Consider the following 144,179-nt stretch of genomic DNA (forward strand, 5'->3'; position numbering starts at 1 on the left):
TCCTCAATTCCACTAAATATTTATTCACTGATCCAAACGATCCGATCGTGGGCAATACTTTATTTGTTTATTTTAGTCAGTACTTGCTTTGGTTTGTTAGGGTTTAGTTTTTTTTTTTTTGTGGTTTATCTCGCTTTTTCTTCGTAACCCTATCTTTCCTGTTTTATTTTTTTCCTTCATCCTCCAGATCCGCATCAGACAGGCGGCGCTAGGGATCTTCACCGTGTGAATCTCATCTCATCTCTCTCCCTTTCTCGTTCGTTCATGGAGACTATCACCGAGACCCTTGCAAACAAATTTTGTTTAACCCCAGATGAAGAAGAGGGGGTCACAGTAGATCGCACACATGCAATGGACAATAATGTCAATAGTGGTCTCAGTTTAGTTGGGAGGGTGGTCTCTTCTAAGGAGATGTCTATACATACCATTCGAGCTAATGTGACCCGGTTACTCCAACCTGTTAAGGGATGTGAGATACAATCATTGGGCAAAAACAAGATCCTTATTGAGTTCTACCATCATCTGGATAAAAAACACGCAATAGGGGGTTGTCCTTGGCTTTTGGAAAAGAATGCTCTCATATTTTCGGAAATCGAACCGAGTTTGATCCGGCGACAATGGAGGTTAACCGGATGCCAATTGTACTTCGTCTTCATCAACTCCCCATGAACCAGCGGTTGGTCGAGGTTGCGTCTAAGATTGGCAGCAGGATCGGCTTGCTTCTCGAAATTCTGAATCAAAACCAACTTCGATTTGCACAATACGTTAGGGTCAAGGTTGCAATTGATGTTTCTCGGAGCATTAAACGTGGACTTTACCTACATAACTCGGACGGCACCAAAACCTGGGTGAGCTTTACTTATGAGCGACTACCGAATCTTTGCTTCCTATGCGGGCTTCTTGGGCATCGTGAGAACAAATGCCCGCTCAGATACGAAAAGGGATTTATTGACCCTGTCAATGAGCTTCCGTATGGAAATTGGCTTCGAGCCTCGAACTCAAAGGAGGACATGAGTCCTAAACTCCCGTTACAAGTTGTCCAACCTAACATTCAAGATCCCAACAGGGTCCAGCCACGTTGCACACAAAGAGTAGCAAATATCTTTGCTTTCACGACGCAAACCAGAAATGACTTGCAGTTGCAACACTACAAAGATAAGGAGAACTACCCATGTGCAGACCAGGAGGAAATGAACCTGATCAACAACGTGGTCCAACTTTATTCCGACGGCTGATCTGATCCTTCATCAGGGAGAAAAATTGTGAACCCGAGCAAGATTCGGAGGACCAAGAGGGCAGCTTCTTTGGGAAAGGAGTATGATAGAACAGGGAAGAAGCAGAACTTGAACTTAATCGACGAAGATACCAGCTCAACGGCGGAGACTGCGGTGCAGTCCCGCCGAGAACCATGAATTGCCTAATCTGGAATTGTCAAGGGCTCGGGGTGCCCTTGACAATTCATACACTCGGAGACATTCTCCGAAAATATAACCCCAGCTTGGTGTTTCTCTCGGAGACGAGATCTACACCACAAAAGATTGAGCGTCTTAAGAAGAAATGGAATTAATTTGGACTGGCCGTCGATAAGGTCGGCAAATCTGGTGGCCTCGCACTGTTGTGGCATAAGGATCTTACGATTACCCTTTCCAGCTTTTCTAGCAATCACATTGACGTGGAGGTTTGTCCCGCAGATGGCAGCGACAAGTGGAGGTTTACGGGGTTTTATGGATATCCTGATAAATCACATCGTCATTTATCCTGGGATCTCCTTTGCCAACTCCGGACTCATAATGACTTGCCTTGGATGGTTGGTGGTGACTTCAATGAAATTCTTTGTAACTCGGAAAAGACGGAGGGAATCCCAAAATTGCCAGGCCAAATCGAAGCCTTCCGAGCTGCCCTTGATTGTTGTAGCCTGTCGGACATTGGCTACCGCGGCACACCGTTTACTTGGTCGAACAATAGTCTTTATCCCCATACAGTGCGGAGCCGTTTGGACAGAGTTTGTACGAATAATGCGTGGATGACCCGCTTCCCTCACGCTCAAGTTACCCACTTGGGTCTCCCGGGCTCGGACCATACCCCTCTTATGCTCACACTTGAATCACCACGCTCACCACACCTTCGTAAAGGCCGGAGACCATTTAGATTCGAGGCCATGTGGATAAGGCGAGATGATTGTGAGGAAATTATTATCCAGCAATGGACGCCGAGTGTAGCTCAAATCCGACGACGACAGTGATACAGAATAATGACAACTGCCGCATTGCCCTGTTGGAATGGAGTAAAAATATTGTGAATTGACCTCAACGTAGAATTGAGGAAATCCATAAACGGCTTCATGGTCTACAGGCTGGACCTCAATCAAATGCTAGCCGAAACGAGTATCACACTCTACGAAACGAATTGGAGAAATTATATGATGACAACGATGCCTATTGGCGTCAACGGAGTAGAGTCCAATGGATGCGGGAAGGGGACCGAAACACGGGTTATTTTCACGCTAAGGCAACATCGAGAAGCCGAGCTAACAGAGTTGAGAAAATCCGAGATAGCAGTGGGCAGTGGCAGGATAAACCAGAGGATATTGAAAATATTTTTGTGTCTTACTTTCGTGATATTTTTCGGACTACAAACCCCGGTGATGACGAGATAGATGAGGTGATGAGTCACATTGAGCCCCGGATCTCTAGCGAAGCAAGTCAAATGCTTTCTCGACCTTTCACTACAGCTGAGGTAACCCGGGGCCATCTCACAACCTCTTAAATCCCCTGGTCCCGATGGTTTACCAGTCCTATTCTATACAAAATATTGGCATATTCTTGGTTCCCATGTAATCTCTTGCATTCTAGAGTTTCTTAATAATAAGACCCTTCCTTCCTTATTAAACTTTACCTATATTGTCTTGATTCCAAAAGTGAAACACCTCGAAAAAATCGGTGATTATAGATCCATTAGTTTATGTAATGTTATTTATAAATTTGGTTCCAAAGTAATTGCCAACAGACTGAAATTAGTCCTGAATGATTTGATTTCCCCTACCCAATCAGCCTTTGTGCCTAGACGTCTTATCACGAACAATGTTCTAGTTGCTTTTGAGATTAACCATTTTATCAAGCTGAAGTCTAATAACCGTAGCAATTATATGGCTATTAAATTAGATATTAGTAAAGCCTACGATCGAATTGAATGGATTTTCCTTCGCCAAATTCTTTCTCGATTTGGATTGCCATCTTCTTTTATTGATCTTATCATGTTGTGTGTTTCATCGGTCTCATATGCATTTCTTTTTAGTGGAATACAGTGCGGTTCGGTCTGGCCTACAAGAGGGCTTCGAAAGGGTGATCCACTTTCACCCTACCTCTTTATTTGTTGTACGGAGGCCCTGATAGCTATGGTTAATAAGGCGGTAGACGTTGGAACAATACATGGAGTTCGGGTGGCAGCCACGGCACCCTCTATATCTAACCTTTGCTTCGCGGATGACACACTGTTTTTTTGCGAGGCCACCGAAACGGACGCAATCACTCTCAAGGGAATTCTCGATATCTATGCTAGGACCTCGGGACAGGAGATTAATCTTGATAAGCCCATCTACTTCACCGGTTATTCGACACTCCATTCACCAAATTCTGGGTTTCAAGATAGTTGACAAACACGACAAGTATCTTGGAATGCCTTGCTCGATGGGACGTACCAAAAAATAAATCTTCAGTTACCTTAGAGATCGAGTTTGGGCGAAGGTCAAAGGATGGGGGGGGAAAACAACTTTATAGAGCTGGAAGAGAGGTTTTGATTAAGTCGGTGCTTCAATTAGTCCCGACTTACATCATGAGTTGTTTTTGCTTACCAAAAGGGATACTCAAGGACATTGAATCGGTTATCCGGAGATATTGGTGGGGCACCGGTGGGAACAAGGGGGTAGCATGGTTGCCGTGGAGGAAAATGTGCCTACCTAAAGTAGATGGTGGCCTTGGCTTTCGAGACATGAAGTGTTTTAATCTTGCACTTTTGGCGAAGCAGGGGTGGAGACTTATGACGGAACCTGGCTTGCTCTTGACGAAAATTCTTAAAGCGAGGTATTATCCTCATGGCAAATTTATCACCGCCGATACCGGTCCTCGACCTTCAGCCACGTGGAGGGGCATTTTGGAGGCCCATCAATTCCTACATGCTGGTATCGGAATGCGGATTGGCAACGGCGCAACAACTTCGATTTGGGGAGACAAATGGATTGCAGACGAGAGCTACCCCCGAGTAATCACGAAACGACCATCGCACTGTGCATTTCCCGACACGGTTGCAGATATTATCGATCTGATATCTCGCACATGGAATTTATTTCTTATTAATGAATTTTTCTGGCCGGTCGATAGGGACAGAATACTTTCGGTTCCAATAGGGTGTGTTCGGGCAGCAGACAAGATGGTTTGGCGGTTCACTCCTCATGGCAGATTCACGGTTAACTCATGCTATCGGGCTATCTTGCAGAGTGCTGGGACTGGGAATCGACAGGGCCAAGCATCAAATGGCATTGATTTGACCCTTTGGAAGACTGTGTGGGCACTTAAAATTCCACCAAAAATTCGGATATTTGTTTGGAGAGCGATCTTGAATATTCTCCCGACAAAGGCTGAATTAATCCGACGGAAAGTTGCCACCTCCCCGTTCTGCCACCAGTGCAGGGTCATTGAGTCTATTTTGCATGTTACTTCGGAATGCCGAAACATGGGTTCTATTTGGCAGCAACAACCATTCGAAGGAATATTCTCGCATAACTACCTTAACTTTGAGTCATGGTTTGCATATCTATCTCAAACTCTTCATCCAGATTTCTTGTCCTTAGCATCAATCATGATGTGGAAAGCTTGGGAGATTCGCAACTGTGAAGTGCATGGCGAAAGTACTATTGGCGCAGACGATATTATTCGTTGGAGTGCAGATTATCTTTCTTGCTTGAACCGAGTGATCTTGATATGTCCGAACACTTTGGTTCAGTGACGTCTCGAGCTAACCATCTTTTCGCTATTCCCAAGTATCGATTGATTGCGTGAACGTACAATTTGTGTGAAATTTTCAGTTTTAAACATGAGATCCGAAGGCATTGTTTGGTTACGTTGTCATCTCACTTTATTTTTTTCGCTAAACGGATTCGTGTTTAATTTGTTGATTAGGTTTTCAAAAATAAATTCACAAAACAACTTCAAAAGTTTTTCTCTCCTTCAGATATGATGTGACTGCTACACTAAAACAAAATTGACTGCTACAGTAAACATTGTCTTTACGAAAAACCAAAACAAACGTCACTTTATTTTCCAAATTCTACTACTACAGTACATTTTCTTAACACATTTAAATATAATTTAACCGCTACAGTGTTTTTTGTCTCATTTCAAATTTTGTTTCATTTCAAATTATAAATAAACATTACTTTCATTTTTCAATTATTCTCTCAAAATATATTTCTCCAAAATAAAATAAAAATAACTCCAGAAACGTAAACAAACATTGCTTAAGTATTTTAATCAAAAGACCATGATTATTTGCATGTTCAGAATTGCTAAAATAATAGACTAAAATCCTCGCTTTTATCGATAAAGTATGTCAGCATAATCAATCTAATACTGCTGGTAAAATTCGTTGACCACAACGACAACTTTTTATCTTACAATCTCATTATTCTCATTTTATATTTCTCACGGAAGCTAATTCTATTATTTTGGTTTTAGGATTTACTCAAAATCTCCCTCTTGCAAGTGTTGTAAGTACCAAAAAATTATTATTACGATTAGCCCATGATGGTAAAATTGGTATTTTTTGAGAGATTTCCCATGTAATCAAAAAGATTATGTCTAAATTCATAACGTAAGTGATATTATGTAGGGATAATTAGCAAGAACCCCCAATCTAGGAAATGTAGTTAAGAAACACCTCCTCCCAAAAATAATTAGAGAAAACCCCTTCCCCTTTAAAACAACCCTCCTAATAAATCTAAATTGTCTAATATACCCTTGAAGAACCCTATGTTCTCACTCCCGTCGTCTCTTCTCTCCCTTATTTTTTCTTCTCTTCTCTTCTTTCTCACACGACTGTTAAGTATATATTTTTATACTTTATCGTATCTTTTTATTTGAGCTTTTTGTGTGAATTAACGATAATTGGTGCTTAAAAAGTTGATTTATTGTATTCTAGGTACAAATTGAAGAATTGGAAAAGTTTGGGGTCAAAACTGCAATTTTGGAGAAAATATGGGCCAAAAGTGAAATAATCAAAATATGCTGAAAATTGGCTGAAAACAGGCCCGCACGGCCGTGCCAAAATTAGCCTATTTTTGGCACGGCCGTGCCAAATGCATAATTTGGGCAGAAGGTTCGGCGATTCTCGCGCGGCCGTGCGAGAATTGCACTGATTTTCGCGCGGCCGCGCCAACACCCGCTAGACGCAATTTTGGACTTTTAAACACACAAGGAAACCTAGAATCATCTACCAAGTTGGGACATCTATTTAAGGGCAAACCAAGCACGAATTAAAGGACTTTTGGACACAACCTTGAAGCAAGAGGAGCGAGAGAACGAAGAATCGAAGACGGAGAATCGACAACTCTTCATCATAATTCTTCTTCGCCTATCTTTTCTTAATCTATGACTTTTATTACTTTTATTATGTTTTTCGTTATGAGTAGCTAAGTTTTTAATCTAGGATTTTGTTGGAACCCTATGTGGGGATGGTGAACCCGTTTTCTTGAGATTATGCAATTATGATTTTATGATTATTTCTTCTACTTGATATGATTGTTAGTGCATGAACTTGATCAATTTATGTGCTTTATCTGTGATTATTGGGATTGACTCGACAGAGCTATTTTGATAATTAGACGGTAAGTAGAAGAACCTTCGAGTAGTTTTCACCGGATGAGTGTGTCAATTGCATGTGGTGTCGTAGACATACAAATATCACCTTAGGTAGCCATTTACGAGACTTGTTAGTTAATGCTTTATTCATAATTGGTTTGCATAGACATATAGTGAATCGTTTATGAATAATAGACTCATAATACACGCGACAGCGGGTTATGAGTAAATTAGTGTCTCGGGTTAATAATCATGAATCATATATTTCATAATTGAGGGGTTTTGGGTGAGCAATTCTGCATAGGGGGAAGATAAAATCCTAGGTCCGTTTTAATTGATATTTTCCCGTGTTATTTGCTTTCTTAATTAGTTTAGTTGTTTAATTGATTTAATTTGACAAACTTGCGTAGGCTGGATAAAAATCATAATTGTTAGAATTTGGTACTTAGGATTAGGTAATTTGCGTATTCCTGTGGGATCGACATCCGACTCTCACGAGTCCACTTTATTACTTGTTTGCGATACGTGCACTTGCGTGTTGGTATTTAGCACCCAACAAGTTTTTGGCGTCGTTGCCGGGGAATACGGCTAAATTATTTATTTATCCTAATATTAAATTTGAGCAATTTTTCTTACTTCAGCCATTTTATTTATTTTATTTAATTAGTTTATTTTTATTATTTTTGTTTTAGGTACTTTTTATGCGAATGGAAGAAGAGAATAATCGTAGGGGAGATGACCAAGGGCACCTACTGAATGCGGCAGGAAATATCGTCAACGAGCAAGAGCAACAGCAGCTCATTAATCCACCACATCGTCAACGAGCATTGCATGAGTACACCGTTCCAACACTCAATGGGTTCCAATCGAGCATCCAGCAGCCCCCCATTGAAGCCAACAATTTCGAAATTCGAGCGGGACTCCTTACTATGCTCCAAAACAATGGGTTGTTCAGCGGATTAGCTCATGAAGATCCGCATCTCCACTTGGTCAATTTTCTCGAAACGTGTGATTCGCACAAGATGAACGGAGTATCTCCTGAAGCACTGCAACTCCGCCTTTTCAAGCACTCTTTGCAAAGAGCAGCCCGAGAATGGTTACAAACTCGTGCACCGCACTCCATCTCATCTTGGCCCCAGCTAGCACAGCTCTTCATGAATACGTACAACTCCCCAACCAAAACTGAGAGAATCCGGAGAGAAATACAAAACTTCTTACAAGAAGCCGGTGAAGCGTTGTTCGAGACGTGGGAGCGATTCAAACAATTAATTCGGAGATGCCCCAATCATGGTCTTCAAGAGTGGCGGCAACTTCAAATATTTTATGACGGATTGCAAGATAATTCGAGAGCGGTGCTCGATTCAGCAGCTGGCGGTATGTTCATGAGCTTGACCTATGACGAAGCATACGAACTTTTGGAGCGAATCGCTAGGAATAAATACATGCGGGCATCGGACCGGTCAAATAGCGGAGCCAATAAGACGGGAGGAATTTTAGAGTTAGACGGGGTCACCGCAATCACCGCCCAGTTAGAAAAGCTATCCAAGCAAGTAGCAGCTTTGCAGACTCAACAAGTCCATGCAGTCCAAGGTCCCGACCGGTGCTTAGAAGAAACGGAGTCTCTAAATTACGTGAATGACACCAACCGACAACAGAGGAACCCGTACTCCAACACTTATAATCCGGGATGGAAAGATCACCCGAACTTTGGATGGGGAGGAAATCAGCAAGGACAAAGGCCAGCTCCCGGATTCCAAAATCCGCCTCAAGCTCAACCTCAAGGTGGAGATCTCGCAAATATCTTGGCGCAATTTATGACAACCACTCAAGCCGCCATCCGAAATTTGGAAACACAGATGGGTCAACTTGCAACCCAGCTAAACGCGAGGCCATTGGGAGCACTGTCGTCGAATACGGAATATCCTCGAAAGAGCAACATCGAGCAGTGCAATGCAGTAAGTTTGCGAAATGGGAGGCAATTAGAGGAAGGTCCTAAAAAGTCCGTTGCACCACCGCCTATTGTAAAGGAGCCCAAAGAAAAGACCGAGGTCGGGCCAAGCAACACAAAGATCGCAGTAAGTGAATATACTCCCAAGGTACTCTTCCCTCAACGTTTTCAAAACTCCAAGCTTGATATGCAATTTCAGTTATTTTTGGATTATCTTAAAAAGTTGCATGTTAATATTCCTTTTGTTGAGGCACTTAAGCATATGCCGAATTGGGTTAAGTTTATAAAGGAACTTGTATCGAAGAAGATGAGGCTTCCGGAGTGTGCAGCAATCATAGACCTCAATGAGCAAAGTAGTGCTATCCTTGCAAATAAAATTCCACCGAAGCTTAGAGATCCGGGGAGTTGTACCATTCCATGCACAATAGGTACTAGGTATTTTGGGCGGGCGTTGTGTGATCAAGGGGCGAGCGTAAATTTAATGCCTTTATCAATTTATGAGAAATTGAACTTAGGAGAAATTAAGCCCACTTCCGTGACCTTGCAGCTAGCGATAGATCTTTTACTCACCCTTTAGGTATAGTGGAGGATGTATTGGTCAAGGTAGATAAGTTTATACTCCCGGCCGATTTTCTAGTACTAGACATAGAGGAAGATGAAAATATTCCCCTTATCTTAGGACGCCCCTTCTTAGCGACCGGTAGGTCAATTATTGATGTAGGAAAGAGAGAACTAAGAATGAGTGTGGGGGACGAAACAGTGATCTTCAAGGTGTACCGGGTGGATGAAAAGCCTATTACGGCTAATGGATGTTATCTTCTTGATGAGGTAAGTGATTCTAAACTTTTTCCTGTTAAATGACATGATTTAAATTTTTTTGTGGATACTAATGTGCATGTAGGAGAACAAAAGAAAAAGGTTGAGTTGGTTACAACACCTACTCAAAACACCGGGATAAAAGACGATGTTGGCAAGCCTCATGACATCAAGAAGAATAAATTCAAAGGCATTCCTAAGCGAACCAGTCGAAAGAAGAATCGGATCAACCCATTTATTCAAGACTTTCTCCAAAAGGAAGTTAGGAGATGGGTTCAAAAGCTAAGGAATTGAAGAGAAGGAACAAAGTCTGGCTGAAGACTATAAACTTAGCGCTTCTCGGGAGGCAACCCGAGATTTTCGTTTCTTTTTTTTTATTATTTTTATTATTTATGTTTCTTGTTTTATTTTATTTATTTATTTTGTAAGCATGCAAGCTAATTAAATAAGCAATTTTTTTTTATTTTCAGGGGTCAAAGTGCAATTTGTCACTTCACACGGCCGTGCGGAAAACAGTTCAAAATCTCACACGGCCGTGCGAAGCTCAACAGAAGCAAAATAAAGGCGAAAATTTCAGCTGCCCGGACATGGCCAAAACGACTTATTCAGGTGTATTCTATCCTTAAACTTCGTGTTAATTACATTGAGGGCAATGTAAATTTTAAGTTTGGGGGTGGATAATTACTTGTTTATGTGCTTTAATTTTTTAGTTTGCATGCCTTAGGATTTTTTTTTATTTTAGTTGTTTTAGTTTATTTATTGCTTTTAAAAAAAAAAAAAAAAAAATTGCTTGAGTCGAATGCTTTGATGAATCATGATGATGAAAGATGGTTGATGTTAAATGATGAAATTGCTTGCTTTGTCTTGATTGTGATTGAATTTTGGTGAGCTTTTGATTCAAAGTGTCGTAGGAAGGAGTCATTGTTAGGAATCACGAATTATGCCTTGCTTTGGTTGAAAGTTTTGTGTTTTAAAACGTGGAATTAATTTATGCTATATCATATGCTATTCGGTTTTAGAACTTGCCTTAGGAATTTACATAAGTGAAATATTAAATTGTTGAGCAATTTGGGAAGTGATTTGGGCCATCTTTGAACCGTTTGAGCCTTTCAAGCCTACCTTTAAATTTTTATCATTCGAACCTTGATTGAGCCTTGGAGAAACGGTGATCTTTCTTTTAGCCAATGTGTATAAGGTAGAATAAATGGAGATTCTTGAAAAATTACCCTTTGGAGTTCGGTTGGAAAATTTTATAAGGTCCTTCTTCTTCCTCTGCCAAAAAAAAAAAAAAGAAAAAAGAGAAAAAAGAGAAGAAAAAAAGAGACTAGAAGGGGAAGTAAGGACTAGTTGTTGAGTTGTTCTGAAAGCTCGATCCATTGTCTTAAGAGCAAAAGTGGAGACTTTTGAACTCTGAAGAATCGAGTTAATTAAAGTCCTTAGAGGTGAATTCATTGTTTCAAACGCATATCTTTCAAAATTTGGCGGAATCACCTCAATTCAAGAAGCATAGCCACCTATACCCATATCTCCTACCTTGAACCAAAAAGCCCAACATTTGAAAGCCAAAAAGTCCCAATGATCCCAATAGCTCAATTATTTGATACTAACCGAGTAAAGAAATTTGGTGAGTCTTTGGAGTTGAATATTATTATGTAAGTATAAATTTTCTCCATTTTTAATGTACAAATATGGGATACTTGAAGCGATAGCATGGTTTGTGGTTTTTAGCAATGGTGAGTGAATACGTATCTTTGAATTACGAGCTTGTAAATTTTTGAGAATTGTCATGATAATTGCAAGTTCTGAAAAAATGAAAGTTGACCATTAATCTATGTGATGAGAGGCATTTGTTGAGAGTGTTGCTGTGAAAGTTGCTAGTTTTTGCTTGAGGACAAACAAAAGATCAAGTTTGGGGGTGTGTTAAGTATATATTTTTATACTTTATCGTATCTTTTTATTTGAGCTTTTTGTGTGAATTAACGATAATTGGTGCTTAAAAAGTTGATTTATTGTATTCTAGGTACAAATTGAAGAATTGGAAAAGTTTGGGGTCAAAACTGCAATTTTGGAGAAAATATGGGCCAAAAGTGAAATAATCAAAATATGTTGAAAATTGGCTGAAAACAGGCCCGCACGGCCGTGCCAAAATTAGCCTATTTTTGGCACGGCCGTGCCAAATGCATAATTTGGGCAGAAGGTTCGGCGATTCTCGCGCGGCCGTGCGAGAATTGCACTGATTTTCGCGCGGCCGCGCCAACACCCGCTCGACACAATTTTGGACTTTTTAACACACAAGGAAACCTAGAATCATCTACCAAGTTGGGACATCTATTTAAGGGCAAACCAAGCACGAATTAAAGGACTTTTGGACACAACCTTGAAGCAAGAGGAGCGAGAGAACGAAGAATCGAAGACGGAGAATCGACAACTCTTCATCATAATTCTTCTTCGCCTATCTTTTCTTAATCTATGACTTTTATTACTTTTATTATGTTTTTCGTTATGAGTAGCTAAGTTTTTAATCTAGGATTTTGTTGGAACCCTATGTGGGGATGGTGAACCCGTTTTCTTGAGATTATGCAATTATGATTTTATGATTATTTCTTCTACTTGATATGATTGTTAGTGCATGAACTTGATCAATTTATGTACTTTATCTGTGATTATTGGGATTGACTCGACAGAGCTATTTTGATAATTAGACGGTAAGTAGAAGAACCTTCGAGTAGTTTTCACCGGATGAGTGTGTCAATTGCATGTGGTGTCGTAGACATACAGATATCACCTTAGGTAGCCATTTACGAGACTTGTTAGTTAATGCTTTATTCATAATTGGTTTGCATAGACATATAGTGAATCGTTTATGAATAATAGACTCATAATACACGCGACAGCGGGTTATGAGTAAATTAGTGTCTCGGGTTAATAATCATGAATCATATATTTCATAATTGAGGGGTTTTGGGTGAGCAATTCTTGCATAGGGGGAAGATAAAATCCTAGGTCCGTTTTAATTGATATTTTCCCGTGTTATTTGCTTTCTTAATTAGTTTAGTTGTTTAATTGATTTAATTTGACAAACTTGCGTAGGCTGGATAAAAATCATAATTGTTAGAATTTGGTACTTAGGATTAGGTAATTTGCGTATTCCATGTGGGATCGACATCCGACTCTCACGAGTCCACTTTATTACTTGTTTGCGATACGTGCACTTGCGTGTTGGTATTTAGCACCCAACAAGTTTTTGGCGCCGTTGCCGGGGAATACGGCTAAATTATTTATTTATCCTAATATTAAATTTGAGCAATTTTTCTTACTTCAGCCATTTTATTTATTTTATTTAATTAGTTTATTTTTATTATTTTTGTTTTAGGTACTTTTTATGCGAATGGAAGAAGAGAATAATCGTAGGGGAGATGACCAAGGGCACCTACTGAATGCGGCAGGAAATATCGTCAACGAGCAAGAGCAACAGCAGCTCATTAATCCACCACATCGTCAACGAGCATTGCATGAGTACACCGTTCCAACACTCAATGGGTTCCAATCGAGCATCCAGCAGCCCCCCATTGAAGCCAACAATTTCGAAATTCGAGCGGGACTCCTTACTATGCTCCAAAACCTGATAGAGAAAAAAATTAAAAAAACCAAAAAAAATTTAAAAACAAAATTAGAAACAAAAAAAATTAAAAAATTAAAGATTTTCCTTAATCGACTATGAAGCATAGTCGATTTAAGACTAATCGACTATGCTTCATAGTCGATTAAAAAAACGGAAAAAATAAAAATAAAAAATCGCTGGAGCGCGTGCCCAGCTGTGATGAGGTGGCGGGCGGGGGTAAAGCTGGTAAACACAATGGCTGAATTGGATTATGGGCTTTTCTCAAATGGTCTAAAATATTTTGGGCCTATCCCCATTAAAAAAAGTAAGGGGGGGTTATGTCAAAGAGCCCCTATTATGTAAGACGCCAACAAACTTTTAAGTTTTTTTGGTAATTTGGGACATGTGTGGGATTTTCATGTAATTTGAGCTTAGTTCAAGGGTTTCTTGTAATTTATCCAAAATATGTTTAATAAAAAATAGACAACACAAATTAATGGAGGATAGTTCATAAATTATTAATGGTCGATATTGTTAAGAATTCTTCAAGGTTATGAATGATCTCCATCACTCTCTCTACTGACTGGTTCTTCAGACAAATAATTGTATACACATGAAAATATAGTATAAGGAGAGCTCAGTTACACTTACAGAACTTAGTTATGTTTGGTTGCCCTCTTCCATGGAATACTTATTCACAATCATCTCTCCCGATCCTATAGCTGAACAAAGTGAACCAGCAACTACTGTTCATATCCTTCCAAATGTGTACTTACAAAATACGCATATCTGATTTTCCAACAATGGTTATGCTTGAATGTCTCTATGATTGTGTGTGTGTGTGTGTGTGTGTTTGTGTGTGTGTGTGTGCTAGTCAATTTTTATTTGATGACGACGGTGATAGGAGAAGACGATGGCAGTGCATCTAAATTATCGAATATATGACAATATATTTTTATCAGAAATGAAGAGAAATGGGAAGAGAGAAGGAATTAATGGGACGGGGAGAAAAAGCCAGAAGCAATTACATGTAAAAATAATACAAGACTTTTAGCAAATTGACAAAATCTCAGGAGTATTTAACAAATTGTCTGGTCCATATAAAATGAGATTCAACTTTTATATATTATATACACAGATCATCTAAACATAGTTTTACTAATTAATAGATAAAAAATTATAACGTCTCAAATATTTTGAGATGCAGATTAAATATCCAAGTCAGCTTTGGATACTTTTGCAGGTTTCCAAAGATGTGAACTTTGGCATTGATATACACACTTATTATAAGATCCAATTTGATCGGTAGTACATTAATAAAAAATAACTTTAATTTTGTGATTCCACCTTTTAATTACTATCTTAAAGAATTTGCATTTTATATTTTTCCTAGTATCACCTTTGGGACCAATCACAAATGACTAAATAATTAGGATAAATAGCATTAAATCACCTAAACTTTGTCCGATTTTGTGGATTATCAAAAGTTGCACGGACACACCCAAACTCGTTTTTTTGAGTCACTTAACCACCTACGTCTAATTTCCAGTCGAATATTAGAATATTCCGGCACATGTGCGAGGCACATGGCCATGTCCATGGACTTTTTCGTCTTTTTATCTGAATAAATTTGGGGGTGAAATTAAAAGTTGTGAGGACTTAATTGAACTAGATTTAAAACTTGTCCAAGTCGTCTAATTCCCCTGAAATTCTATTTCAGTCGGAAATTTTTACTTACATTCATTCAGCTAGCCTCTACACAAAAATTCGAAAAAATAGACAAGCGTACATGAATCAAAGCAACACACGTACATGAAAAGGCTATCAAATTTACGAATATAACAACAATCCTAGAAACAATTTTTTTACAAACACTTTCGCAAGTTCAGGGCAAATGAAAATGGCGGAAGATCTCTTTCAAGAAGCAAAGAGCAAGCAAATTTTGAGAGATCGAGCTCTTCTCTTGATTCAATTGCCATGTATTTGGCGTTATGTCACTCCCTGATTCAGTTGCTTAAACTAAAAAAAATCTTTTGAACATCAAGAAAAGGCAACCCAAGTTATCTGGATTCTTCTCAAATAAGTAACATTTCAAGAGAAATGGAAGAAAATGAAATAATTAGGGATTGTGATTTTGAAGAAGAACACATGAAATGAAGGAAAAATGATGAAGATGAAGAGAAGAATGGAGAGGAAGAAGGAAAAAGAAGTCAACACAAGAAAATTTCGACGATTAATTAAAAAAGGGTTTAAGGATTTTGATTTAAAAAGACAATTAAGCCCTTAAAATAGCCATTAATAAAGGGTTTGAGTATTTTGATTTAAAAAGACAATTAATCCCTTAAAATAGCCATGTGCAAATGCACATGTAGTGAATTCCAGCCAAAATGACCTGAAAATAGGCAGACAACGAGACCAAAATAACGAGTTTGGGTGTAATCGTGCTTTCGTTGAGTAGAAATCCGCTAAAACAGGTAAAATTTAGGTGGTTTAATATTATTTATAACATGTATTAATGTATTTCATTATATTGCTATCATAGATATATGATGAGCTCAGTCGTAATAAAATAGTGTCACTAGAAATTTTGAATTGTTTAGTTAGCGCACATGACACGAGAAACATAAATTAAAATTAGCCAGCTAATTCAATTATTGTGTTTAATTAGCATTTGTTTTCATGTGGTCACAGAGCTATTAAATTATTCCATCACAAAGGGCGGTGATTTTAACAAAATGGTAGAGATAAGAACTCGATTCTCTGTCCTTATTAAGACATTATTATTTCGCACTGGTGCTAGCAGTTTGTAGCAATTGTCTCCCAAGATACAATGACTTTATTTCGATATTGTAGCACTGCAAATCTCAAAATCTATGAACCCTCAAATGTTTTTTTGAACTATCAATGACAATACGGAAGACAATATTCACAAATAATGTTTTCCGGCTAGAGAAAGAAGAACTCCAATAAACAAATATGGAATGGAGTGAAAATCAAGTATTTCAAATGGTGGATTATAGGGTCTATTCATAGATTCTTAATAGTTGTCGTCAATAATTACAAATCTTAGAAAAATAATTCATGAAAAGGTATTATACACCTATTTGATTCAACGAGTGTCTACACACCTCCATACTTTTAAATTTTAATGATGTCTTTTTTGTTGGAAAAATCGATAAACGATGTTTTTCGTTTAACATAATAATAGTATTACAACTTAAGTAGAAAACCAAATAACAAATGTTGTCCTAATTTAGGAGAAAAGTAACCTACTACCAACAACCAATTAATGTGGTGTTTGCAAACGCTTTTTGAAAGTGATTATGAGCTTTTTTTGCTCATAATATGTTTTCAGGTGTTTATAAAATCAACTTTTATTTTTGCTTCTCTTAAAATAATCTGCTTTAAGCTATTTTTTTAAAAGCACCAATAACCCTGTTTTTTTATTGGGGCTATATGACCAACACCCCTCATTGGATTTTGACTTCTTAATAAATCCAAATTTTAATGTGATTTTTGACATAAACCCAAATGACATAAACTACCCAAAATGCCCTAACTAATCTCATTAAATGCAGATTACCTCCATTTAGGGTTTTTTAGATTTCTTTATTTTTTTATATTTATTTTAAATTTGATTGATTTTTAATTTTTATTTTTATTTTAAATTAGTTTTTTCCTATTTATATTTTTCATTTTAATTTTTTTAAAATGGTTTTATTTTATTTTCAGTTTTTTAATTTCATCTTTTTCAAATCGTCTTTTCGATTTTTTCGAATTTTTTCGGAAAAAAATGTTTTATTTAATTTTTTTAGTTTTTATTTTGATTAAAAAACTAAATTTCTTTTGTTTTTTTCAATGTTTTATTAAATAATATTTTTTTAATTTTTTTTACCAGGTTATCAAATTGAAATTCGCTACATATTTATCGAAATCCACTATAAATATATCGAAATTAACTATTAAATTAACATAATTCAAATAAAATTAACATAATCCCACTATGAAATTAAATGTAATTAACTACAAAACTTCCACAATCATCGATACTAAAAGAAAAACAATGTGTTATAACAATTCTAAGAAAAGTACTACTAGTACTCTGGTTTTTTTTTTTTAAAGTCACCAACAAACGTCATCACCACTAACAAATAGTAGAGTTACCCGAACATCACCAAACCTAATCACCCTTGTGCCATCGCCGCCTGTTCAAAAACCTAACAAAAAGAAAAAGAAGACAACAACGTGTCAATTTAATTCATACGAAATAAAATTCATTCTGAAAGCAAAAACCACTATAAAATTAACCTAATCCACTACAAAAAATTCCTCGTTTCGAAGACAAAAAAAAATCCACTCAAATTATATCGAAATCCACTAAAAACTTACCGAGAACAACTAGAAATTAACGAAATCCACTAATGTTAACAAAATCCACTCTAGTAAACTCATCGAAAACCACTATAAAATACGAAAACCACTAAAATATTAACGTAATCCAGTACAAATTAACCTAATCCACTACAAAACAATTCCAATTTTCAAAGACAAAATCCACTCAAATTACATCTAAATCAACTAAAAACTTACCGAAAATCAACTACAAAGTAACGAAAACCACTAATATTAACGAAATCCACAACTATTAAACTCATCAAAAACCACTATAAAAATATAGAAAATCACTATAAAAATATAGAAAACCACTAAAATATTAACGTAATCTACTACGAAATTAACCAAATCCACTAAAAATGAGACTATTTATTCATATTTCTAGTTACTACTGTACAATCAAATTACAAGCCCTAGTTTGTAATTGTTGCCCACAAGGTGTATGTGAAAATGCCAACAAGAACTTCGTCCAGTTTTATGACACAAGAAAACCACATTTTTCATTATTTACTCTTACAAGAATAATAAATTAATCACAAACCAAACACTTTGTCCTGCTACACAAACTTCTTCCCGCCAAGAATTTCAAGAACAGATTGTGCAGTGCAGTAAGCAATCGCCTGAACCGTAACCATCGGATTCACCCCCAAAGCAGTCGGAAAAACACTCGTATCCGCCACAAACAGCCCCTCCACCTCCCAAGTCTCCCCCCTCGGGTCCACCCCCGACCCCCCCGAATCCACCCCCATCCGACAACTCCCCATCTGATGCGCCGAAGCAATCGGCGTCGAAAGATTCCTCAACGGCCTCGTACTCTCCCTCTTCACGAACCCCTCGAACTCTTCCCGACTCGCCCCCTTCACTTTCAACACGCCCCCGTGATAGAAAAGGCGATAATTTACAGAGAAATTGAAAAAGGCGATAGAAAAGAAAGAGGGCGGGGCAGGGGCGGCGGTGATGAGAAAAAAGGGGCAGCCGTGATGAGAGAAAGAGACGAGTGTGGGATTGGAGAGAAGGAAGAGAGAAAGAAATTGGAGAAAAAATAGACGGTCAATGGTTACTAGGGTAAAAGAAAATAAGAAAGGATATTATAGGAAATTTATATTATTTTTGGCTGAATAAAAATATTTTGGATTTATCTCAATAAGATGAATTTTTTTTGGACCCATCTTAATTGTACATATCTAATGAGGGGGTTTTGTCTAATAATCCCTATTTTATTTAAGTTTATTTTCCAAAATATTTGCAAACACACCCAACTTTTAGAAATAAGCACTTAAAACAAACTTAAATTACAATCACTAACTTCTACTTTTAAATAATCATTTGCAAACACCACCTAAGCATCCACATGACTAAGGTGGTGTTTGCAAATGATTATTTAAAAGTAGAAGTTAGTGATTGTGATTTAAGTTAGTTTTAAGTGCTTATTTCTAAAAGTTGAGGGTGTTTGCAAATATTCCGGAAAATGAACTTAAATAGAAAAAACAGGGTTATACCGTTATGGGTGCTTTTAAAAAAATAGCTTAAAGCAGATTATTTTAAGTGAAGCAAAAGCAAAAGTTGATTTTGCAAACACCTGAAAAAAGATTATGAGCAAAAAAAAGCTCATAATCACTTTCAAAAAGCGTTTGCAAACACTACCTAACTATTCTCCTAACCAAATTATTATTCGTCTAATTAAATAAACAATAAATATAATATCTCAACATTTTTCTCCTATTATTTCCATAATTAAATATAGGGATAATTAGCAATACCCCCTCATCTAGGTAAATGAGTTAAGAAAAACCCCCCTCCCAAAATAATTAGAGAAAACCCCCTTACCTAATATTCTACCTAAATATTATTTAATAATTCCCAAACCACCATTATTACCCCTAAATTATAGCCTCTTCCCCCAACCAACCCACATCACATTCTCACTCTTATCTCTTTTCTCTCTCTCTCTCTCTCTCTCTCTCTCTCTCTCTCTCCTCTTTCTCTCGCACACACAAAAACACACACACACACACACAAATTAGCGAGAAAGCTCAACAGGAGAAAGCTCAACAGGAGAGTAAGGAGGATTCCGCCGCCGCCGCCGCCGTCGTCCCCGCGGACGCGTCAGCTGCCGGAGTGAGGAATCCATCGCCGTCGCCGGTGTTGCGATGGGTCTGTTGGTGGCGGCAGTTTTGGGTGGAGGATTGCGATGGGTTTGCTGGCGGCGGCGGTTTTGGGTGGAAGATTGCGATGGGTCTGCTGGCGGCGGCGGCGGTTTTGGAGAGCGCTGCATCGGACGACGCAAACATCGTCGGAGACGGATGCATTTCAGCGGCGGCGAGCAGCAGGATGTGCCGGAGCTGCGGGAAAGAGGAATTATGCGTGTTGCTTTTGGGATTAAATTAAATTAATTTAAATTGGTTTTCTTAATTGGTGGAGCTGAACATGCTCAAAATCCGATGGGTTCGGCCATGGCAGGAGCTCTGGGTGGTGTGGGGACGATGGGGAGGTTGTTTTTGGGTTTTTTAGTGGATGAACGGAGGACAGCGCGTGTAGAGAATTTCGCGCAGGCTGAAACCTAAATCGACTATGTACATGTTCATAGTTGATTAAGCTAATCGACTATGTTCTGGTATTTGATTTAAGGTTGATCGACTCCAGTTTTTTTATTTTTTTGGATTTCTTGTTTATTGATTTCAATTGTATAAATCATTTATAACGTTTGTATATTTTTCGTTTTTTGTAAAATATAGTTGATTTTGCATTTTTTCGCAGTTGTAAGTTGTTATTTTTAGTAGTATATTTCTTAATCGACTATGTTTCATCATAGTCGATTAATATACCTGATATAGAAAAAATATTAAAAAAACAAAAAATAAAATTAAAAAGTTAAAGATTTTCCTTAATCGACTATGAAACATAGTCGAATTAAGACTAATCGACTATGCTTCATAGTCGATTAAAAACACGGAAAAAAAAAATAAATAAAAAATCCTGGAGCGCTGACCCAGTGATGAGGTGGCGGGCGGGGGTAAAGCTGGAAAATATAATAGCTGAAAATGGGTGTGGACTTTTCTCAAATGGACTAAAATATTTTGGGCCTCCCTCAATTAAAAAAAGTAGTGAGGGAGTTTTCTCAAAAAGCCCCTTAAATATATTAATTAATTTATTAATTTCTAATTCACCAACAGATGATTTCGAGAGAATCTACTTAAATATTCATATCAAATCTCCAATTACATACCACCTTTGAGACCCATCCTGCGTGACTAATAAATTAATATTAAAATATCCAACACTGAAACCTGGCATGTATTAATGTATATTTCATTATTATGATATATATATGATGAGCTCAGTCGTAATAAAATAGTGTTATTTGAAAATTCGAATTGTTTACTTAGCGCACGATACACGATACACGATACGGCATATAAAATTCCACGTGGTCACTGAGTTATTAAATTATTCCATAATCAAGAAGAATAATAAGCATACAAAAATGCAAATATGAGTATACATTTCTTGATATTTAGGCATAAATATTTCATATCTTGACCGAGTTGCTGTTGGGTGGGTTCAGCTATGGCAGCTTCATCCGCATTACTCAAAGTTAACAGCGGTTATGGAATCAAGAAAATCAATCAAGAACACCTTGTGAGTGGCCCCCGAGTTGACAGGTGAGTTACACAGTTTCCTATCTCGTCGAGTCAGTACTTTGATTAATTTTGTGCATTTTTAGGAAACTCTCTCACTCTTCCTTTCTTATCCCCTTGTAAAATTACACTTGCAAGTAATGATTCATAGTAGTTGTGTGAAAAATATGGGTGTTAGTGTTAGTGTGTGTGAGTATGAATTTGTAAGATACTTTGTATTGATTTATGAGAAAAGTTTGCACTGATTTCATATTTGGTTCTCCATGTTCACAAAAAATACATTTGGTCTGTAATGTTTCAGTAATTTAACAATTTCAGTCATTTTCGTCAATTTATACCATTAGTCCGTCAGTTAAGACAGTGATGGGCACACGCTTGATTATGTAAGTACTAATGTCAAATTTGAAAGAAATGACTAAAAATTGTGAATTTCTGAACATGAGAGACAAAATGTGTTTTTTTTTAACATGGGACCAAATGTGAAATCGTGCAAATTTGAGGGATGAAAGCTATATTTTTTCGATTAATTTATAATGGATTTTTGAAAATTGTACGTCGGATCATGGTGGATTCATGTTGGTTCTTCCTTAACGGGTACATGCCGGATCCATGAATGATCCACATATTAGTCCATATAAGTTGCGTAAAAATTGCAATAGATTAATATACGGAGGACTTGTCCAAGTCCGATCCGCTTTAGGTCCATTTCTAACAGTTGATTTTGAATCCGGTTCATTTTGGATCCGATCCACATTAATCTAGACCGGATCCTCTTCAAGTTGAGCAGATTCTCACCCCTAAATAGTTGACTATTTTCTTCTAAAAGACTTAGAGTATCTACAACGAAAAAAATTACAAAGAAGTAATAATATTGGAATTTATTTTATATATATATATATATATATATATATATCAAAGGTATAATTTGGATATCATTCAATTTCCTAGCATTCTCCATTTGAAATGGTCTTAGTAAAATCTTTCAAATCATACATATTTTTAGGTGAGTCGACCTGACGATGCTAAATATAAGAATAAACATTAAGTTATTCAAATAAAATTTGAAACAATTGAAAAAAATAAAAATTTAGCTATTATGGAGTTTTAAATTTGTTTTTCCAAAATTATTTTTTTAAGAATAAGAAATTAATAAATTACTTAAAATATTTATTACGAACAATAATATGTGAAGATTCACCATTAAAAATATGGATGTGTTTAGACGCCATTAGGCCACAATAATGGTGCCAATTTAAATTTAAAAAAAAAAAGTAAAATCTATTCGACTGAGAATAAGGTATTTGGTTTATATGAAAAAGTATGACACCTTGTTATGAAATTATTTTCCTAAATGTTGCAATTGGTTGGCTACAAACCATTGAGAATCTATAAATACAATCCAAAATCCTCCATTTGAATCACTCAATTCGATATTAATCTTTTGAGGTTTCTCCTATCCTTTGCTCGAAAATATTCCTTGTGAATATTTCCTTATGTGTCCGTATTGAAAATTCAAAACAGGGTTCGTAGATTTGTCGTATCTCGAAACTATTATATATGTCACTATAAAAAAAACGCTACTATAAGACTTCGAGTATCGGTGCGGTGCAATATTGTCTCGACCATTTTGCTAAAATCAACACCCATTATTACACAACAAACGATTATTCATTAGTATTCTTGTACCGGGATATTATTTATTGCAAGAAGTTACTCAATTTTCAGTTGCAAGAGATTTTTCTGACAAATAACCATGTTATGTATAATTAATGGTAAAACTCCAGTGCACCTAGATAGTTGGCTACGGGTGCCTTCATTACCAAAAAAAAAAAACTGGCTAAACCTCTCAAACTTGCAGGAAGCATTCAATATTCTCATGTATTCCACATGGTGAACAAACCCAGAGGCGATTCCGGAGCTACAGCTGGACTCGTACTACTAAAGGATGTCACAACAAGGCATTCACAACAACAATGTTCAGTTCTATTCAAGAAAATTATGCAGTTACCGGCAATTTACATGCAGATGATGTGACGCCAGAAGACGAAACCAAAACAAGAGATGATGATGTATCTAGAGCAACTTTAATATGGAGGGCCGCCAAATTACCAATGTACACCGTTGCTTTAATCCCAGTCACTGTAAGTCATTGTAGTAATTACTTTGTTACTTTATAATTCCAATACAGAATTAATTACATGATTCGCAGTTCTGCTCTTATTAAGTACTTTCTCCATCAATGTCCCTCGTTAACTAATGGATAAGGGCATTTTAGTCTAAAAACATACATTTTCCTAATTAAATCAATTTGCATTTAACGAAATCCTTGATCCTTGTACAAAGCTAAAAAAAGAAACGATTAGTATCAATGAACAAGTTCATGTTTGATGGTTCAGGTGGGAACCGCTGCTGCTTATTGGCAAACGGGGCTTTATTCTTCGGCGCGTTATTTCAAGATCTTGGCGTCGTATGTACTCGTAATTGTTTGGCTTAACTTAAGGTCAGAATTAAAAGTCACATTATTAATCACATTTCCTTGTCTTATTTTGAAAACAAAAGTTTCAGTTTGATAATCGAAAACCAGATTTTTTTTTAACTCATTTGGTTATATATTGGGGGCTCCGATCCAGCAACGATGTTTACGATTTCGATACAGGAGTGGATGTAAACAAAAAGGAATCGGTTATCAATCTATTTGGGAGGTAAATTAAATTAAGAAATTTAATTATTGTTTAATGGGTATGTATGGTTAAATTACGAAAAAACCCCTCATGTTTGAATAATTACATCTACCCCTCAACTATGAATGTTTTTATATTTCCACCCTTATGGTGTCAAGTCCAACATAATCATCTAGATTTCGTGGAATGTTCTCTAATTTGTACTCGTTTTATTTAAAAATACAGTTTCTGATGCACCACAATCTGATATATACAAGCCAAAAAAATATATCTAGCTTCAAAATGTGGAGCTCGAATGAGATAAAACGGGTACAAAATAGAGTATATTTTATATAATCTAGAAGATTCCACTAAATATTGTAATTACCCAAACATGAAGGGTTTTTCTATAATTTGACTATACATAAGGAGTGGTTGTAATTTATCCTTGTTTAATTGAAGATAAAGATTTATGGCTAATATAATTATATGGTTGTGAATAAATTAGTCGAACAGGGATCAATATTATTGCATGGTTGATTCTTGTGCTTGGTTTCTTGGGGCTTGCATGGGTAGCGGTTGAGGCCAGAAATCCACGTTCTATAATATTATTAGCTTCCGCAGTATTTTGCTTCTTCCTTTATCAGGTAAAAATATATACTCCCTCCGTTCCAAATTAACTGTCGCTTTGGAGAGTATTATTTGTCACTTTAAAATTCCAATAATGTATTAATTATTGTTTTATCAACTATGCCCGTATTAATTATTACTCTTAATTAGTTCGTATATAATTAATTACATGGGTATTTTAGTCATATTATATGTATTTTCCTAAAATCCACGCATATTTATTAGTTTTCTTAATATGTGCGCAATAACCTAAAACGACAATTATTCTGGAACGCAGGGCCGGCTCTAGCATGCTGGGGGCCCTAGGCGAAGCGAAAATATTGGGCCCCTATAATTAAAATATAGTTTTTATTTTTTTATTGATGCAATGCATTAATTAATGCAAAAAGAATAATATAAAATAAAAATAAATTTTACCAAACTAAAATAGTAAATGAGAATATTCTTTATTGTAGGACCAGAAAATTATGTATTAGCGCACAAGTAAATTCACAAGGTTGCGGTTTTTGTAAAAATATTTACATAAACAAATTCAAATTCATCAACAATATTTTTTTTAAATAATAGAACAAATAAAAAAATTGAAATTGATAAATTTTAATTCAATATTAGAAAAATGAGTGCAATTTTAGTAACAAGTAGAAATTTTAGGGTGTTTATAGTATAATTAAGTAATTAACTAACAAAAAAATATTTATTTTTAGTAGTTTGGTTTTTTTTCATCAAATTAAGGTCGATCTTAGGATACTGGGGTTGGGCGAAGCAAAACTTGGGCCCTAATATTATATACATATGTTTTATTTTGTATAATTTTTTTTATAAATTATAAAAGAAAAGTGAAAAATAAAATAAAAATCAAATGTGTCTACCAAAAAAAATAGTATAAAAACCAATGAAAGGCAAAAAAATAAGGAAAAGGTTATAACACAACACATTTTCACCTATTGAAGTCAGGTGGAAAGAAATGGTGATAATGATTGAGTGAAATATTTAGGTCAAAGTAACCGAGGACCCACATAATTAAATAAACATATATTATTAATTGTCTATTATATTAATTAATTGAGAGGCCTACAATAAATATAAAGTTTATAATATAAAAAATTAATGTCTAATGTATACAATTTTTTTATATAATATATAACAAGTATTAACAAAAAAAAAAATGTACAGGTGGGCCCCACTTAATGTGGGGCCCTAGGCAATTGCCTAATTGACCTAGTGGTTGAGACGGCCCTGCTGGAACGGAGGGAGTGTATACATATATATATATATATATATATATATATATATATATATATATATATATATATATATATATATATATATATATATATATATGTATATATATATATGTATATATATATATATATATGTATATATATATATATATATTTATGTACTTATGTCCTAATAAATAATATTTATGTATCTCCACAATTCTCCCTCTTTCTTTATTAAGAACTTGTTTGGTTGGATAAACTAGCCATAATTAATTAAATAATTAGATTTTGTTCGTTGTTTGGGATATACTCTAATCACCATTAATTTAATAAGATTTGATCTCGATCATTACAAAAAATAACATGGATGAAAACTTTCTTAATTAAATCACCATTTACCAAGGTACCATTCAACTAATATTTAGTTATGAAAACCCAATATAAAATAGATTAATATTATGCCTGTTCAATTGACCCTCTACTATAATTTACTGAAATAATTAATCAATATCCATTTGATGAATAATAGATCAAAAATGCATTTATTAGGAATTGGGCTTGAGACGTCTTAGTTCATTCAACACTCTTAACTGTTGGGACAAATTAACTTATTGAAATAACAATCATTGTATATATTGGTAACACTCAATGTAAAATCATAATTATATAAGTAGTTAAATAATGTTGAATAAAATACTATACTCTGATTTTTTTTAATATTTAATTTAATCAAATAGTAAGATTTACCGACAAATATCTTGTCTTATAGGAATTTTCTTTTAAACCTTCCATGGTCCAATAATACAATTGTGTTTCATTAGATTATTTAATCTTATCTTGGTTAATTCTTATAACTTGTTAACCAAATGTACGCCTAAGTTGTATTTAACACATTGTACGTATACAATTTTCGATTGTTGCATTATAAAGATCGGACCAGTTAATTCATGTTATGCTGAGTATGATTTGTTTGCAGTGTCCACCTTTTCGTTTGAGCTACTATGGAGTCGGAGAACCTTTACTCTTCGTCGCGTTTGGCCCATTATCCACCATTGCTTTTTATTTGCTTCACAGCATAAAAAGGTCTACGGTCGTCGTCTTTTTTTTTGTTTTTCCTTTTTTTTTTCTCTTTGATGAGAAACAATTCATGCATGTCCGCTAAACTCAGTATATGATGCAATGACAGTGAGCTTCCTATTACTAGTACGATCGTTTGGTCTTCGATTCTTGTTGGTCTTACTACATCCTTAATCCTCTTCTGCAGTCATTTCCATCAGGTGATGCCTCTCTCTCTCTCTCTCTCTCTCTCTCTCTCTCTCTCTCTCTCTCTCTCTCTCTCTCTCTCTCTCTCTCTCTCTCTCTCTCTCTCTCTCTCTCTCTCTCTCTCTCTCTCTCGATTTATTAGCTGACATCATATATATTGAATGATGGCTAATTCAGATAAAGGATGATAAGGCCGTTGGAAAAATGTCCCCTTTGGTGAGTATAAGTATATAATATAATAACCATATTTAAACCTCGATTATTACAAGGGTTAGAGATTCGCTTACTCGATAAAATTGAAATAACAGGTCAGGCTCGGCACCGAAACGGGTTCGAGAGTAGTAAAATTTGCTGTTGTGGGACTGTATTCTATTATTTTGGTTTTAGGATTTACTCAAAATCTCCCTCTTGCAAGTGTTGTAAGTACTCTACACTACGTACATTTCTTTTGGTTAACGAAAACGTTACTCGATCTGCTGTTCTACTATTCTGATCGTTCCTTTTTCTCCAGATTCTTTGTGCTATGACACTACCAATGGGAAATTTAGTGGTTAGTTTTGTTGAGAAGAACCATATGGTGAGCTAATTAATATTTTAATTTTTTCAAGGCTAATTTCTACTATAAATAATTGTTTCATTTTATAATTGGATGTTGATTGTGTTTGTAGGATAAAACAAAGATATTCATGGGGAAGTATTTGTGTGTGAGGTTGCACACTGTTTTTGGGGCTGCTTTGGCTGCTGGGCTTGTAGTGGCTAGAAAGTTTGCTGTACAACAACTTCCACATGCTATTGTTCCTTAATGCATGTGTTCTTCTCTATCAAGAAAATATGTTGGGAGTGAGTTGCCTTTGTTAAAACTATCATATCTTAAAACATTACATCGATGTATTATGGAAATAAATGTATCTTTTTTTTTGGTTTTATGATTTTATGAAAGTGGATTTTCTTATTTTTGAAAAATTATGAAAGTTTCTAAAATTTTATAAAAATGTTCAAATTTACGTGATTTCCGAAATTTCCATAAATTTTGGAATTATGATGAATTTCTAGATTCCGAACGTTTTGGAATTGGAATTAATATTAATTTTGTACTTCTGAAAAAATTTAAAAAAAAAATATTCAAAAAGGTTAATTCTGATCCGTTTCATCCAACTTTCACCTCTAAGTTTATCCGCAGTAAAAATAAATTTGGTTAAAACTTCTTCAAAAAAAATTTATATAGCTAAACGTTTGCCTGAATATTTGAATTTGTTTAAGTTCCATCGCGCATCTCAGTTAAACAACTTAGTCCAACAATAGACAGTTTAAACTAAAAATAGACAGCTTCGTTGTAGAGCTTAGACTGACAAAAAAAGGAGAAAAAAATGTTTATCAGAAAATGGACAACTTAGTTGGAGAATTTGGATTAGAAGTAGACATCTTAGACTCAAAAGAAGAACTGAGACCAATGAGAGCAACATGTTCCAGTTACAAGAAGAACTGAGACCAACGAGAGCAACATGTTCCAGTTACATGGTAGATGGAAATTAAGTCGTCGACGGCAGGGGACTGATAGGGAGAGGCGGATAAGTCGAAGAAACACCATTTTTTGGAGTGGATGTCGTTTTGGTGATGGTTGAGGTGGAGGAGAATAAATTATTTACAATCTAAAATGTCTATTTTCAGTCTAAGCTCTCTAACTATGCTGCTGCCCGAAGGAATATGACTATCCTGATATAAAAGGAAGTTTAACTTCAAGGGTGTACGTTTAGCAAATTGCCATTTATTTAAGGGGTTGTTACAAATAAGCTCATCATCGGCTACTTATTCATAAAGAGACCAGACCAAAAACTCTTTTACAAAAAAGTTCAGACAAAGTCCAGAGGTTACTAATTTCATCGGCTCGAATGGTTACCATGAGTTTTTATTAATTATTTTCTAAAAGAAGAAAATTATACCCCTTCGAAAAGTAGTAAAGGCTAATAAGATATTTCTTTCATCGCTCCCAACATGCCAAATTGATACTAATGATACGTAAATGTAACTCGTTGTTCAAACAACTATTCGGAGTTGTTAGGGCTCACGGGTGAAGTACTAATAGTACCATCCAATTTGTATAAACTCAATTACAGGAAATTAATCGGTAATAATATGACATTTTCAATGACAACCCCAACCACAACAAAAGGGAAAGGAAAAAGGGAAAAAACAAGTAAATTACCAGTACACATGAATCATGCACCTCTGTGAAAAATAAGCGCCAAACATAATTTTAGGCACAATTTGGATGGAAGGGTTTGATTTGGAGAAAGTATCTGGAGGAAGAATTTGAAATAACTCCAATTCGGAGACATTTGAAATTCACATAAGTTGCTCAATTTATAACTAAAAAGGAGGGGTGGGAAATTGAAATTCATTTGCAAATCGCTCAATCCAAACAAGTACAACGAATTTCTTATTATGGATTTGAAATCTCTCCTCCAAATCCTTACATCCAAATGGACCTTGAAATTATTTGCAAGAATTGTTTCTCTTCCATTTTTCAGCTAATTCATCAAGAAATTTTGTGGATGAACCATTTTCACTTAGCGAATTTGCGGCTGCATCCTTGAGATCCCTAATTCGACTACGAATCTCCTTTTCTTCTTCTTCACCTTCCATCAAAGCCTTAACAACTCTAGCGACTTCATCCCTCTCAATCAATCCGTTTTCTCCCACACGAGGCCTCAAAGCAACCCTCACATCCTCATGTAGCATCACCGCATTCATCCCTTGTTCCGCGTAAAGCGGCCATGCAATCATCGGCACCCCACTAGAAACACTCCCGAGAACCGAATTCCACCCGCAGTGCGTCAAAAACGCGCAAATAGACCTGTGGGACAGGATCTGGGCCTGCGGGGCCCACAACGGCACCACCAGGCCCCGATCCTGGGTCCTCTCCAGGAACCCTTGTGGCAGATAAGCCAGAGGGTCACCGGAGCTCTGAATGTCGAAATATGAAGCATTAGGGTTTGTGTTAGGGCATCGAAGAACCCATAAAAACCTTCGCCTACTCTTCTCCAAACCATGTGCTATCTCAACTATTTGTTCATGTGATAAATCCCCACCACTCCCAAAACAAACATACAAAACAGTTCCATTGGGTTGTTGATCCAAGAACTTCACACTTATAGCATCGGATTCGTGAATCTCGGGATTACTTGAGCCCATTTTGATCAAAGGCCCGATCGGATAAACATCGGGCTTACCATTTTCCCTCACAAGCAAAGCCCGAACCGGGCCGGGCTCGAGTTCTTGAAAGGTGTTCACCACTATCCCTTCCGCCATTCGGTATCTCTTCGCATGACGAAGCACCCATTGATACGCATCACTCATCCGGTCCTGGACCGGCTGGATCAAATCCCGGCCGTGGATCGGAGTGCATCCCGGGATTTGAAGCTTCTCACGCACGTCACGGTACTCGGACGACACCGTTCGGTCCAGCTCCGGCAAGTGGAAGAACAGAGACAGGGTCATGGCAGTGGAGGGGGAAGAAGATGTAAGGAGGGATATTGAGTTCGACGGCGAGTTCGAATGCGTCGGTGCCGAAGAGATCCACCACCAAGGCGGAGAGGCTCTTGGACGCATGGAGGGACTTGACGGCGTCGTGGATTGACGGCAGAGAACGGGTGACGGTGAGTGCGATGCGTGTCTCTGCTCTGACGTCCGGCGGTAAGTCGTCGAGGTTGACCGGGGGGAGGAGGAGATAGTCGACGGCGGAGAGGAAGGTGGTTTCGGCGGCGGAGAGAGGGCCGTCGGTGGGGATGATGAAGGTGGTGGAGATGAAGTGGCGGTGGTGGAGTTTTTTGGCGAATTCAACTAAGGGGATGAGGTGGCCAATCCCTGGGGTGGGGAGAATGGCGATGTGGGGGGGTGGGGGTGGGGGTGGGGGGCTAGTTTCCATGGATATATGCAGAAGAATATGAAGTGAAATTATCAATGAAGCCGAAGGTGTGTGTATGTTTTGACTTCTGTCTCTGTATATGTACAGAAAATATTTGATTTATGGTAAATTACGAAAACCTCCTTGAACTTGGGCTAAATAACAAATTAAAATAAAATAAATTGATAAAATATTGTCACACCTTCGGTATGGAATTTTTAATTCTTCAGGGGTTAATGAATCAGACAGAAACTTTAATTAATAAGGCGAAGAAGGTGAAACAGATCCAACCGATCTGCACCACATCAGATTTTCTGCATATTAAAAGTATTGGAAATATAAATATTGGACAACGAGGCTATTATATAACATGGTCACTTAAAACAAATAAACAATAAATCGGCTGAAATATTATTATATTTGTTAAATAAATTAGGGATAAATATTTGTTAAATAAATATTGTATTATTATATTTGTTAAATAAATAAACAATAAATCGGCTGAAAGAAAGATAGATTTTAGGTGATTTGATTTAGGATAGAGATTTTGAAAATTTGATTTGAAAATAAAAATTTTCTTATTTTTCTCAAGGATATTTAATTTAATTGTGCGTGGATAGACGACATTGACATTAATTAATTTAGTATGCATAGTTGAGTTTAGATGTCAGATTATTTTAGTATATTGTCTTGTCGGATCTGGTAGTTAACTAGGGTTGGGACAGGGTTGGGTCGGTCGATTACCAGCCTAAAAACCGATCCATTCGTCAAACTATTTTTGCTCAAATTTGAAAACCGTTGCCGACCCAATTTTTGTGGTCGGTTGATGATTGGTAACCGAATATTTGGTTCCGAAATGAGTCGGTTGATGGTTTATACCCGTCAGCTAGTTCACTTAAAAAAATCCAAATTTTTTAGTACAAAAATCCACATTTTGCGTAATGCCACGATGCGATCATTATTTATCAGATCAAAATAATTAATAACAATTTAACGAAAAAAATATAAATAGGAAATTCAAAGTAATTTCAAATATGAACGAGAGATTTCGTGGAGCTTTATAATCAAGATTAGAATTAGAATTAAAATTAGCATTAGCATTATTAGTATTAAAATTATTAGGGTTATGATTAAAACTATAATTAGTGTTAGGAATAGAATTATGATTATGATTAGAATTAGATTTATGATTAGTGTTACGAATATGATTAGGAATAGGATAAGGATTTGGATAATATTAGGATTATAATTATAATTAGCATTAACATAATAATTAGCATACACAGATTAACATTAGCATTAAAATTAGTATTAAAATTAGTACATTAGCATTAACATTAACAATATTAACATATTAATATTAGTAATAGTGTTAACATTCGTATCATTATTAGTATTAGTACTAATATTAGTATTGATATCAGTATAAATATCCGTATCAATATTAGTATATGTATCAATATAAGTATCGGTACCAGTAACAGTACCAATATCAATATCAGTATCAGATCGGTATCAGTATCAGTATCAGTATCAATATCAGTTGTAGTACCAGTACCGGTATCAGTATCAGTATATGTATCATTAGCATTTACATTAGCATTAGTATTAGTATTAGTATTAATATTAATATTAATTGTTACTATGAGTATCAATATTAGTATTAGTATTAGTATTAGAATTAATATTAATATTAGTATATTAGTGCATTAGCATTAGTATTAGTATTAATAATATTGATAGTCATATTGATATTAATATGAGTAACACAACGATTAGTATTACAATGAGTATCATTATTACTATAATTATCACTATCAATATCAGTATGAGTATTAGTATCAGTATCAATATGAGTATTGGTATTTATCAGACTGGCAAAAAAAGAAGAAAAAAATGTTTATCAGAAAATGTTTCTCGATCTGGAGAAGTGGTTCTACGGCAAGCGACGTATGAGAGGTTGAAGGCGGTGAAGATTGATACAGTGGAACGAAATTCAGAAAATTCTAGCTCCGATCTTGAATAGTGGTTCTACGGCAAGCGACCCACCAGATTTGATGCACCTCTTCACCGGCGTTCGGAATCCACCTTTCGTTTCGTCCCCCACAATATCTCTGTGTTGCGCCCTACATCCTCGCCGACTTTGACTAGTTGAACTCCATTGATTGGGTTCATTACAGCGGCGACAACGACTCTAGGGTTTGTGGCGGAGTTAGGGCTGGCGACAATCGATTTGTGAGATGTTGTTTATTGTTTGCATTTTGCAATTACCTATATTATTGGGAGTAAGTATTTTTTTTCTTTTTTTTTTTGTTTGCAATTTGCATTTTCATGTTTCACATTAGTCTTTCATTCAAAAAGTTAGTGTATTTTTTATTAATTTTTTTTTTCTCATTTTAGTTGTTTTCATTTTGCATTTTGCATTTTGCAATTTTATGTTGCATATCGTTTTCTCTTTTTGATTTTTTTTGTTTGGAAGAGTAGATTTATAAATTTTTTTGTTTGTTGTTTGCATTTGCATGATATGTATTATGTTTTTCATTTTGCAGTTAGTGTTTTGCATTTAGATGATGCAATTTCTTGTTTGCATACGTCAAGTCATTGCCGGCGATAGTGCGGCGGCATCACGACAACAGCGGTGGTTATTTTTTTTTCAAGATTATGTTGTTGTTGTTTTTTTAACTAGGATGAGTGAGTTTAGGGAGGACTTGATTTGAAAGAAAGATTTTAGGTGATTTGATTTAGGAGAGAAATTTTGGAAATTTAATTTCAAAATAAAATTTTTTTTATTTTTCTCAAGGATATTTTTGACACAAGATGTATAATGGACCTATAAAAAAATAGGACTTATGACTTGGATTTATTGCTATATAATTTAATATGTAGGGGGCTATGGCAAATTGCCCTTATTATTATTTGATGCAGTTTATATTCAACTCTCCATTATTTATTATGCATCATGGAACTATAGATTTTAGGGCAAATGGCAAATAGGTCCATGACAAGGGCATTTAATTAAAAGAAGGACATCCAATTTTTTTGTCTTTCAAATAAATCCAGCTCATTCAAACTTATTTGCAAATAAGGAAAAAATTCTTTTATATATACCAAAATTACCCCCAATTCATTGAAACTAAATTCAATTCCAATTGCATGATTTACACCCCAATTCAACCCAATTTCATCAATTAACCAATTTTAACCATAATTTCAATTTTGACCCGCCACCACCGGTCTCCGACGTTGACTTTTTTTATTGTTTTTTTTTTTTAACTTTTTTTCCCAGAAATTGTTTTTCCGGCCGGTCAACTGCCGTTGACCGCCAGGTCTCCGGCGTTGACTGTTTTTTTATAATTTTGTTTTTTCTTAAAAAAAATATTTTAATTAATATTACTGTCTTGGCTGCTAAATTACTGTCTCCGGCAGTTATTTAACTGTCGGAGACAGTAATTTAACTGTTAATTGACTTTTTTTTTTCTTCAAAAATATTTTAATTAATATTGTTGTCTTTGCTACTAAATTACTGTCTCCAACAGTTATTTAACTATCGGAGACAATAATTAACTGTTAATTGACTTTTTTTTTAAAAGTATTTTAATTGATATTACTGTATTCGTTGCTAAATTACTGTCTCCAGCAGTTATTTAACTGTTGGAGACAGTAATTTAACTGTTAACTGACTTTTTTATTCTTAAAAAAAATATTTTTAATTAATATTACTCTATTCGTTGCTAAATTACTATCTCCTACTATCTCCAGCAGTTATTTAACTATCGGAGACAGTAATTTAACTGTTAATTGGCTTTTTTTTTTTGAAATTTTTTTTTCTTAAAAAAAAATATTTTTATTAATATTACTGCCTTGGCTGCTAAATTACTGTCTCCAACAGTAATTTAACTGTCTTAGACAATATATTAATAATATTACTGTTCGGGAAAATAGTAGTCATAATATTACTGTCTCAAACAGTAATATTAATTAAAATATTTTTTTCAAATAAAAAAATTTCAAAAAAAAAAAAAATCAACGCCGGAGACCGCTGGTCAACCAAAAATTCAGGAAAAAAAAATTTCAATAAAAAAAAAAAAAAGTCAACGCCCGGAGACCGGTGGTCAACACAGGAATTTGGTCGGAAAAAAAATTTCAGAAAAAAATTTATTTTCTGAAAGAAAAAATATTTTGGGGGTTTTTGTTTAAAACCGGGGTCAATGTGTAATATTAAGGAAGTTAGAGCATAATGGATGGAATTGATAAAAAATATATTATGGAGGGTATTTTAGACTAAAGACATGAGGATGGGTTTAATTGAGAGACTGTTTTATTTGTAGACCAAAATGCATTTAAGTCACATGTGATGGGCCTTTTTCCCATTCGCCCTAGATTTAAATTTAATTGTGCGTGGATAGACGACATTGACATTAATTAATTTAGTATGCATAGTTGAGTTTAGATGTCAGATTATTTTAGTATATTGTCTTGTTGGATCTGGTATTTAATATTTACCACAATATAAGAGTTAGGGTTGGGACTGGGTTGGGTCGGTCGATTACCAGCCTAAAAACTGATCCATTCGTCAAACTATTTTTGCTCAAATTTGAAAACCGTTGCCGACCCAATTTTTGTGGTCGGTTGATGATTGGTAACCGAATATTTGGTTCCGGAATGAGTCAGTTGATGGTTTATACCCGTCACCTAGTTCACTTAAAAAAAATCCAAATTTGGGAGTAAAAATATCCACATTTTGCGTAATGCCACGATGCGATCATTATTTATCAGATCAAAATAATTAATAACAATTTAACGAAAAAAATATAAATAGGAAATTCAAAGTAATTTCAAATATGAACGAGAGATTTTGTGGAGCTTTATAATCAAGATTAGAATTAGAATTAAAATTAGCATTAGCATTAGCACTATTAATATTAAAATTATTAGGGTTATGATTAAAACTATAATTAGTGTTAGGAATAGAATTATGATTATGATTAGAATTAGATTTATGATTAGTGTTACGAATATGATTAGGAATAGGATAAGGATTTGGATAATATTAGGATTATAATTATAATTAGCATTAACATAATAATTAGCATACACAGATTAGCATTAGCATTAAAATTAGTATTAAAATTAGTACATTAGCATTAACATTAACAATATTAACATATTAATATTAGTAATAGTGTTAACATTTGTATCATTATTAGTATTAGTACTAATATTAGTATTGATATCAGTATAAATATCCGTATCAATATTACTATATGTATCAATATAACTATCGGTACCAGTAACAGTACCAATATCAATATCAGTATCAGCATCAGTATCAGTATCACTATCAGTATCAATATTAGTTGCAGTACCAGTACCGGTATCAATATCAGTATATGTATCATTAACATTTACATTAGCATTAGTATTAGTATCAGTATTAATATTAATATTAATTGTTACTATGAGTATAAATATGATTATCAATATGAGTATCAATATAAGTATTAGTATTAGTATTAGTATTAATATTAATATTAGTATATTAGTGCATTAGCATTAGTATTAGTATTAATAATATTGATAGTCATATTGATATTAATATGAGTAACACAACGATTAGTATTACAATGAGTATCATTATTACTATCATTATCACTATCAATGTCAGTATTAGTATTAGTATTAGTACCAGTATCAATATGAGTATTGGTATTTATATTAGTATTAGTATTAGTATGAGTATCAGTATCAGTATTAGCATTAGTATTAGTATTAGTATTAGTACATTAGTATTAGTACATTATCATCAGTATTAGTATTAATAATACTGATAGTCGTATTGATATTAATATGAGTAATTCAATGATTAGTATTACAATTAATATTACTATGAATATCAGTACCATTATCAGTAACAATATCAGTATCCGTATTAGTGTTAGTATAAGTATCAATATTAGATGAGTATCAGTATTAGTATCAGTATCAGTATCAATATTAGTATTAGTATTAGTATTAGTATTAGTATTAACATTAGTATTAGTATTAATATTAGTATTAGTATTAGTAATAGTATTAGTATTAGTATTAGTATTAGTATTAGTATTAGTCTTAGTAGTATTAGTATTAGTATTAGTATTAGTATTATTATTAGTATTAGTATTAGTATTAGTATTAGTATTAGTATTAATTAGTATTAGTATTAGTATTAGTATTAGTATTAGTATTAGTATTAGTATTAGTATTAGTATTAGTATTAGTATTAGTATTAGTATTAGTATTAGTATTAGTATTAGTATTAGTATTAGTATTAGTATTAGTATCATTATTAGTATTAGTATTAGTATTAGTATCAATATTGGTATCATAGTATCAGAGTAATTAGTATTAGTATCAGTATTGATATCAATATTTGTATCATTATTGATATTAGTATTAGTATCATTATTGGTGGTGGCATATACATCTTATCTCTTTTGCAATATTTATAAATTGTATTGTTGTTTGAGTAATGTGCATCACTAATTGAGTGTTGTTAGTGCTAAACTTGCACTGTATTTAAATATCTATTATGTTACCTCTCTGTTGTGTTTGTTCTTAAGTTAGTTATTTTGTAGAAGATTCACATAGTGTAGCAGATTGCATTCCATGAAATAGAGGTATATCATATGTTTTAAATGATTTCACTTCATCTCCATATCGTGTTTTGCGCGTTTCGAATATTCTTCTTTGTAATGTTTAATTACATTTCTTATGTTACAACTCTAAATTAAGAGATTTTTGAGAGTTGTAGCGTATGATTTCTCTCTTTATGAGAGGCCTATTTCTCTCTCTGTGAGAGGCTTATTTCTTGATCATGTTTTGATCTTTGCAGATCCTCAATTCCACTAAATATTTATTCATTGATCCAAACGATCCGATCGTGGGCAATACTTTATTTGTTTATTTTAGTCAGTACTTGCTTTGGTTTGTTAGGGTTTTTTTTTTTTTTTTGTGGTTTATCTCGCTTTTTCTTCGTAACCCTATCTTTCCTGTTTTATTTTTTTCCTTCATCCTCCAGATCCGCATCAGACAGGCGGCGCTAGGGATCTTCACCGTGTGAATCTCATCTCATCTCTCTCCCTTTCTCGTTCGTTCATGGAGACTATCACCGAGACCCTTGCAAACAAATTTTGTTTAACCCCAGATGAAGAAGAGGGGGTCACAGTAGATCGCACACATGCAATGGACAATAATGTCAATAGTGGTCTCAGTTTAGTTGGGAGGGTGGTCTCTTCTAAGGAGATGTCTATACATACCATTCGAGCTAATGTGACCCGGTTACTCCAACCTGTTAAGGGATGTGAGATACAATCATTGGGCAAAAACAAGATCCTTATTGAGTTCTACCATCATCTGGATAAAAAACACGCAATAGGGGGTTGTCCTTGGCTTTTGGAAAAGAATGCTCTCATATTTTCGGAAATCGAACCCGAGTTTGATCCGGCGACAATGGAGGTTAACCGGATGCCAATTGTACTTCGTCTTCATCAACTCCCCATGAACCAGCGGTTGGTCGAGGTTGCGTCTAAGATTGGCAGCAAGATCGGCTTGCTTCTCGAAATTCTGAATCAAAACCAACTTCGATTTGCACAATACGTTAGGGTCAAGGTTGCAATTGATGTTTCTCGGAGCATTAAACGTGGACTTTACCTACATAACTCGGACGGCACCAAAACCTGGGTGAGCTTTACTTATGAGCGACTACCGAATCTTTGCTTCCTATGCGGGCTTCTTGGGCATAGTGAGAACAAATGCCCGCTCAGATACGAAAAGGGGTTTATTGACCCTGTCAATGAGCTTCCATATGGAAATTGGCTTCGAGCCTCGAACTCAAATGAGGACATGAGTCCTAAACTCCCGTTACAAGTTGTCCAACCTAACATTCAAGATCCCAACAGGGTCCAGCCACGTTGCACACAAAGAGTAGCAAATATCTTTGCTTTCACGACGCAAACCAGAAATGACTTGCAGTTGCAACACTACAAAGATGAGGAGAACTACCCGTGTGCAGACCAGGAGGAAATGAACCTGATCAACAACGTGGTCCAACTTTATTCCGACGGCTGATCTGATCCTTCATCAGGGAGAAAAATTGTGAACCCGAGCAAGATTCGGAGGACCAAGAGGGCAGCTTCTTTGGGAAAGGAGTATGATAGAACAGGGAAGAAGCAGAACTTGAACTTAATCGACGAAGATACCAGCTCAACGGCGGAGACTGCGGTGCAGTCCCGCCGAGAACCATGAATTGCCTAATCTGGAATTGTCAAGGGCTCGGGGTGCCCTTGACAATTCATACACTCGGAGACATTCTCCGAAAATATAACCCCAGCTTGGTGTTTCTCTCGGAGACGAGATCTACACCACAAAAGATTGAGCGTCTTAAGAAGAAATGGAATTAATTTGGACTGGCCGTCGATAAGGTCGGCAAATCTGGTGGCCTCGCACTGTTGTGGCATAAGGATCTTACGATTACCCTTTCCAGCTTTTCTAGCAATCACATTGACGTGGAGGTTTGTCCCGCAGATGGCAGCGACAAGTGGAGGTTTACGGGGTTTTATGGATATCCTGATAAATCACATCGTCATTTATCCTGGGATCTCCTTTGCCAACTCCGGACTCATAATGACTTGCCTTGGATGGTTGGTGGCGACTTTAATGAAATTCTTTGTAACTCGGAAAAGACGGAGGGAATCCCAAAATTGCCAGGCCAAATCGAAGCCTTCCGAGCTGCCCTTGATTGTTGTAGCCTGTCGGACATTGGCTACCGCGGCACACCGTTTACTTGGTCGAACAATAGTCTTTATCCCCATACAGTGCGGAGCCGTTTGGACAGAGTTTGTACGAATAATGCGTGGATGACCCGCTTCCCTCACGCTCAAGTTACCCACTTGGGTCTCCCGGGCTCGGACCATACCCCTCTTATGCTCACACTTGAATCACCACGCTCACCACACCTTCGTAAAGGCCGGAGACCATTTAGATTCGAGGCCATGTGGATAAGGCGAGATGATTGTGAGGAAATTATTATCCAGCAATGGACGCCGAGTGGTAGCTCAAATCCGACGACGACAGTGATACAGAATAATGACAACTGCCGCATTGCCCTGTTGGAATGGAGTAAAAATATTGTGAATTGACCTCAACGTAGAATTGAGGAAATCCATAAACGGCTTCATGGTCTACAGGCTGGACCTCAATCAAATGCTAGCCGAAACAAGTATCACACTCTACGAAACGAATTGGAGAAATTATATGATGACAACGATGCCTATTGGCGTCAACGGAGTAGAGTCCAATGGATGCGGGAAGGGGACCGAAACACGGGTTATTTTCACGCTAAGGCAACATCGAGAAGCCGAGCTAACAGAGTTGAGAAAATCCGAGATAGCAGTGGGCAGTGGCAGGATAAACCAGAGGATATTGAAAATATTGTTGTGTCTTACTTTCGTGATATTTTTCGGACTACAAACCCCGGTGATGACGAGATAGATGAGGTGATGAGTCACATTGAGCCCCGGATCTCTAGCGAAGCAAGTCAAATGCTTTCTCGACCTTTCACTACAGCTGAGGTAACCCGGGGCCATCTCACAACCTCTTAAATCCCCTGGTCCCGATGGTTTACCAATCCTATTCTATACAAAATATTGGCATATTCTTGGTTCCGATGTAATCTCTTGCATTCTAGAGTTTCTTAATAATAAGACCCTTCCTTCCTTATTAAACTTTACCTATATTGTCTTGATTCCAAAAGTGAAACACCTCGAAAAAATCGGTGATTATAGATCCATTAGTTTATGTAATGTTATTTATAAATTTGGTTCCAAAGTAATTGCCAACAGACTGAAATTAGTCCTGAATGATTTGATTTCCCCTACCCAATCAGCCTTTGTGCCTAGACGTCTTATCACGAACAATGTTCTAGTTGCTTTTGAGATTAACCATTTTATCAAGCTGAAGTCTAATAACCGTAGCAATTATATGGCTATTAAATTAGATATTAGTAAAGCCTACGATCGAATTGAATGGATTTTCCTTCGCCAAATTCTTTCTCGATTTGGATTGCCATCTTCTTTTATTGATCTTATCATGTTGTGTGTTTCATCGGTCTCATATGCATTTCTTTTTAATGGAATACAGTGTGGTTCGGTCTGGCCTACAAGAGGGCTTCGAAAGGGTGATCCACTTTCACCCTACCTCTTTATTTGTTGTACGGAGGCCCTGATAGCTATGGTTAATAAGGCGGTAGACGTTGGAACAATACATGGAGTTCGGGTGGCAGCCACGGCACCCTCTATATCTAACCTTTGCTTCGCGGATGACACGCTGTTTTTTTGCGAGGCCACCGAAACGGACGCAATCACTCTCAAGGGAATTCTCGATATCTATGCTAGGACCTCGGGACAGGAGATTAATCTTGATAAGCCCATCTACTTCACCGGTTATTCGACACTCCATTCACCAAATTCTGGGTTTCAAGATAGTTGACAAACACGACAAGTATCTTGGAATGCCTTGCTCGATGGGACGTACCAAAAAATAAATCTTCAGTTACCTTAGAGATCGAGTTTGGGCGAAGGTCAAAGGATGGGGGGGGGGGGAAACAACTTTATAGAGCTGGAAGAGAGGTTTTGATTAAGTCGGTGCTTCAATCAGTCCCGACTTACATCATGAGTTGTTTTTGCTTACCAAAAGGGATACTCAAGGACATTGAATCGGTTATCCGGAGATATTGGTGGGGCACCGGTGGGAACAAGGGGGTAGCATGGTTGCCGTGGAGGAAAATGTGCCTACCTAAAGCAGATGGTGGCCTTGGCTTTCGAGACATGAAGTGTTTTAATCTTGCACTTTTGGCGAAGCAGGGGTGGAGACTTATGACGGAACCTGGCTTGCTCTTGACGAAAATTCTTAAAGCGAGGTATTATCCTCATGGCAAATTTATCACCGCCGATACCGGTCCTCGACCTTCAGCCACGTGGAGGGGCATTTTGGAGGCCCATCAATTCCTACATGCTGGTATCGGAATGCGGATTGGCAACGGCGCAACAACTTCGATTTGGGGAGACAAATGGATTGCAGACGAGAGCTACCCCCGAGTAATCACGAAACGACCATCGCACTGTGCATTTCCCGACACGGTTGCAGATATTATCGATCTGATATCTCGCACATGGAATTTATTTCTTATTAATGAATTTTTCTGGCCGGTCGATAGGGACAGAATACTTTCGGTTCCAATAGGGTGTGTTCGGGCAGCAGACAAGATGGTTTGGCGGTTCACTCCTCATGGCAGATTCACGGTTAACTCATGCTATCGGGCTATCTTGCAGAGTGCTGGGACTGGGAATCGACAGGGCCAAGCATCAAATGGCATTGATTTGACCCTTTGGAAGACTGTGTGGGCACTTAAAATTCCACCAAAAATTCGGATATTTGTTTGGAGAGCGATCTTGAATATTCTCCCGACAAAGGCTGAATTAATCCGACGGAAAGTTGCCACCTCCCCGTTCTGCCACCGGTGCAGGGTCATTGAGTCTATTTTGCATGTTACTTCGGAATGCCGAAACATGGGTTCTATTTGGCAGCAACAACCATTCGAAGGAATATTCTCGCATAACTACCTTAACTTTGAGTCATGGTTTGCATATCTATCTCAAACTCTTCATCCAGATTTCTTGTCCTTAGCATCAATCATGATGTGGAAAGCTTGGGAGATTCGCAACTGTGAAGTGCATGGCGAAAGTACTATTGGCGCAGACGATATTATTCGTTGGAGTGCAGATTATCTTTCTTGCTTCAACCGAGTGATCTTGATATGTCCGAACACTTTGGTTCAGCGACGTCTCGAGCTAACCATCTTTTCGCTATTCCCAAGTATCGATTGATTGCGTGAACATACAATTTGTGTGAAATTTTCAGTTTTAAACATGAGATCCGAAGGCATTGTTTGGTTACGTTGTCATCTCACTTTATTTTTTTCGCTAAACGGATTCGTGTTTAATTTGTTGATTAGGTTTTCAAAAATAAATTCACAAAACAACTTCTAAAGTTTTTCTCTCCTTCAGATATGATGTGACTGCTACACTAAAACAAAATTGACTGCTACAGTAAACATTGTCTTTACGAAAAACCAAAACAAACGTCACTTTATTTTCCAAATTCAACTACTACAGTACATTTTCCTAACACATTTAAATATAATTTAACCGCTACAGTGTTTTTTGTCTCATTTCAAATTTTGTTTCATTTCAAATTATAAATAAACATTACTTTCATTTTTCAATTATTCTCTCAAAATATATTTCTCCAAAATAAAATAAAAATAACTCCAGAAACGTAAACAAACATTGCTTAAGTATTTTAATCAAAAGACCATGATTATTTGCATGTTCAGAATTGCTAAAATAATAGACTAAAATCCTCGCTTTTATCGATAAAGTATGTCAGCATAATCAATCTAATATTGCTGGTAAAATTCGTTGACCACAACGACAACTTTTTATCTTACAATCTCATTATTCTCATTTTATATTTCTCACGGAAGCTAATTCTATTATTTTGGTTTTAGGATTTACTCAAAATCTCCCTCTTGCAAGTGTTGTAAGTACCAAAAAATTATTATTACGATTAGCCCATGATGGTAAAATTGGTATTTTTTGAGAGATTTTCCATGTAATCAAAAAGATTATGTCTAAATTCATAACGTAAGTGATATTATGTAGGGATAATTAGCAAGAACCCCCCAATCTAGGAAATGTAGTTAAGAAACACCTCCTCCCAAAAATAATTAGAGAAAACCCCTTCCCCTTTAAAACAACCCTCCTAATAAATCTAAATTGTCTAATATACCCTTGAAGAACCCTATGTTCTCACTCCCGTCGTCTCTTCTCTCCCTTATTTTTTCTTCTCTTCTCTTCTTTCTCACACGACTGTTAAGTATATATTTTTATACTTCATCGTATCTTTTTATTTGAGCTTTTTGTGTGAATTAACGATAATTGGTGCTTAAAAAGTTGATTTATTGTATTCTAGGTACAAATTGAAGAATTGGAAAAGTTTGGGGTCAAAACTGCAATTTTGGAGAAAATATGGGCCAAAAGTGAAATAATCAAAATATGCTGAAAATTGGCTGAAAACAGGCCCGCACGGCCGTGCCAAAATTAGCCTATTTTTGGCACGGCCGTGCCAAATGCATAATTTGGGCAGAAGGTTCGGCGATTCTCGCGCGGCCGTGCGAGAATTGCACTGATTTTCGCGCGGCCGCGCCAACACCCGCTAGACACAATTTTGGACTTTTAAACACACAAGGAAACCTAGAATCATCTACCAAGTTGGGACATCTATTTAAGGGCAAACCAAGCACGAATTAAAGGACTTTTGGACACAACCTTGAAGCAAGAGGAGCGAGAGAACGAAGAATCGAAGACGGAGAATCGACAACTCTTCATCATAATTCTTCTTCGCCTATCTTTTCTTAATCTATGACTTTTATTACTTTTATTATGTTTTTCGTTATGAGTAGCTAAGTTTTTAATCTAGGATTTTGTTGGAACCCTATGTGGGGATGGTGAACCCGTTTTCTTGAGATTATGCAATTATGATTTTATGATTATTTCTTCTACTTGATATGATTGTTAGTGCATGAACTTGATCAATTTATGTGCTTTATCTGTGATTATTGGGATTGACTCGACAGAGCTATTTTGATAATTAGACGGTAAGTAGAAGAACCTTCGAGTAGTTTTCACCGGATGAGTGTGTCAATTGCATGTGGTGTCGTAGACATACAGATATCACCTTAGGTAGCCATTTACGAGACTTGTTAGTTAATGTTTTATTCATAATTGGTTTGCATAGACATATAGTGAATCGTTTATGAATAATAGACTCATAATACACGCGACAGCGGGTTATGAGTAAATTAGTGTCTCGGGTTAATAATCATGAATCATATATTTCATAATTGAGGGGTTTTGGGTGAGCAATTCTTGCATAGGGGGAAGATAAAATCCTAGGTCCGTTTTAATTGATATTTTCCCGTGTTATTTGCTTTCTTAATTAGTTTAGTTGTTTAATTGATTTAATTTGACAAACTTGCGTAGGCTGGATAAAAATCATAATTGTTAGAATTTGGTACTTAGGATTAGGTAATTTGCGTATTCCCTGTGGGATCGACATCCGACTCTCACGAGTCCACTTTATTACTTGTTTGCGATACGTGCACTTGCGTGTTGGTATTTAGCACCCAACAAGTTTTTGGCGCCGTTGCCGGGGAATACAGCTAAATTATTTATTTATCCTAATATTAAATTTGAGCAATTTTTCTTACTTCAGCCATTTTATTTATTTTATTTAATTAGTTTATTTTTATTATTTTTGTTTTATGTACTTTTTATGCGAATGGAAGAAGAGAATAATCGTAGGGGAGATGACCAAGGGCACCTACTGAATGCGGCAGGAAATATCGTCAACGAGCAAGAGCAACAGCAGCTCATTAATCCACCACATCGTCAACGAGCATTGCATGAGTACACCGTTCCAACACTCAATGGGTTCCAATCGAGCATCCAGCAGCCCCCCATTGAAGCCAACAATTTCGAAATTCGAGCGGGACTCCTTACTATGCTCCAAAACAATGGGTTGTTCAGCGGATTAGCTCATGAAGATCCGCATCTCCACTTGGTCAATTTTCTCGAAACGTGTGATTCGCACAAGATGAACGGAGTATCTCCTGAAGCACTGCAACTCCGCCTTTTCAAGCACTCTTTGCAAAGAGCAGCCCGAGAATGGTTATAAACTCGTGCACCGCACTCCATCTCATCTTGGCCCCAGCTAGCACAGCTCTTCATGAATACGTACAACTCCCCAACCAAAACTGAGAGAATCCGGAGAGAAATACAAAACTTCTTACAAGAAGCCGGTGAAGCGTTGTTCGAGACGTGGGAGCGATTCAAACAATTAATTCGGAGATGCCCCAATCATGGTCTTCAAGAGTGGCGGCAACTTCAAATATTTTATGACGGATTGCAAGATAATTCGAGAACGGTGCTCGATTCAGCAGCTGGCGGTATGTTCATGAGCTTGACCTATGACGAAGCATACGAACTTTTGGAGCGAATCGCTAGGAATAAATACATGCGGGCATCGGACCGGTCAAATAGCGGAGCCAATAAGACGGGAGGAATTTTAGAGTTAGACGGGGTCACCGCAATCACCGCCCAGTTAGAAAAGCTATCCAAGCAAGTAGCAGCTTTGCAGACTCAACAAGTCCATGCAGTCCAAGGTCCCGACCGGTGCTTAGAAGAAACAAAGTCTCTAAATTACGTGAATGACACCAACCGACAACAGAGGAACCCGTACTCCAACACTTATAACCCGGGATGGAAAGATCACCCCAACTTTGGATGGGGAGGAAATCAGCAAGGACAAAGGCCAGCTCCCGGATTCCAAAATCCGCCTCAAGCTCAACCTCAAGGTGGAGATCTCGCAAATATCTTGGCGCAATTTATGACAACCACTCAAGCCGCCATCCGAAATTTGGAAACACAGATGGGTCAACTTGCAACCCAGCTAAACGCGAGGCCATTGGGAGCACTGCCGTCGAATACGGAAGATCCTCGAAAGAGCAACATCGAGCAGTGCAATGCAGTAAGTTTGCGAAATGGGAGGCAATTAGAGGAAGGTCCTAAAAAGTCCGTTGCACCACCGCCTATTGTAGAGGAGCCCAAAGAAAAGACCGAGGTCGGGCCAAGCAACACAAAGATCGCAGTAAGTGAATATACTCCCAAGGTACTCTTCCCTCAACGTTTTCAAAACTCCAAGCTTGATATGCAATTTCAGTTATTTTTGGATTATCTTAAAAAGTTGCATGTTAATATTCCTTTTGTTGAGGCACTTAAGCATATGCCGAATTGGGTTAAGTTTATAAAGGAACTTGTATCGAAGAAGATGAGGCTTCCGGAGTGTGCAGCAATCATAGACCTCAATGAGCAAAGTAGTGCTATCCTTGCAAATAAAATTCCACCGAAGCTTAGAGATCCGGGGAGTTGTACCATTCCATGCACAATAGGTACTAGGTATTTTGGGCGGGCGTTGTGTGATCAATGGGCGAGCGTAAATTTAATGCCTTTATCAATTTATGAGAAATTGAACTTAGGAGAAATTAAGCCCACTTCCGTGACCTTGCAGCTAGCCGATAGATCTTTTACTCACCCTTTAGGTATAGTGGAGGATGTATTGGTCAAGGTAGATAAGTTTATACTCCCGGCCGATTTTCTAGTACTAGACATAGAGGAAGATGAAAATATTCCCCTTATCTTAGGACGCCCCTTCTTAGCGACCGGTAGGTCAATTATTGATGTAGGAAAGAGAGAACTAAGAATGAGTGTGGGGGACGAAACAGTGATCTTCAAGGTGTACCGGGTGGATGAAAAGCCTATTACGGCTAATGGATGTTATCTTCTTGATGAGGTAAGTGATTCTAAACTTTTTCCTGTTAAATTACAGGATTTAAATTTTTTTGTGGATACTAATGTGCATGTAGGAGAACAAAAGAAAAAGGTTGAGTTGGTTACAACACCTACTCAAAACACCGGGATAAAAGACGATGTTGGCAAGCCTCATGACATCAAGAAGAATAAATTCAAAGGCATTCCTAAGCGAACCAGTCGAAAGAAGAATCGGATCAACCCATTTATTCAAGACTTTCTCCAAAAGGAAGTTAGGAGATGGGTTCAAAAGCTAAGGAATTGAAGAGAAGGAACAAAGTCTGGCTGAAGACTATAAACTTAGCGCTTCTCGGGAGGCAACCCGAGATTTTCGTTTCTTTTTTTTTTATTATTTTTATTATTTATGTTTCTTGTTTTATTTTATTTATTTATTTTGTAAGCATGCAAGCTAATTAAATAAGCAATTTTTTTTATTTTCAGGGGTCAAAGTGCAATTTGTCACTTCACACGGCCGTGCGGAAAACAGTTCAAAATCTCACACGGCCGTGCGAAGCTCAACAGAAGCAAAATAAAGGCGAAAATTTCAGCTGCCCGGACATGGCCAAAACGACTTATTCAGGTGTATTCTATCCTTAAACTTCGTGTTAATTACATTGAGGGCAATGTAAATTTTAAGTTTGGGGGTGGATAATTACTTGTTTATGTGCTTTAATTTTTTAGTTTGCATGCCTTAGGATTTTTTTTTATTTTAGTTGTTTTAGTTTATTTATTGCTTTTAAAAAAAAAAAAAAAAAAAAAAAAAAAAATTGCTTGAGTCGAATGCTTTGATGAATCATGATGATGAAAGATGGTTGATGTTTAATGATGAAATTGCTTGCTTTATCTTGATTGTGATTGAATTTTGGTGAGCTTTTGATTCAAAGTGTCGTAGGAAGGAGTCATTGTTAGGAATCCCGAATTATGCCTTGCTTTGGTTGAAAGTTTTGTGTTTTAAAACGTGGAATTAATTTATGCTATATCATATGCTATTCGGTTTTAGAACTTGCCTTAGGAATTTACATAAGTGAAATATTAAATTGTTGAGCAATTTGGGAAGTGATTTGGGCCATCTTTGAACCGTTTGAGCCTTTCAAGCCTACCTTTAAATTTTTATCATTCGAACCTTGATTGAGCCTTGGAGAAACGGTGATCTTTCTTTTAGCCAATGTGTATAAGGTAGAATAAATGGAGATTCTTGAAAAATTACCCTTTGGAGTTCGGTTGGAAAATTTTATAAGGTCCTTCTTCTTCCTCTGCCAAAAAAAAAAAAAAAAAAAAAAAGAAAAGAAAAAAGAGAAAAAAGAGAAGAAAAAAAAAAAAAAAAGAAGAGACTAGAAGGGGAAGTAAGGACTAGTTGTTGAGTTGTTTTGAAAGCTCGATCCATTGTCTTAAGAGCAAAAGTGGAGACTTTTGAACTCTGAAGAATCGAGTTAATTAAAGTCCTTAGAGGTGAATTCATTGTTTCAAACGCATATCTTTCAAAATTTGGCGGAATCACCTCAATTCAAGAAGCATAGCCACCTATACCCATATCTCCTACCTTGAACCAAAAAGCCCAACATTTGAAAGCCAAAAAGTCCCAATGATCCCAATAGCTCAATTATTTGATACTAACCGAGTAAAGAAATTTGGTGAGTCTTTGGAGTTGAATATTATTATGTAAGTATAAATTTTCTCCATTTTTAATGTACAAATATGGGATACTTGAAGCGATAGCATGGTTTGTGGTTTTTAGCAATGGTGAGTGAATACGTATCTTTGAATTACGAGCTTGTAAATTTTTGAGAATTGTCATGATAATTGCAAGTTCTGAAAAAATGAAAGTTGACCATTAATCTATGTGATGAGAGGCATTTGTTGAGAGTGTTGCTGTGAAAGTTGCTAGTTTTTGCTTGAGGACAAACAAAAGATCAAGTTTGGGGGTGTGTTAAGTATATATTTTTATACTTTATCGTATCTTTTTATTTGAGCTTTTTGTGTGAATTAACGATAATTGGTGCTTAAAAAGTTGATTTATTGTATTGTAGGTACAAATTGAAGAATTGGAAAAGTTTGGGGTCAAAACTGCAATTTTGGAGAAAATATGGGCCAAAAGTGAAATAATCAAAATATGCTGAAAATTGGCTGAAAACAGGCCCGCACGGCCGTGCCAAAATTAGCCTATTTTTGGCACGGCCGTGCCAAATGCATAATTTGGGCAGAAGGTTCGATGATTCTCGCGCGGCCGTGCGAGAATTGCACTGATTTTCGCGCGGCCGCGCCAACACCCGCTAGACACAATTTTGGACTTTTAAACACACAAGGAAACCTAGAATCATCTACCAAGTTGGGACATCTATTTAAGGGCAAACCAAGCACGAATTAAAGGACTTTTGGACACAACCTTGAAGCAAGAGGAGCGAGAGAACGAAGAATCGAAGACGGAGAATCGACAACTCTTCATCATAATTCTTCTTCGCCTATCTTTTCTTAATCTATGACTTTTATTACTTTTATTATGTTTTTCGTTATGAGTAGCTAAGTTTTTAATCTAGGATTTTGTTGGAACCCTATGTGGGGATGGTGAACCCGTTTTCTTGAGATTATGCAATTATGATTTTATGATTATTTCTTCTACTTGATATGATTGTTAGTGCATGAACTTGATCAATTTATGTGCTTTATCTGTGATTATTGGGATTGACTCGACAGAGCTATTTTGATAATTAGACGGTAAGTAGAAGAACCTTCGAGTAGTTTTCACCGGATGAGTGTGTCAATTGCATGTGGTGTCGTAGACATACAGATATCACCTTAGGTAGCCATTTACGAGACTTGTTAGTTAATGTTTTATTCATAATTGGTTTGCATAGACATATAGTGAATCGTTTATGAATAATAGACTCATAATACACGCGACAGCGGGTTATGAGTAAATTAGTGTCTCGGGTTAATAATCATGAATCATATATTTCATAATTGAGGGGTTTTGGGTGAGCAATTCTTGCATAGGGGGAAGATAAAATCCTAGGTCCGTTTTAATTGATATTTTCCCGTGTTATTTGCTTTCTTAATTAGTTTAGTTGTTTAATTGATTTAATTTGACAAACTTGCGTAGGCTGGATAAAAATCATAATTGTTAGAATTTGGTACTTAGGATTAGGTAATTTGCGTATTCCCTGTGGGATCGACATCCGACTCTCACGAGTCCACTTTATTACTTGTTTGCGATACGTGCACTTGCGTGTTGGTATTTAGCACCCAACAAGTTTTTGGCGCCGTTGCCGGGGAATACGGCTAAACTATTTATTTATCCTAATATTAAATTTGAGCAATTTTTCTTACTTCAGCCATTTTATTTATTTTATTTAATTAGTTTATTTTTATTATTTTTGTTTTAGGTACGTTTTATGCGAATGGAAGAAGAGAATAATCGTAGGGGAGATGACCAAGGGCACCTACTGAATGCGGCAGGAAATATCGTCAACGAGCAAGAGCAACAGCAGCTCATTAATCCACCACATCGTCAACGAGCATTGCATGAGTACACCGTTCCAACACTCAATGGGTTCCAATCGAGCATCCAGCAGCCCCCCATTGAAGCCAACAATTTCGAAATTCGAGCGGGACTCCTTACTATGCTCCAAAACCTGATAGAGAAAAAAATTAAAAAAACCAAAAAAAATTTAAAAACAAAATTAGAAACAAAAAAAATTAAAAAATTAAAGATTTTCTTTAATCGACTATGAAGCATAGTCGATTTAAGACTAATCGACTATGCTTCATAGTCGATTAAAAAAACGGAAAAAATAAAAATAAAAAATCGCTGGAGCGCGTGCCCAGCTGTGATGAGGTGGCGGGCGGGGGTAAAGCTGGTAAACACAATGGCTGAATTGGATCATGGGCTTTTCTCAAATGGTCTAAAATATTTTGGGCCTATCCCCATTAAAAAAAGTAAGGGGGGGTTATGTCAAAGAGCCCCTATTATGTAAGACGCCAACAAACTTTTAAGTTTTTTTGGTAATTTGGGACATGTGTGGGATTTTCATGTAATTTGAGCTTAGTTCAAGGGTTTCTTGTAATTTATCCAAAATATGTTTAATAAAAAATAGACAACACAAATTAATGGAGGATAGTTCATAAATTATTAATGGTCGATATTGTTAAGAATTCTTCAAGGTTATGAATGATCTCCATCACTCTCTCTACTGACTGGTTCTTCAGACAAATAATTGTATACACATGAAAATATAGTATAAGGAGAGCTCAGTTACACTTACAGAACTTAGTTATGTTTGGTTGCCCTCTTCCATGGAATACTTATTCACAATCATCTCTCCCGATCCTATAGCTGAACAAAGTGAACCAGCAACTACTGTTCATATCCTTCCAAATGTGTACTTACAAAATACGCATATCTGATTTTCCAACAATGGTTGTGCTTGAATGTCTCTATGATTGTGTGTGTGTGTGTGTGTGTGTGTGTGTGTGTGTGTGTGCTAGTCAATTTTTATTTGATGACGACGGTGATAGGAGAAGACGATGGCAGTGCATCTAAATTATCGAATATATGACAATATATTTTTATCGAGTAAACTGCAAAAACTACCCCTGTGTAATCTCAAAATAGCAAAAACCCCCCTATGATAAATAAACTAGCAAAAACCTCCCCTATGAAATTATTTAAATAGCAAAAACCCCCCTATGGAACTATTTGAGGGTTGACTTGATATAAAAAGACACGAATACCCCTGGAGTCTTGCAATTAATAAATTCTTATATTTTATAAATATTTTAATTATTTTATTTAAAAAATAATCAATTTAGTTGTTTACTATTTTTTTAATTTCTAAACAAACAAATTAAAAAGAATATATATACATATAATATGTATATATATATATAAATACATTTTGAGGGACAATTTTGTCATTTCAAGTCTAAAAAATCAGCTAGGGGGGATTCTGCCTTTGACTAAATTTCACAGGGGGGTTTTTGCTAGTTTATTTATCACAGGGGGGTTTTCGCTATTTCGAGATTACACAGGGGTAGTATTTGCAGTTTACTCTAATAAGAAATGAAGAGAAATGGGAAGAGAGAAGGAATTAATGGGACGGGGAGAAAAAGCCAGAAGCAATTACATGTAAAAATAATACAAGACTTTTAGCAAATTGACAAAATCTCAGGAGTATTTAACAAATTGTCTGGTCCATATAAAATGAGATTCAACTTTTATATATTATATACACAGATCATCTAAACATAGTTTTACTAATTAATAGATAAAAAATTATAACGTCTCAAATATTTTGAGATGCAGATTAAATATCCAAGTCAGCTTTGGATACTTTTGCAGGTTTCCAAAGATGTGAACTTTGGCATTGATATACACACTTATTATAAGATCCAATTTGATCGGTAGTACATTAATAAAAAATAACTTTAATTTTGTGATTCCACCTTTTAATTACTATCTTAAAGAATTTGCATTTTATATTTTTCCTAGTATCACCTTTGGGACCAATCACAAATGACTAAATAATTAGGATAAATAGCATTAAATCACCTAAACTTTGTCCGATTTTGTGGATTATCAAAAGTTGCACGGACACACCCAAACTCGTTTTTTTGAGTCACTTAACCACCTACGTCTAATTTCCAGTCGAATATTAGAATATTCCGGCACATGTGCGAGGCACATGGCCATGTCCATGGACTTTTTCGTCTTTTTATCTGAATAAATTTGGGGGTGAAATTAAAAGTTGTGAGGACTTAATTGAACTAGATTTAAAACTTGTCCAAGTCGTCTAATTCCCCTGAAATTCTATTTCAGTCGGAAATTTTTACTTACATTCATTCAGCTAGCCTCTACACAAAAATTCGAAAAAATAGACAAGCGTACATGAATCAAAGCAACACACGTACATGAAAAGGCTATCAAATTTACGAATATAACAACAATCCTAGAAACAATTTTTTTACAAACACTTTCGCAAGTTCAGGGCAAATGAAAATGGCGGAAGATCTCTTTCAAGAAGCAAAGAGCAAGCAAATTTTGAGAGATCGAGCTCTTCTCTTGATTCAATTGCCATGTATTTGGCGTTATGTCACTCCCTGATTCAGTTGCTTAAACTAAAAAAAATCTTTTGAACATCAAGAAAAGGCAACCCAAGTTATCTGGATTCTTCTCAAATAAGTAACATTTCAAGAGAAATGGAAGAAAATGAAATAATTAGGGATTGTGATTTTGAAGAAGAACACATGAAATGAAGGAAAAATGATGAAGATGAAGAGAAGAATGGAGAGGAAGAAGGAAAAAGAAGTCAACACAAGAAAATTTCGACGATTAATTAAAAAAGGGTTTAAGGATTTTGATTTAAAAAGACAATTAAGCCCTTAAAATAGCCATTAATAAAGGGTTTGAGTATTTTGATTTAAAAAGACAATTAATCCCTTAAAATAGCCATGTGCAAATGCACATGTAGTGAATTCCAGCCAAAATGACCTGAAAATAGGCAGACAACGAGACCAAAATAACGAGTTTGGGTGTAATCGTGCTTTCGTTGAGTAGAAATCCGCTAAAACAGGTAAAATTTAGTTGGTTTAATATTATTTATAACATGTATTAATGTATTTCATTATATTGCTATCATAGATATATGATGAGCTCAGTCGTAATAAAATAGTGTCACTAGAAATTTTGAATTGTTTAGTTAGCGCACATGACACGAGAAACATAAATTAAAATTAGCCAGCTAATTCAATTATTGTGTTTAATTAGCATTTGTTTTCATGTGGTCACAGAGCTATTAAATTATTCCATCACAAAGGGCGGTGATTTTAACAAAATGGTAGAGATAAGAACTCGATTCTCTGTCCTTATTAAGACATTATTATTTCGCACTGGTGCTAGCAGTTTGTAGCAATTGTCTCCCAAGATACAATGACTTTATTTCGATATTGTAGCACTGCAAATCTCAAAATCTATGAACCCTCAAATGTTTTTTTGAACTATCAATGACAATACGGAAGACAATATTCACAAATAATGTTTTCCGGCTAGAGAAAGAAGAACTCCAATAAACAAATATGGAATGGAGTGAAAATCAAGTATTTCAAATGGTGGATTATAGGGTCTATTCATAGATTCTTAATAGTTGTCGTCAATAATTACAAATCTTAGAAAAATAATTCACGAAAAGGTATTATACACCTATTTGATTCAACGAGTGTCTACACACCTCCATACTTTTAAATTTTAATGATGTCTTTTTTGTTGGAAAAATCGATAAACGATGTTTTTCGTTTAACATAATAATAGTATTACAACTTAAGTAGAAAACCAAATAACAAATGGTCTTAATTTAGGAGAAAAGTAACCTACTACCAACGACCAATTAATGTGGTGTTTGCAAACGCTTTTTGAAAGTGATTATGAGCTTTTTTTGCTCATAATATGTTTTCAGGTGTTTGTAAAATCAACTTTTATTTTTGCTTCTCTTAAGATAATCTGCTTTAAGCTATTTTTTTAAAAGCACCAATAACCCTGTTTTTTTTATTTAAATTTATTTTCCAAAATATTTGCAAACACACTCAACTTTTAGAAATAAACACTTAAAATTGATTTAACTCACAATCACTAACTTCTACTTTTAAATAATCATTTGCAAACACCACCTAAGCATCCACATGACTAAGGTGGTGTTTGCAAATGATTATTTAAAAGTAGAAGTTAGTGATTGTGATTTAAGTTAGTTTTAAGTGTTTATTTCTAAAAGTTGAGGGTGTTTGCAAATATCCCGGAAAATGAACTTAAATAGAAAAAGCAGGGTTATAGGTGCTTTTAAAAAAATAGCTTAAAGCAGATTATTTTAAGTGAAGCAAAAACAAAAGTTGATTTTGCAAACACCTGAAAAAAGATTATGAGCAAAAAAAAGTTCATAATCACTTTCAAAAAGCGTTTGCAAACCACCACCTAACTATTCTCCTAACCAAATTATTATTCGTCTAATTAAATAAACAATAAATATAATATCGCAACATTTTTCACCTATTATTTCCATAATTAAATATATTAATTAATTTATTAATTTCTAATTCACCAACAGATGATTTCGAGAGAATCTACTTAAATATTCATATCAAATCTCCAATTACATACCACCTTTGAGACCCATCCTGCGTGACTAATAAATTAATATTAAAATATCCAACACTGAAACCTGGCATGTATTAATGTATATTTCATTATTATGATATATATATGATGAGCTCAGTCGTAATAAAATAGTGTTATTTGAAAATTCGAATTGTTTACTTAGCGCACGATACACGATACACGATACGGCATATAAAATTCCACGTGGTCACTGAGTTATTAAATTATTCCATAATCAAGAAGAATAATAAGCATACAAAAATGCAAATATGAGTATACATTTCTTGATATTTAGGCATAAATATTTCATATCTTGACCGAGTTGCTGTTGGGTGGGTTCAGCTATGGCAGCTTCATCCGCATTACTCAAAGTTAACAGCGGTTATGGAATCAAGAAAATCAATCAAGAACACCTTGTGAGTGGCCCCCGAGTTGACAGGTGAGTTACACAGTTTCCTATCTCGTCGAGTCAGTACTTTGATTAATTTTGTGCATTTTTAGGAAACTCTCTCACTCTTCCTTTCTTATCCCCTTGTAAAATTACACTTGCAAGTAATGATTCATAGTAGTTGTGTGAAAAATATGGGTGTTAGTGTTAGTGTGTGTGAGTATGAATTTGTAAGATACTTTGTATTGATTTATGAGAAAAGTTTGCACTGATTTCATATTTGGTTCTCCATGTTCACAAAAAATACATTTGGTCTGTAATGTTTCAGTAATTTAACAATTTCAGTCATTTTCGTCAATTTATACCATTAGTCCGTCAGTTAAGACAGTGATGGGCACACGCTTGATTATGTAAGTACTAATGTCAAATTTGAAAGAAATGACTAAAAATTGTGAATTTCTGAACATGAGAGACAAAATGTGTTTTTTTTTAACATGGGACCAAATGTGAAATCGTGCAAATTTGAGGGATGAAAGCTATATTTTTTCGATTAATTTATAATGGATTTTTGAAAATTGTACGTCGGATCATGGTGGATTCATGTTGGTTCTTCCTTAACGGGTACATGCCGGATCCATGAATGATCCACATATTAGTCCATATAAGTTGCGTAAAAATTGCAATAGATTAATATACGGAGGACTTGTCCAAGTCCGATCCGCTTTAGGTCCATTTCTAACAGTTGATTTTGAATCCGGTTCATTTTGGATCCGATCCACATTAATCTAGACCGGATCCTCTTCAAGTTGAGCAGATTCTCACCCCTAAATAGTTGACTATTTTCTTCTAAAAGACTTAGAGTATCTACAACGAAAAAAATTACAAAGAAGTAATAATATTGGAATTTATTTTATATATATATATATATATATATATATATATATATATATATATATATATATATATATATATATCAAAGGTATAATTTGGATATCATTCAATTTCCTAGCATTCTCCATTTGAAATGGTCTTAGTAAAATCTTTCAAATCATACATATTTTTAGGTGAGTCGACCTGACGATGCTAAATATAAGAATAAACATTAAGTTATTCAAATAAAATTTGAAACAATTGAAAAAAATAAAAATTTAGCTATTATGGAGTTTTAAATTTGTTTTTCCAAAATTATTTTTTTAAGAATAAGAAATTAATGAATTACTTAAAATATTTATTACGAACAATAATATGTGAAGATTCACCATTAAAAATATGGATGTGTTTAGACGCCATTAGGCCACAATAATGGTGCCAATTTAAATTTAAAAAAAAAAAGTAAAATCTATTCGACTGAGAATAAGGTATTTGGTTTATATGAAAAAGTATGACACCTTGTTATGAAATTATTTTCCTAAATGTTGCAATTGGTTGGCTACAAACCATTGAGAATCTATAAATACAATCCAAAATCCTCCATTTGAATCACTCAATTCGATATTAATCTTTTGAGGTTTCTCCTATCCTTTGCTCGAAAATATTCCTTGTGAATATTTCCTTATGTGTCCGTATTGAAAATTCAAAACAGGGTTCGTAGATTTGTCGTATCTCGAAACTATTATATATGTCACTATAAAAAAAACGCTACTATAAGACTTCGAGTATCGGTGCGGTGCAATATTGTCTCGACCATTTTGCTAATATCAACACCCATTATTATACAACAAACGATTATTCATTAGTATTCTTGTACCGGGATATTATTTATTGCAAGAAGTTACTCAATTTTCAGTTGCAAGAGATTTTTCTGACAAATAACCATGTTATGTATAATTAATGGTTACGTTAAACCCCAGTGCACCTAGATGGTTGGCTACGGGTGCCTTCATTACCAAAAAAAAAAAACTGGCTAAACCTCTCAAACTTGCAGGAAACATTCAATATTCTCATGTATTCCACATGGTGAACAAACCCAGAGGCGATTCCGGAGCTACAGCTGGACTCGTACTACTAAAGGATGTCACAACAAGGCATTCACAACAACAATGTTGAGTTCTATTCAAGAAAATTATGCAGTTACCGGCAATTTACATGCAGATGATGTGACGCCAGAAGACGAAACCAAAACAAGAGATGATGATGTATCTAGAGCAACTTTAATATGGAGGGCCGCCAAATTACCAATGTACACCGTTGCTTTAATCCCAGTCACTGTAAGTCATTGTAGTAATTACTTTGTTACTTTATAATTCCAATACAGCATTAATTACATGATTCGCAGTTCTGCTCTTATTAAGTACTTTCTCCATCAATGTCCCTCGTTAACTAATGGATAAGGGCATTTTAGTCTAAAAACATACATTTTTCTAATTAAATCAATTTGCATTTAACGAAATCCTTGATCCTTGTACAAAGCTAAAAAAAGAAACGATTAGTATCAATGAACAAGTTCATGTTTGATGGTTCAGGTGGGAACCGCTGCTGCTTATTGGCAAACGGGGCTTTATTCTTCGGCGCGTTATTTCAAGATCTTGGCGTCGTATGTACTCGTAATTGTTTGGCTTAACTTAAGGTCAGAATTAAAAGTCACATTATTAATCAAATTTCCTTGTCTTATTTTGAAAACAAAAGTTTCAGTTTGATAATCGAAAACCAGATTTTTTTTTAACTCATTTGGTTATATATTGGGGGCTCCGATCCAGCAACGATGTTTACGATTTCGATACAGGAGTGGATGTAAACAAAAAGGAATCGGTTATCAATCTATTTGGGAGGTAAATTAAATTAAGAAATTTAATTATTGTTTAAGGGGTAAATTACAACTGAGGTATGATTAAATTACGAAAAAACCCCTCATGTTTGAATAATTACATCTACCCCTCAACTATGAATGTTTTTATATTTCCACCCTTATGGTGTCAAGTCCAACATAATCATCTAGATTTCGTGGAATGTTCTCTAATTTGTACTCGTTTTATTTAAAAATACAGTTTCTGATGCACCACAATCTGATATATACAAGGCAAAAAAATATATCTAGCTTCAAAATGTGGAGCTCGAATGAGATAAAAACGGGTACAAAATAGAGTATATTTCATATAATCTAGAAGATTCCACTAAATATTGTAATTACCCAAACATGAAGGGTTTTTCTATAATTTGACTATACATAAGGAGTGGTTGTAATTTATCCTTGTTTAATTGAAGATAAAGATTTATGGCTAATATAATTATATGGTTGTGAATAAATTAGTCGAACAGGGATCAATATTATTGCATGGTTGATTCTTGTGCTTGGTTTCTTGGGCCTTGCATGGGTAGCGGTTGAGGCCAGAAATCCACGTTCTATGATATTATTAGCTTCCGCAGTATTTTGCTCCTTCCTTTATCAGGTAAAAATATATACTCCCTCCGTTCCAAATTAATTGTTGCTTTGGAAAGTATTATCTGTCACTTTAAAATTCCAATAATGCATTAATTATTGTTTTATCAACTATGCCCGTATTAATTATTACTCTTAATTAGTTCGTATATAATTAATTACCAATAATGCATTAATTATTGTTTTATCAACTATGCCCGTATTAATTATTACTCTTAATTAGTTCGTATATAATTAATTACATGGGTATTTTAGTCATATTATATGTATTTTCCTAAAATCCACGCATATTTATTAGTTTTCTTAATATGTGCGCAATAACCTAAAACGATAATTATTCTGAAACGAAGGGAGTATATATATATATATATATATATATATATATATATATATATATATATATATATATATATATATAATATATATATATATATATATATATATATATATATATATATATATATATATATATATATATATATATATATATATATATATATATATATATATATATATATATATATATATATATATATATATATATGTACTTATGTCCTAATAAATAATATTTATGTATCTCCACAATTCTCCCTCTTTCTTTATCAAGAACTTGTTTGGTTGGATAAACTAGCCATAATTAATTAAATAATTAGATTTTGTTCGTTGTTTGGGATATACTCTAATCACCATTAATTTAATAAGATTTGATCTCGATCATTACACAAAATAACATGGATGAAAACTTTCTTAATTAAATCACCATTTACCAAGGTACCATTCAACTAATATTTAGTTATGAAAACCCAATATAAAATAGATTAATATTAAGCCTGTTCAATTAACCCTCTACTATAATTTACTGAAATAATTAATTAAAATCCATTTTAAAAACCCGGGTCTATCAGGTGGCCTAGTTTCATTTGATGAATAATAGCTCAAAAATGCATTTATTAGGAATTGGGCTTGAGACGTCTTAGTTCATTCAACACTCTTACAAATTAACTTATTGAAATAACAATCATTGTATATATTGGTAACACTCAATGTAAAATCATAATTATATAAGTAGTTAAATAATGTTGAATAAAATACTATACTCTGATTTTTTTTTTAATATTTAATTTAATCAAATAGTAAGATTTACCGACAAATATCTTGTCTTATAGGAATTTTCTTTTAAACCTTCCATGGTCCAATAATACAATTGTGTTTCATTAGATAATTTAATCCTATATTGGTTAATTCTTATAACTTGTTAACCAAATGTACGCCTAAGTTGTATATAACACACTGTACGTATACAATTTTCGATTGTTGCATTATAAAGATCGGACCAGTTAATAATTCATGTTATGTTGAGTATGATTTGTTTGCAGTGTCCACCTTTTCGTTTGAGCTACTATGGAGTCGGAGAACCTTTAGTCTTCGTCGCGGTTGGCCCATTATCCACCATTGCTTTTTATTTGCTTCACAGCATAAAAAGGTCTACGGTCGTCGTCTTTTTTTTTGTTTTTCCTTTTTTTTTTCTCTTTGATGAGAAACAATTCATGCATGTCCGCTAAACTCGTATATGATGCAATGACAGTGAGCTGCCTATTACTAGTACGATCGTTTGGTCTTCGATTCTTGTTGGTTTTACTACATCCTTAATCCTCTTCTGCAGTCATTTCCATCAGGTGATACCTCTCTCTCTCTCTCTCTCTCTCTCTCTCTCTCTCTCTCTCTCTCTCTCTCTCTCTCTCTCTCGATTTATTAGCTGACATCATATATATTGAATGATGGCTAATTCAGATAAAGGATGATAAGGCCGTTGGGAAAATGTCCCCTTTGGTGAGTATAAATAATAATATAATAACCATATTTAAACCTCGATTATTAAAAGGTTTAGAGATTCGCTAACTCGATAAAATTGAAATAACAGGTCAGGCTCGGCACCGAAACGGGTTCGAGAGTAGTAAAATTTGCTGTTGTGGGACTGTATTCTATTATTTTGGTTTTAGGATTTACTCAAAATCTCCCTCTTGCAAGTGTTGTAAGTACTCTACACTACGTACATTTCTTTTGGTTAACGAAAACGTTACTCGATCTGCTGTTCTACTATTCTGATCGTTCCTTTTTCTCCAGATTCTTTGTGCTATGACACTACCAATGGGAAATTTAGTGGTTAGTTTTGTTGAGAAGAACCATATGGTGAGCTAATTAATATTTTAATTTTTTCAAGGCTAATTTCTACTATAAATAATTGTTTCATTTTATAATTGGATGTTGATTGTGTTTGTAGGATAAAACAAAGATATTCATGGGGAAGTATTTGTGTGTGAGGTTGCACACTGTTTTTGGGGCTGCTTTGGCTGCTGGGCTTGTAGTGGCTAGAAAGTTTGCTGTACAACAACTTCCACAAGCTATTGTTCTTTAATGCATGTGTTCTTCTCATCAAGAAAATATGTTGGGAGTGAGTTGCCTTGTTAAAACTATCATATCTTAAACATTACATGGATATGTATTATGGAAATAAATGTATTTTTTTTTTCAGTTTTATGATTTTAGGAAAGTCGATTTTTTTTTTTAATTATGAAAGTTTCTAAAATGTTATAATAATGTTAAGGGGTTTTTGTGCATAAGTACCCAACTAGGGGTGGAAATCGGACGGATCGGATCGGATTTGGGTGTTTCGGAAAATTTCCGATTTTTTTCGGAAGTCCAAAACGCCTTCCAATTCCAATTCCGATTTTTTCGGAATTCAAAAATTGATTCCGATTCCGATTTTTTCGGAATTTTCGGAAAATCGGAATTTTTCGGAAATCTTCATTTTCGGAATTTTCGGAAATTTTCGGAAATTTTTCGGAAATTTTCGGAATTTTTCGGGAATTTTTCGGAATTTTCCCAAAAAATAAAATAAATAAATAAATAAATTTTTTTGAGTTTTGACTCTTGTATGTTTTAGAAAATTAAAAAATAATAATATGTTCAAATATATATATATATATATATATATATATATATATATATATATATATAAAATAATAAATGGAAAAATATTAGTAATATACTAATATATATTATTAGTAATTAGTACAGACTGCGGATAGATATAGACATATAGTATATATTATATATAGGGGGCTATATCTCTTTCACCAATAAGTCAATCACTTTAATATTTATTATAAATAAAAGAAACATTTATGTATATGCCAATATTACCATTCATGTATATGTCAATATTACCCTCAACCATTTATACTCAATTCTTAATTGTAACCCCAATTTAATCAATTTAGTCCACAAAAATCCAATATTGACCACAAGAATTCAATTTTGACTTTTTTTTTAAATTACTTTAATATGCTCCAATTTCATCCTTAACTTAATTTAATTTCAATTTGACCCCAAATTTCACGAATTATTCAATTTTGACTCAAAACTTATTTTTCAAAAAAAAAAAATTTGCCGTCGGATTCCGGCGGTCAACGCCGGTCTGCGGTGTTGACTTTTCAATTTTTTTTTTCTTTTCTTTCGGATTTTTTCGCCGGTTTCCGGCATTGAATTTTTTTTTTTTTTTTTTTTCTTTCGGATTTTTTCGCCGGTTTCCGGCGGTCTCCGGCGTTGACTTCTTTTAGTGTTTTTTAAAGTTTTTTTTTGTTTAGTTTGTTTTTTTTTTTACGTCCACCGCTAAACGTTGACCGTAATTGTGTTGTCACTGACAGTAAATTAACGTAATTCTACTGCCAATGACAGTTAATTAAAGTAATTGTAGTGCCGTTGACAATACATTTATGTAATTGTGCTGTTGTTGACAGTAAATTAATGTAATATTATTTTTTTTTTTTGTTTTTTTTTTTTGATTTGTTGACAAGTCAATGTAAGTATATTACTGTCGTTGACAGATAAATAACTGTAAACACAATAATACTGTCAACAACATCAATATTATTATTTTTTTGGGTTTTTTGTTTTGTTTGAGTTATTCACGGAGTAACGTAATAATATTATTGTCTATTATTGTAATATTACTGTAAACACAATAATATTACTGTGGTTGACGGTAATATTACTGTTGTTGTAGTAATATTGTTGTCAACCACATCAATATTATTATTTTGTTTGGATGTTTTGTTTGTTTGAGTTATTCACGGAGTAACGTAATAATATTATTGTCTATTATTGTAATATTATTGTGGTTGACGGTAATATTCCTGTTGTTATAGTAATATTACTATCACTCACAGTAATATTTATTCTTTTGGTTTTTTATTATGTTTACATTTGTTGAACGGTCAACATAGTAATAATACTCTATTACACAATAATAATGAGTTTTGTTGTGTTAATATTATTGTGCTAGGGATTAATATAGCAATATTACTGTGTTAAACTGTAGTTTATTTTAATTTTACTGTAGTTTATTTTAATTTTACTGTGCTTAACAATAATATAGTTAATATTACTGTCAATCACAACAATATTGATGTTTAAACGGAAAAAAAAAGGTTACAGAAAGACAGAAAAGAAAAAAAAATCGAAAAAAAATGAACGCCGGAAACCGGCGAAAAAATCCGGAAGGAAAAAAAAATATAAATTTTGAAAAGTTTTGGGTCAAAATTGAATAATTTGTGAAATTTGGGGTCAAATTAAGGTTAAATAATGTTAAGGATGAAAGTGGAGTATATTAAAAGTATGAGGGGTTATTTTAGTCCTTTACAAAAATCTGGACCATATATGGACTTATTGGTAAATGAATTTTTTGTCTAGATCTCTTTATGAATAAGTACTCATTGATGGACTTATTTGTAAAGGCCCCTAATGTTAAAACTTATGTGATTTTTGAAAATTCCGGTATTTCCTTAACTTTTGGAATTATGATGAATTTCTAGATTCCGAAAGTTTTGGAATTATTGAAATTAATTTTGTACTTCTAAAAACATTTAAAAAAAAACGGAAAGGTTAATTCCGATTCGTTTCATCCGACTTTCACCCCCAAATTTATCGGAAGTAAAAATGCCATTCTGTTTAAATTATTTAGGGAAATTTGGTTAAAACTTCTTCAAAACTATTTTATATAGCTAAAAGTTCGCCCCATAATATTGTGAATTTGTTTAAAGTTTCATAGCGCATCTTAGTTAGACAACTTAGTCCGACTATAGACATTTTAAACTGAAATAGATGGCCTAGTTGTAGAGCTTAGACCGGCTAAAAAAAAGTGTATTAGAAAATGGACGGCTTAGTTGGAGAATTTAAATAAGAAATAGACATAATTACTCAAAAGAAGAACTCAGACCAATGAGAGCAACATTTTCCAGTTACATTGTTGACAGAAATTAAGTCGTCGACGACAGGGGACGGATAGGGAGAGGCGGATGAGCCGAAGAAACACCATTTTTTAGAGTAGATGTCGTTTTGATGATGGTTGAGGTGGAGGAGAATAAAATATTTTCAATTTAAAATGTCTATTTTCAGTCTAAGATCTCCAACTATACTGCCGGAAGGAGTATGACTGTCCTGATATAAAAGGAAATTTAACTTCAAGAGTGTACGTTTAGCAAATTGCCATTTATTTAAGGAGTACTTATTACAAATAAGCTCATCATCGGCTACTTATTCATAAGGAGAATCACACCAAAAACTCTTTTTCAAAAAAATCCAAACAAAGTCTGGAGGTATGTAAAGGACTAAAATACCCCCATCACATTTTAATATGCTCCAATTCCACCCATTTAACTCAATTTAACCACAAATTTCACCAATTATTCAATTTTGATCCCTAACCCAATTTTGAATGTCGTCGCCGGTCTCAATCATTGACTTTTTTTTTCTTTATGCTCTTTTTTCCTGCAGCCGCCACCGCTAACCGACGGTCAAAGCCGGCATTCAGCGGCGTTGACTCTTTTTTTAATTTTTTTTTAGAATTTTTTTACTTGAACATTTTTTGGCTGCCTTAAGAAGCAGTAATATTGTAGTTGATAGTAATATTAACTATATTATTGTTTAACATAGTCATATTGTTATATTATTATCTAGCACAATAATATTAACACAGCAAAATCACTATATTACATAATAAATTATTTTGTAATACAATAATATTATTATGTTGACCGGTCAACAAAGGCAAACATAATAAAAAGTCAAAAAAATAAATTATTGTGGTTGAAAGTAATATTAGTAAATATTATTGTCAACTGCAATAATGTTAATATTATTGTCCATGGCAATAATGTTAATATTATTGTTGTTGACTGTGATATTACTGTAACAACGTCTCCAGTAATTAGTTCTCACTCCCCACGTCCTATAGGGATCATGGAATCAATAGCAATAAGTCCGGTTTGAAGGGGCTTGTATACGGAACACCGGGAAGTAATACCTAGAACGGGAGATTCAATCATTCGAGATTCAAAAGTTGGAATTTCACCTCTACGTACCATCAATAGGTTTAGCTAAGGCTATTACAGAACTTCTCTCTTGTATTAACAAACAATCACCCATTAATACAACACTAAGGTAATTTGATTCCAAATTTAGAGCAATACTTATTGTACCTTTGTCAAATTCGACTAATTCACCCGCCATTACTTCATCAAGACCATGAAGACGAGCAATACCATCGCCTACTTAAAGTAGGATACCAGTATTTACAATCTTAACTTCTCTATGATATTGTTCAATACGTACAAGAATAATAGTACTAATTTCATCGACGGTTGCCATGAGTTTTCATTAATTACTTTTTTGAAAAGAAAAAAATAAGGCCCCTTAGAATTGGTAGTAAAGGCTAATCAGTTATTTCTTTCATCGCTTCCAACATGTCAATGTTGAACTAATGGTACGTAAATGTAACTCGTTGTTCAAACAACTATTCGGAGTTTCTAAGGGTGAAGTACTACTAGTATCAGTCAACTTGTATAAACCCAGTCGCACGAAAGTGATTGGTAACAATATGTGACATTTTCAAAGACAACCCCAACCACAACAAAGGGTAAAAAAAAAAGGGCAAAAACAAGTAAATTAGTGGTACACGTGAATCATGCACCTCAGAAAAATAAGTGCCAAACATATTTTAGACTCCACTAGGATAGAACGATTTGATTTGGAGAAAGGATCTAGAAGAAGAATTTGAAATAACTCTAATTTGGAGTCATTTGAAATCCCCATATATAAGTTGCTCCATTTATAACAAAAAATAGGGGTTGGGAGTTGAAATTCCGTGGCAAATTCTTCAATACAAACAAATGCAAGAGATTTGTTATTATGGATTAAAAATCCCTCCTCCATATCCTTCTATCCAAATGGACCTTGAAATTATTTGCAAGAATTGTTTCTTTTCCATTTTTCAGCTAATTCATCAAGAAATTTTGTAGATGTACCATTTTCACTTAGCGAATTTGCAGCTGCATCCTTGAGATCCCTAATTCGACCACGAATCTCCTTTTCTTCTGCTTCACCTTCCATCAAACCCTTAACAACTCTAGCGACTTCATCTCTCACAATCAATCCATTTTCTCCCACACGAGGCCTCAAAGCCACCCTCACATCCTCATGTAGCATCACCGCATTCATCCCTTGTTCCGCGTAAAGCGGCCACGCAATCATCGGCACCCCACTGGAAACACTCTCGAGAACTGAATTCCACCCACAGTGCGTCAGAAAAGCGCAAATGGACTTGTGGGTCAGGATCTGGGCCTGTGGGGCCCACAACGGCACCACCAGGCCCCGATCCTGGGTCCTCTCCAGGAACCCTTGTGGCAGATAAGCCAGAGGGTCACCGGAGCTCTGAATGTCGAAATATGAAGCATTAGGGTTTGCGTTAGGGCATCGAAGAACCCATAAAAACCTTTGGCCACTCTTCTCCAACCCATGTGCTATCTCAACTATTTGATCATGTGATAAATCCCCACCACTCCCAAAAGAAACATACAAAACTGATCCATTGGGTTGTCGATCCAAGAACTTCACACTTATAGCATCGGATTCGTTAATCTCGGGATTACTTGAGCCCATTTTGATCAAAGGCCCGATTGCATAAACATCGGGCTTACCATTTTCCTTGACAAGCAAAGCCCGAACCGGGCCGGGCTCGAGTTCTTGAAAGGTGTTCACCACTATCCCTTCCGCCATTCGGTACCTCTTCGCATGACGAAGCACCCATTGATACGCGTCACTCGTCCGGTCCTGAACCGGCTGGATCAAATCCCGGCCGTGGATCGGAGCGCATCCCGGGATTTGAAGCTTCTCATGCACGTCACGGTACTCGGACAACACCGTTCGGTCCAGCTCCGGCAAGTGGAAGAACAAGGAGAGGGTCATGGCGGTGGAGGGGAAGAAGATGTAAGGAGGGATGTTGAGTTCGACGGCGGATTCGAAGGCGTCGGTGCCGAAGAGATCCACCACCAGGGCGGAGAGGCTCTTGGACGCGTGGAGGGACTTGACGGCGTCGTGGATTGACGGCAGAGAACGGGTGACGGTGACGGCGATGCGTGTCTCTGCTCTGACGTCCGGCGGTAAGTCGTCGAGGTTGACCGGGGGGAGGAGGAGGTAGTCAACGGCGGAGGGGAGGGCGGAGAGGAAGGTAGTTTGGGCGGTGGAGAGAGGGCCGTCGGTGGGGATGATGAAGGTGGTGGAGATGAAGTGGCGGTGGTGGAGTTTTTTGGCGAATTCGACTAAGGGGATGAGGTGGCCAATCCCTGGGGTGGGGAGAATGGCGATGTGGGGGTGGGGGTGGGGGCCGGGTGGGGGTGGGGGGTTTGTTTCCATGGATATATGCAGAAGAATATGAAGTGAAATTATCAATGAAGCCGAAGGTGTGTGTATGTTTTGACTTCTGTCTCTGTATATGTACAGAAAATATTTGATTTACGGGTAAATTACGAAAATCTCCTTGAACTTGAGCTAAATAACAAAATACTTCCCATCTATTAGTAATTATCAAAAATTCCCTAAGGTTTGTTTTTGTCTTACACGAACCCCTTACAGAGTTACTTTTCACGGATTCTTTTTATTTCAGGGAATAGATTTTCCACAATTTCAGATATTTTCTTTTATTTCTCAACTATTTAACAGAAGTTATAATAGAATGTACACGTTTTCTGTAAAAAAAATTGATCAACAGTTAATTAGATGGGAATATTAGTTATTGCGAATATGTGGACTGTTTTTCATTATTTACCTTATGTTTAGGTGTTTTTTTGTAATTCACCCTTGATCTATTGGGGGTGGGGGTTGGTAGAGTTGAAGTAATTAGTAAATCAATAAGAAGCCTCTTTAGTTAATTATTATTTTTTTTTTTTTAATTTAAACAATAAACAAATAAAATATAATGAAATGCAGTGTAAAATTACTTTAAGTAAATATAATGGTATAATTAAATAAACTTTATATAGTTTAATGTTTAAATCATATAATCAAATAAATTTAAATCATATAAATGACAAGAGAATATGTTTCTTTTAAAGAATTATGTTGTTAAAAGAAAATACTTGCAATATCACATTGTCGTCTGCAAATAGCATTCGAGAACATTTAATACCACCAATCCATTGACTTTAATAAGAAACTAGCATTTTTTTTCCCGTGCGATGCATGAAATATTATTTTAAAAGCGAAAAAAAATAATTATATTTTATATAACATTATTTTTTTTTAAATCTTACATATTAAGATTTATAAGCCAAATATATAGTTTAAGATTTAAAAAATAGTACTTCTATTTTCATCTCTTAAGATTTGAGACATATTGAGAAAAATAGGAGATTGATAATTGTTGAAAATTATAGTTAGAAAATTAGTAGAGAATAAATATTAAAAATAAATAATTACAGAAGTATAATTAGATTAGGATTCTTCACGGTTTAATTTCAATTTTGATAATTCTTAAAAATATAAGGGGAAATATGCAATACACCCCTTATTTAGAAAATATTTTGAACTAAACCCAATTGACTTTAAAGACTTTTCCCATAACCCACATTCCAATCTAAATTAGTGAGACCCCCCTTACCAGCCATGATAAGACTAAAGTGCCCTTGTGTGTTAGGGTTTTAATATAATACAATTTTATTTCTCCCTCAATTTCATTCTCTCGGTTCTCGCCTCTCTCTCTTTCATTCTCTCGCTATTTCTCTCTGTTACAGCTTTTTTTTTTTCTTTTTTTTTTTTTTTTTTTCTTCTTCTTCACATCTGTAGACCGCCGCCGCCGGAGTCACCCTTCAAACGCCGCCGCCGAAACCCGTTGCAGGAGGCCCTTCTCCGCCGATGTTGGAGATCGTCTCCCCCCTCGTCGAACACCACCACATCGACGCCTGGTACAATTGGCGGCGGCGCCTCCCCCACCTTGTCGCTGCCTCCGTCGGATTTCTATATGGAGATTTCCCTTCTCTCAACGCGGAATACCAATATATACTATATTAATTGGTAAATTTTATTTTTTATTTTTCTCGAATTAATTGTCGAACTAGCAATAGAATATGTCATGGATCTGGATTTTTAGTTCTATTATTTGTTTGTTATGAACGAATACATTGATTTTCAATTATTCTTGATTATATTAATTTTTGTGTTATTCTACATATCCTGAATGTTTAGATCTGGAAAATCTATTGAATTACGAGATTAGTCGGTTGTGGTGCAATGTATTTTACAGAGTAGTCACGTTTGACAGAGTAGTCATGTTTAACAACTTAGTTATATTTGTTTTTTTTTTTTTTTGTGGTGCTGCATATGTTCAACTGTGTAGTCATATTTAACAGAGAAGATCAAACGGAAGATTAAGTGCAGTCGGTGCAACCGAGTTGGATACCGCAACAAAAAAACATGTTCGATGGCCATTGTTGAAGGATCACATTAGTTATTTTCGTTTTTTCATAGTCCTTTTTTTTCTTTTTGCAATGTATTTTGCTGTTAATATTGCAAGTTTTTTCAAGTGCTGATTACTTGTAGTCACATTACGCAGTTGCTAGTCACATAATAGTCATATTCCCACTATCATGTTCAGTATGTTATACAAACTGTAGTCACATAATAGTCATATTCATGTTTCTACTGTCTGTTAATTATAATGTTTTACAAAGCACAGTCACATTCACATAGTAGTCATATTCTTACTGTTATATTAATAATTATGCTTCTACAATATGTTAATTACACTATTATGCACAGCGTAGTCACATAATAGCCATATTCAACTATAGTCATATTCGGAGTTGTAAATCTGTCGAGAAAAAAAAAATCAAATTTTTGTTTAAAAAAAATTAAAAAAATATATTTTTTTATTAAAAAAATATTAAAAAATAATAAATAATAAAAAAGTGGCTATAAAATCCGAAAATAATACAAAAAAAAATCCTATTTTTTGATTTGGTAGCAAATTTTTTGAAATTTGGAAGTAGATTTTTAGGAATTAGATTATTGTTATGGAAAGAGTGAAAAAAGGAATAATTGAGACTAATTATGTTAATTGACATAAGGGTAGAATTGGAAATACAAACTCTAGGGGGTTATCACAAAGAAAGATTTAAGGGTTGGACATATTACCATTTATTATCTATATGAGGGGTTTATTGCTAATGACCCCTTTTTTTAATAATTATCTAGTATTAACAAAATTCCTATTAATAAGGCAACTAAATCCCACGTTTTTTTTTAATAATTATCTACTATTTACAAAATTCCTATTAATGAGGGCCTAAATCCCGTTAATTAGGATTAATTAGTATAATTTATCTCAATTATTTCTTTTTTCTCTCTTTCCATAATAACAATTTAATTCCTAAAAATCGGCTTCCAAATTCCTAAAAATATGCTACCAAATAAAAAACAAAAGTATTTTCGGACTTTATTTTTTTATTTTTTATTTTTATATTATTTTCGGACTTTATTTAGCCATTTTTTATGTATTTTTATTTTAATATTTTTTAATAAAAATAATTTATTTATTTATTTTTTATTTTTTTTTTAACAAAAAATTGAAAATTTTCTCTCCACAGGTTTGCAACGCCGAATATGACTATAGTTGAATATGACTATATGTGACTATATTAATTGTAGTCATATTTTTTCTTTATATTGTTGTTTTTTATATTTTGAACTTAAAAATTCCGATTATATGGCATAGTCATGTTTACCAAATCATATAAAACAACGAAGATTCCCTATTGTTTACGAAAACAATTCAATCAATATAATATCCACACAAAAAAATCAATTTGAATCTACTTACTAGAAGTCAACTTGAAAACGAGAATATAGATTATATTCAACAATAGTCATATTCGAATATGACTACAGTCATATTCGAAAAAATACATAAATATGGCTATAGTCATATTCGAAGTCAAACTGCACCACTTATCAGCGACAAAGCCAACGAGGTCTTCATACACAAAATCACCCTGACATATCTTCACCCCTTACGAGCCTCCATACTTCAACACAATCATCAAGGTTGACGACATGATGTGCAGCACTACACACAAAAAAATGAGAATGTGACTACTATGTGACTACTTCTGATGAATAAATCTGCACTACTCTGTAAATGCAAATCACATAATATTATGTGAATTCAATTCAACCACAACAAACACATTGAAACCACAACAAACACATCGAAACATATCAGGTAACGCAAAAATACATAAATATGACTATAGTCATATTCGAACATGACTATAGTCCTGTTACTGCTATTGTTCAGACCTGGAAAAAAAATCGAAAAATATAAAAATAATGAAGGAGATTCATGGGGAGTCAACGACAACGGCGATGCTGGCGGCGGTGAAGGAAAGAGAGTGAGAGAGGCGGCGACGGTGGTGGTGGTGATGGACAAATCTGGAAAAAAAATTAAAAAAAAATGAGATAGATGACGAAAAAAAGAGAAAGCGAGCCTTACGTGGAAACGAAGGAGGAGGCGACGGCAACGAGCGATGACGATAATGGTTGTGTATAAATCTATGTGGCGACGATGGCGATGTAAATAGAGAGAAATCGAGAGAAACAACGAACACGAGAAAATAATAAATCACTAATCGAGTGAATCAACAATAGTCATATTCAAACCAGAGTAGTCACGTTGATGCTGCTGTTTCAGATTTTGAGAGAAAAAAAAAAGAAAAAATAAAAAATAACGAAAAGGAGGGAGGGGGAGGCGACGAAAACGACGGTGAATGACATAGAGAGTGGAGACGTGGCTACGGTGGCGGTGGTGAACAAATCTTAAAAAAAAAAAAAAAAAAAAAAAAAAAAAAAACTGAGAAATCGAGAGAAAATGAAAAAGTGAAATCTCCATGTAATGCATACGACGAAGGGCGGCGACGAGGTGGTGGAGGCACCGCCGCCACCACTTGTACAGATGAGGGCCTCTTTCATTAGATTTCGACCGACCGGCGGTTGAAAGGTATTTTTTGCTCCGGCGATGACGAGTGCACGAACAACGGTGGCTATGGTGAGTGGACTACGACGGTGGTGTGAAAAAGATGCAGGAGGGCGCCGACGGTATACAGATCTGCAGAAAAGACGGAAAAAGAAAAAAAGAAAAAAAAAAAAAAGACGATAGATTGAGAACGAGAGAGAGAGAGAGAGAGAGAGAGAGAGAGAGAGAGAGAGAGAGAGAAAGAGAGAGGGAAGAATGAAAGACTGAAATAAATTAAATCACGTTAAAAACCTAATCACATAAGGGCACTTTAGTCTTATCATATCTGGTTAGGGGGGTCTCACTAATTAAGAATGAAACTTGGGTGTAGGCAAAAGTCTCTAATAGTCAATTGGGTTTAGTTCAAAATATTTTGCAATTGAGGGGGGTATTGCATATTTCCCCTTAAAAAAAACGTGAGTAGTATAAGGGTAAGATTGTAAATAAATATTTTAGGGGGTTTTCACAAAGGAAGAATTATGGCATGGACATATCACTATTTTTTATCTATAGAAGGGGTGTATTGCTAATGACCCCTTTTAGTATATTGTCTTGTCCGATCCGTATGAGCTGGTAGTTAATACTTAATAGAGCATAAGAGGAAACCAATCCTAAATATTATAATTGAATTATTCAATATTCATTTCATATTTGAAATAATATTTTAATATTAATTAAAATATATTTACTCCAACCATGGTGATCAAATTAATTATCAATTGAGAGTTTATGAATTAATTTTATTTGTCTTTGTCACATGTCAATTTTTCATTGGATGTTTAGATATTTATATTTTTGATAACTCAATTTTCAGCAAGTATATTTATATTCCAAGAATTGAATTATTAAGATAGAACCCTAATTATTTGATAATCACACTAAAGTTAAAAATTTCTATTTTTCAGTGTGTAAATAATGGTTAAAGGTTTGATTAGCCATTGGAGTTGCTCTAAGAATATATTCTTCACGTGATTATAATTTACAGAAATAGTCAACTACGAAAGGCTTTCTTCATTAAATACCATGCACCTTTGATTTCAACTTCAGAACCAGTGGAAAAAAAATGGAGTGGATTTTAACAATGTTTTCAGCGATTGTATTTGTTTATCTCCTTCAGAAACTGCTCGGCCTTGCGAAAAAGAAGAAGAAGAATCCACCGGGCCCAGTCGAGCTTTCGATTATGGGCCACCTCCACCTCCTGGGGAAGAATCCCCACCAGGATCTACACCGCCTGGCCCAAAAACACGGCCCAATTATGGGTTTCCGGTTCGATTTTGTTGGGAAAATTAGTTAAAAATTGAGTTATGAACATTTTTTTATCAATATTATTGTACGTATGGTCTAATTGATTATACAAATCAATTTTGGATTAGAATAATATAAAACTAATTTTGTGGTGAATGAAAAATTACTAGTCCAAAATATAAGGAAAATGGGATTTTGAGCTATCCCACATTGGAAAAGTAGAGAAGCTGTATATATATATCTAAATGTTGGGACAAAGGGTCACGCCCTTTGGGCATTCAACTTTGTATGGATAAAGGCCGGTATGTTATGTGTTTCGATACATGCGCGCGCCACCGCCGTCGGCCTGCTCGCTCGTTCGTTAGGATCGGATTTGATTTGGCCTTGAGCCCAAATCACTACATTACTTTTTTGGGCCAAAAACATTAGGTCATGGGCCGTCAACCCATTGGACTCTCGAATGGTCTGACTGGTTTGAATTGGTGCGGCCAAGCCAATGCAAACCAATCGGCTCAATCCGAAATGGTGCAACCATTCCCAATCGGCTCAACGCGAGAAATGGTGCAACCATTCGGCCAAAAATGTACATTTTTACTCCAAATGACACTACTTTTTAAACCTTATAAATAGACCCCGTATTTCTCATAATTCCTCACTTCAATCCAAAAACAACCTACTGCATATTTAGCCTACCCTTCACAGATTCTCTCGAAAATTCTACACAAAGTACAGTTCGTCGTACTTGGGATTTGGAGTGCTCCTATTCCAAGCCTTGCCGTTGTATCTTGGGAGACGATTTCCGTTCAAGCCGTTAGCACCGTTGCGGGGAAATTTCGTCTTCGCCTCGGCAAATATTCATTACTAGCAGATTTATTCCAACAATCTTAAGACGAAATCACAATCTGCAAAATGGCCGAAGGAGACAACAACGACAACAACACCTGCCGCAAAACCAGAATGTTGATCCACCAACCCAAGGAGTGCAGCCATCGAATGTTCATGTTTCTCCTCCAAATGGTGTTGTTCCACCTCCGGTTTTACCACCAACGTTTCGTCCAGCCCCATACCCTCATGTCGCCACTCATATAGAAAAACCAGAGAAGTTCAAAGGTATCGATTTCAAACGTTGGCAACAAAAATCGCTCTTTTACCTCACCACTATCAACTTGGTTATTTTCGTTACGGAAGCACCTCCCAAGAGTTGTGTGGGATGCTTGGAACTGTGGGAGTCCTTAGAAAAGAAGTACAAAACCGAAGATGCCGGGTTGAAGAAATTCATCGTCGGGAAGTTTTTGGACTTCAAAATGGTGGATACCAAGACTCTTATGAGCCAAGTCCAAGAGTTGCAACTCATCATGCATGATATTCATGCCGAAGGAATGAGGTTGAGTGAATCCTTTCAAGTTGCTGCAATGATTGAGAAACTACCACCGCTTTGGAAGGATTTCAAGAATTATCTCAAGCACAAACGCAAGGAAATGGGGCTTGAAGATCTTATTGTGAGGTTAAGGATTGAAGAAGATAATCGAAAGTCCGAGTCCAAAACCGTCAAGCAGCAAATGGAGGCTAAAGCACACCTTATGGAACCAAACATGCAGGTTAGCAAGAAAAGGAAGGCTCAAGGAAGTGTTAGTGGCGGTGGAAATGGAAGCAACAACGGCAAAGGAATGGAAGCCATAGAAATTCAAGTTCAATGGAACGTGTCACAATTGCGGCAAGCGAAATCACATGGCAAAGGATTGTCGTCAACCCAAGAAGCAAGCTAACATGGTCGAAGACAAAAGTGTTCCTATCGACATGTCCAATCTCAACTTGTGTGCCGTAGTCTTTGAAGCTAACTTGGTGGACAATCCCAAGGAATGGTGGCTCGATACGGGTGCAACTCGCCACATATGCTCCAACAAGGAGTCGTTCTCCTCCTACACTCCAATCAACGGTAAAAGAGTGCTCATGGGAAACTCTGCAACCTCGGGCATTGTAGGCATAGGAAAGGTTATTTTGAAGCTCACCTCCGGGAAGGAGCTCACTTTGGTTAATGTACTGCACGTTCCGGACATTCGTAAAAATTTAATTTCCGGAACGCTGCTCACTAAGGCTGGTTTTAAGTTAGTTCTTGAGGCTGAGAAATTAATTATCACCAAGAATAGTTGTTTTATAGGGAAAGGCTATGTTGATAACGGCCTTGTTAAGATGAATGTAATGACGCTTGTTCACAAGCTTGATGATAATAAAATTACTAATTCTATGTACTTGATAGAGTGTTCTAAATTATGGCATGTTAGATTAGGACATCTGAATTTTAAAACACTTCAAAAATTAGTAGACTTAGAGCTACTACCTCATCTTAAATTCGATTCTCAAAAGAAATGTGAAACTTGTGTAGAAGCAAAAAGGACCAAATTGTCATTTAATTACGTTGAAAGAATAACGGAACCTCTAGATTTAATTCACAGTGATATTTGTGATTTAAAATTCGTGCAAACTAGAGGAGGAAAGAAATATTTTATTACATTTATTGACGATTGCACTAAATATTGTTATGTGTTTTTGCTAAGGAGCAAAGACGAGGCCTTGGAAACTTTTAAAAGCTATAAAGTTGAAGTGGAAAATCAACTTGGGAGAAAAATCAAAATGATTCGAAGTGATAGAGGTGGAGAATATGGTGCTCCATTTGATGAATTTTGTTCTCAAACCGGCATTATTCATCAAACTACGGCACCTTACTCACCCCAATCAAATGGTGTTGCTGAACGCAAAAATCGGACTCTTAAAGAAATGATGAATGCAATGTTACTAAATTCGGGTTTACCCCAGAATTTGTGGGGGGAAGCACTCCTCTCAGCCAATCATATTCTTAATAAGATTCCGCACCGAGAAAAGAAAGAAACGTCTTATGAATTATGGAAAGTTCACAAGCCGTCCTATAAATATTTAAAAGTATGGGGGTGTTTGGCTAAGGTAGAAGTACCTAAACCAAAACAAATAAAAATTGGGCCTAAAACTGTTGAATGCATCTTTATTGGTTACGCAAACAACAGTAGTGCATCTCGATGTTTAATACACAAGTCTGATGTTCTTGGTATGAATGAAGGCACAATCATTGAATCAAGAAATGTTGCATTTTTTTAGGATAGATTTCCCTATAAAGAAAAATCAGCAACTAGTTCTAACAAAAGAACATATGAAACTGCTAATGGTGGTCTTCAAAGTGATGAAGAACCTAGACGAAGTACTAGGGCAAAAATTGCTAAGTCCTTTGGACCGGAATTCCTAACATATACTATGGAAAATGATCCAAGGACCATAAAGGAAGCTTTCTCCACTTCTGAAGCGCCGCTTTGGAAAGAAGCAATCAATAGTGAAATTGATTCGATTATGCAAAATCATACGTGGGTATTGGTTGATCTACCTCCGGGAAATAAACCGTTGGGCTGTAAATGGATTCTCAAAAGAAAGTACAAAGCCGATGGCTCGATTGATAAATACAAGGCAAGATTAGTAGTCAAAGGATTTAGACAAAAGAAAGGTCTAGATTTCTTTGATACTTATTCGCCCGTAACGAGCATCACATCAATTAGAGTACTTCTAGCAGTTGCTGCTTTGCACAATCTAGAAATTCACCAAATGGACGTCAAGACAGCCTTTTTAAATGGTGAATTAGAAGAAGAAATATACATGGAACAACCCGAAGGGTTTGTTGCTCATGGACAAGAGTCCAAAGTATGTAAACTTGTGAATTCACTTTATGGACTAAAACAAGCTCCCAAGCAATGGCATGAAAAAATTGATAGAGCAATACTAGCAAACGATTTTAAAATAAATGAGTGTGATAGATGTGTATACATTAAAAACACACCAAATAAATTTTTGCTTATATGTCTCTATGTGGATGACATGTTAATTATGGGCAGTAATCATGAGATAATCGTGAAAACTAAGAAAATGTTATTGACACATTTTGACATGAAAGATATGGGTCTAGCCGATGTAATTTTGGGAGTAAAAATTATCAAAGATGACAATGGACTAGTTCTTACTCAATCTCATTATATTGAGAAAGTACTACGAAAGTTTAAAATGTTTGATAGTCCACCTGCTACGACCCCAATCAATTTGAAAATTCACTTAGCCAAAAATCGTGGAGAACCAATGGATCAAGTGGAATATTCTCAAATCATAGGCAGTCTAATGTACGTCATGAACTGCACTCGTCCGAACATTGCTCATTCGGTTAGTAAATTAAGTAGATTTACAAGCAATCCTGGAAATGACCATTGTAATGCACTAACTAGAGTACTTAGATACTTGAAATATACTGTAGATTTTGGTTTGCATTATACGAGATATCCATCTGTACTAGAAGGATACAGTGATGCTAATTCGATATCCGATACTAAAGATTCAAAATCCACTAGTGGTTACGTTTTCACTATAGGTGGAGCTGTTGTGTCATGGAAATCTACAAAGCAAACATGTATAGCTCGATCCACAATGGAATCGGAGTTCATAGCTTTAGATAAAGTTGGAGAAGAAGCGGAATGGCTTCGTAATTTCCTAGAAGATATTCCGTGTTGGAATAAACTAGTGCCGTCAATATTGATACATTGCGATAGTCAATCAGCAATTGGAAGGGCACAAGGCAACATGTATAATGGTAAGTCTAGACACATTCGTCGCTGACATAATACCATAAGGCAATTGATCTCAAATGGAGTAATTTCTATAGACTATGTAAAGTCTACAGACAATTTAGTGGATCCATTGACAAAAGGTTTACCAAGAGATCAACTACAATGCCTATCTAGGGGAATGGGATTAAAACCCATCAATTAAGGACAATCTTAGTGGTAACCCAACCATGCTGACTGGAGATCCCAAGAACTGGTTCAAAAGGGACAACTAATGATGGAGCTCTAACCAACAATTGGCAAGATGATCCTATCCAAGTCCCAACCGGACCAGTAACGAGGAGCCGAGCTAAGCAATTCAAGAAGAAGCTTGCTGCATTGATCCAAAATGTCTTAACTAAGAAAGCTTCATTCAATGGTGATAAACAAGGGTGGATTATGCATATTCAAGTGGCGGAGTCACCGGACAAGTGTGCGAACCATCCGGGCTAAAGATCAGTCCAAGTTGAGCAAATAAGAGCAAGCAGGATGAAGACCAAAGCCCACCCTACCTTAAATACGTGGGTTCATCTCTAATCAGCTCATATTAGTGTGTTTATGGGCCTATTCTATTAAGGCCCTCTTTAATTTCGTGGCTCACTTGTTTAGAGCCTTTATTAAGTAGATTTAGGGTTTTATTTTCATTTCTTGAAGACTATGTTTTGGGGGCTATATATATGCCTTCTTATTCATTGTGAAACACAGCTTTTGATCATTAATTAAATTGTGAGATTATTCTCTCTAGTTCTTTAAGAACTCTTCGAACATATCGGAGGATTCCGTACGTTCACCCGACTTATCAATCAATCTTCCACAATTGATTGTGGCGTCATCACATACCAAGGTTCTTGTCTCTTTATAGACAACGGGTCGCGGTTCCACCCCCTTTTGATTCCTTCTTTTGGACGGTCTTGGAGTTGATAACCGAAGTATTGTTATCGGGTCTCGTCACATGGTTGGCGTGGTTCATATCATTTGGTAATCAGAGCCATCTTCCAAGAAGGTTTCGTCTATCCTTTGAGTCTTTTGCTGTTTCTGTTTCGTTTCTTTCCGTATTCCATATCTTTCTTCCTTCTAGCTAGTGTCATCTCTTCTTCTTTTGTTTTGTTTCCGTCATCACATCTGTTCTTGAGTCATTAAATTCGTCCAGTATCTTGTTCGTCTTGAGTCTATTGTCCAAAAAAAAAAAAAAAAAAAAAAAAAGAAAAAAAATCTGAAAAAAAAAAAATCCGAAAAAAAAAAGGAAAAGAAGCAAAATTCGAAATTATTTGAAAGGAATAAATTCCTTGTTGGTATTATAAGTAGTTGGAAAGGATCCGAATACTGCATCTTAAGTTAGGAAAGGTATATTTTGTTTCCTATCCTCGGGATCCTTGAATATCTTCTCTATAACTCCATATCTACTTCCTTCCTACACTCTTTTGTTTCCTATAATATTAATTTCGAAATTCAAACAAAATAAATTACTCGTGACTATCCAAAGGTCATTAAATTCTGCTCATATTCTATTTCGATTCAAGTTCATCGTTCATCTTCTCTATCAATTCCTGATAATTCGTGGTGAACTGTTGCTGAAAATTCTGATATTTGTTTGGTGAGTTTGATTGGGACTATTGAGAATTTGAGAGGAAAAAGGCAAGAGTGGTGAGTTCATAAGAGGGTAAAAGCCAAAATTGATTGTGTGCAAACACGAGTGATCTTGAGCGATATCCATTTATTGAGTGAAACACGTAAGGGAGTGTGTGAGGTCCATATTTTCTTTCTAACATTGTTTTGCAGGAATCATGTCTAACAATCAAACAAATTTGGAAGACACACATAGGGACGTTGATCCAAAGTTTATGATGGAGGCGTTGATGAGTGAGATGAAGAGATTCGTTAGGGAAGAGATGGAGCAGATTCATGAGCGGATGGATCAAATGGAAAACTCACGGCAAGAGTTTCCTCAAACCATTCCTAACGTGCAAAGGAGAGGACAAGCTCCACCTAGAGAGGCTAGGGCAGAAGATGATGAGTATTACAGTAATGATTTCGACGACCAAGATTCTGTTGCTGTAAATCGAAGGTTTGGAGCGAGGGTTCGTGATGCTCGAAACCGCGAGGATAACAATTTGGGAAACATAAAGGTGAATATACAATCGTTTCACGGCAGAAACGATCTTGAAGCTTACATTGAGTGGGAGCGAAAGATGGAGCTGTTGTTTGATTGTCACAACTACTCGGAACACAAGAAAGTGAAGTTGGCAGCGATTGAATTCTCCGATTATGCTATCATTTGGTGGGATCAATTGGTGCTGAATAGGAGGAGAAATAGGGAGAATCCAGTGGCAACTTGGGACGAGATGAAATCCCTAATGAGAAAGCGGTTCGTGCCTAGCTACTACTTCCGAGAGTTGTATCAAAAGCTATAGAATTTGAAGCAAGAAAATCGGAGTGTTGAAGAGTACTTTAAGGAGATGGAAATTTCAATGATCCGAGTAAATATATAGGAGGATCGGGAGGCTACTATGGCAAGGTTCTTGGCAGGGCTGAATAGAGAGATTGCTAACGTAGTGGAGTTGCAACACTATGTTGAGATGGAGGACATGGTACACATGGCCATCAAGATTGAGAATTAGCTCAAGCGGCGGGGTAACAATCCACGATCAGCCCCTAGTTCGAGTTCATCTTGGAGGCATAATGTTGTTAGCAAAGATGAGAAGCCAGCTATGACTAAACCCAAATTCGAGCCAAAGCAAAACACTACCAACCATGCAGTCCAAGGTAAAATCGATTCTAATACAATTCGGAATCGTGATATAGAGTGTTTTAAATGCCATGGCAGGGGTCACAAAGCAAACCAATGTCCAAACAAGAGAGTTATGCTGTTGCGTGATGATGGTGGGTTTGAGACCGAAGAAGAGGAGGATTCCACACCACCACAAGAGGATGATGGAGAAGAAAAATATGTAGCACATGGTGAACTATTGGTTGCAAGAAGAGCTCTAAACGTGCAAGCAAAGGGAGATGAAGAAGCACAGCGAGAAAACATCTTCTACACTAGATGTCATGTTCGAGACAAGGTGTGCAGTATGATCATTGATGGAGGGAGTTGCACTAATGTTGCTAGCACTACGATGGTGGAGAAGTTAGGGCTGCCTACAACCAAACATCCACAACCATATAAGCTGCAATGGCTTAATGATAGTGGAGAACTGAGGGTGAACAAGCAAGTGTTAGTAACATTTCGCATTGGAAAGTATGAAGATGAGGTACTGTGTGATGTTGTTCCGATGCAAGCTGGACACTTGTTACTTGGTCGACCGTGGCAATCTGATCGACGGGCCAAGCATGATGGTTTGACCAACAAGTACTCATTTGCGTTCAACCAAAGAACAATCACTCTAGTTCCTTTAACGCCGCAGCAGGTCCATGAGGATCAAGTGAGGTTACAAAAAGAGAGTGATCAAAAGAAAATGAGTGAGAGTACAAAAGAAAGTGAGAGTGAGGCTGAGAAAAACAAGAGAGAAAATAAAAAAGTGAGTTCGGCCAATGAGAGAAAAGAAGAGGGAAAAACAAGTTTATATGCGAGGGCGAGTGATGTGAAGAGAGCTATGCGTTCGAATCAGCCGATGATTGTACTTATGTACAAGGAGGCCTTTTTGAACACTAACAACGTTAACTCTTCTTTGCCTAGTTCTGTTGTTTCTCTTTTGCAGGACTTTGATGATGTATTCCCAGAGGAGCTACCACCGGGGTTGCCACCAATTCGAGGCATTGAACATCAAATTGACTTTGTGCCAGGAGCTTCTATTCCAAACCGACCAGCCTACCTAAGCAATCCCGAGGAGACTAAGGAGATACAAAGGCAGGTCACGGAATTGATGGAAAGAGGGCACGTGAGGGAGAGCATGAGTCCGTGTGCTGTTCCGGTACTATTGGTGCCTAAGGCAGATGAAAAGTGGAGAATGTGTGTCGATTGCCGAGCAATCAACAATATAACGGTAAAGTATCGTCATCCTATTCCACGCTTAGATGATATGTTAGAGGAATTGCATGGTGCTTGTGTGTTTTCGAAAATTGATTTGAAAAGTGGGTATCATCAAATAAGAATGAGAGAGGGTGATGAATGGAAAACTGCTTTCAAAACAAAGTATGGTTTATATGAGTGGTTAGTTATGCCGTTTGGGTTAACTAATGCCCCTAGTACTTTCATGCGATTAATGAACCATGTTTTGCGATCATTCATTGGTAAATTTGTTGTAGTTTACTTTGATGACATTCTTATCTATAGCAAAAATCTGGATGATCATGTTGTGCATTTGAAATCCGTTTTACATGCGCTTAGGGAAGAGAAGTTGTATGCTAATTTGCAGAAATGTACATTTTGCACGGATAAGCTTGTCTTTCTTGGTTTTGTTGTGAGTGCACAAGGTATTCAGGTTGATGAAGAAAATATTCGAGCTATCCAAGAATGGCCAAGTCCGACTAGTGTAGCGGATGTTCGAAGTTTTCATGGCCTTGCTGGTTTCTATAGGAGGTTCGTGAAGGATTTTAGCACTATTGCAGCACCAATGACCGAGGTGATAAGGAAGAACGTGGTGTTCAAGTGGGGGGATGAGCAAGAGAAAGCATTTCAATTAATTAAGGAGAAGTTAACCAAAGCTCCTTTGCTTGCTCCGCCAAATTTCGCGAAAACATTCAAGATCGAGTGCGATGCTTCCGGAGTAGGCATAGGCGCTGTTTTGATGCAAGAGGGACGACCGATTGCATATTTTAGTGAGAAGTTGAGTGGGGCAGCCTTAAACTACCCGACTTATGATAAGGAGTTGTATGCCTTGGTTCGAGCTTTAGAGACATGGCAGCATTATCTTTGGCCTAAGGAGTTTGTGATTCACACGGATCATGAATCGTTGAAGCACTTGAAGGGACAACACAAGCTGAACAAGAGGCATGCCCGATGGATGGAATTCATTGAGACATTTCCTTATGTCATCAAATACAAGCAAGGTAAAGAGAACATTGTGGCTGATGCATTGTCTCGAAGGTACACCTTAATCTCTACTCTTAATGTTAAATTACTTGGTTTTGAACAAATTAAGGAGTTGTACATTCAAGATGCAGATTTTGGTACTGTATATCAAGCATGTGAAAAGGGTGCATATGATAAGTTCTATAGGCATGAGGGATTCTTGTTTAGGGAAGATAAACTCTGCATTCCTATGTGTTCTATACGTGAATTACTTGTGCTTGAATCGCATGGGGGAGGTCTTATGGGTCATTTTGGGTTCGAAAAGACATTACACATGCTGAAAGAACACTTTTATTGGCCACACATGAAGAGAGATGTTGAGAGAATTTGTGGTAGGTGTGTTACATGTCGTCAAGCTAAGTCTCGAGTACAGCCCCATGGTTTATACACACCATTGCCTATTCCCAATGAACCGTGGGTTGATATTTCTATGGATTTTGTGTTAGGTTTGCCTAGGTCAAAACATGGTAGGGATTCGATCTTTGTTGTCGTTGATAGATTTTCTAAAATGGCACATTTTATACCATGCCACAAAACTGATGATGCGTCGCATGTTGCTGATTTGTTCTTTAAAGAAGTTGTTAGATTGCATGGCATGCCTAGGACAATTGTTTCTGATCGTGATTCTAAGTTCTTGAGTTACTTTTGGAAGACCTTGTGGTGTAAGCTAGGAACAAAATTATTATTTTCTACTACTTGTCACCCACAAACCGATGGTCAAACTGAAGTAGTAAATAGGACTTTGTCTGCCTTGTTGAGGGCTATTATCATGAAAAACATTAAAACATGGGAAGAGTGTTTACCACATGTTGAATTTGCATATAATCGAGCTGTTCATTCTGCTACTAAGTTTTCACCGTTTGAAATTGTTTATGGTTTTAATCCTTTAACTCCAATGGATTTAACTCCACTACCTTTATCTGAGCGTGTTAACTTGGATGGAAAGAAAAAGGCTGAACTTGTGAAGCAGATTCATGAAAAAGCAAGGCTCAATATGGAGAGGAGAACAGAACAATATGCAAAGCAAGCGAACAAGGGACGTCGCAAGTTGATTTTTGAACCTGGAGATTGGGTTTGGCTGCACATGAGAAAAGAACGATTTCCAGTACAAAGGCGTTCTAAGTTGCTGCCGAGAGGAGATGGTCCTTTTCAAGTTCTTGAGCGAGTGAATGACAATGCGTATAAGCTGGACTTGCCATGTGACTATAATGTTAGTACCACCTTCAATGTTGCTGATTTGAGTTATTTTGATGTAGGTGATGATTTGAGGACAAATCCTTTTCAAGAGGAGGGGAATGATGGAGCTCTAACCAACAATTGGCAAGATGATCCTATCCAAGTCCCAACCGGACCAGTAACGAGGAGCCGAGCTAAGCAATTCAAGGAGAAGCTTGCTGCATTGATCCAAAATGTCTTAACTAAGAAAGCTTCATTCAATGGTGATAAACAAGGGTGGATTATGCATATTCAAGTGGCGGAGTCACCGGACAAGTGTGCGAACCATCCGGGCTAAAGATCAGTCCAAGTTGAGCAAATAAGAGCAAGCAGGATGAAGACCAAAGCCCACCCTACCTTAAATACGTGGGTTCATCTCTAATCAGCTCATATTAGTGTGTTTATGGGCCTATTCTATTAAGGCCCTCTTTAATTTCGTGGCTCACTTGTTTAGAGCCTTTATTAAGTAGATTTAGGGTTTTATTTTCATTTCTTGAAGACTATGTTTTGGGGGCTATATATATGCCTTCTTATTCATTGTGAAACACAGCTTTTGATAATTAATTAAATTGTGAGATTATTCTCTCTAGTTCTTTAAGAACTCTTCGAACATATCGGAGGATTCCGTACGTTCACCCGACTTATCAATCAATCTTCCACAATTGATTGTGGCGTCTTCACATACCAAGGTTCTTGTCTCTTTATAGACAACGGGTCGCGGTTCCACCCCCTTTTGATTCGTTCTTTTGGACGGTCTTGGAGTTGATAACCGAAGTATTGTTATCGGGTCTCGTCACATGGTTGGCGTGGTTCATATCAACTAAGCTAAGAAAATTCAGTCGAGCACTAAGGAACTCATTCTTAACTCATTCCCGCGAAAGATAATAGTGCTACCTGCATAAAGGGTAAAGGATAAGAAAACGCTTTTAATGATTCTAAAACCTTATAATAAAGGTGAGGCATTGGCAGGATACATTTAATAGGAGATCACATATGTAAGTGTATGAAGTGAGGGCCGCTTCAAAAACTTGACAAACAATTATGAATCCAAGATGTGTGTCAATGGCCAAAACGGACACAATCATGAGAGCTAAGGAAATGTGAGAATAGTATTGTGTGGGTTGCATTGTCTTGGTTTACACGAAAATCTGACAGTTCAAGACATCGCGTTCACTACTCAGCCTAGTAAATCCGATGTGTTGGGATCGGGCACGTGTACGCAGCGGGATACAAAATTTTGTATTTTATTTATATAAAGTAATTTATATAAACAAACACGTGCACAATGATTACAATTAATTGCGTACATTTTCTCTTCCAATCACCGACAAACATGCTCGCATATATAATTAATTTAAATGACATAAATTAAATCATCATAACATGCTCGCAAAATTAAATCAAATAATTAACATGCTCAACGAACGATTCACATTAACACATAATCGAACATATAGATTCATGTGATTCAATAATCAATTAACATACATTAATCTCAATTAATATAAATTAATTAATACATGTATATTAATTAGGGAAAACGATATGTTACCCTTGAAGTGTGAATCGAATGAAGACTCGAGAAGATGGCTAGGTGCTCTTCCCACTCATACTGATCCAACCTGTTTGCTGATCTGAAATTACAGCTCTGCTCCGACTTTAATATCTCCATGGTTATCTACTGGATGGACAATTTCTTCTAGAACATTGTAGATTTATGAGTCTTGCAACTTCTATCAACATTTCACGTCCATCTGATAACCGGTTGATTTATAGCGAATTTTCTCGCCGGACTGCATAGAAAATCCGAGAGCAGTTTTCCAAAATTGCCTTCTCGCGTCACCGGCTTGTGGCGGCCCGTGGGGACGACCCTGGTGGCGGCATAATAATCTTCCTCCTCTTAGGTTTCACCTCGTATATTCAATCCACTATCCACGCAGCACTAGATACGTGATAGACTAAGAAGAACGAAGGGAAAAAGAAGATGCCGATGCGGCGCGGCGCGGCGGCTAGTGGCGGAAGTAGGGTTTCGGCTACAAGGTGGACGGCCGTGAGAAGAGAAGCTAGGGTTTCAAGCTTGTGTTATGTCGTCTTTTGTGTGTCTTTCACAAGACATATAAATCCTATTTATACGCTCACTGTGAAAACCCTAACAGACCTTAAGTTGGGCTAGGCCCAACAGCTTAAGTCACTCTCTTTCTCTGCTCGTTTCTAACAAACGAATGGTCACAATAATATAACAATTATATTTTGACAACGAGAACAAATTCTCGTCGATACGAGTACCACTTTGCAATTTACCAATTTCCCAAATTGGAAACCCTAATTTAGGACCTGCCAAATCGGGAAACTTCCCAATATAGAAAGTTAAAATTTCCGTCGGATTCTTTTCCTCTACTTATTCTCATCTGTAATTAACAATTACGAATGTTGGACTCAATCACATTGACTTCCAATTGCACTAAGATTAACTAATTAATCTTAGCTCATTGCATTAAGGATCTCAAGTACACGAGCAGTGTGACCCTCGATGGTTCAGGTGTAAGCTAGGCGCGGCCCCACAACCCATTGTGGTTTAAACACGTCCCTAGAGTTACAATTAAGTTGAAGCTAGTTTCAACTTAACTACCCAACGAATCAAGATTGGCGTCTAGCAACTACGCATCATGATTCCCTATATACAAATGAAGTGCCTGCAAGAACCTTGTGATATAGTTAATGTACAGTACGATCCCTTCGATACATATATCCCAATTGAACTAGAGGCATTGGTTCGTCGAGACCTCCTTATGAGTTCAATAATTGTGTGGACATTCTTGATTATATAATCCTTTCGTGTTTGACTTAGAGAAACACATTTGTCTAATTACAACACTTTCAGTTGTGGCCACAGACTTCATGGATTATAAATCGCAAGAACACACAGGATATCCATGACTAATCAAGCGATCGAATCTCCTACTACAATATACACGAACACTGGCCCTTGGGGCGGTCCTCGGTGGAACTCAGGGACAGGTCACGATACAGCTGGTCCTCTAGTGAAGTCACGGTGATGTCTGGGTCTTAAGGATTAATGGTGTACAACTATATCATAGAAACTTCTACTCTATTATTGGGAACCACTTAGAGATTTCTAGGATGAGGGAGTTCAGTGAACTCATCAACTTATGAGCACCCACTTATGTATGCCGATGTCACAACACCGTTGACTGATGAGACGCAGTACACATACACTAAGGGCTAGTCTCGAATGGGAAAGGCCGATATCCTCATTAGTGGCGTAACCCGTTGACTAGGAACCACTTTTAACAGTTACTATACTTAACTAAATAATCTCACGATTCTACTAAATCTACTTATAGTAATTAAGTAACTATAAGGACTATATCTATGCCTATATAAGGGAAAAAGATATAGAATGCCAAAGGGGGTATTTATCATTAATACGAAATAGATTATTTACGAGTAGCATGAGAAAACACAACAATTAGTTGGCTCTTCGGTCACCTACTCTAACACGATGTAACTCCACTACGGAAGGTTCAAAGCTATATGCTACCTATCCCGATGCAATACATTCGTGGGAACTCTAGAGAGAATCGACGCCTTCGTTTTCATTCATGTGGGGATTGTTGGGAAAGTTGGTTAAAAATTGAGTCATGAACAATTTTTTATCAATGTTATTGTATGGTCTAATTGATTATATAAATCGATTTTGGATTAGAATAATATAAAACCAATTTTTTGGTGAATGAAAAAGTACAAGTTCAAAATATAAGGAAAGTGAGATTTTGAGCTATCCCATATTGAAAAAGTAGAGAAGTACTGAGCTGTATATATATCTAAATGTTGGGACAAAGTGTCACGCCCTTTGGTAATTCAACTTTGTTTGGGAGAAAGGCCTATATGTTATGTGTTTCGAATCATGCCCACACGCGCGCCGCCGCCGGCCGGCCGGCTCGGCTCGTTCATTCGTTCGTTACGGATCGGATTTGATTTGATTTGATTTGGCCTTGAGCCCAAATCACTACATTATTTTTTTGGGCCAAAAACATTAGGTCATGGGCCGTCATCCAGCCTTGTTTATGGAGGCAATGGAGATGGGCGGGAAATTCAATCTCGCGGATTATTTTCCGTTTATCGGCGCGCTTGATTTGCAAGGGATGAATCGTAGGATAAAGGTGTTGAGCAAGATTTTCGATGGGTTCTTGGAGAAAATTATCGACGATCATTTGCACAAGAAGCACGAGAAGAAGGAGGAGACTAAGGACTTTGTCGATGTTATGATGGGGATTATAGTGTCCGGTGAAGCTTGATTCGAGTTCGCCGCCGTCATGTCAAGGCCGTTCTACTCGTAATTTTAACTTTTTTTTCTTTAATTGTTTTGCCGAATTTCGAAAAGAAAAAGAAAATATATCATGCATTATGTTCTTTTTGTTTTTTTTTCTTCTTTTAGGATTTGCTTATAACCAGAATGGACACGGCATCAACGGCACTGGAATGGGCGCTATCGGAACTCATGAGGCATCCGGTAGTAATGAAGAAACTCCAAAAAGAACTAGAATCAACGATGGGGATGGAACATATGGTGGAGGAATCACATCTCAATAAACTCAACTACTTAGACTCCGTCGTGAAGGAAACCCTATGTCTCCACCCGGTCGCGTCCTTATTGATCCCCCACGAGTCCATGGAAGATTGTGTTATCGATGGATTCCACATACCGAAAATGTAGGCACCAGGATAGGATAAAAATGATTAATCCCGAATTTGGATTTTAGTGATTTTGTGAAGACTTGAAAAAATAATATTTTTGAGTAGAGAAAGTAGAATACAAGTGTTTTGTGGATGGAAAAATTACTTCTCTTTTTGTTTTTTTTTTTTTTTTTGTCTTGCTTACAATCATCTCTAGCACTCCATATTTATAGTGAAGAGTATATTAATCTACTAATAAATTACAAAATGACTCATAGACTAACAACTCTTTTAATTCTAATTCAATACATAGGAAAATCAAAAGACAATTATCTAGATACATCTAGACAAAGATGTTTCAAATTCACATTTATTCTAACATTCAATCCTCCACTTATTCCAACATGAATGCCCACTATTGAATTGCCACTAATTCCAATATTGAATTCACATTTATTCAATTTATTCCAACATTGCCTCCCGTAAATTGAATTTGCTTTTGATTCCCAAACCTTCAACTTCTTTCGAAAAAACGTGACCTCCAAGTGGCTTAGTGAAAATTTCCGCAAGAGAGATAATTAAGCGAATTGTATCAAGTCTTGAAACGGGAGAAAATACCTCATTGAAGTCTTCTCCTTTTTGCTTGTATCCTTTTGCAACAAGCCTCGCCTTGTATTTGTTGATGGAACCATCAAGATTGGTTTTTGTTTTGAACACCCATTTCAAACCAATAGGAGATTTGTGTGAAGGTAAAGGTGTGAGCTCCCAAGTTTCATTTTTTTCAATCGCCTTGATCTCATCTTTCATCGCTTGATTCCACTTTTCTTCTTTAGAGGCTTCTTCAAAAGAGATTGGATCCTCCCCGTCAAAGAATGCAAAGAAAATAGGATTTGTTGCATTCACCTCCTCCGTTTCATCATAGTATTCTCTCAAACTCCTCGTTTTTCTTGGCGGGGGTGATGGTGATTTTGTGGAGACTCATTTTCACCATCATTTGGTTGCCTTGCTTGAGAATTGCCTTCTTCGTCTCCAAGGGTCGGCCAAGTTAATGATTCTTATTTTTTTGAAAAATCATAAGAGGATTTTTCATCAAAACGAACATCCCGACTTATCACATTTTTTTTTGTTTGAGGATTGTAAAGCTTGTAAACTTTTGACCTCTCACTATACCCAATGAAAATGCATTTTTCGGCTTTATCGTCGAGCTTGGTCCTCATAGCATTTGTGATATGTGAATATGAAAGACAACCAAATGTTTTAAAATGACTAACATTTGGCTTCTTACCATACCACACCTCATTTGGAGTAGAATTCTCCAAGCTCTTCGTCGGTGATCGGTTGATCAAATAAACGGCACAAGCGACCGCTTCAACCCACAACTCCGATGGAATATTTTTCTTTTTCAACATACACCGAACCATATCCATGATTGTTCGATTTTTTCGCTCCGCCACGCCATTTTGTTTCGGCGTATACCGGGCCGTCAATTCATGTCTAATCCCATGGATTCGACAAAATTCATCAAATAAAGGAGATAAATATTCTCCACCACGATCACTCCTCAATTTTTTTATTTTGAAACCGGAAAATTTCTCAACTTGGATTTTAAAATCTTTGAAGCATGAAAGAGTTTCGGATTTTTCTTTCACAAAATAAGCCCAAACTTTTCTTGTAAAGTCATCAATAAATAACAAGAAATACTAATTACCGGCAAGAGAGGGAACTTGAAATGGTCCACAAAGGTGACTATGAATGAGCTCCAATGGTGACTTTGATTTCCAATTTGACTTGGAAGGAAATGGCTCTCGGTGTTGCTTCCCCAATTGGCATTCTTCACAAATTTTGACCATGGCTTTAATGTTCGGCAATCCTTGAACAATTGCCTTGTTTGATAACTCCTTCAAACTTTGGAAATTAAGATGCCCAAACCGGTCATGCCACAACTTTGAAACATCGTCCTTCACAGTTAAATGACAAGAGGCTTCAAAATTATCAAGTTTGATCGGAAAAATATTATTTCCGGTCATACCGATATTTGCAATGTGTTGATCCTTCTTTTTCAAAACGCAAGTGAAGTAGTCGAAAAACATGTTGAAACCTTTCCTCATCAAGTGACCAACACTTAGCAAATTACTTGTCAAGTTAGGTACATAGTAAACCTCGGACATTGTTTCGACTTTTCCGGATTTTGTTTTGAAGACAATTTCTCCAACACCTTCTAATGCGTAGGTGTATCCATCTCCAAGCATAACTGTCCCATGGCTAGCTTCGACAAGATTTGAAAATAATTTTTTATTCCCCGTCATGTACTTGCTCGCACCACTATCCAAATATCAAGTATTTTCAAAGCTACCGTTAGATGCAATCAATAAAGTCTCCATATTTTCGACTTTATTTTCATGCAAATAACCAACTTCTTGCCTTTTTCTGGATATTTTTGCCAACAATCATTGATTTTGTGTCCCGGTTTATGACAATAATGACACTCGACGTAAGGCCTTGTACCTTTATATGATCCTCGGCCTCGGCCTCTTCCTCTTTGAAAATTGTTCGGAAAATATTTCTCCTCCTCTTTTGCCTCATCATTTGATTTGGCTTGTCCACGGTAATTGTTGTAAGAGTTTCTTCCTCCTCTTATTTGGCCACGACCTCGGCCACATCCACGGAACGAGCCACGGCCTCCCATGAATGTAACTTGGGATTTTAATGCTTGATCCGGAGAAGAGATTTGAGGATTTCTTTGAAGGATCCTTGCTTCGTGTGCCTCCAATCGTTCTTGTAGACTCTCCAACATCATTGATGAGAAATCTTGTGACTCTTCGATAGCCACAACAACATGATCAAATTTCACCGGCAAGCTTCGCATAACTTTTTCGACAACCCTTTGGGTTTCCATGACTTCGTCATTTGTCGCCATTTGATTTACAAGAGAGGTGATTCTTGTAAAATATTCAACAATTTTTTCGTTTTCTTTCATCTCCAATTTTTTGAATTCAGCCCTCAAAGATTGCAAACGAACCTTTTTTACTTCATTTTTTCCGGCGTAGGTTGTTTGTAGAATTTCCCATGCCTCCATGGAACTACTCGCCTCGGTTAGTCTTTCATAGACGGGAACTTCGATGGCTTGATATATTTGGAAAAAAAATTGGTCTTTTTGCCTTTCGGTTCTCAAAGTTTGCCTTTGTGCATTCGTCAATGGATCCTCATTTTCGGGAGTCTGAACACCGTCTTCGACAACGCTCCAAATGTCTTGAGATTTAAGACAAAGCTTCATAAGATTACTCCAATAATCGAATGTTTCTCCATTGAAGCGAGGTATAAGAGAAGCAAGGTTGGCGGACATTTTTAAGATGACTCTAATACCAATTTGTAGGCACCAGGAGAGGATAAAAATGATTAATCCCGAATTTGGATTTTAGTGATTTTGTGAAGACTTGAAAAAAATAATATTTTTGAGTAGAGAAAGTAGAATACAAGTGTTTTGTGGATGGAAAAATTACTTCTCTTTTTGTTTTTTTTTTTTTTTGTCTTGCTTACAATCATCTCTAGCACTCTATATTTATAGTGAGGAGTACATTAATCTACTAATAAATTACAAATGACTCATAGACTAACAATTCTTTAATTCTAATTTAATACGTAGGAAAATCAAAAGACAATTGTCTAGATACATCTAGACAAAGATGCTTTAAATTCACATTTATTCTAACATTCAATCCTCCACTTATTCCAACATGAATGCCCACTTCTGCCAATATTGAATTCACATTTATTCAATATATTCCAGCAGAAAAAAGCATGTGCCATAGTGAACGTGTGGGCCATCGGTCGAGACCCTAGTGTGTAGGCCAACCCTGAAACCTTCTCGCCCGAGAGGTTTGAGGGCAGCGATATAGACTTGAGGGGTCGCGATTTTCAGCTCATCCCATTTGGTTCGGGGCGGAGAAGCTGCCCAGGCTGCAACTAGGGCTCACTCTCATAAAGTTGGTACTAGCGCAGTTGGTTTACTGCTTCGATTGGAAGCTTCCGAAAGGGATGGCGCCGAGTGATCTTGAAATGTCCGAGCACTTTGGTTCCGTGACTTCTCGAGCTAACCATCTTTTGGCGATTCCGAAGTATCGATTGATTGCGTGAACATACAATTTCTGTGTGAAATTTTCAGTTTTAAACATGAGATCCTAAATCCTCGTGTAAGTATTTTAATAAGGGTAGATTCCACTTTCTCACCCTGTACCGTGGTCGGTATCACTTTATCTCTTTCTACTCTCGATTGCATCAATTTTCCACCATGTAGTTGAAAATTTGTCTCAATGCGGCTCTCGCTACTAGTTGTCAGACATTTGACATTAACACAGTTTGATCTAAGATCTGAAATTACAAAAAGGTCACATCTCCCAGTTTATTATTAAAAAATTAAAAAAAAACAAAAAAAAATAATAAAATAAGAAAAAAATCAAGAAAACGATAAAACATAGTTCACGACGCCAGCAACAATTTATTTTTAATTTTTTTTAATTATTTAAACTGGGAGGGGTGGTTTTTTTTTTCAGACTTATATCAAACGGTGTTAAGGTCAAAGATCTGAAAACTAACGGGGAGGGCCACATTGAGATAATTTTTTGAGTATAGGAGGCAAATGGATGCAATCGAGAATAAAAGTTGATAAAATAATACCAAGTTAAAGTAAAAGGGAGAATGTGCAATTTACGCTTTTAATAAAACAACCATGACTATTACATGCATGTTAGGAGTTAGAATTGTTAAAATGAAAGACCAAAATCCTCGTTTTTATCGATAAAGTATGTCATCATAATCAATCTCATGTTGTTGGAAAAAATCTTTGACCACAAGGCCGACTTTCTATTTTACAATTTCATTATTCTCATTTATATTTCTCACGGAAGCCAATTCATTCTTTTTTTCGCTTTATGTCCTTTACGTCAATCGTGCCTATTGTAATATTTCATTACGTTACGACTTACGAGGTTCATCGATCTAACTATAGGTTTCTTTTAATATATTTTTTATTTGTTGTAAAATGGTCATTTTAACTTAGTTCTTTGGTTTGTGATTGTGGAACAATGTACTGTATAAGAACGTAGATAACAATAATAGAGAGAGAATGAGCTAGAGAACACAAATAAACAACAAAATGTGTATAGAGATAATTGTAGGCATTCATATTGGGGTTGGGGGGGGGGGGGGGCGTGGGGTTCTCATTAATATAGGTGGGAACCACCGCAAGTTACAAAGAGAGTTACAGGTTGAAGTTTAAGTAGGACTTATATCTCCACTAACACTTAAAATAGACATGGGAAGTTAATAAACTATTGGGAAGTTGAAAACCATCAAGTGCCATGTTAGGAAACCCACGTTCCATATTATTTAGGGTTACAAAAACACCCCTGTACTATGGCCTTCGTATCATTTACTCCCCTGTACTACACATAAATACAAAAACCCCCTTCACATTGCATTTTTTCCAAAATAAGACGAAAATACCCCTACTCAAGCATATATATATATATATATATATATATATATATATATATATATATATATATATATATATATTATATATATTTTGAGCCATTTTCCACTATATATTTTACCATTTTCGGTCAAATTTACGTTGAAAATTTTGGTATTTATACCTTTTTCCCCAAAACATCTAATTGCTTACATTTTTTTATTTTCTAAATACAACCTTTTATTTTTGCCATTTTGAGTTTCTTCATTTTTTTTCTTAAATGTCTTCCGGTAGTTCAAACATCCTAAGATTACAAACATCTTTTCAATCCTATTATTGTTGATAATTTGAACTACCGGAAGACATTTAAGAAAAAAATGAATAAATTCAAAATGACAAAAATAAAAGGTTTTTATTCATAAAATTTAAAAAAAAAATCTAAGTAATTAAATGTCTTGAAGGAAAAAAATAAAAATAAATAAAAAATTTCCAAGTAAAATTGACCAAAAATGTTAAAAAAATATAGTGGAAAATGGCTCAAACAAACCCTTATATTTATAGGTTTAGCAGGGATATTTTCGTCATATTTTGGAAAAAATATATTAGCAGGGGGTTTTTGTATTTATTTGTAGTACAGGGGGGTAAATGATACAAAGTCCATAGTACACGGGTGTTTTTGTATTTAACCCTGTTATTTACAATAATTTTGCTATTTTTTTAAGGGTAAATTTCACTTTACCCCCTTTGTACTTTGGCTAGATATCATTTTACCCCCTCTTACTCTCAATTGCATCGGTTTGCCCCCTTGTACTTTGGTTCGAAATCACTTTACCCCCTTCTACTCTCATTTCATCGATTTGCCCCCTTGTACTTTGGCTCGATATCACTCCCCATTCTATTCTCAATTGCATCGAGTTGCCTCCCTTACTTGAAAAATTGTCTCAATGTGGCCATCGCCGTTAGTTTTCAGACCTTTGACCTTAACACCGTTTGATTTATGTATGAAAATTACTAATGCCACCCCTCCAATTTAAATAATTATTATTAGATAAAAAAAATTAAAAAATAAAAAACAACAAAAAATAAAATAATAAAAATTCAAGACAGCGAGAAAACATAGTCCACGACGCCAGGCACAATTTTTTTTATTTTTGTTAGCCTGGGTTTGACAGCAATTGTCCACGTGGTGGAGGCCCGGGTATGGGCGGCCGACAATCGAATGTAGTGGGCGCTTGAGTGTGTTGAATGCACTATAAGGCTAGGGTTTGCGCCTTTCCTGACACCAATTGGTTTTAGGACAACTGGTAGCGCCTGAGGTCCTACAATTTTTTTATTAATAATTATTTGAACTGTGATGAGTGGCTTTTTTGTAATTTCAAACTTAGATCAAACGGTGTTAAGGTCAAAGGTCTGAAAACTAACGGCGAGAGCCACATTGAGATAATTTTTCAAGTACAGTGGGGCAAATAGATGCAATTGCTAGTAAAAGGGGGTAAAGTGATATCGACCCAGAGTACAAGGGGGCAAATCGATGAATTGAGAGGAGAAAGAGGGTAAGTGATATCGAACCAAAGTACAATGGGGCCGATGCAATTGAGAGTACACGGGGGTAAAGTGATATTCAGCCAAAATACAAGGGGTAGAGTGGAATTTACCCTTTTATAAATTTAAAATTTTCCCTTATTTTATTTTATTATTAATCTATAAAAAATACAAAATAATTTTTCTTTTGGGATTTTTTAGTGGACTAAACCTGCACATATACCCCAATATAAAAGTGATCATATTAGAATTTAATTTGACAAAATAAATTTGACTACAGTAAAAAAAAAATTAGAGAAAAAAGGGTAAATTAAAAAAACCCCATGAGGTAAGGTTTAAAATTACGAGAAGTCACCCCATGTTTGCGTAATGATGGAAGTCCCCCTGAACCATATGTTATCGCCTTACACAGGTCCCCTACGGTGTTACTTTTGGCGTAATTTTTTTATTTCTGGGAATATTCCTCTGAAAATGTTATATTTGTCCTTAAGAGGGTATGTAAGCTTATTAATTGCTTAGGAGGTAAATTGTAATATATTTAAAAAGAAACATGGTTATTTTTAATTTTAAAACTATTATGTATTTCTTCATTTTTAAAGATTAAAAATAGAAAATATATATTAAAAAAATTATATAAAAAATAATTAAACATATCCTGTAACATTAAAAGTTTTTTATTAGTTTTGTAATTTACTTCTGTTTAAATGTTATAATTTTTTATTCAATAAAATCGATTTTACATATTTTGGAAACATTCTCATTTTTCTAGGTTAGAAATATTTTTATTACTTTTTTAATAATATTTCAATTTGAAAAAAATGAAATGCAAAAGTGTAATTTTAAATATAAATAAATCATAAAAGAAAAGAGGGGAAAAATGAGAAAATGCAACCCAATGCGATCACAAAAGTCATCGTTTTTACTTCTTTCTTCCGAGGATTATTAGGGTAATTGTCGATATATTATTTTTTTCGTCAAAAGTAACATCGTATGGGCTTGTGTAAGACTGCAACACACCTAAGGGGGTTGCCGTAATTACACAGACATGGGAAGATTTTCGTAATTAGACCTTGCCTCAGAGGGTTCTCACCCTTTGTTTTTTTTTTAAATAACAGAAAAATAAAACCGACAAAAAACATTTTTATGTGAATTGTAACGATCAAACACTGGTCGGAGGGGGGATTTCGTAACTGCGGAAACAGGGTGGATTAGGCCTTACCTAAAGGGGGCTTTCGTAATTTAAGCATGTAACACCTTGCATCTCCGATAATTTAATTTCCCATTAAATAGCATATATTTAATTAACATGATTTTATCTCTTATGTGAGTTTGTTAGTTTAAAATTTTATTTATGTGATAACCGGTGAAATTTCATATAGAATGCATTAGTTCGAAATAATTTTGGACGAATTTAAATTGATCATATTAGTTATGATATCTAGAGATTAGTCATACTCATTTATTATGCTAGAACTCATTTGTTAAAAGAATTTTAAATCACATATTTGCTTAAATAAAAATCGAGAATTTGTTCTTAGTACTCCCACAATTTTCGGTCACCATGGTACAATACAAGACCAAAATTTTCCTTGAGTACAACCCTTCTCTAGGTGAGCCCATGTGCATTAAGATTTTCCTTTTTGAATTTCTTTTTGGATAGTTAAATGAAATTGCAAAGAAGTCCCTCTAGATAATTTCTAAGTTTGCCTAAATTGCAAAAATGCCACTCCCCCATTCTTAATCATTAAGCATGCAAGTCCCCCACAACTCTATAAATAGAACCCAAGCCTTCATCTATTTTCTCATCTTCTCTACACATTCTAAAGATCAAAAATCAAAATATCTCTCCTCTTCTCCCAATTTTCGAAATTAGTGTATAGGAAAGCCCTAAAATCTATCTTTCAAGAGTAAAATTCTTGGCCAAAGGAGTAAGTCTTCTTCCTCTTCTTTTTTTTCTTCATTTTTGAATATTTCAAGTAGCCAAGCTTCTTGTTCCTCTCTCTCTACAAATTTCTTCTTCTTCTCCGTGTAGAAAGGAAAGAACTTCCTTCCTAATTTCTAAGAAGATTAAGGTGAGAATTTTCGAATTCTTGCTACAAGTGCTTCAACACCAATAGTATTTTTCTTCTCTTTAATTTCTTGTTAATGCTCTTGTGATGACCGAAAACTAAAGGAGGACGAAAATAAAATTTCGTATTTAATTTATTCTTTGATCATCCATGCATGTACTGATCTAAGCTTTAAAATGATATAATCTTGAAGAAGTAAGAATAAAATGATGATTTAATTTTTATGCATGTATATATATACGAGACCTACGTGATCTTAAGGAAACTTCGATCCATGGTTTTCATAAACTTGCGTGGTCGAAGAAAGTACTTGATCCATGGTTTATTTATAATCTATATGTGTTATATATAAGTATATGTTTCTATGTGGATATATATCGACCTAGCTACGTGGTTGTAAGTGTACTCCCTTCGGGTCGAGGAAGCTTGCAATCCATGGTTTATGATCTAGGTGTAATAAGATAATATACGAAGATAAAAAACGATAACAAGATGAATAAAAGTGGAATTATGTGTGATTCAATTGTTGATGGTTCGAATATTTTTGGAAAATATTTTGAGGAAAATGTTTAAATTGCTAATGCATGTAGTAATAACAAGAATGAGTATTAAAAACTCTTAATCTTATCTTGCATGTGAAGATCTAGAAATAAAATGAAATAAATTAAAATTTGGTGCTACTTGAAAGAAAACTTCAAGTCTCTTGAGAAAGAGGGCTTGAAGTTTAATTAATGAAACTTGGAGGTAGTAACTATAAATAACCGAATGATTTGAGCTACTTTTGCCATATGTGTAAAAATATGTTATCTATGCTCTTTGTTTGAGTTGTTATGTCTCTTACTTGATTTTCTGATTTTGTGATTTTGTGATTTTGTGATTTTGTGACTAAACTATGTGACTTTGTGAAATGTGTGCAAAAATGTGTACTAATATGCTTATGTGTAAGCTAACTTTGAATATGTGAAATTAAAAATATATACTAACCTCACTTGCACGTTTTTAAAGTTGGAAAATCTTGTAAAACATAGATCGAATAAGCACGGGATATGAGAGGCCGGTACCTCAAAAATAAGATGAAGAGTGTGTGGTATGATTCCACTTATGAAATGGGTTCCAAATAAATGAAGGCTTATTGTCTATGTTTTTACTTGATTTTTCAAAGGATATCCGAACAAAAATGATTTTTCTCACACATTGTATGAGCACTTGAATCAATGTATGTGTAAAAGAATGACGACTCCCTTGTAAGGGATTTACTCTTATTCCTTATGAAATGATGAAAAGAAGGTCTAAGAGGTAATCTGAAAAGGTAAAGGTAAATTAGTAAAGTTTCTCAATGAAATGACGATTGAGGTAACATCGAAATGTTTATAGTGTTTGTATGCGTGATTTGAGATGGTATATAGACATATATGCATAGCATAAATATATATATATGTTTGTTTGCCTATGTGTATTCGATACTTCTTCGGAAATCTTCATTAAGTCCAAAAGACTCATATAGGTGTTGAAATGCTTTTAGGTACTTTCAATCCCGAGCACGAGTCGTAAAGTTGGAGTCGAGTTCGAGGATTGAGGGATGTGTTCATATGGAAGGCGTGTGGATCTGTTCTCTTAGTCTAGTTATGTAGTTTCACTTATATAGTTTAATTTTAAAGACTTTCGACACCGTCTTAGATATATATTATCGTTTCTCCCTCGGGACTCTTATTAGGAGGAACATTACATTTAATAATAATTAGGATTTATGATTTCTTCTTTTGCCAAAACTTCAATATAATGCTTAACGGTTAGTCATATATTGTTACTGCCTTGTTGTTTGATAATGTGTATTAAATATATTTTCTCCTTAGCATGGCATGTAAATTTATAGTGTCATAGTTCTTCCTGTTACGGTTATTTTGGTAGGTCTTTTGCATCATTTGGATAAGCCATGAATTTATTATGAGTTATTTTCCATAACAGTACACATGCAGAGTCATTTTAGGACATTGCATCAAATATATGAAGTTTTTCTTGCTCAAATGAATCCATTTAACTTGGAGTACATTCCTCACTCACTTCTCTACTTTGGTATAAAATTTTGAAGTGTTTAGAACAGTAAGTAAGTTATAAAGAATTTTCAAAGCTCCCTCCCCTATTCTGGATTTTCAAACTGTACAGTTAAATGTTTTTAATTATTTCTCTCAAATGGCTAATGATATTTTAAAATTATTTTAAATAAATGATTTCGACCCATATTAAAATATGTGGTTAAATTTTCAAAGTATTTTCACGAACGGTTTCAGAGAAATTAATTTTCGAAGTTTATCTATTTAAACTGTCTGAAATTCTTCTCTTTACTCTTGATAATTTACTAGTCATGTATGCCTCTTTTGTGATAGTTGGTTAAGTGTATATGATATGGTAATATGTGGACACTCTTCCTCTGATTTTAAAAGAAAATTTTATGTGTAACTTTCTATTTGTAGAAAGTGGTTTTTAAAACGAGTATTCCACACTCATTATTTTCTAAGAAAAAATTAGAGAACGCGCACACCCCCCCCCCCCCCCATCTAGGAAAATGAGTTAATGAAATACCCCCTCCCAAAAATAATTAGAGAAAACCCCATTATCTAATATTCCACCCAAGTGATATTTTCATAATTCTAAAACTACCCTTAATTGTCTACTATACTCTTTCAAAACCCTAATCTTATTTTCTCTTCTCTCGTCTCTTCTCTCCTGTCTCTTCTCTGCTTTTTTTTCTCCCAATTATACTTTTCTCTCTCAATTCTTTAGGTTATTCTCTCTTGATCGGAAGATGAAGAACCAACCACCAACATTACCGCCAGAACAACGATGCCAATTAAGTTGAAGTCGTCGTCGTCGTTGCTGTCTCCGTCGCCGTCAGGATCGTCGTCGTTGCAGATCTTAACAAAAGCCATAAAGATAACGATGATTTTGATAGCGATTCTGAGTTCGAATGCCACGATTACTACATCGGGACGAAAAGAGGTAAAATTGTCGATTTGTCACCGAAATCAGATTTTGATGGGTGGTGGTTCTGCTTTGGGTGGTGGTGCGAGTTGTGATTTTATTTATTTAATTGTAATAAAAAAAATCGTCATATTATCAAAGTAAGGTGGTGATAGTGTGTTGTGGCGGCGGTTTGGTGACGATGGGGAGGCAGATTTAGGGTTTTTTGGTGGATTGGGCGGAGGACGGCGCGTGTTGAGAATTTCGCGTAGGCTGAAACCTTAATCGACTATGTACATGTTTATAGTCGATTAAGCTAATCGACTATGCTCTGGTAGCCGATTAAGGTTCATCGACTCCAATTTTTTTATTTTTTTTCGAGTTTTTGTTTATTGATTCCAATTGTATAAATCATTTATAATGTTTGAATATTTTTTATTTTTATAATATATAGTTGATTTTGCATTTTTTTGCAGTTGTGATTTGTTATTTTTAGTAGCAGATTCTTAATCGACTATGCTTCACATTATAGTCAATTAATATGCTTCATTGACTCCAATTTTTTATTTTTATTTTGGATTTTTTGTTTATGGATTCCAATTGTATTAATCAATTATAATATTTGTATATTATTTGTTTTTTTGTAAAATATAGTTGAGTTTGCATTTTTTTTTTTTTGTGATTTGTTATTTTTAGTAGTCGGTTCATTAATCGACTATAGTTCATCATAGTCGATTTAATACCCTTCATAGTCGATTAATATACATGATAGAGAAAAAAAGTTAAAAAAAGAAAAAATAAAATAATAATAATAATAATAATAATAATAATAATAATAATAATAATAATAATAATAATAATAATAATAATAATAATAATAATAATAATAATAATAATAATAATAATAATTATTATTATTATTATTATTATTATTATTATTATTATTATTATTATTATTATTATTATTATTATTATTATTATAATAATAATAATAATAATAATAATAATAATAATAATAATAATAATAATAATAATAATAATAATAATAATAATAATGATAATAATAATAATAATAATAATAATAATAATAATAATAATAATAATAATAATAATAATAATAATAATAATAATAATAATAATAATAATAATAATAATAATAATAATAATAATAATAATAATAATAATAATAATAATAATAATAATAATAATAATAATAATAATAATAATAATAATAATAATAATAATAATAATAATAATAATAATAATAATAATAATAATAATAATAATATTAATAATAAATAAATAAATAAAAAGGAAAAACACGATGATGGGTCATGAGCGGGTGATGTGTAAGGTGGAGGGACATAATTGGAAAAATGGGTGGCTGAAATTAGGAGTGAGATTTTCTCAAATGGTGCAAAATAGTTTGGGCATTCTCCTATTAAAAGAAGTATTGAGGGGGTTATATCAAAGAGCCTCATTTTCTAAATGTCTTCCGCTAGCATATTGTAAATAACTAAGTAAGTGTAATTAGAAAAAGACTGTCACAGAGCCTTATTTCAGACCAGCCAAATTTTACGGTTAATGGAATAAGCCTTAATATTATACGGGAAATGATAAATAGAGGACGCTTTTTACTTTTAGTATGTCATTTTTTTAATTTAATTTTTAATCTCACTTCACAAATTTATCATTTTTTTAGCTTTATAGTTTTAACTTTTAAGCATAATTTCTATATTTCACCCTTATTATATTTAAATGTAATTAGATTTAGTGTTGTCGAATTTCAAAATTTAAATTATTTTTTTAACTTTAATAATTAAATTGGGGGAATTATGTAAACTCAAAATATGTCCATATATTTGTCTTGAAATTAAAAATTAAAAAAATAGAGGTTTCTACTTAGAATAAAGAGTTTTTGGCTGATATTTTTAGATTAAAAATACAAAAACATTGTGATAAAATTCGAGTTAGGAAAGTTTTACAAATCCAGAAACAAGCGTATGCGATAGAAAATAGTCTGAGTTATGTTCAAAATTCGAAAATCTTGTGTTTTAATGATTAATAATGGAAAAATTGTAATGTTGGTCCTATATGTTGGTCTCTTTAGGGATTTAGTCCTATAAGTTGTCATATTTCAATTTTACATGCAATAATTATGTAAAATTAGTATTTTTAATCATATTTCACTCGAACTTTGAATTTTAACCGTCGTTTAATGATGTACATAACAAACTCGTAGAAATTTATTTATATGGACAGTTAAAAATTATAAATACTCCTCTAATTTGATTTATAGATGATTCGTCTCACATAATTAAGGTTCTACAAATGGTAAGTTAGAAATCGAATTTATATTAATTTCCAAGCATTAAGTACAATGCGTCAAGTTTATTTGTCGCGTCATAAAATTGAAAATCATGCAAACTAAGACTAAAAATACTATATTTGCAAAGTTATTGTATGTAAAACTGAAACACGACAAGTTAGAGGACTAAATTCCTAAATAGGCCAACTAGAGAACCAAAACTACAATTTTCCCTTAATAATGCAATATTCTTGCCAAATAAAGGTTTGAAAGAAAAAGATGGAGCTAGAGCTAGGTTTTAATTTATGAGAAATTTTGCTATAGGTCCCTTTATATTATAATTCATATGTATAGATCCAAGTCTAAATCTTCGTGTTTTAATAAATTAATAATATTTATTATGGCAAAAGTACTCTTAGTCAAATCAAATCAAATCCCCCAAACATCTCTCTATCAAAACAAATTCTCAAACACCTATCTTCCAAATATTAACTAAAAAATTAAATTAATTCGTAAAAAACATATACTATTTATTTTACAAACTCATATACTCTAAAAACCCCACAGCCGCCTACGACTCTGTGAACTGTGACGCCAATGACTTCGTGAACTACAAATAGCAAACTGAAAATTATAATTTTTATTATTGAATTACAAATAACGAAATACATATGATTTCGCCAAATACAAACAACAAACTGAAGAAAATAAATCCATAATTTGCATTATTGAAGTGCAAACGAAAAAACTACCTATGACTTCGCAAAATGCAAATACAAACTGAAGAAAAAAAATCAGCATAACTTGCATTCTTGAATTGCAAGCAATAAAGTACCTACGATTTCACCAAATGCAAACAACAAACTGAAAAAAAAGATCAGTAACATTAAAAACATCAACAAAAAAATTGTTTATGGAACATGTTGCAAACATCAAAAATATTAAACAAAGCGTTCGTAAAATATAACTTAAGACATACCTTGCAAATTGTAAACCAGAGGAATCGAATCCCAGCACCTAACTCAATTCTTCAAACAACAAACGGAGTTAAATCAACCTGCAAACGGAAATTGCTAACAACAAACGATGGGAAGTGTCTATATACACAATGCGAATTTTGGATATCTGAAAAAAAAAAAAAAAAATTGGGAGGAGGAAAGGGATGTTTGTTGTTCTCTTTAATACTTACACCAAGAAATCAAATAATGATCTAAAAAGATCCCTTTTTTCCCTTCTCTATAATATTTCTTCATAAAAAAACAAGAGAGAGAGAGAGAGAGAGAGAGAGAGAGAGAGAGAGAGAGAGAGAGAGAGAGAGAGAGAGAGAGAGAGAGAGAGAGAGAGAGAGAGAGAGAGAGAGAGAGAGAGAGAGAGAGAGAGAGAGAGAGAGAGGGAGGCGTGAGATACAGAAGGAGAGAGAGAGAGAGAGAGAGAGAGAGAGAGAGAGAGAGAGAGAGAGAGAGAGAGAGAGAGAGAGAGAGAGAGAGAGAGAGAGAGAGAGAGAGAGAGAGAGAGAGAGAGAGAGAGAGAGAGAGAGAGAGAGCGTGAGATACAGAAGGAGAGGAGATATGAGGGATTAACTATAATATGAGAGAAACGTGAGATTGGTGAGAGAGAGTGAGTGATATATGAGATTTGTTTTGTTTTATCAATTGAGGGTGTTTATGTCTATATACTAATTATAATATTTTATTTATATTATTCTTTTGGGTCAAAGGACCTATACATATATCCATCTAGTAACTAGGATATCCACTTATATAAGTCCAAAATAAGGGGTGTCTAACAAATTTCCCCTTTAATTTATTATACAAAATGCCATACGTTTACTAAATGGTGTCATGTATTTATCAATACCCATATTATACAGTTAAACCTAAACATTCATAATTAATACATTTGCGGCCAGATTTTATTAATTTAACGAAATATTGTTCAGCATGTTTTCCTCGAGTTGGAATCGAAAAAAATATTAATTAAATAATTTTATTAACTTATTGAGTATTAAGTTATCGAGGTTCTACTTTAGTACATACAGTAAGCCTCAATATAAGTATTTGGGCTTATTTTACATACCCCTAAGAGGCAAATTAACTAGTAATAAACCCAATGAAAAATCTTCCTTTGACATACCCCCTGTGGTTAGGAAAGTACATTACTACCCCTACAGCAAAAATACGCTGGACAATAAATAAAAAATTCGACAAAATCAAATCCCCGTATAACCGCGCATTTTCCCAAAACTCTAAATTACACGCAACATATCAGCAGAGAAGATTGTCGTCTCCAACCTACCTCCGTCTGTGGAAACCGCCGACCACAAACACCACCGTCTTTCACCTCCGACAAACAACAAATCTACTCGTTTATACGCCGCCGTATTAAAGCTCCTCCCGAAAAACCAGAACAATGGTGAAAAAGGCAAAAGCTATGAAGAAAACAGGTACTTTTTACAAAAAACTATGTAAATGGGTATTGGCACTGTTTCTCGATTTCTTTTTTTTCGTTTCTCTGTTCTAACAGATCTATGAGGCGCATGCAGTCCTATGTAGTCACTGACTGTTATATGTAGTTTTGTAATCTAACCCAAAGATTTGTTGTGATAACACAGGAAAATCAAAACGAGTGGCGATAGAAGAGTTGCAAAACCTAGACGCAGGTATTTGTTATGTTCTACATCATCTATTTCAGTTTCCCCCCAAATATATACATTTTCCATAGATGTGCATAGTTGTATTAACGGTTAGCCAAAGATCAGCGCATCTCTGAAGCAACAATATACGTATTTAGCTGGAATGCTCCGTAGTTACATGTAGTTATATTGTGTCTTATACCAGCCATTATTCTACAATACATGCTTGTTTTTTGTTGTACAGATGAAGAAACACTGCTAGCGCGCCAGGCACTAGACAAAGGGGGGTACAGTTCGCAATATCGTTCAACGCTACATAAAACGGTTAAATTCTTCTCAGATGTCCATCTCCGACCAGAGCACTACGATTGTCTCCGACGTACACCTTTCTACAATCTTGTCCTCCATTTTGCCAAACACAAAATAAGCGAGGCTTTGGTTACCGGAACGCAAAACGGCATTTGGAAAATTCTCAGGATTTACGATGTTAAAGCACAGTCATTTGTAATTGGTGGCAAGAATCTAACTATCGAACCAGAAGAATGTGAATTAATTTTTGGTATAAAGTCGGGGCCGGTACGGATGCTTTTTGACAGATCCCAAAGGCCAACTGACGGCCTCGTGCATAGGAGATTCCATAATCATAGTCAAATGATATTTTCGGATGTCAAAAATCAACTGATGGCATCGTTAGCGGGGAGGGATCAAGAGGACACCGAGGACGTGATCAAGTTGATAGTACTCATCCCCAAGCATCGTTGCTTGGTGGATGTTCAAGTATTTTGATAGCATAGCGAACATGGGAAGGTACAACTGAGCACGAGGGATTGCAGAATTTTTATTAGATCATGTGAGATCATCCCCCGCTCATAAGGTGACGGGTTGCATTCACCACGAAACAATGAACACCAACATATGTTCATTCTACCTCTTCCTCCCCGACCCACCAACGCCGCCGTGTGTATCCGCGCCACCCCCACCAGATTCTCCGCCGCCACCGTCTGCTGACGAGTCATCTTCAGACTACTTCCTGGAAGATGAAGAGACGGGCGAGCACGATCGGGAATCTGCAGACTCTTGGGATTAAATATATTTTGTTATTTTCGATAATGTTTTGCTTTAGATATTGCACTTTTGTGTATTATGTTTTTATTAAAATTAAAAGTTTCATCCCATTGTCCCAAATATTTTTCCCACAAAAAAACAATTAGCTCATGAGAATTTGCAACTGATAAACAAACATATTAACTGAGACTTGAAGACAACAACACAAAAATAACTACATGCAACTATGATTTACAAATACTGAAAAATACTTGTTTATATGTACAACGAATGCAATTTCAGACACGAATAAACAACTACAACATACCCAAAAACTTCAATCTTAAGCTAGATGTAGATGTTTATTTCCAAAGTAATCGTTTCAAGTCATCTATTCATACTTAGAGTCGGATTACATGCTTTTCAGCACAATATCACTACATACAACTATTTGTAACTACATATAACTATGGACCGAATGATGTTGTGCACACGAGCAATACACATTGAACTAGTTTGACACACCATCAACAAATAGGAAAACACATCACGAATGCAAAACCAAAACAACCATTTGTAATTAGTTCAATTTTAGACGTCAACAAACAATAAAAACCAATCCAGCAAAATCAATTCAGAAAAATGTTAAAATTCTAAGCCATGCTCCTAATACATGTTCTCTTGTTGTGGGTGCCAATGTGATTACACCTACTGCACTTCATCTTACTTGATATGTTTTCCCCAACAGAAGGAATTCTTTTGTTCTTCGGCTTGCCACGTGCGGTTTGAAAACAGGGGCACCAATTTCAACAGCCGGAGGCCGACCCGCATGGGTAACAAAAGGCATAATGGTGTGAGAGTACACTCTTCTATAACAATCTGTACGAAAATGGTCGTCAAAGTAATCATACCCACCGGTCTTTTTGTACTTAAACAATACACACACCGCATGAACACAGGGCAGCCCATTGATCTGCCACATTACTACATGTAACTACCAAATGAAAAACACAAGTACACATAGTACATCAACACAGGATCACTCCACAAACACAGTTTCAGACAAAAAACAAAAAAAAAACACAAGATCTACAAAAATTATATACAATTTACTTAATACATAATATTCGTCGACAATTAATTCTAATGTGTTAAAATTTTAAAAACACTTATTAAGACGAAGTCAGCGTATTCGAAAATGACTGATACAGAGATCCACAAATTACACTGAATACGAAAATCGAAAGGTTTTGAAACAAAACGAATATCTCACGAAATCGCGAAGAAAAATCAGTTTCCCCGATACGTCGCACGTTTTCCGCATTCACATGGAATTAAAACGCTGGGATCACGTATACATGGCAACATCCAGGTTTAGGAAAAGGGCTACTAAGGGCAGTTTAGATACTTCATGTATGCCCAGGGGGTCTGTCAAATTATTTTCGAAATTAGGGAGGTTAGCCATAGGGTGGAATCCGCATGGTAGTTAGTTAGATATAATTTGAAAATTAAAGGGTCTCTAAAATAATCCCGAAATATTTAGCATGGTTTCGACCGAACACCAATGGCCAACATCAAACAAGGAAATAGACTGAAAATTTAGGTTTAAATCACTATCAATATATAAACGTATTATTAAAGACATAATTATATAACTTACAAGATTACATCAAGTCATCAACAAAAGTGGAATTATTACCAATATGCCATTCTTCTTAAACATTTTGCCAACTTGTAGGAATCTTTCTGTCACAATTCACAAGCTATGTAATGACCTCCATCTCCATTTTTTTTCTTAATTCCATTTTTATATTTCCAATATTTTAAACTATAAAAATATATGGGGTTATTTTTTACGGTGGAGATCGGTCGGATCTGTTTTACGTTCTTCGCCTTATTAATTAAGCTTCTGTTTTAGATTTGACACATGCATCATACAAAATGTTAGCATTTCGAATGAATGCTTTAGATATATTATCACCATTTATCCATCATGCATATATATGTAAAGGTAGTGGACCAAAAGCTTCGTTTTTTTATATATGTAAACGATCTTATTATTAATTATATGAGAAATAGAATTGGAGAAAGAGGAAAATAATTATACGTAATATAATAGAGACCCTCATTATGTTATGGGTTGATTACATGGAATATATAGAGAGAATTATTGCAAGGTAATAGAGTTTGACTAGGTAACTAAATAACTAATCTAGGTAACCGAATCATACTAGAATCCTAATATTAGGAGAGTTCTACAATATAATATTCTCTAACACGCCCCGGCAGTCGAAACGTGACGAACGTGAAGACTGGACAATCACTTGCTAACACGCTCCCGCAGTCGGAACGAATATACTCCAAAAGTGAAGACTGGACAAAAAATCCGCAAAATCCAACAGTAGTGAAATCCTTGATGAAAATATCTGCCAAATTAATAGAAAAAAAATAATAATAATAACATGGAGAGATATTTTTTTTTCTTTTTCTTTTTTTTTTATCGAGATAGAGAGAAGAGATGAGAGAGGGGGGAAGAAGATTGGGTGGTGTTCACTGGCCATGGAGAAGAGAAGAGGCGGCGGCTAGGTTTTAGACCATGAAGAAGAAAAGAGGAAGAAGAACGGAAAAAATAGAGAAAATACACCGCCGGGGGAGGGAGAAAATTCAGGTGGTGTTCACAGAAAAGATAGAAAAAGAAAGATAGAGAGAAGAGTACCACCACCAGGGAGGAAGAAAATTGGTTTAGTGGTCGCCGGCCATAGAGAATAAGAGAAGCGGCGGCTAGGTTTTAGGCCATGGAGAGGAAGAAGAAGAAGAAGAAGAAGAAGAAGAAGAAGAAGAAGAAAGAGATAGAGAAGATGCACCACCGGGAGAGGGAGAAAATTGAGTTTAACTAGGTAACTAAATTCGAACTAATCTAGGTAACCGAATCATATTAGAATCCTAATATTAGGAGAGTTCTATAATATAATATTCTCTAACATTAATAAAAATTATTAATTTTAGTCATTTATGAAAATCTGCATATATGTGTTTAACTGCTTTTAATACATATTATTTATCAATTAATTAAATGTATAAGTCTTATATTCTAATAGTATTTGAAATGATGCATCACTCTAGCAACTGAGCAACTATGTTACACAGCTGCGTTAAATTGCATCACTCCGGTAAACCGTGTGAGATAAGAGAGAGAGATCGGGAATAAAGATTTATATCTACAAAGTTTTCTCCAAAAATATCATCTCCGATCTCTAGTAATTCACCGTTAAGAGCTTACAAGATTTACAAGCAAAGCTTTACCAGCAACACAATATATCTAAGCATAGCTCTAAACAAAACTCGATTATAAAAATATTATGATATCAATTAAGCTGCTGCCACCTCGTCGAGTTCCTCCGACTCTGGTTCTGTCGCTGATATTAAAGAAGCTGATTGGATTTTTCCAGCATGCTCGAGCCGCATCAAAATCACCCCTCTGCAAAAACAAAAACAAAAACAAATGGACCGTCGTTCAGAGAAAACTTTAAAGTAACAAAATACGAGTGCGGTCCTGTTTTCCTAGTAGAAGTAACAGTAATAATTAAAAAAATACTAGACTACGGAATATCAGATTTACGAGGAAAAGGAACAATTAATTGAGACTGAAGGGTTGAATAACGTAATTTCAAAAACACATTTGGTTATGCAACATTATATCTAAACCAAAAGGTACAAGATATGGAACCAAGCGGTACAAATTTCGAAGTCTACGAACTAAAACCCACACCAAGTTCTGCAATAATAATGCACATAACTGCCCAAACTTTCAACAGTAAGACACACATGATGCATGTATTCCGAAAAGATGATAACACCGAAAATTCTCAAATTGAATCCAGTGGTGTGTTTGTCGGCTTATTAGGTCGCAATGAAAACTGCCACCCCTAGTTAAGTAGAATACCGAGTCCAGTAACCCAACGTACAAGTATATAGAAGCATAGTGATTGTATAACATTACATGCTTCCTAATACTATATCGGAATGTATCTAAGTATCTATATATGGTTGTGAACTTCGGAATGCTTAAATAATACTTCCCTCCGTGTTTTTTCATTTGTGCTTTCAGCAAAATATCAATTTTAGGAGTTCATGGATAATTAACTGTATTTTACCAATTTACCCTTGAGCATTAATTGCAGAGAGAGAATAGAAATGGTATAAAAGAGATAACTACAATATCAACTAATGTTGATATAATCTTGTTAGAAGGGTAATTTTGGGTTTTCTTGTCAGACTAAAGGTTCTTTAATGAGTTTCTTACTGTGCCTAAACTTAAAACGACAGATAAAATTGCACTTGTTGGAGCGATTCAAATGAAAGAATCACTAGAAGAAAAACAACACAATTTTGGTTTTGAAACTAGAAAATAAGTTGTCCCTAATAATATTCTTATTCGGTTGATAGGTGTTCGATGCATCTTGGCAACTCATATATATCACGAGCAACAGAAAACAAGTACCTAAACTTAAAAGTACCTTGCATAGCGAGACTGAACGGATATATCCCGTACTTTGATCCGATTCACTGTTCCACTTTGGCTAACCAGCACAACTTGTTCATCGCTTTCTCCATCCTCTGCAAAAAAACAACTATGTTATTCGTCTCTAATAATTTAAGATATGTTGCTTAAAAATAATATTGTGTAAATTTATAGGAAACCTCACCTCCCACAGAGAACCCTACTACAAATACCGCTGCCAGACGATTCTCCAATGAGAACTGCATCACAGAAACACAAGTTACAATGAAACAGAGGCATAAGTAGAAATTATTATATGCTACAGTCAATGTGAGTCCATTAAATTATTATGTTCTATTGAAACTCGTATAGAAGATGGTAAAGTACCTTGTAACCTTTCAAACCAACCCTATTTAGTGGTGACATTCGGAAGCTAGCAAGAGGAACTCTCTTTCCAAAACCACTCTCGGATATGAAGAGCAACCAAGGACCAGTAGATCCCTTCCCACTGGAAACAGTTTTGAAAAGTTTATACAGGAAAAACATTAAATGTGTAAGCATAAAAAAAAAAAAAAAGATGACAACGACAAATTAAATGTTGACATAAAAATAAATTCATGAGGAATATTCAACTATAAGTGATCACAAGTGCATCGAGAAATCTCTCCTTTTCTTTTCCGTGTTCTTTTTCTTTTCTTTTTTGTAAGTGTTTGTGTTGTGGGGGGGGGAGATAACTTAAAAACTATAATATGTTTTTCACCTCATATAAGAACAGAAACCATCCACAGTTAGAATTTAATGTCAACATATAACAACAGCTAAAAGGGAGGGGAAAGAAAAAAGCAGGATTAAAAAGAAAATTGACATGTTGCGACACATTAATGCTGTGCAACCACATTCTTGATTGGAGTACAAAATCACCTTATTAAGAGTAACTGAATGAGCTGCTAATCAGCTGTAAATGATTAAAATCATGCAAGGGAACATCATGGTTGAATTAAAGAAGATAAAGAAGATAGACAATTTTCTTGAAATAGTATAATAACAAAATGTGAGAAGACGTCGAATAAAGATGTGTTTCAAAATTATTTCCGGCACAACTAGATATCAAGTAATGAAGTAACTAATTATTCAATACCAGAGTATCATACAATGCAGCATAGATAACATTTTCAGAAATAAGGCATGACAGCTTTCTGTGAATTAAAGCTTCTTGTATTGTATAGATATATCGTTCTCCACAAAAAGAAACATGCATATAATGATTTCGAAATTACTGTGTCTGCTGTGTTTCTATGCCTTTCTCCAACTTTGTGCCAAAAGATGCGGGTATTATGTCGATGCAAGCCATTTTATCCTCCGGTTTCAGTCTCATGGCAACCCCACCCCTAGTATTCCTTCCAAGTGCTCTAACCTAAACGAACGAACAAACATGTAAACAATGAAAAGAATACTTTTAAGAGTGACATAAAAGCAGAATACATCATGATAAGGCCCAAAGGATACTCGGCAACTAAAATGACCAATGGAATTATATTTAAAGGCAGAAGTTTATTCGCAATCAATTGACAATCAAATTGTGAAATTTTAACTGGAAGAAAAGCTTTGAACTATGGTGACTCCACAATTACGGCTCATCCATCAACCATTCAATTTAAGCAAGTGAATTTGTTGTGTGTGGTGGTGGGGGGGGGGGGGGGGGGGGGGGGGGGGGATTAATGACAACTAACTTACCTTCTCACAGGGACTCAAAATCACCATTCCGTTTTGCGAGGCCATAGCCACAAATTCATCATTTGTGCAACGCCTCACCCATTTCAGTTCATCGCCAGGTACCTGTCGGTTGACATGTGTTAATTAGGCTCAAAGATGGCATCATAGCAGAGATTCCAAGCAACAAAGAAGTAGACAAACCAGTTGAATTGCTATGATTCCAGTACACCTGATCGACGAAAAATAGTTCAAAGAAACTTTCTTGATGTAACCTTTCACCGTTAGCATCATAAGATATTGGTCCCCTTCAAATTCACTAACTGGAATAATTGAAGTTATTCTTTCTCCTTCAGAAAGGGATAAGATCTGAATCCAGGAAGAAAAAAAATATCAATGACCATACAATAGAACTTGGAGGAAAATACAAGCCAAGAAATTTGATCTAAGTTAGGACAATACATGGACTAAAGGGGTGCCAGCAGCAGCCCTACTGCATTCAGGAATTTTATAGGCACGAGCTGAGTACACTGTTCCCTTATCACTGCAAAAAGAATAACAATAGTTGAGATAAAGAACAACTCACACACCTATTCGGTTTATCTTCGCGATTTTTTTTTGCTGATGGACCAAGACCACTATTGGAAGTAATGATGCAAGTGACAGTAGATGAAATTCATGACCCCATTCCAACACTTTGCCCATAGTCAACGTTACAAGAATTTCCTTGAAACCATTTTTTAGTGGAATTTCATTGAATAATCTTTTTAGGGGTTGAATTTTGGAAATTTAGAAGGAAAATAATATATTTCAAGTAATATAGTTTCTGCAGCGGAAAATTAAAGGATGCCATCACTAAAAAAGAAAGTCAAACAGGGTCAAAGTGGGAGTAAATACCTGAAGTACAGGACATAATCATGTGTGCGACATACAAGGAAATCAGACATGGTATCGTTGACTCTCAGTTTCCCTACTGATTTGCCAATAGTTCCACGTGTTTGAAGATTGAAAGTATCAGGCCTCATTCTTTTTAGGTAGCCTTTTTCACTAAGTGCCTTAAAATAGAATATAGAACATTTTTAGCAAAGATATTGCAGATATTCTTTTTTGCTGGAATTAAGTGCGCTGCTAATTTACCAGAAGTATTTCTTCATTGGGGATAACATCTATATCTTCAAGTTGGCCACTATCAGTGTCCTCCAGCATTGAACGCCTTGGAGTAAAAAACTTGTTCTTTATTTCATTTGCTTCATCTTCTATCATCTAAATGTTGAAAGAAAAAATTAGCCAATAATCAATGTGTCGTCAATTATAAACTCGCTATCAATTGATACCCAGTAATGGGCACCAGGTGAAACAGTGAATACACAGGAACTTTATTTGAGTTTAAATTAAAACGATATTTTATAAAAAACATAAAGCAGACACGGAAAAGCCTTATGTGCGGCTTCACAAGGAAGCAAAGTCAGTTCACATTTACTTCACAAACAAACCAAACAATAATGATTATTGAAGATCAAGTATGTTCCATCAAACGAATAACATGTATAAGCAGTTTGTTTATCCATTGTAAAACATACCAACATTAAAATGATGAGCAGCCAAGGGAGCAAAAGGGTCGGTAGACGGTTTACAATTCATAAAATTTCAAGAACATGAGTGATACGATGAGCATGAGGAGGGAAATGAAAGTACTAAGATACAAGATCAAATAGCCACAAGACATGGAAGTAATGATGCTCCATCAGAAATACCTCAAGAATTTGTTTTCTACTTGAAAGAAGCTCTTGTAGCTTGGAAATTTGTAATGACAACGATTTTCCTTCATCAACAAACTTGTTTTTCTGTTACAAAACAGGGAAAAAGAGATCAACACAGAGAAAATGCTTTCAATATGACAGGAGGACATTCCCACAAACTTGATATTAAATATAGATGTCCAAGATCCTAAAATACCTCCAGAGATGTTAGCTTTCTAAGGCTTATATCCAGTATAGCCTCAGCTTGCTTGTCAGACAAATCGAACTCTGCGACAAATAATAAACTGTTCGATATCAGTACATTTCACATAGTGAGTGAAGCAAACAATTTGCACATTACAACCCAACTTTAACACAATGAGTAATGCGATGGAAACAGTTCCATTCCATGGTAATGAGCTATATGATTTGGGTCTGACAGAAAAATGCACAATTTGTCTGAGTTTCTATTCAACTTGAAGAATCATATAAGAATTCATTTATCCACTAAACAGGAACAGACACAATAAAACCAGAAATGAAATGACATCTATGCAGAAAGAGTCCAAGTAACATAAGTCCAGGCCTAACAATTTTCCTTTGTGAAGTTCCAACTATTATTAGTAGTCAATTTGTCATCTTATAACAAGAAGTATTTCCTAAAATTATAGTCATAACAACAGAGCTAGTGAGATAGGAACAGTTCTGCACACAGTTTATTCAATAGGCATACAACAACTTTATCTAGATTGCAGATCTTCAGACAGCAGAAATCTTGATCTATTCTCTCCTTACTTGATTGCCTTTTTATATCAGTGTTTTACGTTGTTTCTGTTTCACTCAACTTAAGCAAATGCACAACCTTCCTGATACACTAACTAGTCATTAAATCTTCCATGACAACTTCGAAATAATGTCAGCAAATCTATTTTATAAGAATCTCAAGCATAACTCAGCTTTAAGGATAACAATTTTATATCCTGAAATACATCATATCAAGAAGAATCTTGAAGCTCGTGACTGCATAAATATTTGGTCCTTCCATTTTATTATTTATATATGTTTTCCTCTGTTATTTAGAGAGTGAAAGATACAAAATAGGGAAAGATAAAAAAAAAATAATGGACGAGAAAACTTGCCTTTTCTTAATTCAGTTGTTGCCAACACATGACTAGAAGCTTTTCTGATAAGGTCGATGACTCTGTCCAGATTTTCAAGTCCTGTTATAATACCCTAGATCCCACACACCCAAAACAAAGGAAAAAAAATTATCAGCGTGTATAATTACAGTACTCATACGATACAGCTTCACTACAGAAGGGAAAGGGTGAGGTTGCAAGATAACCAATACGATGGATGATTCAATTAAAGATTATTACCTAAATGGCATTCACTTTTCAAGAACTCAGCAAAATGGATCTAGTTGACATTAAGCAACAATCTAATTTTTTTTAAGAATCGCGTAAGCTAGTAACTGTGGTATATTTTAAGCCTACCTCCACAATATGATAGCGATCTTGTGCTTGAGATAGTTTATACTTTGCACGTCTTTCGACCACAGAGCATCTAAAATCCAAAAATGCCTGCCCAAAGAAAACGTATAGGACAAAAAAGAATAGCCTCAGTACATAAGTACAATAAATTAATCTGATACTCACAATAATTTTGTGAATGAAGATCAATTCAGCATATTTCCTCTGAATCAAAATGATGCCATCTATAAATCACACAGAATATATCTGGATTCGGAAGTTAATATCATGAATCATGTTCGTGATGATTAATTTCCCCAAATGAAGTAACTAATGAATTATATCATTAGCCAAGTTCGTGATGAACTTAAAATCCCAAAATGAAGTAACTAATGAACTATATGATTCGATATATGACTTTATGTTCATGCAAATAATGATAGCCGTGGTAAGAGTTCATCACCTGAAGCAATTCCTTCAAACCCATTAGTTTCGGTTGGCCATTAAGAATCCTGGGATAGGAAAATCAATGATTGATAAAGGTTTCTTACCCAAGATAAAAGGACATTTTAACTACAACCGAACGTGAAGAATAAACCACCATAGAGGACAAAACTACGTACATGCTTCTTCTCCCACAATCATTTCAAAATGGTGTCGAACAAATAAGAAGCAACATACATATGCAATGCAAAGTTCTACACTGTAGTTTCATAGATAACTAGGCATAATAGCATGCACGAGACAGATATTTCAGTAAACATGTGATTTATGTTAACAATTAGTATAACTGAAGTCAACACAAGTCCAAAACGCTTCAAACTATATCTTTGAGTAATATTCAGATTAAGGTAGCGGCAGAGGTAGAAAAAAATTCAGATTAGGGATTTCAAATTGATTTTGGATTGAACTAATTTTCTTTTTTCTTTTCTTTATCTGAACCTGCTTTAGATACCATGTTAGAATAGAAAAGTGATGATATATTATAGGAAAGCCAGACAGATTATACTGTAGAAAAGCCAAATAAATTCTACTATCGAACGATCCCACTCACTTTCATAGAGATGGGAAAAGAGTCATAACAAGGAAAATAACAAAGAGAGAATTCTTCCATAGATAGACACAAATCTCCTAATATAAGGTAGACAAAAAACTAGTAAGCAGATACAAATTTCTAACTTACTACAGAATCCAAAATATCTCCTAACACTATGGTTTGAAAAACTACTTACCCCACCATGTTACAGCTAAATGTGGACTGCAGAGCCGTTAGACGATAAAGATTATTCAAGACAATGGATGGCTCTGAACCTCTCTTAAGCTGAAAAGGTAGGAGAAAAAAGAATCAAAACAAAGCCAGAAAGAACAATGGACCAAAAATCCACAAAATCCAAAACATATACAAAACACTGAAGAATTTGGAAATTGGGTTGGACCTAGTGTCTTGAAGAATGGAAAATAAAATACTAGATCAAAATTTTACCTCAATGACTATGCGCATGCCAGATCGATCACTCTCATCACGTATATCACTTATTCCTTCCAAAATCTAAGAGAAATACAAAAGTTTGTTATATAGACTACTAAAGCAACAGTTATAAGTTTAAGCCAAAAAAGTAAAACTAAAGAATGCTCAGATAGGGGAATAGAAGACTTTACAGCAGCAAGCCTGAAACAGCAGAAATCATGTGAAATTTTCCAGGTAGCCAAATTCATGTTTAAAAGTAACATATTCAGCCAATTGAGAACTTATAACTGAAGGACTTACATAATTAATTGTTCTTATTTATGTCTTTCCATTTTCTTTTTTTTTTTTTTTTTTTTGGGGGGGGGGGGGTGGTGGGGGTGGGTGGGGGGAGAGATGCGGAGAGAAAGAATTCATTTGGTGGTAAGCCAAGCACCCAGCCCTTATGTAGATAAAAAAAAACTCAAAAACAATTCATAAAACAATATGAAGATGGATGCTAGTATAAATTGTCAAGTGACATCTAGCTTTCAGTGAAATCAATTCTACAGAAAGTTATTGTGCTTCAGTGGGTAGCCTGAGCTTTACAAGTTTCTTCTACATTCCTCTTACTTGTGATAATATAATAGCAAATCTTCCTGAAATGTGACTGAAATGAAATGCTAACTCATACATAGTATATATTTACTAGATAATGATTCAGAATTGCTTATTGTCTGAAAGCATATGCTAAACAATACCTCTCAGTTTTATATCATAATTCCAAAGGCAGATTTAAAATGTTAAGAGTAATTAGCAAAACAAAATGTTATTAAAAATGAAAAGGCTGATGGGAGATGACAGAATTCATTAAGATGGTTTAGGATAAAAGGAAGAAACTTATTATCCAGCGACCCACCCCACCCCTCGATTAACAAAAAAAGAATGGACAAAAAAAAAAGAATTATAAAAATACTTACAAAACCTGTATGCACAAAGTAATATTATGTATGTAGTATTACTTCTGAGGGATGGGTTAAGACGAGACAGCTCCATTTGATTATTTAGAATAACATTTAGCAGAGAGCTTGAAGCTTGATTAAAGACAACTATGATACAAGTTCTTTAAAAAGATACCTTATTTTCAACTAGTTCAGCAATTTTCTCGACAAGGGATGCTTTGTTGGTCTGGTATGGAATCTGTTTCAATTAGAAATCAAAGTCATGATTAAAGTTAAATGATTTTAGTCATCTACTTATTAAAGTTGAAAATAATGACAATTGTCAACAATTGATTGTTAGGTGGACAAAGACAAAACCTCTTTTATGATAATCGCTGAGCGCTTGCTTTTAGAATCAAACAACTCAACATCAGTTTTCCCTCTGATCACCACACGGCCTCGTCCGGTTCGATATGCGTCTAAGATACTTGACAGAGTAAACAAGATGTCAAAAATATTTCATCTGGTTATAAGGAAAGTTGGACCAGAAGGTAAATGATTTGAGGCAAGTATGACGAGCATAAGAAGAGATGATTTCAATCATCTTATTAAGAATTAACAAAGGAACACTCTGGGAGTGGAGAAGTTATTGATCACGAGTTAAAGAGCTACTGATTTCAACCTCTCAGTAAAAAGGCTATTGATCCTTTTACCTTATGAAATCCCAGACACATTCATATTAGATAAGGGGTGTAGAGATTAAAGAAGAAAAAGCAAATGGTGGAAAGCAAAATTTACTTCCGTAGCAATATAAAGTTTAAAATGTAAGGAGCTGGTGAAAATGTAAATGATCCAACTATTCCATCACTCGCTGCATGCATAGGATCCTGACCCATCCACAAAGACAACTGGTGTACACTTTTACACTAACCTAAGATTCGCTTAGTAGCAGTTCTTTGGAATATGACAAAAACTTCTATAGCTTCATTTTTTGAACTATTTTACTGAACGGAAATTCAAGAATAAAGCTACTAACAAATTGTGATTGTGTAATAACGTATTTCCTAGCAGTAGAAGGCATGCAGATGATACTAATGCCAGTTAACATTTCAAATAAATTTACTTGGGACAAATTCAAGAATAAAGCCTCCGAATAATCACATTGTGAAGTTCACATATTCGCTAAAGCATGTGCAGTTTGGAAAAAGCATGCATATAAAGCAATGTGCTCTGTCAAAAGAACATGCAGATGATTTCAATGCTTGTTTTGCATTCAGAGGGACACTGTAGATTCTTTGAGAGAGAAGTTACAAATAGGTTGAGAAAGGTCGCAATCTATTGACTTACCCAATATTGCCCATAATGATTCCTCCAGTTGGGAAGTCAGGTCCAGGCATGTACTCAAGCAATTCTTGCAACTGATAAAAACACCTTACAGGGTCACAAACTTACTTTTTCATAGAAGTGCTAATGGTTGGCTTCCATTAAATATTTTAATCCAACAATCAAACATTATCATAACAGAGGATAAAAGTGATGCTATAATCAATTCACAATATAATAAATAGACACCCATCCACTTGTCAATCTCAAAATACGCAGTTTCATAAACGTAGGATAGATATGAAGCAAAAAAGATAGATTGGAAATCTAATTGAGGAGGGAGGAAAAAGTGTATTGTTAAATATGAAAGTTCCGCATTTTGTGGTCTACTGCCTAGATAAGTTTAAAAAAAACTGCATCATCTCTGGAAATAAGACCGGAGGCAGATTTGCAACCCCACTATGAAACTTCAGTTAAACAATGTAGCCATCACAATTATGTATTCTGTTAACCAACCATTTATGCTGCCAGAGTTCTTTAGCTGAGTTTTAAACATAGATAAGAATCATAATCTGTTAGTTCATAAACCTCTTAATTTCTTTTGTGAAGTACCGGAACTAAAGAAGAAAGATTAGAATAGTTTGTGAACGTCTTAAGTTTGACAAATGCAGTCAACATCTTTTTCTTTCTTATTGTATTTTCTTTCCTTTTGCCAGGGATACGAAATTCAGACTCCATATTATCTAATTCAGTCATAAATGTATTTGAAAGTTGACTTGTATTCATGTTCACAAAAAGCATGAAGGCGTTTAACTTCCTAAGACATAGCAAATAACCTTTTAATGCAATGCTCCGAGCAAATAAAGGTTTAACATCTTTCTTTACAATGAAATGAAAAGAGTCTCAGGATAAACAAACGCGTTTATTGCCACTTTTATTACTTATACTTAGCAAAGAAGAATGCACCACAGAATTTGAAGAACAACCTATAGGAAGAAAGAAACTCATGCAGCATGTTCATAAGCTAGTTCACAATTTCCATCCATTCAGAAAATATTTTAAAAAGAGTCCATAAGATAATGATGCTTGACTTATTAAAATTATACCGTTGCTTCAGGATTGTGTATCAAAACAGACAGCGCATCTACCAACTCCCCAAGATTATGTGGAGGAATATTTGTTGCCATTCCAACCTGACAGCATAAAGTGAACATAAAATGTAATCCATATAAAATGTAATATATATATATATATATATATATATATATATATATATATATATATATATATAGATGGTGAATAACAGAGCCCAAGAACAACCATGTAAAATGCCAGTCAGAAGAAACATTTTTTAAGTGCTACAGAGATTCATGTACATACCGCAATCCCTGAAGCACCATTCAGTAACAAGTTTGGAATGCGAGCAGGAAGTAAAGATGGTTCCTTTTGTGAATTGTCAAAGTTTGGAACAAAATCAACCTACAAATGTGAAAGGTGAAATGTGAAATTTATCACTGAAGAAACTAAGACTGATATATAATACAATTAAATGCAAACAAGTGGATAATTTCAAGGAGGGACGCTAACGGTATCTTGCTCCAGATCTGACAACAACATCGCCTCCGCGAGTGCCTGAAGTAAGAACAATAGCATATCAATGCCGATCAACCATAAGTCTATAAAACATTGTTGTACTTATTTATAAGAAACATATCCAGTATTTGAATATTTGGAAAGGGTATAGAAGGAATCCATATTAAATTAATGATCTACCTCCAGTCTGCACTCTGTGTAACGCATGGCAGCAGGAGGATCCGCATCCATAGAGCCAAAATTCCCATGTCCACGAATGAGTGGAGAACGCAATGAGAAATCCTGAAAGATATGGGTTGCAAATCGTAAAGATTAATATATGAACAAAATGTCAGTATCCAAAATAATAGCAAATGGATCTGGTTTATTTTGACTTGATTAAGGTACTTATTCTTAATATTAACACTTTTCAATCCGTTGTGCAATTGAGGGCAAATATAGATGATTGAGAAAACTGTAAAATTAGACCCTTCCTCCAAACTGTATATTTAAACGATGAGAAAAGCAAACTCTATTCGTCGAAGTGCGCAAGGAGAAGCTCTTAAGAAAATCTAATGTGCAGTACTATTTTCTGAAACTATTGATACTTGTTTTTCTAAACGATACGTATAAATCAAATTCAGTTGTGTACTTCTGTAGCACTGCATCAATTACAGTGGAAGTAGAATACAATGATAATGGTTATTTTACAATCTACAATTCGAATAATATACTTTTTTAATAAGACATTAGACGTACTGCAGAAAATTACACCAATTCAATCGTAAATTTATTTCTAATTTGGTTAAAGACCAACGTTTTTTTACGGTTTCTGCCTTTCCGCTAAACATTTCATTCATACATTTTTTATTGAAAGGAAAAGGATTGTAGTACCTGAGCCATTCGAACCAATGAATCGTAGACAGCAGTGTCTCCATGGGGATGAAACTTACCAAGAACCTGCAATTAAACCAAACAAAAATGAAAAGAAAATTCAGAATGGTAAATAAAATGCATAATGATGGCAAAATGATGTTAGACAAAGATAATATTCAAGAAAGTGCAAAGGCACTTTTAATGGTCTTTCAAGGTATCAAATACAACCTCACCAACTACTCTTGCGCACTTCTTGTGAGGTTTCCTTGATGAAAGGCCTAGTTCATGCATTGCATATCTGTTTAAAACCAATATAGATCCAGTCAGAAGACCGTTTCATGAAAGCAAAGCATGAAATTGTACTAATCAATTAAGTTGTAGTTCATAAATGCACGTGCTAATAGATGACATAGATATGAAACTTTATAATAAAAGCAAAATAATCTCAAACAAGCAAGAAATACATGTAGAAGCAAATATAATTTATGGAACAATAAGTTCATACAAATTCAAAAAAGGAAGCTTGAAAACATAACTCATAATGTAGATTGTGAGCCAGATTTCAATGGTATAAACAAAGAAGCGGAAGCCAAAAGCAATTATTCAACAAAATGTTTTCCAGCAAAGCTTATTCTTAATGTAAAACTCAGAAATATAATAGGGATATCCTTAGCTGCTAACAAGGACGTCCAACATTGGCTTATTGGGCTCACAATAGGTCATCGAAAAGATAAATCCGTACGTAGTACAATCTTAGTAGTCCTCTTTTCAGACACTTATGTACTATATTAAGCCCAGCAGGAATTATCTCTGCTTTTTTCATTTTTTTTTCATTAATTATTCTATGCTAACTTAGAAACAACTAACGTGTTTTCAAAAGTCGAAAATGAAATTCACTAACGAAGGGTGTGAACATGACAAGACATTTAAGATGCGAACAAAAGAAAACATGCTTAATTAACTTATTCTCCACCCATGATAACATACGAGAATACTTCATATTTTTTTCCCAAGCAAACGATTCGGTGAAGCTTACTGCTGTTTCAAGCACCCAAAACAACCATAGAAACATTAAACACTGATCTTAAAATGCAAAATGATACAAAGTTTCTTCCTTTTCCACATTATAAGTACTAATATTCGCAAATTAAATCAGATATTGCAAAAATTGCAGCACAACTCACAGTATCCTGCGGTGAACGGGCTTGAGCCCGTCTCTAACATCGGGCAAAGCCCGGCCCAAGAGGACCGACATTGCGTACGACATGTAAGCCTCAGTGGCCTCCTTATGCAGCTCGTACACAACTACTCTGCCATCGCCGCCGCCTTCTCCTCCGCCACCATCCTTGACAGTAGCAACACTCCCATTTTCCTCAACTTCATCCTCCCTCTTCCTCGAAGAAGCTTTCACGGCAAAGAGCCTCCTCTGCGGGCCCACAGAAGAGAGAAAACGGAGCTCCGTGACCCGCCTCGCGAGCAGCAGGCGAGACGGGCCGGCGACGGAGAAGGAGAGTGTGTGGGGGTGAGAGCGGAGCAAACGAAGTCCGGTGGCGAAAGCCATGTGCGGTGGTGTAGCGGGTCCGGGTCGGGTATTCGGGGGTGTGAAATGGGTTCCGGGTTGAATTGTATACGGGTTCATGCCATTGTTGGAGAGGTAGGGTTTTGCCTGAAAAGGGGGTTTTGGGGATAAACAATCTGCAAAATTTGTAAAACCCTAATAAAGAAAGGGATAGGGGTTTATTTTGGATTGTTTGTTTGCGCGCCAAGTCCAAACATCTCTGTTGGTACATTAGTGATAAAAGGGGATCACTATTTCAAATACTAATTTTTGCTCAATTGAATACCAAAAAAATAAAAAATAAATAATTAATTGTAAATTACTTTAATGCCCTTAATGAAAATTAAAACCAAAAAAATATTACAAATACTATTTTTCTTTCTTAAATACCAAATAATCAAAAACCTAAAAAAAACATTTCCCTCCTCACTCACAAACCCCTCACCTCCTCCACCTCCTTCTTCTCCCTCCCCAAAAACCCTCCTAAAAAACCCCAAAACAAAAGAAATCAAAACCTTACACAACTTGCAAAATGGCGTCAAATGACAATAGAATGGTAGTTTACGAGCAAGGAGAACCCATTCAGGTATGTATTCATGTATTTTTTGAGCTAAAACATCGATTTTGAATTTTTTTTTTTTTTAAAACTCGCCATGTATTTTCGACACATACAGGTCGAAAATACCCTTATTTTTCGACGTGTATGTGTCGAAAATACCCCTAATTTTCGACGCCTAAGTGTCGAATTATGATACAATTTTCGACACTTAAGTGTCGAAAATTACCCAAATTTTCGACACTAAGGTGTCGAAAATTGTATCATAATTCGACACTTAGGTGTCGAAAATTAGGGGTATTTTCGACACTTAAGTGTCGAAAATGTGGGTAATTTTCGACACTTAAGTGTCGATTTGGTTCCTGTTGCAAATTTACTTGTCTTATATTTTCGACACTTTTGTGTAGATCGATTGCACCCATTCATTTACCACGTCAGAAAAATTCCCAACAAAAGAAGCTTTATTGGCATGGGTTCGTGAAGTATGTAAAAGAATTGGAATGGTGTTAATGATTGGGGGTTCGAGTGACGGGGATAGAGGACGTAGGACACCGTATGTGATTGTTCGTTGTGAGCGTGGGGGCCATTATGTTGGCAAGAAGGTACCAGGTGAAGATGATCAAAGACCGGGAAAAAGGAGCACCGGTTCAAAGAAATGCAATTGTCCGTTTAAATTGAAGGGGACAAGAGAACACAAGGATGATGAAAAGGCTGAGTGGAAATTGGATGTTCATAGTGGTATTCACAACCACAACTTATTCGAAAACTTGCACGGACACTCTTATGCTGGAAGATTATCAAAGGAGGATGTTTCCTTTGTTCACACTATGAAGAAAGCAATGGTGAAACCAAGGGCAATTCTAAGAGCATTGAAGCAAAAGGACCCGTCTAATGTAACTGGTATGAAGACAGTTTACAATACTATCTCTAAGTTAAATTTCAGTGAATTGGATGGGAGATCTCAATTGCAATCATTGTTCGTCAAGTTGAAAGAAGATGAATACCTCTCGTACCATAGATCGAACGAGTTGAATGCGATTACCGACTTGTTTTGGATCCACCCGAAATGCATTAAGTTGGCACAGTCGTATCCGTACGTATTCGTCATCGATTGATACAGATCAAATTCGACAGCTAGCTGTCGAATTTCACACAGTAATTCGACAGCTAGCTGTCGAATTTGATCTGTATCAAATTTTTTTTTTTTTTTGAAAAAATTGCAATTTTTTTTTTTTGTGAAATTAACCCCAAATATATTGCAATGTAACATAAAAAACACATCTAAGTGTTTTTGGAAAAAAAAAAAATTGCAATTTTTTCAAAAACAAAAAAAATTGATACAGATGAAATTCGACAGCTAGCTGTCGAATTGGATCTGTATCAAACTTTTTTTTTTTTGAAAAAAATGCATTTTTTTTTTTGTGAAATTAACCCCAAATATATTGCAATGTAAGATAAAAAACATATTCTAAGTGTTTTTGGACAAAAAAAAATTCAAATTATCAAAAATATTTTCATTCAAAACAACCAAAATCCATATAAAACTAAATGAACAAAACAAGTAAATCAAATAAAATCCATCAAACAACATCCATCTAAAAAATTACAAGACTAATCATGTGTTTTTTTCTTCCTACTAAACACGCGTTTCACAACCGCCTGTGGGGCATCGGACGAGCTCGATGGCGGTGGAATTGGCCCTATCGAGCTACCTGGAGGTGGTGGTGGGGCATCCGACGAGCTCGAAGGAGGTGGAAGTGGGGCATCCGGCTCGATCAATCTGACAATATCATTTAGGGTCCCCCACATGACCGTATGAGCGTCGGATGGCGCAAGTCCCCGCACCTCGCTAAGTGTACCCTTCACCAACTCCAAAATTTGTGAAAGTTGGACCTCCTTATCGGTACCACCCCCTGGACGAGCTTCATGGGGTCGAGGTCGATCCGCCTGGGGTCGAGGTGGATGGGCTCCATGCCTACTCAGTTGTAACATGCATCTGGGTCGGAACCAATTCATGTAGTCCGGCGAAGTGTCCGCCTCCCCGAGTTCAACTTCAACGGACCTCGACTCCTCGTCCAGACAATACTCCTCCCACCGATCAGAGAATCGTTCGCCGTACGCAACGAAAATCGAGTTCTGGACCGGTCGACCTTTGCTAACTAGAGCTTTGTACATATCTTTTGACATGTATGCACGACCTGGAATGATTTGCACACGGTTGAACTGCCTCAACACTCTGTCCGGATGATATGCCTCGAAGTGGTCCATGCAACATATCATCCCACTAAACCAAGCAGAATCTGGCATCGGGAAACGATCACGAATAGCCGTGTACGGTGACCATACGACCTAGTAAAATAAATAAAAAATTAGATTTAAAAACCTACTTAAGTAGTAATAACAAATTATTAAACTGGTACTTTACCTATCGGGGATCAAATCATCTAATCGAGATCGCAGGTACGACGCTCGTTCAGGCGTTGAAGTAGTCTTTGACTGTGGCTCCCATCGGCACGCTAATGGCCCCTCGAATTCCGTCTTCAATGTGCCACCCGCCAAATAAGGAAAGTGCTCGTAAATCCATGACTGAAAGAGCGTCAGCCAGCCAGCCATCGAGTTCGTTGATTTTTGTGAGGCTGAGGAAAGCTCATCGTACAACCGGCAAAGACATGCAGTGCCCCAAGCATACTCGCCGATCCGATCCAAATCAGATACAAGATTTAGATACTCCACGCTTACCATGTTGCCTGTCTTGTCGCACAGTATAGTACACCCGAGCAAAAATAACAAATACGCCCGAATGGCGTATGTCCTCTTCTCCGCACTATCTCTCATGGTCACTTTGCTAAATTTAGCCTTCAACCATTCCAACTTGACCGCTTTCTTCTTGTTTACATCGTCCGGGTACTCACCTAGCAACTCGAACATCAAACTACTGGGGATCGTTTTGGAATCACGGATCAAACGCTCGCAAGATACGGTACGCCCAACAACTGGCAAACCGACCAACGTACTCACATCGTCAAGTGTGATGGTCATCTCTCCAACAGGTAAGTGAAATGTGTTGGTAGCTGGCTGCCATCTCTCTATGAAGGCTCTAAGTAGATGGCCGTCCACAGTGTTGTACGATGCCTGTACAACTGACATTAAACCACATCTTTGTACTACCTCTGTAATAAACGGCGCCGGCTCCCAACCTTTCAAAGTTCCTGTGTGATTTCGAATTCGAAATTCTGAGCCGCGCTCCGAACGATTTGGCCCTCCGTTCACAATATGATAAGCAATGTGCTTATCAAATTTTGTGTACAATTCCGGTATCTCGGGACCTCGGACCGGTTCGTTGCTCGAATCACCAACTTCTACAGTCGAAGGTAGAGCCGACACCGGATTCGTTGACGAAGAACCCTCTCCAGACTTCTTCTTGGTCGTGGTCTTTTTCTTGGTCGTGACTGCTATGCCCTTGCCTCTATCGGATAATTCCTTCCTCTTCTTACGGTTCGAGACAGTCGGAGGTATACGAGGTTCACGTGGTTCTTCCACTGCAAAATAACACACAAATAAAAATTAATATACATAATATAAACACAAGCAAATAAAAATAGGAAAAAAAAAAAAAAATTCACAGTTCAAATTCGACAGGTAGCTGTCGAAAATTCATGGTAATTCGACAGCTAGCTGTCGAAAATTGGTTGAATTTTCGACAGCTACCTGTCGAAAACTCATCCAAATTTCGACAGCTAGCTGTCGAATTACCAAAATCCCAAATTCAACAATTTCACCTTTTCGACACCTATATGTCGATTTTTGACATCAACCTGTCGAAAATTCATCAAAAATCGACATATACAGGTCGAAAATGGTGAACGAAGAACCGACCCACGAATCTCAAATCAATGCTCAAATCGACTGAAATCAGATGCACCCATTACTAATTAACGATCATTCTAACCTAAAACAACCAAATCCTAATTACCCATATCAAACAATCAAATCTTAAATAAATATTAAAGAAAAAAAAATCGAAACAACTATAACTTACTATTCGGAGACGACGACAGCGGCGGCTTTGGGCGACTTTGGGCGGCGTTCGGCGGTGTTTGGCGTCGGCGTCGTGGGAGGGGTGGACGGAGGGAGGGGTGGACGGAGGGAGGTTTTTTTGTTTTTGAATTTTTTTTTTCTTTTTTTTTATTTGGTTTTCAAATAGGTAATTTCAAAGAAAAATTGATGTAATTAGTATTTTGTATGAAAGGGTATTTTTGTACTTTTATTTTTATTTTGGTATTAAAGTAAGAAAAAACTTATAAATATGTACTCAATTGTGGTTTTCAACTTGGTAGTATTCAACTAAGCAAAAATTAGTATTTGAAATAGTTGCCCCCGTGATAAAAGGCTAGTCGAGCTATCTGCACGTGGATGGCACGTGCCCTTCTCTTTGATAACAAAATTTCTTTCAACATTAGGGATGGCCATGGGGCGGGTTTGGGGCGGGTTTTGCATTCCCCGCCCCCGCCCCGTTAAGAAACCCGTTGCACCCGTACCCGCACCCGCCCCGCCCCGTAACGGGTCTAAAATTTACCAACCCGCACCCGCCCCATAGAAAACCCGCACCCGCCCCATAGAAAACCCGCGGGTACCCGCCCCGCCAAAAAACCCGTAAAAGTTGAATAAAAGGGTGAAAAAAATAAAAAAAGAGAACAAACTATCAGTACAAACTTCATTAATTGAAAAAACCATTCTTCTACCAAATATCAAATTCAAATTAGCTAAAAAATATTACCAAATCAACTATCCGATAGGCGATAATATTACATCTAAAAATCAACATACTACAAATAAAAAATATTACCAACGATGCATTAAATTTAAGTACGCATGTTTGTTAAACACTTCATAAGTAAACTAAAAAAAACTAGATTATTTCGCTACTAGTCATCAATCAAATCCACTTCATCTCCACCATCATCACCGTCGTCGTCGGCTTCACCATCAAAAGCATTTTGCATTACTTCATTAAGCACCGTTTGCAAAGATGTACCTACAACAATAAAATTATGATTAAATTAGCACATGAAATAAATTATATAAGAACACAAAAGCAAAAAAAATAATATGAATAACTTGCCTTTAATTTGAGCCCACAACCAATTTTGGCAACACATTAATGCCTCAACGGTCTTCGAATGAAGCTTACTACGATGTGGACTCAATAATCTACCACTTGTGCTAAAGGCGGACTCCGAAGCAACCGTAGATACGGGAATGGATAGGACATCCCTTGCAATCAATCTCAAAGTTGGGTACTTCGCTCCATTATTCTTCCACCAAGACAAAATATCGAAATCATTACTCCGTGGTAGAACATCATCCTCTAAGTAATGATCCAACTCCACTTTCCCATTTCCAACCCTTCTTTGGCTACTAACAAGCATATCATAATCAGAAAGAAAGTCACCTCCCACAGATTGATTATCATCCGAAGAAGACAAGGACACAAGTGCATCACCATCCGTTCTCTTGGAGCTATACTCATCAAGCAAATCATAGCAAATAGTTTTAATCTTACTTATCTCTATAGAAGCACGATCCCCGTAAATTTTCTTAAACAAATAATCCACTAGCTTCATCTTGAATTGTGGATCCAATATTGCCGCAACCCCCATGATACCGTGGATCACATCCCAATAAGAATCAAATTTTTCTAACATGCTTAATGCCATGTTCTTAATCACATTATTTGTAGATGTCAACCACTCATTTAAATGAATTTTGATTTGACAAACTTGAGGAAAATAAAGATTTGCGGTAGGATAAGTAGTGCCAGAAAATAACCGTGTTACTCTATGAAACAACTCTAATTTTTGACAAATGAGACTTGCTAAATTCCACTCCTCCTCACTTGGCATGCAATTATATGACGACTCGCGTTGGTTCAACCGAAAAAAGACATCCTTATACACTAATGCAGTAGAAAGCATCAAATAAGTTGAATTCCAACGTGTTTTTACGTCAAGAACTAACTCTTTGGTGCATGCAACACGAACCTGGCGAGCAACTTCCTCAAATTTTTGTCTTCTTTTTGTTGAACCAGTCCAAAACACAACACTGTCACGTATTTTCTCAATGCAATCTTTAATAATCACCAAACCATCTTGAACGATCAAATTTAAAACATGAGCAGCACAACGCATATGCAACAGTGGAACATGCGAGAATAGTGAGTTAGATGGAATATTTTCAGAGATAGCTCTTACCATGGCATCATTAGTGGTGCAATTATCAACAGTTAAAGTAGAGAGTTTGCCATCAACATTCCACTCTAGCAAACAATCGAAAAGAACCTTTGAGAGAACTTCACTGGTGTGTGGAGACGGGACGTAAATAAACCTGCACACGTATTAAAAATCAAAACAAGTTATCAGAATCATTTATCATCTAGAAAATACAAAAAAAAAAAAAAAAAAAAGACAAAAAAAAAATTTAAAACTGTAAAAGGTAATACCTTAACACACGGCTGTGTAAGGTCCAACATTCATCAATATAATGACCAGTGACAACCATGAAACCTCGTTTCCTGTTGCTTGAAGTCCACATATCAGTGGTGATTGCAATTCTACTTGCATTTTTTTCAACAAAACGCATAATCTTCGTTTTTTCGGCCTCGTAAATCTTAAGTATATATATATACGGGGCGGGTCAACGGGGTGGGTACGGGGCGGGTCTACGGGGCGGGTATGCACAAACCCACACCCGCCCCGAACCCGTTTTCGGGGGAAAAATTAGGACCCGTACCCGCCCCATTTATTTACGGGGCGGGCATTACCCGGAAATTTCGGGGCGGGTCGGGGCGGGCCGGGTACCCGTGGGTCGGGTAAAAATTGCCATCCCTATTCAACATATAGAATTCTTGCAATGAAAATGAACTAGGAAAAGCTACTACATCTACGTTTTCTAATGTTGGGTGTAACTATTACTTACTGTAAACTTATTATTAACCTAATTTACCATTGATTTTTTGATAGGGTGAACATTAGGAACGGATGCTCCATTAATAATGATAAAAAATTGTAGTTGAACTGAAATGATTTGTGCAGGCACTTTTTAGAATTTGTAAACATTTTTTTTACTATTTTTACCAAATCAAAAATCTAAATTCTCCCAAACTCTCTCAAGCTTTTAAATGCATGTTCTCATACCCGACCGAGACGACAATAGATTGGAGATAATTTTTATATTTTTATAGTTGTTTCGTTACGTAAATTACGAATATGAAAAGAAAAAAAGTCCAAATGTAGAGCTAGCGTACGTGATTCTACACTTACTCAGTCCACTGAGTTCATGTAGAACGACGCGAGCGCTTGAGTTTGTGTGAGTGTTTTTTTAATTTAAAACTTAATGCATCAAATATTTGCAAAAAGAACCAAAGATCATGTGTTTGTGTGATTCCAGACGAACTCAGTATACTGAGTTCACGAACTCGGTAGAACGAGTTCACGAACTCGGTAGAACGAGTTCACCTAGAATCACACGAACATATGCATTTTTCAAACAAAAAAATTGGAATTTTTAAATTAGGGTTGTCCGTGTAAAATTAGGCGAACAGATGGACTGAGTTCGCGTTAAACCACACAAACTCGGTACAATTTGTTCGCCTACCTTTCACGAACACTTATGAGTTTTTTTTTTCATGCAATACTAATCTTTTTTTTTTTTTTGGTTAAATTATAGATGGCAGGAGGTAAAGGAAAAAGTTTAATGAGTCAGGTTGCCAAAAAATGTAAGAATTTGATGAAAGCTTTGGGTGGGAAGTTGAACAATCCCGATGATCCGGATCACATAAAAAATCGTGGAGTTCTTGCATCCGAGAGAAGAAGGAAAGCAATGGTGAGAGAAGAAGCGAGAGCAATAGAAGCAACAAGAGCGATCGAAGAAGTTATTGCAGCCGGAGTCGAGCCTTCTCTACTTATTGCCAATGATCTTCAAGTCGGTTATGTTCATACTCCGTTGCAGAATGCGTACAATGACGAGGAGATGGTGGATAATGTGAAAAATTATAGCGACGATGATGATGATGACGATGGTGGTGGTGTTGTGCCGGTTGCAACGCATGAACCTGGAGGTGGTCGTGGCCCAAATTTTCCGCTTTTGAAAGGTCTGTCGTATTTGGAGTGTCCGTGCAAGGGAGGGCCGAATAATTTGGAGTTTATGCATTGGTTGAAGTCACATTAGTGATATATGTTTAGAGTGGACATGGAAGTTTTTATTTAATATGTATTTTATATATTTTTATAATATGTGTTTTTGCTATTTTATATACGCAATATTATTTAAGAGCGTCGTGCTACTGAACGGTGCAAGTCGAGAATGAAAAGCACTGGAAGCCTACCGCGGCTCGTAGAATGACATGATGATTGGCATGTTGGAGGCAATCGGGCTTTACCACTTATGAGACTGTTGGCTTCCCAATATGAATCAAGCCCTAATGTTAGCTTTCGTGGAGATGTGGCAACCGAAGTAAACAACTTTCACATGCCATTCGGAAAGATGACGATCACGTTCCACAATGTTGCTTTCATCATGGGTTTGCGACTGGATGGACCGTTAGTTGGAGCAGTTCCCCAAGCAGAACAGTGCGCACAGAGTCTTGCATCTTTATGGGACTCAATGTGAAAACTACAGGATCCATGTTTAGGAACAGTGGAATTAATTTAACAAAGGTGCAAGAGCAGTTGAAGAAGTCGTCTACCACGAACGAGAAGAAGATATAGGGGTATATGATGTTTCTGTTGGGGGTTGTTTTGTTTTTCGACATAACATCTTCCATGTTGAACCCGTGTTGGATCCATTATACAAATGATATCGATACAATCGACAAGTATTCGTGGGTTGTTGCTTGCTTAGCAAATATATAAATCAACAATTGGGCATTGCAATTCGCGTTGGGATGAATTAATGGACTTTGTGCAAGCTCTGATGAATGGACTTTGCGGGTGCACAATTCTCCTCCTGATAATTATTTCTTTTATTTTATTTTTATTTATTTAGTGTACAAAATTAGGTGTTTTTAATATGATTTGTGATTTTTTGCAGTGTTGGATTTTTGAGTATTTTCCTTATTTTCGATCAGAGGTTTCACCGGCATATACATAGTTCATGCCTAGATGCAGAATGTGGGGCTCTAGTGAAAGTTGTAGGAATAAATTGCAATATTATTGGAAGCTGCTCGACGACATTCCCAAAAAATATGTTAGTTAGCTTGTAATATAGAGATATGAATTGCATTATGTTTTTCCTAATTTGTGCCAAATTTGTGTAAATTTATTGGACCCCGTATGAGGCTGGTGCACATTACCAGCATCCTCGTATGTTGTATTATGGCACAATACAACTATGGAGATAGCGGAGCTGTATATGGCAGATTGTGTGTTGTGGCAATTTGGAAGAGTTTAGAAGATCATTTTTCCTATTATTGAATTTGTTGAGCTACACTCCGCGGTATTTGCTCAGCGGCTACAAGGTCACATCGCACGCCCCAAGCGGTTTATTGTACAAAGAAAATATGCCAATTTTATTGACTTATCAGTTATCACAATACGATGAAGCATGACCACCCCCAGATCAAGTGTTTGCTAATGATACAATTCGTTTCATATTTCCGATCGTGTACAGTCATACTGCTTTGATGATGCTCCATGCCCGTTGTCTCCGTCTCGTACCAAGGAGATAATGCTCAACCGGGGAGGGGTTGTGGGGACCGAAAACTAGAGGTCGGGTATCGAGGGGTGGCAATTAGGGTGTTGTTTTATTTTGTTGTTTATTATGACCGTTGTTTATGTACATTTATGTTTTCATTTTTATTGTTTATGCACATTGTTGTTTTGTACTATTTTTGTTGTTATTGATTTTTATTACTGGTGTTGTTTGCAAGTTAAAAAGGTTACTAGTGATATTTTTACGACAAATTTTTTTACAAGTTGCAAAAATATTAATTTTTGTAAATTACAAGTTACAAAAAATTACAAGTTAAGTTGTAAAAATATATATTTTCGTAAAATAAGTCGATTTTTAATATTTTTTTAGAGCTCGTGTGGTCACACACGAACATAGACATTTTACTCGTGTGAAACCACGTGAGAGAAACACTTTGTTCGCATGGAACCACGTGAGCTCTAAAAAAAATTAAAAATCGACTTATTTTTATAAATTGAATATTTGCAAAATTTTTAATTTTTTTAGAGCTCGTGTGGTTCCATGCGAACAAAGACATTTTGCGTGAAAAATATTTTGGACGCCCGTTTTGGGCGTTCCAACGGCACAAAGTGAAAAGAAAAAAAGCCCATAAAATTCGATTTCTAAAGGTTTTTTAACACGTAGTTAACGAAATAACTAACTATAATTGACATATAAGTAATATAGAGTAGAAATTAACTTCAAATTTGGTGAGATTCCTTGATTTGAGAGGATTTGTGATGATTTTGGTGTGTTATTGTGAGTTCTTTGAGATTTGGGGATTTGGGGAGGTTTGGGTAGATTTGAGAGAGAAAGAAATGTGTATTGTGAATAGTATTCATAATTTTAGTACCGCGAAAATCATTTCTAAACTTTCAATTAGTTCAAAATATTATGAGACGGGCTATTTCCACCCTCAATATATCTTATTTCACCACTAAATTAAATGATGTTCCTATTTTACCCCTTTATTCTTTCTATCACATATACTATGTACAAATTCATAAACCGTCAACCACTAAATTAATTAAAATAGTTATAAAAAACTCCACAATTTTTTATTGGAATCTTTACCACAAAATCTCACCCTCTCCACCTTAAAGAACATACCTTCGTCAGATAAAAACATCTCCGAATGTCTAAAAGAGCAGAAATTCACGTTTTGGGAGATATAAATTAAGAGTGCTTGTATGGAAGGTCATGAACTTCCTCCTGAATTGGACAATTTGCCTTAATATAATTTTGTTTCCAAAAAAAAGTAAAAAGTTACATAATTTGTAGGTCATCTGATACGAAAGTTTAAATATCTTGTAATAATATTTCATTGCAAAAAAAAAGGGGAAAAAAAGAAGAAGAAATAACTTAAAACATATAAGAATTAAATGAATATAATGAAGGGTGATGAATTATTTATTTGTGGTGAATTGAGATACTTTGAAGATGACAATAGCACTACTCAATATTATTTATTAGATTTGTTTTGATCTTTTATTACATATAAACCTTAAACTACATTTGTATGTCTTCTAAATGTCTAACTATATTTACTCTTAAATATATACTATGCAATACTTATTGTATAAGGTGTAAACGGATCTAGTCGATTTAGACATGCTTTTGAATTTCTATCGAACTTTTAAAGTTTCATTTGAGTTTAATTGACAAGCAATCGAGCTGAGCTCGAACGAGCTTTAATCGAGCTCTCGTAACCTAATTTTTATGCCAATGATTAATCTGAATCGAACTCAAGTTGAACATCATAACTTATTGATGAAAATATATTTTCAAATTTGGTTCGTTGTGCTAGTAACATGGTATGCCTAATTGAGTCGATCCAATGTGTCTACCATTTCTTAACTTATTGGACCACGAGCCTAATATTGAACACCACTATAACTGAAGGCCTAATCACCTTCAAATAAGGTTTGGGTTCGAGAATCTCAACTAATTAACTTGAGCCCGATGTACGAGGTATAAATACAAATTTTAACTCATTTGTCAAGGCACATTCAATATCCGAACAATACAACTGCTCGTAGTCTCTCTACGACTTTTGTAATCCACACGTCTGACTTCTGCGTCGGAGGAATTTCCGTCGAATCAACCACGACTTATTTTACGTGTTCTTTAATTGTAGATATATCAAAGTCATTAAGCTCGTGAGTCAGTAATCGACTTTGCTTGCGGAACTGAAAAAAGTTTTTTTTTTTTTTCCAATGTTATATGCCTACACTAGATATCAAATATGCAAGCCCATACTTGCATTGGAGAAACCGAGGGAAAATGACATTTATCTCTAAACAAAGATAATAAATTTCTAAACCAAGAATCTCTCCTTATATTTAGCCACAATTCTCTGTCTTTCCAAATCCCATACAAATGGCAACCTCCGCCTTCAAATCCACTTCCAGACGAGGTACAGCGGCAGAACCCAAAGCCCCTCCCTCATCCTCCGCCGCCGCCTCCTCACGGCGGCGATCCCACAGCGTCAGCGCTGTTTCCCGGAAATCCCACCCCCCACTCAACAACAGCACTCCGATCTCCACCGATTTTTCCAACAGTAGAGAAAACCCTCTTTTCTGGGCTACACCTTCTTCACCACCCGCCGGAGAAGAAAATGGGAACACAGCCGCAATCGCTGCTAGAGATAACAAACAACCGTATTCCCCGAACGCAAGGAATTCAACAAACGGCAATGGCGGTAGCAGCAAATCTGTTGGCGAGCAGAGGGGCCGCTCAATCACACGGAGCTTCAGCGAAAACAACGGAATCGGCCGCAGTTTGTCTAGGGTTCGAGGGCGGTCTGCGTCGAGAGCCCCTAGTAAAGGAGCTTATGAGGTTGGGATTATTAATTTAAGTTTTGCTCAGTTGTGAATTGTATTTTAGAATGTGTTTTAGTGTGTGCAAATGTTTGATTCCAATATGAAATTCTCGATTTTCTTCGATTTGATTGATAAGTATTATTGGCTCAATTTGATTGCAAAATACAGTAGAACCTCGATAAATTAATTAGCCTCACTTAAATAATAAATTCTTCCGATCCCAACTTGGTGGGAACGTGCTAAATTATTAACTCGATTATTAATATTTCGCTAAATTAATAGAATTTCCCTAGTCCCGACTGTATTAATTTATAGAGGTTTAACTGTAGTGATCTTGATATATCGAAATGGTAAAGTGAAAGCTCATAGGGTCGTTGCAGTAATATTTATTAGGCTTAATAACATATCATTGCTAGCTAATTGAAAAATCGGCTATTGCACTAATTCGGTTATATATTTGTGGTTGTTTTGTTCTCGACAGAGCGAAAACGAGCAGGTTATGGTAGCATCGATTAAAAAGATCGGTAATGGTATGAATAGAAATAGTGTAGTTAAAAACAGGGTAGAAAAACGTGGCCATGCAAAGGGTAGAGGAGTAATTTCATCTCAGAATCGAGCAACAGAGTGGTCTGAAGATGATTCTGCTGTGAGTAGGGTTGAGCTTTTATTTATTCAATTGATTGCTATTTTTTTCTCATGACGACGATGATTTGAAACCCTAATAAACAAGGTCTACACGTTTTAGTGCAGTTTGCAAATATCAAATTTGGAGGATGGAATTTCAATTGGTTCGTTATCGGAAGTTGAAGAGTTGAGTGTAAGTTCGTACTATTGATGTTACGGGCTCGTGTTCATCTTTCAGATTTTTTTCTCGTTTGTTTTTACTCCTCGTTTTAGTTAACTACAATGAGTGGATCCTGTTCTGCCTTAATTCGTTTTTTTTAATGTATTAAGAATGCTGTTTTTATTGTTCGTTTCAAGATTATAACGAACACTTAATCAAGATTTACGTATCAAATGCATAGGTACCGATTTTTTTTTCTGCGATTCATTTTTTTGATGGACATTTATTTGACTAGTTGCCTGTTTGCTATTTGAGTTCAGGCTTTTCGAAGTAATAGTGTCAGAAGTGTTGCAGCTACAAATGTTGCTCGTAAGCCTTCGGATTTAGTAAACCCCGGGACGGTTGAATTAATCTCAGACATAAGAAGAGAATATTCCACAAAACTAGAAGAGGTGAATATTTTAAATTTCTTTTGGCAAAAATATTCTCTCCCCGTAAAAGTCACAGAAAAATTACCTAAAACACTTGCAGTCTGAAGAACGTGCTAGAAAACTTAGAGAGGATCTTGCTATTGAAGAACAGCGTGGGCAAGAGCTGGATCGAGTACTGACCGAGATACTTCCCGATCCAAAGACGTCTGCTATACAGAGATCTCGTCGAGAAAGAAGGGTAATATTGAGTTTTCTTTTTAATTAATATGGATTCTTTATTATGTTTAACTGTTACATTAGCTTATTATTTTAAAGGGTCTATTTTGCATAGAATTATAGGGTAAATTACAAATTACGAAAAAACCCCTTCTGTTTGGGTAATTACAACCACCCCTCAACTATGAATCTTCTTACACGTCAACCCTTGCGGTGTCAAATTTAGTGGAATCTTCTAGATTATGTGGAATATGCCTCACTTTGTATGTTTTTCCCCATTTGAGCTCCACATTTTAAAACAAGATGATCATAAGATGTGTCTCTTGGCTTGTATCAAATTGTGGTGCATCATAAACTGCAGTTTTGCACAAAACAAGTACAACTAGAGAACATTTCACGACATCTAGAAGATTATGTTAAATTTGACACCATAAGGGTGTACGTGTAAGAAAATTCATAGCTGAGGGGTGGTTGTGATAACCCAAACATGAATGTTTTTTTTCTTCGTAATTTGACCTTACCTCAGGGGGTGACTGTAATTTACCCTAGAATTATATGACAAGAAATTATTGCATTCAAAGGCTTTCTTGGGAATGGCTGGCTTTTCTAGACAAGTCATTACCTAAATTGTCATCACATCTTGACAAATTCAGAATTTAATATCAATTCACAAGATAGGTTTGAATTTATACAAATGTAGATTCTTAATAAGTATGCACAATACTTGTGACATTTTCCAGCTAAAGATGACAGTGATTTTTATTTTGTGGTAGACAAGCAAAGAAAGAAAAAGGATGTCGAAACGCCTAAGTGAAGAAGCCATGTCGTATTTTGACGAATGTGTGTCCTTGTCTACTTTTGATAGCTCCGACTTGTCTGCGTCAGAAGACCTATTTGTGGGTGCTTCGTCTCTATTAGACGCAAGTCCAACCACTTCATTTTGTTATGATCAAAAACAGGTTCCTTTCTTTACTCAAAACGTTAATTTAACCATATTTGATAATTCCTTTAGGGTCCATTTGGATGGAGGGATTTGGAAATCCATAATATAGCGCGCACACACACACACACACACACACACACACACACACACACACATATATATATATATATATATATATATATATATATATATATATATATATATATCCGTTGTTGCAAATAGGAAATATTGAAAGTGTTTTTTTCTTATTTCTGAATACTATTTACGAGTGGGTACAAAAGATATATTTATTGCGCTATACATTTCTTATTTATCTTCCCAGTTTAAGGAGTTACATATGTCAAAGAACAATACAAATCAATTAGAACTTTGTTGTGAAATGCTCTTTGTATATGAAGTTATACTATGTTGTCGTATTTCATTTTCGATTGGTTTCTTGATTTTAGATATTTGGTGGGCAGGTGCAGCAGCAGCTCTACAACCGTGAGGATTCTGTATTGACTTCTCAATTTTACGAGTTCTCATTTGCGGACAAAAAGCCAAAAAGCGTCGAATCTGAAGAAGAAATCAAGAGTTACATCAAGAAGTTAGAGAGAGGCACTAAGAGAAACGATAACTTGGAGGCCACAATATCGTATTACGATGCTGGAGAATATAGCGGAGTCGAAAGTGTGTTAATGGACAGGTTAATGTACAAGAGCAGTATAGAGTCGGGGGGTTTACTTTTATGTGGAGACGCCATGTCTTTTTTTCCTTTCGGCTCGGTTATGTGAAGTGTTTCGTTTTTCTAATAAACAGTGCCAAGTAGTGGTTTTTGTATATGTAAAATGATGTTTTCTTGTCTATCTATCTAAGTGTGGCATGGTGAGTGAGGTGCAACACCTCTTGTCTATGGTTGTAATATGCACTATTTATGATCAATTGTATAAAGGGGTCTTTGTACAAATAAATCAATCAATGGATACTTATTTATAAAGAGATCCTGACAAAAAACTTCTTTACAAATAAGCCTACACATGGTCCAGATTTTTGTAAAGTACTAAAATAGACCCTCATACTTTAATATGCTTTAATTTCATTCTTAATTTAATTTAACTTCAATTTGACCTCAAATTTCACAAATTATTCAATTTTGATCCAAAACATTTTTTTTTGCAAAAAATTTTTTTTTTGCCGCCGGATTCCGGTGTTGACTTTTTGAATTTTTTTGCCGGTTTCCGGCGTTTACTTTTTTTTTTCCTTATTTTTTTTCCTGTAACATTTTTTTTCGTTTAGACAACAATATTGCTATGATTGACAGTAATATTAAGTAATAATATATTACTGTCAAACACAGTAAAATTAACTATACTACAGTTTAAGACAATATTATTGCTATATTAATCTCTAGCACATTAATATTAACACAACAAAACTCATTATTATTGTGTAATAGGGTAATATAACTATGTTGACCGTTCAACAAATGTAAACACAATAAAAGGCCAAAATAATTAATATTACTGTGAGTGACAATAATATTACTATAATAACAGTAATATTACAGTCAACCACAATAATATTACAATAATAGATAGTAATATTATTACATTACTCCGTGAATAACTCAAACAAACAAAAAAAATCCAAACAAAATAATAATACTGATGTGGTTGACAACATATTACTATAACAACAGTAATATTACCGTCAACTACAGTAATATTATTGTGTTTACAGCAATATTATTACGTTACTCCGTGAATAACTCAGACAAAACAAAAAATTCAAAAAAAATAATAATATTGATGTTGTTGACAAAAAAAAAAAAATATTACGTTAATTTACTGTCAACGGAAGAACAATTACATAAATGTATAGTCAACGGCAGTACAATCACGTTAATTAACTGTAATTGATAGTATAATTACGTTAATTTACTGTTAGTGACAGCATAATTACGGTCAACGTTTAGCGGCAGACGTAAAAAAAAAAAAAAAAAAACAGTCAACGTCGGAAACCGGCGGCGGAAAAAAAAGAACAGAAAACAAAAATTGAAAAGTCAATGCCGGAATCCGGCGGCAAAAAATGTTTTTTCGAAAAAAAAAAGTTCTTGAAAAAAAGTCAAAATTGGATTTTGTGGACAAAATTGAGGTTACAATTAAGAATTGGGTATAAAGGGTTTGGGGTAATATTGTCATATACATGAATGTTTCCTTTATTGATAATAAATATTAAAGGGATGAGCTTATTGGTGAAAGAGATATAGCCCCTAAACCTAAAATAATAAAAATACTTGTTTACTTTGTGAAGTTTTCATAGATAAATGTGACACATAGTCTGTGGTATTATGAAGGGACAAGTTTGGATCGCGAAATTGCTATTGATAATCAGGAGTAAACGTGCATATTGAGTTGGGCCGATAATATCAAGTGACTCCTACATAAATAGGTCGGTTGGTACTAGTTAATGTCGGTTCATTATTTGACTAACCTACTAGTCTTTTTTTTTTTTTGTTAAATGAATTTTATTATACATTATAATTACACAAACATTGTGAAACTATTTTTATACGGTTTTTTTTTTCTTTTGAGTAAATTCATGTTATTACAAGGGGAAGTAGGGGGGACTCAAATCCTAGACCTTTTACCCTATTGATAAGGCTAGGTACCAACTCTCTTAGCGAGGGTTCATACAGTCTTTGTAAAGTTAATTGGTTGATTAAGTTCAATAATTGACCATCAATCCCGCTGCATTCTCTCGAACCAATCCCATGTAGAAAGAAAATTAGATCTACCATCAATTGCAAACGGCTACTCAGCCCAAAGTTTATCCATGCCACGACAACATAGCGTGAGATGCAAGAACATTTCCACCCTATCGCCGGTAAAATATTGTAGTTTTCGGCGGAAGTGAAATGCTCCAAAATTTGTGCCATTTTCTGGCAACCTCACCCCTTCCTAACCATCTCAGCATAATTTAATTTTGGGTAAATTACACCTACATCTCATAGATGTGCTAAAATAACTTTACGATACATGTAAGGTCAGTAATTACAATGACCCCCTGAAACATTGTAAGAATATCTATTGGAATTATGCATTGAATAAATTATTTCATTTGGGTTCTAACGGACTATTAACTTCAGGAAATGGTGGAGACGGCATAAAGCTAGGTGGTGTCATATGTTTCCCCCAACATTTCTTAAATCTTTATTAGTTTGTATTATTTATAAATATTCGTCTATGCTAGCATTGACGGCCACCCGGAAAACTAATATTGTGCATATCAGTCCATATGACATGAAATCTTGGCTTCGGTAATTGTTTAAGGGGTGTGGCTGTAATTACCAATACCATAGAGACCTTAAAGTTATTTTAGCATACCTTAGTGTGTAGGTGTAATTTACCCTTTAATTTTTTTACCGAGTTGCGCCGAGCCAATTCGTGAGCTCGATGAGCCGGCTCGAAAAAAGCTCGAACTCGAACTCGAGTTTTTCGAGCTCGAGCTTCCTGACGAGCCGAGCTCGAGCCAGTTTTTAGTTGTTCATGAGCTCACGAGCCGGCTCGCGTGCCTTATTTATTATTTTTATAATTTTTTATATATTATTTTTTTATTTAAATAATGTATAATAATATAAAATATTATATAAATAAATAAAAATAAAACATAAATATTAAAAAATATATATAATAATAATTTATTGTTTCTATTGTAATTTTGTTATATAATGTTTAATAATAATAAAATAATAATTAAAAATATTAAAAAAAACATAGGCAAAATGAGCTTGGGCTCGAGGTCGAGGTCGACAAAATGGCACGAGCTCAAGCCAAAAAAGAGCGAACTTGATTACCTCGAGCTCAAGCTCGACAAAATAAACTCGAGCTCGAGCTCGAACCTGCCAAAAAAGGCGAGTTCGGCTCGTTCACACCTCTACCGATACTATATTATGATAGTACAAACGCATTG

The 144,179-nt window shown here is 35.5% G+C and overlaps 6 protein-coding genes, 1 long non-coding RNA gene, 3 other non-coding genes and 1 pseudogene across 13 annotated transcripts; 5 read left to right on the forward strand and 6 right to left on the reverse strand.

Moving 5' to 3' along the window:
• Nucleotides 1-8,038: 8,038 nt before the first annotated feature.
• LOC148772366 (small nucleolar RNA R71) lies at nt 8,039-8,145 on the reverse strand. The gene has a single exon (XR_016030152.1). It is a non-coding gene; the product is annotated as a small nucleolar RNA R71 (small nucleolar RNA).
• Nucleotides 8,146-17,189: 9,044 nt separating this feature from the next.
• On the reverse strand, nt 17,190-18,678 carry LOC105969709 (uncharacterized). Of its 2 annotated transcripts, none has more exons than XR_001173844.2 (2): nt 18,153-18,678; nt 17,190-17,433 (listed from the first exon to the last, which is right to left on the reverse strand). It is a non-coding gene; the product is annotated as an uncharacterized LOC105969709 (long non-coding RNA). The 2 variants fall into 2 exon arrangements; XR_016028981.1 differs by having other exon boundaries at nt 18,129-18,659.
• A 2,456-nt stretch (nt 18,679-21,134) lies between these two features.
• LOC148772367 (2-carboxy-1,4-naphthoquinone phytyltransferase, chloroplastic-like) lies at nt 21,135-27,940 on the forward strand. Its single transcript, XM_088815007.1, has 11 exons — nt 21,135-21,273; nt 23,108-23,390; nt 23,646-23,749; nt 23,880-23,951; nt 24,418-24,556; nt 26,739-26,845; nt 26,949-27,039; nt 27,203-27,241; nt 27,334-27,444; nt 27,537-27,602; nt 27,694-27,940. The coding sequence occupies exons 1-11, from the start codon at nt 21,179-21,181 to the stop codon at nt 27,826-27,828; spliced, it is 1,242 nt and encodes a 413-aa protein (XP_088671133.1). The 5' UTR covers nt 21,135-21,178; the 3' UTR covers nt 27,829-27,940.
• A 1,394-nt stretch (nt 27,941-29,334) lies between these two features.
• Nucleotides 29,335-30,950, reverse strand: LOC148772368 (hydroquinone glucosyltransferase pseudogene; annotated as a pseudogene). The gene has a single exon (XR_016030092.1). The product of XR_016030092.1 is annotated as a hydroquinone glucosyltransferase pseudogene (transcript).
• Nucleotides 30,951-37,697: 6,747 nt separating this feature from the next.
• Nucleotides 37,698-43,013, forward strand: LOC148772369 (uncharacterized). Its single transcript, XM_088811336.1, has 2 exons — nt 37,698-40,537; nt 41,106-43,013. Exon 1 carries the CDS (start codon nt 38,064-38,066, stop codon nt 39,033-39,035), a length of 972 nt encoding a protein of 323 aa, XP_088667462.1. The 5' UTR covers nt 37,698-38,063; the 3' UTR covers nt 39,036-40,537; nt 41,106-43,013.
• Nucleotides 43,014-45,845: 2,832 nt separating this feature from the next.
• On the reverse strand, nt 45,846-45,952 carry LOC148772370 (small nucleolar RNA R71). Its single transcript, XR_016030153.1, has one exon. It is a non-coding gene; the product is annotated as a small nucleolar RNA R71 (small nucleolar RNA).
• A 9,923-nt stretch (nt 45,953-55,875) lies between these two features.
• On the forward strand, nt 55,876-61,890 carry LOC105969678 (2-carboxy-1,4-naphthoquinone phytyltransferase, chloroplastic). The gene is made up of 11 exons (XM_088811342.1): nt 55,876-56,028; nt 57,902-58,184; nt 58,440-58,543; nt 58,674-58,745; nt 59,225-59,363; nt 60,730-60,836; nt 60,939-61,029; nt 61,145-61,183; nt 61,275-61,385; nt 61,478-61,543; nt 61,635-61,890. Exons 1-11 carry the CDS (start codon nt 55,934-55,936, stop codon nt 61,767-61,769), a joined length of 1,242 nt encoding a protein of 413 aa, XP_088667468.1. The 5' UTR covers nt 55,876-55,933; the 3' UTR covers nt 61,770-61,890.
• Nucleotides 61,891-66,244: 4,354 nt separating this feature from the next.
• LOC105969679 (hydroquinone glucosyltransferase) lies at nt 66,245-68,247 on the reverse strand. The gene has a single exon (XR_016028982.1). It is a non-coding gene; the product is annotated as a hydroquinone glucosyltransferase (transcript).
• A 42,567-nt stretch (nt 68,248-110,814) lies between these two features.
• Nucleotides 110,815-129,761, reverse strand: GYRA (DNA GYRASE A). The gene is made up of 28 exons (XM_088811356.1): nt 129,698-129,761; nt 124,377-125,001; nt 123,421-123,490; nt 123,211-123,276; nt 122,518-122,619; nt 122,332-122,376; nt 122,125-122,223; nt 121,851-121,937; nt 120,769-120,839; nt 119,800-119,908; nt 119,618-119,680; nt 118,520-118,585; nt 118,269-118,357; nt 117,500-117,548; nt 117,061-117,147; nt 116,704-116,797; nt 115,782-115,852; nt 115,580-115,669; nt 114,963-115,088; nt 114,723-114,880; nt 114,288-114,369; nt 114,030-114,194; nt 113,850-113,951; nt 113,393-113,529; nt 112,503-112,623; nt 112,321-112,375; nt 112,132-112,231; nt 110,815-111,092 (listed from the first exon to the last, which is right to left on the reverse strand). The coding sequence occupies exons 2-28, from the start codon at nt 124,829-124,831 to the stop codon at nt 110,984-110,986; spliced, it is 2,868 nt and encodes a 955-aa protein (XP_088667482.1). The 5' UTR covers nt 124,832-125,001; nt 129,698-129,761; the 3' UTR covers nt 110,815-110,983.
• Nucleotides 125,807-126,421, forward strand: LOC148772371 (uncharacterized). The gene has a single exon (XM_088815008.1). It carries the CDS (start codon nt 125,807-125,809, stop codon nt 126,419-126,421), a length of 615 nt encoding a protein of 204 aa, XP_088671134.1.
• A 7,528-nt stretch (nt 129,762-137,289) lies between the features above and the next one.
• Nucleotides 137,290-141,158, forward strand: LOC105969761 (uncharacterized). 2 transcript variants are annotated; one of them, XM_012994539.2, is made up of 7 exons: nt 137,290-137,870; nt 138,336-138,500; nt 138,600-138,671; nt 138,959-139,090; nt 139,170-139,307; nt 140,059-140,244; nt 140,690-141,158. In XM_012994539.2, exons 1-7 carry the CDS (start codon nt 137,412-137,414, stop codon nt 140,999-141,001), a joined length of 1,464 nt encoding a protein of 487 aa, XP_012849993.2. In that variant the 5' UTR covers nt 137,290-137,411; the 3' UTR covers nt 141,002-141,158. The 2 variants fall into 2 exon arrangements, with proteins under 2 accessions (XP_012849993.2, XP_088667489.1); XM_088811363.1 differs by having other exon boundaries at nt 137,391-137,870; nt 140,675-141,152.
• Nucleotides 141,159-144,179: the final 3,021 nt, after the last annotated feature.

Source organism: Erythranthe guttata, chromosome 2, assembly GCF_056151865.1.
Source record: "Erythranthe guttata isolate IM_541 chromosome 2, IM_541, whole genome shotgun sequence".
Taxonomy (NCBI): domain Eukaryota; kingdom Viridiplantae; phylum Streptophyta; class Magnoliopsida; order Lamiales; family Phrymaceae; genus Erythranthe; species Erythranthe guttata.

What these genes read in the sequence shown, in the direction of transcription:
- LOC148772367 (XM_088815007.1), top strand. Translation starts at nt 21,179, where the DNA reads ATGGCAGCTTCATCCGCATTACTCAAAGTTAACAGCGGTTATGGAATC. An exon ending in TTGCTTTAATCCCAGTCACT is followed by an intron (nt 23,391 to 23,645) that starts GTAAGTCATTGT and finishes TTGATGGTTCAG; the next exon opens with GTGGGAACCGCTGCTGCTTA. An exon ending in TCTGCAGTCATTTCCATCAG is followed by an intron (nt 27,040 to 27,202) that starts GTGATGCCTCTC and finishes TGGCTAATTCAG; the next exon opens with ATAAAGGATGATAAGGCCGT.
- LOC148772369 (XM_088811336.1), top strand. Translation starts at nt 38,064, where the DNA reads ATGGAGACTATCACCGAGACCCTTGCAAACAAATTTTGTTTAACCCCA.
- LOC105969678 (XM_088811342.1), top strand. Translation starts at nt 55,934, where the DNA reads ATGGCAGCTTCATCCGCATTACTCAAAGTTAACAGCGGTTATGGAATC. An exon ending in TTTGCTCCTTCCTTTATCAG is followed by an intron (nt 59,364 to 60,729) that starts GTAAAAATATAT and finishes ATTTGTTTGCAG; the next exon opens with TGTCCACCTTTTCGTTTGAG. An exon ending in TTGCTTCACAGCATAAAAAG is followed by an intron (nt 60,837 to 60,938) that starts GTCTACGGTCGT and finishes ATGCAATGACAG; the next exon opens with TGAGCTGCCTATTACTAGTA.
- GYRA (XM_088811356.1), bottom strand. Translation starts at nt 124,831, where the DNA reads ATGAACCCGTATACAATTCAACCCGGAACCCATTTCACACCCCCGAAT. An exon ending in GAAAGCTAACATCTCTGGAG is followed by an intron (nt 115,670 to 115,781) that starts GTATTTTAGGAT and finishes GTTTTGTAACAG; the next exon opens with AAAAACAAGTTTGTTGATGA. An exon ending in GTTCAGTCTCGCTATGCAAG is followed by an intron (nt 111,093 to 112,131) that starts GTACTTTTAAGT and finishes TTGTTTTTGCAG; the next exon opens with AGGGGTGATTTTGATGCGGC.
- LOC148772371 (XM_088815008.1), top strand. Translation starts at nt 125,807, where the DNA reads ATGGTGTTAATGATTGGGGGTTCGAGTGACGGGGATAGAGGACGTAGG.
- LOC105969761 (XM_088811363.1), top strand. Translation starts at nt 137,412, where the DNA reads ATGGCAACCTCCGCCTTCAAATCCACTTCCAGACGAGGTACAGCGGCA. An exon ending in GGTCTGAAGATGATTCTGCT is followed by an intron (nt 138,501 to 138,599) that starts GTGAGTAGGGTT and finishes TACACGTTTTAG; the next exon opens with TGCAGTTTGCAAATATCAAA. An exon ending in GATCTCGTCGAGAAAGAAGG is followed by an intron (nt 139,308 to 140,058) that starts GTAATATTGAGT and finishes ATTTTGTGGTAG; the next exon opens with ACAAGCAAAGAAAGAAAAAG.